This window comes from Sphaerodactylus townsendi, linkage group LG10 (assembly GCF_021028975.2).
Source record: "Sphaerodactylus townsendi isolate TG3544 linkage group LG10, MPM_Stown_v2.3, whole genome shotgun sequence".
Taxonomy (NCBI): Eukaryota; Metazoa; Chordata; class Lepidosauria; order Squamata; family Sphaerodactylidae; genus Sphaerodactylus; species Sphaerodactylus townsendi.
Window position 1 is genome coordinate 51,711,343 of NC_059434.1, and position 144,179 is coordinate 51,855,521.

Sequence of the window (144,179 nt, forward strand, 5' to 3'; positions counted from 1 at the left end):
CAATTAGTAAGACAAAAAAAAAAGCTGAAATTTGGTGGAAATCCAGTAAGCCTCCCATATCTCATGTCGTCTGTCTCTTATATGTATCTTGTGGAATCACTGCATGGATAGAAGAGTTCTGGTATAGACCAAGGACAACTTGGCAGTCAAATTGACTGAAGGTGCACGCACGCGCTCGTGTGTGTGTGTGTGTAAGAGACAGAGACAGAGACAGACAGATACAGAGGGAGGGAGTGTCATTAAATAGTATAAAGTTTTGCACTGGATGCTTATAGAAAGTTTGGTAATTTATTTTTTTCTAGTTCATTTACATTGTGACAATGATTTCAGTATGTAATATACGGTAGGTGAAAAAAACTAAGCATAGAGGGATATTTTCCTATGTGTATAACATTAGAAAGGCCAAAATTTATTATAGGTAGATAAAAATGCTTCATTTGAATTCAAGATATCAGGTTAAAATATTCATTTTAATATTCATATAAACTCACAATAGACATCAAAAGCCTTAATTGTATGCAAGAATCTAACCTGCAAATTTTACAAGTATAATTACACTGCAGAAATTTATGGCAATAATATCTTACTATACTCTCAAAATGTAAAAGTGAAACACAACTGGTAAGCAATTTTATGGCAATTTAACACACAGCCTTATAAATAAATAAGATGAATCTCCAAATAGACACCATGCTGAGTTTATGGCCATTATTTAATTGTTTTTATTGCCAACCAACCAGTGAATATAGCAATAGAAAATGATTTTAGATTGGCAATGTGGCTCTTTTTCCTCTGACCCATTTACGAAAAAAATAAAATTTAAAAAATGACACCATTACTCAAATTCAGGTTTTGAAATGACATAAAACTCTACAGGCTGAAGACCTGCAGAGTGACTATACAGCTTTGAAGCAATAATGCACTTTTGATGAAGTCGGCTGCTGTTAACATATCTGTCATTCTGAAATGTTGGATGTAATCTAGTGGAAATGTTGGTGGCAAAAACATGAAATGCTGGTCTTGAGACTGAAGAAATCTGAAAGGAGATAGGTACATCGCCATTCCATTCATCAGCAGACAGTGGGAAAACCCAAAGACTGGGGTGAGTTCGCAGATGTCTAACCTGATGAGGGCTGATTAGAATCTTTCCATCTGTATACTGTTCCTGCTGTGAATGCAGTTCATTTAGCTTGCTATTAATATCTCCCAAATGATGTGAAGTCCAGAAACTACCATTCCTTTGAACAAAGGATAGGTAGATTTCTGGAGTTTTATGCCCTCTCTGTTATAGTTGCTTTTTTACACATATAGAAGTAAAGCATGGTACAAGCAAACTGAGCCCTAGCAGCACAACTGCTAATCCTACACTGGATTGTCCGAGCAGCTGTGTACTTCCCTACAAGTTCCCAAGTCTGCCTTCATTCCAGTTCAATGTGTTGCAATGGACATCCACTCAGCCTTCTATAACACCAAGGCAGGGAAACCACTTGCACTTATTTTTCCCACCTTTTCACTTTAGGTACTGAGGTGATTCAAAAATATGGTAGTGTGAAGTAAGTAGCCACTTTCCCTCCACCTTGTTATCACACACCAGAAGGCAAAGGGATACCCACTGACTTTTATCTTTCTTTTCTTCTTAGATACTCTCCACACTTGGCACACTAAAATAAATGTACTGAGGTAGCTATAAACTAAACAAGAACACAGTTTTATTTAACAGGCAGAGGAGATGGTAAAGGAGTGATTATTTGAACTTGGAGATGGATTGCTGAGTCAAACAAGACAAGTGACAAGAGAAATATATTTACACTATTTAAAAGAGAGCTCGGCAGAGAGATTTAGAGTTTTGGTTTCTTTAGCACAACACTTAACACTCAAGAACCAGAGCTTGAAAGGTGTGTAAGGCTGATACCAACTGGCTCTGGAGACTGTCTGCTGAGTGGGAGACAAAGAGCCAGGCATCCAAGTAAGAAAACAATTGGTGCAGCCCTGTAAGGACAAGTACTCAACCATCATTACTTTAAACCCTGCCATTACTTTAGTAAACCTTTGTGCCAGAGGACAGACAAAAAGGCACGACACAGAACTCATAAATAAGGTCCTCCACAGCTAAGTGCTTGTGGCAACTTTCAAGGGTGGCTACGTGAAATTATGCATTCTTCAGTTGTGTTACTGCAAATCAGTCACCCTTAACCAGTGAGGGAATAATAGATAGTATGGGCAGCTTCTTAGGGGTGATAAACTATGCAGACCCTGAGGACCCACACTGGGGCACTGAACACCATCTTTTTTTTTGTATTCAGGAAATACAAATATCTAACTGGAGTAGAAACCCTCCCAATAGAAGACTAGGGTATCACCCATATTGCACCCTCATGTAAAGGGGTAAACACTTCTGACACCAGGGAATCAGAATCAGGAGAAACAGGGTGAATGTAGAATGATAAAAGAGGCATAAAAATAACACCCAAGTGCCAGGGTATATCAATAACCAGTTTTGCAAAAAAAAATGAAAATCTTTTATCAAACTGAACACATTTATCAACAGAAGGCACAACTAATCAGGCTGATGCCCCCCCCCCCCCCAACTAGAGAAAGAGCAGTCTGGGGAGCCATTCCCTTATTTTCTCCCTGCCTCCAGACTGGTATTTCTTGTTAGGGTATTATGAGGCCCTGCTTGAATGGGTTCGCTTTTTGCTGGGCAAAACTGTGAGAAGATACCATACTTAAATGGTTCCCCTGGATAATAACTTGGGATAGAGCCAACCAAGAGTCAAATGATGTGCTGCTTTAAGATGCAGGCTAGGAGATCCAAGCGATTTGGCTATGAGCCTGTCCTGACAAAGACCCTGAAGGACATCATTGGTGCCTTCAGGAAGCACTGTTTTTTATTCCAAGGCAGATCCTTCTCCTGAAACAATGTCCTGAGACTGGGGAACAGAAGTAAAGCCATGCAGAACCATCTGCGACATGTTTGGCTGAATTTATTTGAGCTTTAGCCAATTTTAAACCCTTTTGTCTGCAGTAGGAGCAGGGACTCCATTTTGTTGTCTGGCACATGCTTGGATAGGAGACAATCTTTCCCCTAGGCAATATTGTCCTTTCAATATACAATAATTTGTCCTAGAGTACTCTCACTTCTGGAGAATAAATACAATCCTCCAGAGCATCCCATTTCCTCTCCTACTTGTGCATAAGTGCCAGCAATTTTCCAGACTTGTGACTTAGCTGGCACCGCCTTCATCACCAATGGGTTTGGGGAAAAGACAGAGGTAGAAAAGACAGAATCATGTAGCTGGTGCAGATTTGCCACCTGCTGGCCTTGGAGAAGTCTGATTGCCCCCATGAGCTCCCCAAGGAGTCATTGTGCATCATATTAGAATCAGAGTCAGAGTTCCCAGACCTCTCTCTGATTCAAGTGTGTATGGAATTGCTGTGGGCAATCAGAACAAGGTGGGATGGAGAGACCCGTTGGACTTCCAGCCGCACCAAAGGCCACTACTTTATTTTTTGTTTATTTGGGGAGGTTCTTGAATTGTTTGCCAGAGTTTAGTTTTCTTTCCATTGAGACAGACAGCACTTAGCAGCTGTTAAGTAGGAATCAATAGCCCTCAGTAGCAGCTGTTAACAGTAGCAACCAAAAGTCCTCTAGAATATTTGTGACAGGAAGATATTCTCCTTTTCTCTCTGCATCACATGGTTACTTGCCCGATCAAAGTTCAGGAGGCCCCAGCCAATCAGGTGGCTCCTCTGTTCCTAAGCCTTTCCAGCTCCACTCTGAAGGTAAACAGTAAATTCGCTTTGTGAAAATTGCATTTTAAAAATACATTTTCTTTGCAATCCACCACAGCAGTCCACTCTGATTTTGTGTCAGTCTAAATCCAATCTGTAACTAACTCAAAATAAAACAGAGGCATTATAATTCCTCATTTTTCTTCTTCTGTATGTGCTACTGTATATTTTCACTGAACCATGCAAATACATAGATAACTCTACCTTGTTGAGTTCTTTGTAGAAAATGGAATTATATGGGGAATATGAAAATGGATCTGCCTGAAGCATATTATGATCCAGCACTACACGAAACCTAAACATTTTGTTCTGCTTGCAATTTAACATTCAGGCAGTGCTGACTGTCTTTGTGATACTGCACGAGGCATTTTTAGCATCTCCATTACTAATACTGCCTCTGCATTTGGTGATAACTGCTGCTTCATATCAAAACATTGGTGGTAGAATTTGTGTTCTAAACTGAAGCAAATGAAAGTGAGGCAAAAATGTGGAACAAATTTATTGAAATGAGAGTTGAAAGAATATACAAGAGCAACAATGTTGAAACCTTATCTACAGATGGAAGAGCTGGAGAATTCATTCATTTTAGGCCCACATCCTTACAGTCAAGTATTTCAGTTGAATGGCAGCTTCATCTCCACACCAACTGTAAACCTTGATAAGCATAAGCATAAGCATAAGCATTTTATTGTCATTGTGCACGCACAACGAAATTTACAGCAGCATTCCTCGATGCACACAATTTCAGACTCATACAATTTCAGACTCATGCAATTTCAGACTCATACATCATCATCCTCCACCCATCCCTACATAGCCCCAAATACATCAATATGAAGCAGCGGAGTTTAGCATAGCCACAGCTCTAGAGTAGAAGCTGTCTCTAAGCCTCTTTGTCCTAGTTCTGAGGGCCCTGTATCGTCTGCCAGATGGTAGCAGTTTAAAAAGAGAGTGTGCTGGATGAGACGGGTCCCTTAGAATATTTTGGGCTTTATTTAGACTTCGGGCATTATAGATTTCTTCCAAGGAGGGGAGAGGGCAGCCGATAATCCTTTGTGCAGTATTGATCACCCTTTGGAGCGCCTTCCTATTCGCCACTGTGCAACTGGAGAACCATACACAGATGCAGTAGGTTAGGACACTCTCTATAGCACAGCGGTAAAAGGACACCAGAAGTTTTCCATCTAGTTGTTGCTTCCTTAAAAGTCTCAGAAAGTACAGCATCATTGTAGGATCAAGATACATAGCACTTTAGCAGTATCCAACGTCATCTAATTTCCTTTTCAAAGCCCATATAGTTTCCCTCTGAGAAGAGTTGAAGGCTAAAATCACACTTTCAAATTTCTTTTATTGAGTGACTTTTATTTTAGCTACAGATTTACCACAGGCCATTACAAAGTTACCACTCTGTTTGTTTTATTATTGAAAATTAGTCACATCAAGGTGAATCACACTGCTGTGCTACAAGATACATTCATAAAAGAGAAAAATCAATATCTTTTATAATGGCTAGTTAACACTTTATTAGCTTTTCAATGTCTTTTATTTTGGAACTCTGCCCAATTTCCACCATGGATGGTTTAAAGTAGACACCAAATCCTTCAAGATCTCCTGATATATTGAATAGTTTCAGCACATATGTATCTATTTCTGGCCAATGATATTTGATCAACATCTTTAGAATGTGAAAACTGCAAAACAATTTTTCTTTATAATTCTATAGTTGGATTATTGTTATATATGATATTTCAGTTGCTATAGAAAAAGATGTATCTACACATTAGCCACACACTTCTGTTTAAAATTGAACTAATAGCTTTTACTAAAGCTGCAGTAGCATGTTTACCAACAATTACCTTTCCAACAGTTTCAAGGTTATGCAACACTAAGTTCTTCTAGTATGGCCAAATAAAATCACGGGGCAGACTTAAGGATCTTTTAAAAAGTGTAAGATAGCTGAGCAATAGAACAAACTTAATGTGGAAAAGTGATACTGACATTCAATTGGTAGTGCTAATATCAACCTGACATGGTAAAACGCGCCCCAGGTATCACCCTGGTGGTACCGTTGCGGCGGAGGAGGTAGGAGCGAAATGCCTCTTCCCTCGTATTCTGGCGAGGACGTCCTCTTTGCAAGGCAGGGAAGCAAATTGGAAGTGTTAATATCAACCTGACATGGTAATTTTGTTTCATGAATCTTGAAATACCTCAGTACAGGCAGAGTCTGTCTGACATAAAATAAGTTTTAATCAGTAGAAAAGCATGGCTTTGTGAACATTCATCTGAGAGACAAGGAGCTGACAGCATGGGTAGACCATCAGAAACACCTTCAGAGTGCTTTGCTTCGGGAGATCAGTCCCACCAAGGCACCATGTTTTGTGAAGATTAGTACTTTTCAGAAGACTCAAAAAAGCCACTAATGTAAATATCACCTGGAACTGAAATCTATATAGAGAGAGATATGGTCAAGGGGCTTGCAAATGGATCTCTCAGTAATATTTTATTTGCTATCTTGAAAAAATTGCCCAGTTTCTTGAATAGAAGTATGGGAGAAAGAAAGATGGATGATGATGATGATGATGATTGTTATTGTTGTTGCTGTTGCTGTTGCTGTTATTTATTTATTTATTTATTTATTTATTTACTTACTTACTTACTTACTATATTTCATAGACCGGTCAATCCCTAAAGGGCTCTGGGTGGTGTACAGGGCCCATAAACAAGGTTGATAAAACAATAGATAGGGATATAAACATTAACATTAAAACCGTTAAAATTTTCCATAGCAGCATCCACATAAAATCAAATTAAAATTACATTTTAATGGCGTCTGGTCCCAAGGCTGGAAGGGGACCAGCAGCGCCGAGAATGATGCACTACAGTGCCAGCAATACTGGAGATGGTACAAACATAGTGCAGGGGCATCAGGTGGGGGCAGGCAATCTGCAGCTGGCCTCCCCTCAGATCTGGTGGAACAAGTCCATTTTGCAGGCCCTACAGAACTCACCAAGGTCCTGCAGGGCCCTAACAGCTGATGGAAGAATGTTCCACCAGGCCCAAGTTGAGGCCAGCCGCATCATTGAGGGGCAAGGGATGACCAGTAAATTGACCTCTGCTGAGTGCAGAGGCCTATTTGGGACATATGGGGTAAGACGGTCGCGAAGTTATGAGGGCCCCAGGACTCCAAGGGCGTTAAAGGTCAATACCAACACTTTGAAGGTGATCGGAACTGCAATATATAGACCCAATATATGTTGTTTTATTTTTCAAGTTAATTATGTTACAACCAAAATAGTTTGGAATTAAGAAGATAATTGGACTGAGATATTAGAAAGCATCTAAGTGACTTGGCAATGTGTTTCTTGACTTCAGTGGAAGCTTAAAAGTTATGAGATGGTTAGGGAAAAGATCAAAAAGGGTGCCAGTATGTGTTGGTATCAACTGTGATACCAACAGAGGAGAAAAAAATTAAGGTGAAGGATGATGCAGTGCAATTTTACAGCAAGTATATCAGAAAAGTTCGGGTGGGGTGGGAGTGGGCATAGAGTCCATAAGACAGAGAAGTCAGTTCCTTGTGCCTACTTTCTTCTTGTCTATTCTGCTGCAATCCCTAGTTACTTAGATTGCTGCTGTTAGGGACTCCCTTCCTTCTGGCTTCCTCTTCTCAAGTGTTCCCCCCCAAAAGGCAACATTTTCTTTCTCCTCTATCTGCATCTCCTAGTTAGATAACTAGTTAGAATGCCTATCTGGCCTATCTATCGCAGTATGGATTTTTTTAACACTAAAGAATGTTCTGTCTTTTCTTAAAGCAACAAGTCTCAAATGGACTTAATCCTAAAGCAGTCTTGCCTTCTGTGCACAGGCAGTTGAGGTCACAAAGAACACCCCAGAAGACACGAAACTATCAAGAACAAGTTTGGCAGAACTACTAATTTTATCAGAGGCTGCTTCCACACGGCCACGCTGGGGGGTTGGGTCGGCGTACATGACGCCGACCCAACCCCCCCGGGACCATTCGCACGAATGGTCCCAGTAACGACAGGGAAGACGGCGTCGTGCTGCACCGTCACCCGATCGACTTGCCTTCCCTGCGACCTTCCGGCGTGTCGCTGAGGCCAGGGGACATGCCCTCCTGCCCTGCACGACCACTCCAGAGTTTCAGGGCAGGGGGGCTTGTCCCCAGGCCTCGGCAACGCGCCGGAAGGTCACAGGGAAGGTAAGTCGATCGGGAAAAAGGGGGGGATGGCACCTTCCAGCCTCTGCCGTTTGCACGCTGCCATTTGCTGGAAGCACGCTACCATTTGCTGGAAGCTGCCGTTTTCCAAAACCTCGCTCAGGGAGCGAGGTGGGAAAATGGCTGCTTTGCGCAGCTGGGGGGGGGAGTGAGGGTGGCGCTGCTGCGAAGCAGCTGTGCCCCCCATGTGAACAGCTCCCTAGGGATGGCATTTTTGCTGTACCTAGGTAGCTGTAAACGGACCGTGCGGAAAGGACCAGAGAGTCTGTGAAATCTATTGTGTGTCCCAAACTTCTGACACTTGTAGCTTAATTGTGTAGAATATCATAAAAAAGGCTTCAGAACTATACAAAATAATGGAAGGAAGGAGATTCAGCAAGGGTCTGTGTATTAAAAGATAAAGGCATGAGAAGGCTATGAATGAAGCTGACACAAACAACTCTGAGAGGCAAGAAAGCCAACAAAAATAAACAAGTGGAGCAAAATCTGAGGAGGAAAAAAAGGAAAGTTTTACATACCCTTGGAGATGCTGAAAGAACATACATTCCTCCCCCCCTTGGGGAAAGGATAGGCTATTAAACTAGGGTAAATACAAGACATTAAACTAAATAGGTTATTAAACTAAAATCTTCATAAATGAATAAAAGGCAGAGTTTTAGATGGGTCTAGTCAAGCAGCTAGCGCATCTCATCTAGGCTGAAAGTCCTCTGAAGCTGACCAGAAATCCTGGATTTCTTATGAAACTTCTCAATAGATAGTATAGATTAGTGTTGTGCAAAAAAAAAAAAAGTAAAATTTTGATTCAGATCTAATAGATCTGTGATTTTCAGGAATCACAGATATTTCTGCATGCCCATATCAGAAAATCCAGGATTCCTGAAATAAATCTGGGTCCATTAGACCTAAATCCAAATTTAACCTCTGTCTCTACCCCCTCCCTTCATTTACCTGAGCATCAGTGGTGGCAGTGGTGGCAGTCCCATGTGGAACCCAGAGGACACAGTCATGGAGTTCTGAACCTGATCCCCGAGTCCTATGTGACACCTGGAGGCTGTGGCGGTGGAGCTCTGTGCCCACCACAGTTCCCAAGTCTCATGGGGAACAGGGAAGCTACTGCAGTGGAGTTCTGTGCAGTGCTGTTAAGTTCGGCTCAGTTGGGCTCAGCCAGGCTTGCAGCTCTGCATTTGCCATGGCCTCCATCCTACAAGAAACTTGGAGGCTGTAACAGTAAAGGGAGGGGACTCTTAAAAAATAATGGCAGTGGGGCTGAAGCATCTTGAATCATGCTGAAAAAATTAGCATGATTTGGGCTCTGCGTTTTGGCACCCTTTAAATTGCCATCTTTTATCAGGTGAACTTCCCACCCACGATACTAACAATGAACTTTTCAGAGGTTTTTTCCAGTTCAGCTTTGCCAAATGCACACCCTTAATATGGATATCTATGCTCTATAAAGGCAAAGGTAGTTCCCCTGTACAAGAATGGGGTCCATACTGACTCATGGAATGATGTCACATCACAACATTCACAAGCAATAATCCCTCTGAGCAACCCTGACTCCCGCATGGAACTTCCAAAGCTCTGTGCAGAACTACGTCACTGGGGAGAGCTCTCTCTGCCAGATAGCCCCTTATTTGCGTGGCACTAATATGTTGTGTGGCTTTACAACTTATAAGGAATGTTTTTACAAGGAAGACTATGTTTACAGGGTGGTTTGCCATTGCCTTCCCCAGTCATCTACACTCTATAGATTTATAGTAATTTAGTAAGTTACAATGGGCAGGAGACTGTTTGTGAAGGCAAAATCAGACCAATTGGTCCAATTCCATGTAAACATGTACTTCTATTGCTTTGTTAATTTCTTTCTGTATTTCTTTGCTACTCTCTTTCAATAAACCACTTAAATTTCAGTTAAAACTATGGAGACTGTGTCTTCCCTACTAGTTCAGCACTTATCTACTGAGACTATATAAAGATCTCATTTTAAGAAAGAAGGAAAGACAGTCTCATCAGTAATGACAAAGTGATTCTGTTCACAACAAGGGATGCTAATCCACAGAATTCTAACTATCACAATCCAGATGGCAACAAAACAAAACAATAAACATTAGAACCAGAAAAAAATGCTTCAAGTTCACTGGCTTCCTAGCCATCTGGTCGCTAAGCTGCTTCCATCGGTGTTTGTGGACAGAAGGGATGTTGCAAACTTTGTCATGAATGAGTCTGTCAGACAGACTTACCAAGTTTAATGGGAAGAGTTGATCCCAAGACTACTTTGCTCATACAACGAAAGTCATATAATTCCTTGTATAGTCATAAAATACCTTGGCTGGCAGCTACACAGTAGTGATTCAGAGTATATGAGGGAAAGCTGTAGAAATGGAACGCACACATGGGAGTAACTTCATAATGGGGTGATACATAGTGGAAAATGGAAAAAATGGCACTGCAAAAAGAGAAGAAAATAGGGAAAATATAACTTCTGTGCCTCTTGACTAAACCACATGTGCATAACAAGGGCAGCATGTGCAGATGCTGATGGTGTGCTCATGCATGCTGTTGTGCTAGACATGGTGCTATCCAGAGAATTCAGATTATTAGCTTATTGATCACATGATCTGATTGCTGGTGAATTGGGGGAATAATTGTAATGGGAGAATAAGACGAAGGCAGAACCTGCAGGATTTTGTGCATCTGTGCTCAACATAGATATCTCTAGGTATTTTTAATGCTTTTATCTGCCTTTGTGCCTTCTTGCCCTTGCCTGCTACCCAGGGAATCAGAAGAGCGAATGGACCTTGTCTCTTTGGTCTCCAAAACCTCTCCAACTGTAGTACAACAAGCCATGCATCCTCTATAGCATTGCCTAGGTTATTGTGAGAGGAATGAAGCTCACAAGAGTTTAGCCATCATTTGGGCAATGATGCTGTTGTGAGAGAAAAGTCTTTCACAACAGTTTAGGATGTCCCCTGAGGCATGCATGGCTTGCTGAATTGATTTTACAGATGGCAGGGGAGAGGATACAAGCATTTGGCTGTATGACTCTCAGAGGTAGGAAGGAAGAGGCAGGGGAACAGAGAGGAGCCGTCAGATATGCCTTTAAATCCATCCACTGAGGACCACCTCACCTCACCCAGAGGCACAGCTTCCATGAGAATATCAGAGGACAAATGCCCTGGGCAGCCACTGTTCAGTCACATGGGGGAAAAATAGCTCCCACACCTCTCCTCCTCCCCTCCAGGAGCCCTCCTCAGCTTGGGGCACTTGGAACAGTCCAGCCTGGCTCAGCGGTAGGCTGCGAACGAGTGAGGAAAGAGGTAAGGCTTGGCTCGACTGACCCCCCGCGAAGCCCTGCTCTCTGTCCACCACCCCTGCAGCCGCCTGGAGAGTCCCACGCTGCACTCTGCCAGGCAAGCCCCCCCCCCACCTTCCCCTATCCCCCTCAAGCCCTCCCGGCTTCCTTGCACCTATCCTCATCTTCTTTCCTACGTGATGACACTCTCCAACCTGTCCCACCGCCGAGCCACAGATGCACACCCAGCTAAGTGTCACACTTTGAGCAAGGGTGAGGTGCGGGCTGCTACAGACCCACTAAAGCCCATTGCTGGGGAGTTCCTTCCTCTTCTACCCTTTTTAAGGGATTGTTTGATCATGGTGGGGGAGGGCGGCCACCCATACAGTGTGTGTGTATGCGTAAAACTCGGATTTTTCCCTGGGCTCATTTTCCCTAGCTTCACCTCTGACCATACCTCATGGATAAACTGGCTTGCTTGCTTTCTTAGTATAAATGACATGTAGTTTTTAAAACAGGTCATTAAAATACTCCCATGAACAATAAATGAGGTCATGCCAGGCTCTCAGATTTACCAAATGATCTACATATTCAGAAACAAGCAGTTATTCTGTATCTGTGCCACTTGATTAAATGGTGGTGGGGTACAGACTACATAACGGAATGCTCCCTTACATCAAAAATCCCTTGCCTCTGAGAAACTAGTTTGCCAGGGAGTATGATTCTAGTCTAGCATCCTCTCTGACCTGCTACTTTTAAGCTTGCAGGGAGAAAGTTCTTTTTTTTTAAGGACAAGTGAACTGTCCCTTTGCATTTGAAGGAGCACATCCAGAAGAAATTTTGCTTCTTGCCTTTTCAAAGCTACAGGCTTTACAGACTAAATAGCTGACCTAGGGCGCTATTGACCTAGTGACCTTGCCTTTCTCCTAATGTTCTACAGCCTACAATCTGGAGTAGAGGGAGCTGCTTTACACTTCTATTCTGAATTAAGTTTTAGAACTCTGAAAGGCCACACTGCCATGTAGATTACAAAGCTCAAGAGCTTCACCTTACAGCTTTAGTCTTCAAACCCAGCTCAAGGGCAGGTGAGATTATTTAATTTGTGGAGAGAAGGGCATCACAAATTGAACTGACCATCAAAAGCAAAAAGGGAATCAGCCCCAATCTGCCAGGGTGCATTTAGTGGGGAAGATCATCCCAGAGACTGTAAATCCTCTTTCAGGTCCAGCAACGCACCCTCCTTCAATCCAAGGACTTGAAGATGCAGGACCCACCTTCATGGGTGATGATTCATTTGACCAACCTTTAACTGGGTCTGACATTAAAACGGTTCATGAAGATTTTATTATCTGTCTCCCTGCCTGCCTTGCTGTTTGTCTAGTACATTTCTAGATGACTCTACCCCACCAAGAAGGGCTCAGAGAGGTTTACAATATTTCTGTAAGGTGGCTATCCATAGGTGGAAGTTTTTCCTGCCTTTCCCATAGTTCTCTACAGCCAGCAACCTGGAGCAGAGGGAACTGCTGTATACATTTAATCTGAATCAAGTTTCAGAACTATAAAACAAGAATTCTGTGTTTTGAAAGTCATACATAAATCAAGACTTTCAAATCTCTTTGTGGCTGACCTTTTATTCATAAAGCCTGTAATAATTCTTCCTTATTCTACATTATGGTACTTGCCTCTGTCTTTAACCTACCACTTGCACATGTTTTCATGGTTATGGTTGATGGTAGACAGGTAGACACAGGGAGAACTTTGAATTTATTTAAAAGTGAAGAATGTTTACGATGAAACTTTCAGATGATTAAAACATACTGGAATACACTAAAATTTCACTCAAACCATTTCCCCCCAGACCATTAAGCAACTGATTGAAATAAGACGCTGGTTCAAAGTACTGTTTTCAAATACAGGTTTTTAATACAAGAAGGATTCTTAGTACCCCCTGCAGATTTGAAATGCTTTGACAAAGGAAAGCTGGAAAGATTTCTACTTGTTTTGTGTGTTGGAGTGAGTGATTTAGCATGCCTGATTGAGGGAGGGGTGGTGGTGCTGTATGTGAGTGTAAATATTCCTCTCTTTGTCTTCACCTGGGTGCTGCTTTCTGACCCCACCTCTCTCTTTGGGTCCATTAAACATACAAAATGATAAAAACACCACATTATATACAATTAAAATACAGGCCTTAGTAAGTATTTTACATACCTTTGAGCTGCCAAGAACATAAAGGATGCCAGGTGCTTGAGTGTTAGGGTCAAACTGTAACTTATATTTTGTTAGTACCTTCTGTCATTGATTTCCATCTAGACTAGCACTTCTGTTTCCTACAGTGGCCAGACACATGCTTCTGCAAAGTTTCCAAGAAGACCATGTAGTCGTTAGTTTTTCTCTGAAATCTGTCTCCGGCTACTGGTATTAGTAGAGTTCTACTCCTAATTTGGAGATTTCCTAGAGTAGAGTTCTACTCCTAATTTGGAGATTTCAATAGCTATCATGACTGACAGGAGGTGTTATTATAGATGGAGGGAGCTAAAGGTTCGTGGGAATGTTTTGGCAATGAGGATAGCACCTCATAAGCAAAAATGCACATGAACTGAAATATAAACCTATAAATATTTTGGCTCAAATCTCAAATCTAAGTCTCATTTAATTAAAACTTTATGATTCATTCCAATACTGTGGGAAGATAAAATTTCCTATAGCATGCTAAAGAGGTTATGATGTGGGCCTTGGGAAATTGCGTTTGACATGAAAACATCTATACACAAAGCATTTGAATAGTTAATGTATTTTGAGCATTTCAGTACTTACAGTTGGGATGTGCTTTCTACAGCATTCAAATTTTTACTGCATTATTACAAATTAACATTTTCCTAGCCAAGAGGAAATTTTCCCAATTTGTACCAAACTTTACCACAAAGGCCAGCCCAAGCTCATTTTAAGCATAAGTTGAGTCATAAGGAACAAAAGTTTGTTTCATGTCTTATTTTTAGTGTTGGGGCTCAACTCTTGAATGTGAATAAGAAATGCAATAATATCTTTAAGCATGTGCAGATCGCATTTCCTCACCACTGAGCAAATACTGACACACTTCCTACTTCAGGCTGAGTTGGTTTACATTATTGCAGGATTCAATGCCAGCATCTCTCAGTTTAAAATTCTTGGAGGTCGCTTTTTCACATATACTGAAAATAAAATGTGATGCTTGAAAGTGATTATAATTCCACAATTGAAATCAGTGAATTGAAAAGACTGGGATAAGGATCAACAAACTGCCACACCAAATACTAGCTCCCATAAAATAATCAGTGACCCTACTGGAATAAGCCAGATGTTGGTATCACATTTTTTGTCATTATTTATGAGCTCTGTCCTCATTCTCTCATAAGTACTTACCCAAAGCCATCTGTTTACTATGAAGCAGGACTCTCTAGATAAGAGCATAAATAAATTAGTTATACTTTTTAAAAACATCCCACAAAGGCTCAGCTGTACTACAATTGGATTCTCAATATGGCTGCCTCATTCTGCTCTGTACTTTGTATAAAAAATTGTATAAAAATGTACTTTGCATAAAAAATTGTCAGAATTTTAGCAAGTAAAGTATGATGGAAATGTTTGGCCTGAGTCTAACTATGAAGACAAAATAGTGACAATATGACATGCCTAAGATTCAACATGTGCTTTGTCAGTGTAGAGGAAGTCATAATGGTTAGCCAATGGCTTTATTGCAGATTTGACTCAACATATCATTTCTCGGTGTGCTTTTCCTTTATAAATGCAACATGAGCAAACAGGTCCCTAAAGTAGAACATGCCATTGTTATCATCATCATTTTCCTTTCTTTCCTCCACGGTACGCTGGTATGCATGTGGGTTTCTCATAGAGGTTATCCTCCTAACATGTTGTGAAGGACTGTAGGCTGAGACAGGGTGATGGGACAGCATAAGAACATCACTGATGCACAGAGATTTGAATTCAGGTTTCTTTGTTAGTGAATGTACGCACATCCTGCATGCACCTGTGTGTACCTGTTTGTAAGAGCCAGTGTGCATTCACTTTACAAATGAAGCTGGTTTTAGTACTTGGATATATCTGCATTCAGATGTGCATGCATGAAATGTAACATGGAAATTACTGAATGGACATATAAAGAAAAATCAACTGTACACTGCACACTTATTGTACATGTGTTCATTATAACTTGTAAACAGGGCGAGTGGTATATTCTGCCCACTATTCCACAGCAACCCTCAGGAGCTGACAGTAATTCTCTGTATGCTCTTCATTGCCCCCTGAGTTTCTTTTCATTTCAGGACTGATTTGTATGTTATTAGAATAGAATAGCAACAGTTTCTGCAAGGGCTGAGTTTATGCTGCCCTAGTAAGACTGGAACCATGTGAGTCAGTAAACTCCAGTGCTGGTATTGCTGGATGCCAGGAAGATGATCATTAGTGGGAAGGAAAGGCATCATTTAAACAACCCACATCCCTTACTGCTGTTACCAGAGCCAAAATTCTTGGGGCTGCAGATTAATAGTGGAAAATAACTTTCAGATCTGTATATAACTAAGGGCCTTGGCAAAAACAAAACAAACAGAAAACAAAAATAAAAAATCGTATGCTCCTATGCAGGTTTTTTTTTGGCAATACCTTTTTTGGAAAGGTACCTATAGGTATTTTATATGGATGCTTTAATTCATGCAAATATATGTTTTATGAAATAGTATTTATGGTATATAACTTTTCTTGGTACAATGAATACACATTCTCTCTCTCACACGCATATATATGTAAATATTTTGTAACTAATACGTGTATTTTTCAGGGATAGCATTTATTCTATTTCATTTAAAGTAATAAAAACGCTTTCTGTATAATGAAAGAAATACAGTTCTGTGTATCAAGTCTTTCAAGGGAATCTTGGGAAAGGTAAGTTGCCACTTTGTTCATAATATTGTTTCTTGAACAAAAAATTATTTTGAAGTAGTATTTAAAAAGAGCAAGGGGGAAGAAAGTAAGTTGTATTTTATACTTCTGAAAGGAGTTTCTTAGTTTTAAGTCATAGAGTGACAAACCTGCTCCTTTGGGGGAATGCAACCCTGTCCAAAATAGGACACAGCCCATTAGGTTAAAGCCTGTGGTGGTGAACCTATGGCACGCATGCCAGAGGTAGCACTCAGAGCCGTCTCTATGGGCATGCGCACATTCACCCAGTACAGACTCATAACCTCCCCCTTCCCACCTCTCCCAGCCCTGCCAGAGGGTGTTGCTGGCTGGGGCTGAGCTTCAGGGAGGTCCTCTTGAGTCAACCTATTTGCTATAAGTACCATCTACCGCCCCACGAGTACCCCCTCTCTCCCACCCCATTACCAGAGCTGGCAACAGGTCCAGAAACCCCAAGCTCATATGGGCAACATGCTGGCTCCACAGAGAGCACGCCTTCCCCCACCACCTACGCCGTAGCCTGCCACGTGTGTGCTCTGCCACATGTGTGGCAGAGCACAATGCCAGTACCTCTCCGCGGGCTGTGATGCTTTTTGCAGCCAGCTCTGCCAGCCTGCCCATGGGCTTTACAGTTCTGTTGGGGGGGCACAATTTCGAGTGTAACCCCCACTTCATGGATGAGCAGATTGGGACTGCTGGGAAGGGAGAGCACAAGCTGTAAGAATCTGTCGGTGGGGGACAATGCTTGGGAGACTAGAGGCTGGCACGCTTTTCTTGGCGTGTAACTTTTGGAACCAAACTGAAACTTTGGGGGTAGAGTTAAAAAGCAGCAGTCTGGGTGAGGGCTTCCGTTGGTTGGGAGGAGTTGTCTGAAAGAGTGGGGTGGGCAGCTTTCATGCTGGCAATATCTCCCTTGATTGCTTAGAGGGGAGGGTAAGGTTTGGGCTACTGAGAGCTTACAGCTAGCTGCCACTTCCTTTCTGGCCTTCTGAAGCAACCTCCCCTCTGGCCTTGAGCAGAAAACAAGCATGTGCCAGGCAGTCCAGTCAGGATGGAGCAGGCTGTACATGTGTGCACTCCAGGACCATGTGCCGAAGGAGATGGAGGCGGCATGGCTGGGTGCTGCCCCCGGATTCCACCAGAAGACCCTTGGTCAGGTTTGGGGGGCATTAGAAAAGAGAGGCTGCAGCACAGGGTGCTGGTAAAAGTGGACGAGGTCAGCAGCATCTCCCCCCCCCCCCCGAAATTTTTCTGGAGAGAGGAAGGAAACTTCAACTTATTCTGGATCTCCTCCTCCTCATTTTACAAGGACATGTTGTGCCTGGTTGGGGCTTTTCAGGTTAAAGGGGAGAGGCTGAAAGGGATATGTGATGATAGAGCAGTGTTTCCCAACTTTTTTGATGTCACACACCTATTTTTTAAAAATTAACAATACTCTGATATACACATTTCAAAGAACTATTCACACAATGTGCTAAAGGAGAACTCCTTCCCAGTGTGTGTGTGTGTGTGTGTGTGTGTGTGTGTGTGTGTGTGTGAGAGAGAGAGAGAGAGAGAGAGAGAGAGATGGAATTGTTTGTATCATTGAACCCTCTGTTGCGTTTTTCTTTAAAGACAAAGGTTGGTAATGTGTGAGTTATTTTTTCTAAACTAAAACTCCATTATTCTGGTTAAATTGCCGTGTTGGCACTTTGAGATAAATAAATGGGTTTTGGGTTGCAGTTTGGGCATTCGCTCTCTAAAAGGTTTGCCATCACTGGGTTAGGCTGAAAGAGAATGACAAACTCAAGGTCCTCTAGTGAACTTCGTAGTGAATAGGGATTTGAACTTTAGTCTCTCCAGGTCTCTAAGTCCAAGAGGAAACATTCCACATCCAACAGGAAGTAATTTTCCATGTTCTTGGCTTGGCTCTGTATTTTACTGCCAGCAACATTACTTTAGTTATTTGCTTTTGTCATAGAATAAACATGAACACAGATATCCATGTATACTGCTGCTATCAGACAACTGATTTATCTAGCACATTATTGTCTGCTTGAACTGGCAAAGATTGATTTTAGAATGAAAAAAGTAAAACAAAATCAGTTGCAAAGGATGTTCACCAAAGTGTTGGTGCTTCAGTCTTCATCCCCTTGATCTATGCCCAGCTACCATTTCTGGACTCATGGTGGATTTTTCAAGACAACCGAAGTGATATTTTTGATCGTCCTTTTCTACCAGTCGAGGGAGACCACACAGCCTCTTATTATTTTGGAGAACCAGGATTGTTTTTAAACTGTAAATCTTCCCCTCAGTTACCAGATGGTTTTAAGGTAGCAAATGTAAAGGCTTTAGGTTCACTACTTTGAGGTAAGCTTTGCATTGAGCAAATAGAACATGAATATCACTGAGGCAGGAGTTATATATAAATAATAAAGAAGATTTCTTTATTTTCAGGTTGGTATCAAAGAACAGAGCAGGAGCGTGGATCTCCAGGCAGTCAAATGAAAAACCTTGCTGAATCACATAAATTTAAGCTAGTTAAGGCTTCAGAGTGTGGTTTGAATTTTCTCTTATGCTTTCAGGTGCAATCAGGCTTTTACTGAATAGCTGCTAGGCTGAATTATCTTTCCCACACAGAATAACACTCATATCAGCCTGCCCTTTCCCAAGAGTGAGACAGGCAGCCCAATCCAGAGCCCTCAGGTGGTCAGGGATGGTGCCACTGAGGCACTGCCCTCCTGCTTCCAGAAGGCTTTTTGACAGTGTGAGGAGGCAGTGGTGTAGAGGGGGCATTCTGGGGTGGGCGGGTGTGTGTGTGTGCAGGGGGAATAGGATGCATGTGTGCCCCAGGTGTAGCTCCCCTTTGCTCTGAGCCTGTGGGGAGGCAAAACACAAAAAAATGCTGCCAAAAAACCTTCCACTGGACTCAATGGTCTTACACCTCCCAAAAGGATGGCCTAAGTCCAGATTCTGGCATCCTGGGAACCGTGGATAGAAGTCAGCTCTAACCCGGTCATGCCTCCAGAATGCCCCCAGCAATGCCAGCACAGTGTCCTGCATGGACAAGTCTGGGAAACAGCGGATGATTCTGGGATTGGGTGCTGCAGAGCTGCATGGCTCCTAGACACCCATATATCTGGTCACTCCACCAGCACATCACATCCTGAACTCCTCCCTGCCCTTGGTACTATTATATATGAATATGCAGATTACGTTAGGAAGGTAAAGCATGACTTAAGAAGTATATCTGGCCACTCCACCATACTGCTCTTGGGCACCTATATATCTGGCCACTCCACCAGCACATTTGCCCTTGCACTAGTGTGGTGGGAACCTGTGCCAGCACAAGGCTGCACTGGAGGTTCCAGAGGAGAGTCCACCCCCACCCCACCCCTAGGATTGGGCATTAAATGGTGCAAGGTTTGCTCATTACAAGAGACAGACTTAATAATTGGACAATCTATTCTCTCCTACAGGTAGAATTAAACCACTCAGCCAGATTCCCAGGCAGAGCCATCCCTCAAGCTGTCTGAGGAAACCATCACTATACTCTCCCAGAGGCAGATCTGCTGTGCTTCCCTCCAACATTCCAATTCCTTCTGAAAGGTGACTGGATACGGGAGCCGTACTCCCATAGATTCAGCTGTTTTTCCCTTTGGGGTAGAACAGTTTCCTGTCCATCACATACTGAACTCCTCCCTGTCCTTGGTACTATTATATATGAATATGCAGATTCCTTTAACAACGTAAAGGATGACTTAAGAAAAACTAGTCTATTTAAGCAAAATGCTATTATAAGCAAATCCAAGTTCCTGAATGTCCTTGTTCTCATTTATTATATATATTTCTGATGCTTGCCATTTATGCATATTAAAATAACACACAGTTGTTTGGTCTCAGTCTCAGGATTAGGTGTGTGAACCAAAAAATGGTAGTTTTTGCATTCATATTATGGGAAGGGAGTAAATATTTATATCACCCAATGTCATTTTGAGTTCAGGGTTTTTAGTGATTCTGAAATTATCTAGGTACAATTATTCCCTATGCAGGACTTATTTGGGGAGGAGAAATGACTTCTTTTTTAACCAAAATCACCAAAATTGTCTGCCTTCTAAAGTCCTTCCCACAAATTTCAAGCAAATTGAACCAACATGTCCCTAGCCCACTTACTTGTCTGCATTGTTTCCTGTGGGGAAAAATTCAAATGAGCCAGTAACCAAACACAAAGAACAACTGTCTAAAAGCTTCCAAATCCAAACAGAATAAGCAGACCAAACTGGACCAGTGCCTAGCCAGAGAAACCCAACAGAACTGAGGGCCAAAGTGGCAGAACCGACAACCAGTCATCAGTAGCACACCTGTTCCCTCCAACCTGTGTCAAGAAAAAAATACAACAGCAATATGGCAACTTAGACAGGCTTGAGCAATACTGGAAAAAAGCAGTAAAATTTGGCTTTGACTTTATTCAGCTTTAAAATTATCGTCAAAGCTGATTAAGTTGAATATCTGATACAGTAAACCCAAATATTTTTGGATTTTCCAAAAAAATTAGGCAAGAACAAAACTTTGGGAACAGTATTTGTTTTCTGCACAGAAGTGTTCCCCCTAACTTCTGATCCCATTGCTTGGCAAAGCTGCCTCCCTTCCCGTTCCTGAAATCCACAAGACTTGTAAATGGAAGAAAGACAGGCCTAGTAACCTTCAAATGGCAGAATATTTTTGAATATCTCTGAATATGTCTGGAATTTTTCAAGATTTAAAATTCATCATTCTGGAGAACCTGAATATCAACCAGACACCTGAACTATGCCTGTATATATCGACAAACTATTTTTAGATATATATTTAGATATATATTTGTACTGGAAATAGCTGAATACACATTCCTAATTAGGGTTAATGCATCTTGCCATTTGTAGCCCACCCAGAAATATGGCAGCCCCACCAAGTAAGGGAGGCTTACTGTGGTTCTGATTACTCTGCAGCAGGAGAGGAAGACATTGTTAGGGCAGCAGACGATGAACAATATAATCCATGTAGTCAAAGAATCACAAATTCCTTCCTTCCTTCATACTGATGAACTTAATAAGGACAAATCTGAGAACAATGTAAAAAACAGTTTGCAGCAGGATAGAAAGATTTTTTCTTAAACTCTTTAAACCTATAATCAAATACATCCATCCTCTGTGATTTTTTCAGAACAATGTGTTAGAAGTACAAATAGCTTGTGTGGAGGAAAAAATGGCAAAAAGGACATGTAAAACCTGCATGCTTAAATGAAAATCTACACCCCTCTTCTGCTGACAAGTAGAGAAAGAAAAGCTCAAGTAACAGTCAGATGGCAGAACATGCCAATTATACCTAGAGAGGCAAGGATAATACAGGAAGAAAAGATGCACACTAGGAACCCCCCCACCCCCGAAATAATATACATACAATTCAACACATAATTGCAAATACAAGGATTCGTAAAACTGCTGTTTTTGAAATTGCCTCTTGATAAAACTAATTGAATAAAATCTTCTGCCAGACGTCATAAAAAGTAACGGTAGTCACCTGTGCAAGCACTGGGTCATTACTGACTCATGGATTGATATCACATTACAACATTTACTAAACAGACTGTGTTTGCCATTGTCTTTCCAGTGGTTTACACTTTACCCCCAGCAAGCTCAGTACTCACTTAACTGACCTCAGAAGGTTGAAAGGCTGAGTCAAACTTGAGCCAGTTACCTGAAACCAACTTCTGCTGAGCTTGAACTCAGGGGATGATCAGATCTTTGACTGCACTAGTGTAGTTTACCATTCTGCTCCTAGATCCAGTCATGAAGGATACTTAATGAAAAAAGGCATCAAGCTAGTTGATGGATGTAACAGATGCAATGACAATATTCTAGTTTTACATGTTTACAATAGTAACATTGCACGAAGAATGATGCAAATGAATTAACTTTTTAAATAGCTGTTTTGAAGACAGGGAGAACAGTTTAAATAGCATGTAGAAGTCTGTCCATAGCATTTAGCTTAATGGAAAAGTCAGAAATTATAAGCTGAGATTGTTTGCTCCAGATGGCAGGCATTTCTTAGCTCAAGGAATTTCTTTTCTTTTGTATTTTCCATTAGCTTTAACAGTAACAGACAGGAATACAGCCAAGGGTAAATATGTCAACCATATGACTACCCATTTTAAGGGTATATAAGAACTAAGAGTAATAAATTTTAACCTATTGTTACTGTGATGCCATCAAATGAAATCCAGGCAATTTTGAAAATCAGCTTCAGTATTTCAGTGTTAAATCATATTTGTGCAGTGGCTGTATCCCAGTTCTGGGATTACAGATGGCTGTATAAAGTTAATCACTCTTTCCCAACACATCCTTATACTTGCTCACCCTTGGACATCATTAACTGTGTGTTGTTCCATAACTGCACAGCATGTTTTGTGCTGATTTTAAGACCATTGATAGAATGGGACCTTTGATTCTGGTACTGGTACCATAGCTGATATCCCCAGATATCCCTCGCAAATGGGGGTGCACTGGCATATTGCCAACAGTGCACTCCTTGGGGCCCCAGAGGCCCAGGGGCCTTATTCACACTGGCACGCTGGCACAGACCCCTCTTACATTGTCTCCCAGCCGCCGTCGCACTGGAGAGGCCAGGGGAAACACCCCCGTGGCCAAGGCAACACCTCCAGGGTTGGAGGCCAGAAGGCATGTCCCTTGGCCTCTCCAGAATGGTGGTGGCTGAGAGACAAGGTAAGAGGGATCTGTGCTGGTGTGGGGAAAACGCCGGCATCCCCCCAGGGCTGTTTGCTCAGCACAATGTAGACACCAGTGTTTTCCAAAAGACTCATACAGACCTTTTTATTTTGCTTGTGGAAGCAGTGCCAAATTCCTTCTTCTATAATGTTCATAATATGCATAATGGAATTTTCTTCCTTCACTAAAAATCATCTTTAATGAACTTGTTATGCCTGAATAGTTCAGAACCAGATGGAAATCTTACTGAGAGAAAGAAACATGTGCTTTTCTGCTATTCATTCCTCTAATGTGGAAATATCACACTTCAAATGTTAAACATATTTATGAATAACTAGAAATTTATAAAACTATGGGGAAAGTTTGTTCTGTCTTCAAACAATTGCCCTTTTCATTACCATTCTTTTTTTTTAAAAATCCATTAGGCTCAGCAATATAACGCAATGGTATTTATTTATTTATTTCAGATTTATATCCCGCCATGTCCCCACAGGAGAAACAACTTCCTATGGAAACATTTAACAGTTGAACTATTATGTCTATCATAATAAATATAACATTGGCACATGTACAAGTACATCAAATTAACATTTTTTCTTATTTAAGAAATTCAGCTTTTACTCAGGATTAAGCTAAAAGAAAACCTTCAGAAGTGATGTGAATCTTAAGGAATATATCCAGTATTTAACTACACCAAAAATAATACACACAAAACTCTGGAAAAAAATTAGTTGTGATAAATTCCCCCAGTAACCTGTGTTGCACTTGTGTTGGTATTAGAGATAACTTCACAATCACACACAACACCTGAGTGCTAGATTTGAACCAGTAATACCTTAAAGACCAATAAGATTTTTAGGGTATAAGTTTTTGATAGTTTAAACTTCCATCATCAGATCAAAGTATGATGTCAAAGTATTATTCAAAAGCATATTAAAGATAAATGAATTACAGTGGCTGGACTTTGGGTGCAGCCATATATGTGTGTGTGAATCTAATGTAATGTCCATTGTGCTTTGCTTCACATTTGAGTATTCATTACAACTGCAGCCTTTTATAACTTCAATGTGTTCTTGTTTCATATGTAATTTATCTGGAACTTTGGAGTTTGTGTTGCAGAGAATGCAGAAACAAAATCAGTCTACTATTTTTAGCAAGCAGAGCCCTGCAGCAGAGGACAAGTAGGATTATGAAAGGGCATACCATTCTTCAGTAAGGAAATGGTACTTATTCCTATCAGCACTTAATTTAATTTTTAATTAAAACCAAATCAATTCAAGTTCAAAGAATGAGCATTGAAAGTGCCTTCTGACAAAACTGTTTGAGAACAATTGAGGGAGGAAGCTCATAGTTCCAAAGATCTGAGGAGGAGACTGAAAATCAGTCACATGTTACAATATCAGCGTCATGCAGCTTAATCTTTCCTTTCTCTAAATGTGTGGAATGGCTCACAGTTTCAAGATTCTTCCCACTTTGGGCTTTTTCTGCTCACCACAAAATAAGAAAATATACAGTTGTATTCCCTAAATCCTTGTCTCTTATTTACACAATAGCAAATGGAAGGCAAGTAAGGGAATCCGAAAATGATAAACACAAGCCGGGGAGCCTCTCCCCCAAACAAAAAACTTGCCAAAAACTCAAGGAAGTAAGTAGTGAGACAATACTATTTATAGTGATCAATACTAAATATACATACACATACAAGCTGATACAAAACAACTGTACTTATCATGTAATCTGTGCTCATCACGCTCAGTCCATTCATAAGTTTGAAAAACCTTTCCTGAATGACGTGTGCAAACGGGAGTAGCTGAATGAAAGCCAGCGTGAGGAGTCGCTAGTTGATGGAATTAAATCCTGACAAATGAAAAGGGGTAGGCAAGCTCCTCCACTGTAAATCTTCTTAGATGGTCTCAGCCATAGCTTTATTAAAGTGTATTAGATCTGGCGATACGAGCCGCACCGAGCGTGATGAGCACGGATTACATGTTAAGTACCGTTGTTTTGTATCAGCTTGTATGTGTATGTATATTTAGTATTGATCACTATAAATAGTATTGTCTCACTACTTACTTCCTTGAGTTTTTGGCAAGTTTTTTGTTTGGGGGAGAGGCTCCCTGGCTTGTGTTTATCATTTTCTCTTTCTTACACACACATAACATTGCTGTTGAAGTGAAAATGAAATTAAGTTGTGAAGTACTCCAACAGGGGTGTTTCCAACCTTTTCTTTAATAAGCAAACCTTCTGAGTAATGAGTTTATTAAACTACTCCCCTCGCTGCCCACAGCATGTTACCAAGTTTAATTTTGTCATTGAAAGAGAACATGGAAGAGGAAGAGTAAGAGCACCAGAAACAAAGCTATCGGCTAAGCTGAACTAAGAAAAATCCTGCTAAACAAAAGCCTTCTTTTTTTTAAAAAAAAAAGCTGAAATATATTTTTGTGTTGCTTTTATGGGACTTCTAGGGGATACATGATTTACTTTGCAGCACCTACCATCTGGGAACCATACTAAAATGAACCATCAAGTTAGGAGGTGTCTGACGATTCCTGAATGTCAGAGGCCATCCAGATGAGGTTCATTTCCAGCACTTGCAAAAGGGGGGTTGTTTGGGCAAGGCCTTGATGCATACACTTCCAACAGAACATTCCTAGAACTGAGCATATTATGATGCAGCCTGTATTTTCTTTTGAACACAAAGTTTTGTCACATACTACTTGAACTGCTGGTAAGAGCGGGGTATCTTCCTCTCCCAGGATCCTGTTACTGGCCACCATAGTAAGCCAGCAAGCAAAAAACTGGCAGTGTTGTGTGTGATGCTATATCACTTCTGGTAAAAATCCACATGTGAGATAGTAGTTTTAGGAATCACCAGAAACCCTGTGGTGAAACAGGAAACTAGGATAAAACTATAGAGTTTCTAACAATTCCTAGAGCTACCCTGTGTTCCTTCCAAGTTTTTATAAGAAGTGCCACAGCTGGTATTGTGATCCTCTAGCTGGCTGCCAACAACCTCTGGCAAATCTACATATTACATAGCATTGCCATATTAAGTGGACATTTTTATAATGTATTTATTAACATTCCATGAACATTAATTCTTTGGTTGCTAGCCAAAGAGCTTTTGTGGGAAGGACCAGGATTAACACTAATCATAAAAAAGGCAATGACCTGGAAACACCACAATCATACAGTCCCATTTCATTCTTGAATGTTGATTACAAGTTCTTCACTTCAGTTATGATGACAAGATTGACAAGATGTACAGACAAAATAATCCACAAAGACAAAATTGGCCTTATTCCTAAAGGATTAATGAAGGGCAATATATGATTTGCCAGGTCAAAGAAATTCAAAACTGTCTTTATATTTTTAGATGCTGAAAAGGCCTTTGACACCATTTCATGGGACTTTATGCTGACAACATTAGAATATTTAAAATGCAGACTTTTGTTTAAAAATTGAATCTGGAGAAGATATACCAAGCAACAATCAAGAGTTGTGGTCTCCATATTGAAGAATTACAGATGAAAAAAGGCACTTTACAAGAATGTCCCTTATCTTCATTGCTGTTTAATTAGGTACTAGAAATGATGACATCAGCAATAAGACAAATTCAAGTCAATAATGAAGAATTCAAATCAAATCTCTGTTGTGCAGACAATGTAGTATTAATGACTGTGAACTTTCAGCAATGAATTAAATGCCTGATGGAATCAACTGAGATATATAGATTCTTTTCTGGCTACAAAATTAATAGAACAAAAACAAAGATAATTTAAAATGCCTTATCAGAGTAAGAAGTACAGATGATGCAAACAATTACAAATTGTGATGCCCATCATAAAACTGTGAAATATTTGGGCATACATGTAACTTAATATAATGATATGTTATTCAAAGACAATTATTTAGTTGCTTGGGAAAAAATAAAAGATCTATTAAAATTGTCCAAATTAAAATTATTTTGGTATGGAAGGATTGCAGTGATCAAAATGAATTTCTTGCCAACATTATTTTTTGTTCCAAATGTTATCAATATTCATACCAGAGAAGACATTAAAGGATTGCCAATCACACTTAAATGCATTCATCTACAACCATAAAAACACAGAATCAGATTCAAAGGTCTACAAGATGAAAAGAAAAGAGAAGGTCTTACTATTCCTAATATTAAGTTTTATTATCAAGCAGCTGGCCTGGTTTGGATCACAAACTGGATCAAATGTCCCAAACAAAGAATGGTCAAATTAGAGGCATACACTTTGAAAACTGGTATACATAATTATATAAGGCAAGAAAAGTTATTTCGTTTGAGAGAATATCATAAAACTGCAATGTCAATTCCACATCACAATTTTGCTGCACGACTGTAGTGATCCTCATACAATGTGTGATGTCCCTTCCATTTACCCAACCAGAAGTGATGCTATATTATTGCTATGATGCTGTTTCCCCCAGAAGCAGCAGCGGGTTGCCGATGAAGGGGTACAGCAGGAAACATAGTCACCCTAATTAACGTTCCTATGTCCTGAAATAATTTTTGTCTTATTAAAAACATGTTTTAAGTGTGACAGATTTAAAACCTGAGCTACAAAAAGGAGTATTAGTTTAAATTGAATTGGGTCTTTTGAAATTAATTGTTTATTTGCTCATGTGTTCCTATATTTTTAATAAGCATTTATAAGTCAGAGAATTCCCACTGATGAATAAGTACCTGCATCATATGGCAGGGTGGCCTGGAATTGCCAGCTCTTAAGAAAACAAAAACTTGCCTCAGTGATTTGATTATCTGTCTGTTTGCCAGGAAAGCTAACTTTTTCCTATTTCAATTTTTGCTTCTAACTGTGTATAAATGCACAATGTACTAGAGAGTCCAGTTATCACCCAAGGCCAAGTCATGCTGATACTAGCTCCTTTCTTCTTTGATTGGCTGGCTTCTTTTCATCTCAGTCTCCTTAGAACAACTTTGCCCGATCAGTGGGATTTTATTGCAGCACGAGAACTTTGGGCTTCCTAGACCTGGCCCTTTTTAGCTTACTCTGGGCTACTTTAGCCCAACCATACTATCATGACGCAGTGGTAGCACCTTTTCCCTTCTAACCATCATGTTCTCCACTGGGATTAGAATGCTCAGCCAAGGCAGGGCTACCTTTACAGCCTGTATTGTGTCTATGATCAAACTGCCATGGTGGTGTAGATTGGCTCTTGCTGAAACAGTAATGGTTGGGTGCCTACTTCAATGATATACAGCTTGGCAACAGTATCCCAAAATGAAGGGCAACATATAAAAGATAAAGAAATGCCAAAAAGAAAAATGTGTTAAGGCTAGAAAATCAAATGGGAAACATTTCTTCAATAATTCAACATCCAGCTTTCTTGTACAAAAAATATTGTAAATAAAAAATATGTTGAGTTATTGAGGACATGCTTCTCATTTGATTTTTGAGCCTCAATATGCTTTTGTTTGGTATTTCTGGCAACAATGTCCAGCAGTAACAGTGGTACAGCAATCTTGTCCAACAGCTGAGATCAATAACTTCCTTCTTTATGCCTGTTAAGGAATATTATGTCTGCTCCATGGCTCTGTCTGTGCCATCTAGGTCCCTGTCTCTTGGTTTTTTTTGCATCCTCTATGCTTTCATCCATTTCTTGGGCCAGATTTTGGCCACTGGCTGGTGGGAAAGAAGAGTCATCCTACACTTACGCCAGTGGCTGGATGCCAGTCATGCAGATGGCCCAAGGAAGGAGCAAATGTGTTTTGGGCTGTCTTTCCCTTTTTGGCCACAACAAAATGAGATTCAGAGTCACACACATGTTCATTATGTCTATATTCTAGTTAAGATCTTCCCTTTCTGCTAAAGTCCAGTTTCTCCTTCACCCCTTTCTAATTTAGTTGTATCAATCATGCTATGTGTCTGTCTACCTGCTTCATTTCATTTTTCTATGCTGTTTTCCCTCTCATGGGCTCAGGGTTGCTTCCAACACATTATCAATGAGAAATAGCAATTCTACAACACTGCAGCCACAGGCAAAACAATGCAACTCATAACACTGCAGTGTGATTTTAATAAATGCAATGTGCAAATCTAGTGCAGTTCAAAGAATCACATAAAAAGAATAATAATGTAAGAGTTCAGAAACAGAAATATGACATAACTATGGTACAACAATGTTTGTGATGGGTTCTAGGCAGTGGTGGGAGGGGGAGGGTTGGAATGCAAGGGAAGGGGAGGGAAGGGAGGGAGGGAGGGGTGGCATGCAAGGGAGAGGAGGGAGGGGTGGTCTGCAAGGGAAGGGGAGTGAGTGAAAGGTGGCATGCAAAAGAGGGGAGAGAGGGGAGGAAGGGGCTCCAGCATCTGGACATTGTCCACCCACCCTTCAGTATAACTGGTTGTTAAAATGATGCTTGTAAACAACCAGTTGATAAATTATTTAAATCCTACCACTGGAACCAGTGGTTAAATTTGAATTGCACCACTTGTTCTGGGTATATCTCCCATTTCATTGTCTTATGTCTATATCTACAGCATGCATACATGAACTTGCTAAATATGGGTACACAATGCTCATGAAGCTTTCAATGTTTTGTCCTTTAAGAGCTTCTCTGGTTTGATGTGTCCCTCAGGAGAGACACATCAAACCAGAGAAGCTCTTAAATGATAAGACTTTCAGATCTTAAAAGACAAGACCTTAGAAGGGTCACTTGAAATCAGAGAAGCTCTTAAATGACAAGACTTTCAGCTTTTAAATGACAAGACCTTTGAAGGTCTATTTATATACTAAAATACTAAAATTCCTGATTTCAACATATACAAAATACAAAACAGACCCAGACCAAAATCTAAAACTGAAAAAAAGAAAAATTGAACGAGGAGGGAAGAAAGTTGTCAGAAGAGAGGAGGGAGGCCATTTATATGGGATGGGGGGGAATTGCTGCCTCAACCATAAGTCTGGTGGAAGAGCTCCATCATATAGACACTGAGAAATCACATTACAGTCTGGGTATCACTAGACAGAGTATTGGGAGAGGTAAAATACACACTTTGCATATTGAAGGTCAAGTTAACTTTTTGGGATTTCCAGTTTAAGGATCTCAGCTATCATGTGGGACAAAAATCCCTCTACCTAGGACCCTGGAGAGCTATTGCCATTCAGAAAAGTCACTATTGAGTTATACTGACAAGATTTTCCTGTGCCTTGTTGGAAGTCTTTCTGGGGTCAGAAGGCACACCATTATGTAGAACAGGATGCTAGAATTCTGTTCTGAACTGGCAGGGCTTGTCTTGTACTCTTATGGTTAAGTTTGGATGGATTCTCTGTTATGAAATAAATGGTGCTGAGGCCGCTAACTGATACTGCCATCAATGAAGATTGAAGTTCCATGGGAAAAGTATTGCTATAGCACCAGTGTTTTCAGCTTAAAGAATTATGCTCCAACTAATGGGAATCTTCGTTAGTTCAAGAAATTTATTGGACAACATTTTGTTAGATTAACATAGGATGACAGAGATATTTGTCACATGTCAGCCAGATTTTGCAAGTAGGTACACATGTTCAGTGTAGCTTGGGTGAAGACTAGATTTTGTCTTACAGTGGTAAGATGATGTCATCTTAGCCTCAGGCATAAAGAGACTTCTGTTGATGCATGCAAGACACTGAAAACACTGGAGCTATGGCAACACTTTCCCCACAAAACTTCACTCATCATACACTGAAAAAATAAAACTTTTACAGCTGGAAACTTCAAGAAAAAGAAGAGCGGGTTTTTATACCTGCTTTTTTCTACCTTTAAGGAGACTCAAAGTGGCTTATAAACTCCTTCCCTTCCTGTCCCCACAACACATACCTTGTGAGGTAGGTGGTGCTGAGAGAGTTCAAAGAGAACTGTGACTAGCCCAAAGTATTCAGTAGGCTACCTGTGTAGGAGTGGAGAAACAAATTCACTTCACTAAATTAGAGTCCACCACTCATATGAAGGAATGGGGAATCAACCCCATTTATCCAGATTCAAGTTTGTTGCTCTTAACCCACAACACCACACTGGTTTTGGATGTTATTGCAAGACAAAAATAACTACTTAGGGGATAAGAAATCATGGAAGCATTCCTTTGGACTTAATACAAACAGCATTACTGCTTAAATCAATGCCAAGAAACACAACCATCCCTAATGGGCTCCTTGATCTATGAGAGTACCCACTAGTATCCTTAATCTCCTGGTCCGACCTGAATTCAGTAGCTGCACACTTGCATGGTGCTTAAGTCATGGTTCTTGCAGCAACATTACCAGCTCTCCATCAGTCAAGATCAAGACTCTTCATTCAGGTGCAGCTTACAACACTGGAACCAATTAAGCTTGAAATATTGTCTCCTAGTGAGAATTGCTGAGATGCTGGGTGACTCTGGGCTAGTCACTCTCTCTCAGTCTAACCTATATCACAAAGTTGTTGTGAGGATGATGGGCTGGATCAAATGAACCTTTTCACTAGTGAAAAAGGCTACATTTGGGATCAGAGGACCTGCAGGACTAAAAGATGGCAATAATAGGGAGGGGTATTGGCTGAGATTGAGCAAAAAGCCTTAAGCCCAGGGAAATCAGAATCCGCATTCCGTGTATTGCGATCATTGAAGTTTATGAAATAAACGTACTGAACTCAGTTCCTTTGTTTCGAGTCCTTTGAGGTTCCTTACAAAAAGTTTCCCGGGCTTGAGGTTCCTTACAAAAAGTTGGCTGGATCCAACCAAACAAAAGAAGGGAGGACTATGTATCCTCCCTAAACTCCTAGGGAAAAAACCAGAATAAAATTTGCCAGATACATTCCTTTTGTTGTGGAGGAGGACACAGAAGAGAAATTATCTTAATTCCATGTATTCTAAAAAGTCTACAGTTGAACATGTGAAAACAATGTGTAGGTACTGTTAATGAGATACACTTGGGATCTAGAAATTACTTTCATTGGTTTCATTTGGGACTTTTGATAAGATCCCTTAAGGTAAACATCTGGTAAGACCACCTGTTCTTGGCAATGAGTGCTTTAATTAAAATGATATTAACTTAGGGTACAAAAATGATCTTATGTACAGGTACCATTAGGGAGACTTCACTAGCATACTTATTTATCAAGCAGGTGTTTGCATCCTACTCATTGAGCAACCTGAAACTTTTGAAGGGAGACTTTACTCTGAAGCTAGTTAGATCTCAAACAGCATCAATACTGCAATTAAGAATTTAGCACCAAAAACTTTTTATTTATTAATCATGCTTAAAAAATTACACTGCTTCGTAAAACGGAAGCAGAGGTGACAACTCAAGAGAGATAATTTTTGCATACATATACCACATTTGTAGTGGTTATATTTACAGACCATTATATATGAAATATTTACTGTCTTCCTGTTTACTTTAATTATTCACTGGACTACAGATGCTAAGGGAGAAAACAGTCCCCTTGGTAGTGCTTAGAAAAAACAATTCCTTTAAAACAGATGAAATCTGGTAATCTATAGCTCCTAAAATATAAGAAATAAACTATATAGTTTTTTAAAGAATGTTGAATTTTTATATGTGGAATATATTGAATTTCATAAGTATTGGCCTTCTGATGTTACCATGATGTTAGCTGTTTCTCTTTTCTAGCTTAAGGTATATCCACTTTTCTTCCCTCATCAAGTTACAACCAGCATTGTGACCCAAGTTTTCAAGGCAAGAGATGTCTAGCAGTGGATCCATATATGGTTGGACACTATGCAACTGGATAATCCAATAATAAATTGTTTCTGAAGTAATGGTAGCTCTATATGCAGTGTGTACATGCAGCCATAGTTAGGCATGTTATTCCACTACCTTAGCTGATGGTTAGGTAACCTCTGAATCAGAGGTGGGATTCAGGAGGTTCTAGAGGGTTCCATAGAACCATTTATTACTCTGTCCTTTGGAGAACCCTCTGTTAATCCCACCTCTTGCACTCAACTGAAGCAAGATCTGCACATTTTCTTCTTTGAATCGTTGGCTGTTTGTGGCTTTAGGCTACTTTGCAACAGAGTGTCTTTGGAAATGGGGGAAAGGCAGACAGTGGAACAGGAGCAGGGCGAGTGGGTCTGTGCGTGCAGAAATGGGGGAAGGGAGGTGTGTTTTGTGGTGAAGTGGTCATGCGCATGCAGGGGATTAGGAAGAATACGTGATTTTCAAATTGAACGGGGGCTTATGAAGAACACGCGAGTTTCCCTCACCCACCGGCTGCTAGGTAGGGAGATGGCCCCTCTCCGCTGCCTGGCAGTCAGGAGTTGAGTTTCCTTCACCCCACGGCTGCTAGGCAAGGAGGTGGCGGCAGCTGCTAGGCCGGGAGGACTCAATCATGGCTCCCTCTCCCCACCAGCTGCTAGGTTGGGAGGAGGTGGCAGTGGCAGCACTGGTCACGTGGGGTGCTGATTTTTGTGCCCCCACATGACCAGATGGCATGCGCCCAGGGACATGGGGTACCCCATATCACTGGGCAGATATGCCTCTGAACAGAAGTGTAGTATCTAGTCCTGATTAACTTATTGTGATACAAAAGAGATAAATACACATGGCATAAAAGGATATGGTTTACAAAACACATGAATTTTTTTTGTTAAACCTTATATCTATGTTTTATATGAACTATCTTTCAGTATACCACTTTTTAAATACTTCAAACGGTCATTATATGAATCCCACCACCATCAGAACCTGTTGTTAAAATTTTTTAATCCCACCACTGCTCTGAATGGTTATTTTCACAACATTCAGGTATACAGGAAGTAGCACCACATGGAAAAGGTACTAGTATATCAGTGAGCCCCGAATACACTTCAAAGCTCCTTGCCTGCAAAATATATAGAATATAGTATTTAGGATGGGGTTGTAAGTGGAGCAATGAAGATTTTTCTGCATGTAATGCTCAGCACTCCATGCTTCTTCTGTTTTATCAGATAGAAATCATATGATGTTGTCAGAAAGAGGTTTTCTATCCACTGACTGAATGAATTTGAGATTTAGGATTGCTTCATGGATTAGATATCAGGCTGCTAAAACTCCAAAAGGCTCCCTGTGTCACCTGAAATAGTGGGTGTCTGCCCCTTCTAGAGTTGGGCAGCAAACCTTTGGAGCAGCAGTGGCGTAGGAGGTTAAGAGCTCGTGTATCTAATCTGGAGGAACCGGGTTTGATTCCCAGTTCTTCCGCCTGAGCTGTGGAGGCTTATCTGGAGAATTCAGATTAGCCTGTACACTCCCATACATGCCAGCTGGGTGACCTTGGGCTAGTCACAGCTGGGTTACCTTGGGCTAGTCACAGCTTCTCGGAGCTCTCTCAGCCCCACCCACCTCACAGGGTGTTTGTTGTGGGGGGGGAAGGGCAAGGAGATTGAATCTCCTGCAGGAGAGAAGGGGGGGACATAAATCCAAACTCTTCTTCTTCTTCTTCTTGATGAGGGATCAGGCAACCTCAGAATCTTTGTTAGCAATTTTTATAAAGAGTTGCCCCTGCAAGAAATCTGCAAAAAAGCAACATGAAGTTTAACAATTTTATTAAAGGAAAAATAATAAATGTGCAAACACACAGTAATTAAAGCAGCAGAACACACACACACACACATCCTATATAAGCAGCGTTGAAAGGTTAGGTTAGGAATAGTGGAGGAATTGGGGAATATGGGTTCTGGTCTCCTTATCCAGGAGCAAAATGGGCCAGTGAACAGAACTGATCAACCCACGTTAGCTCTGGTAGAAGAAACAACACACTGGGCACAATATCAACAAGGAGATTCCAGAGATATTGAACACTGGCTACTGGGAGTAGGGGCTTCTTATAAAGAGAAAGAAGACCTCAGGGTTATGAGGATGACCCTTAATCTCCCAAAACAAAGGGGAGTCCTGGCTTTCTGGGGAAAGACAAGAGAGAAGTGATCAACTTGAGTACTCAATACTCAAGTTGATGGTTGAAGTAATTAAAATTAAGGTTTGGCACTTAGCATTCATGGGCTAGGCCAGGGAGTGAATCAATCACGGCAGTAAAACAATAGGTATGTAAATAAGATGGTCTTTACAAGAAAATTAGTCATAGGAAGAAGTCAAGATTAGTGAAGTACACTTGGAGCAAACACATTAGCAAGTTCTTTGTCATTAGTAAGACAGGGCTAGAGCTGGGAAGCGAGGTTCCAAAGGCAGGTACTATCTAATCTCTTTAGAAAGAAAGCAGCAGTCAATTAAGCAAGGCTAGATGTAGGCAAGGGCAAGTCCAGACAAGATTTTGTTGTGAGTACACTAGCCAGTATATTCTGCCTCTGTACTGCTGAGCACCCCAAGGTTTGGCAGGATGGGTAGAGACACTGTTGTCCTAAAACAGCTCTATTTGGAACAGGACTGGCAGCAATTGCTAGGTGACATGGTACCAAATGACTTGCATGTCTCATGCAGGTCCAGCTGCTTTCTACTGTTCAGACACCTCATGGAAACTGGTACAATGTAGTGGTTAGAGTTTAAGTGTAGGACTTGCGAGGGCCACGTTCAAATCCCCACTCCGGCATGGAAGCTCACTGGTTAACTTTGAGTCAATCACACATTCAGCCTGACCTACTTCATGGGTTGATGTGAAAATAAAATGGAGAAGAGGAAAATGATGTAAACAGTTTTGAGTCCCCACTGTGGAGAAAGATGGGGTATAAATGAAATAAACACATAATAAACATAGGAGAAGATGATAGTGAATACAAATGCTTCTTGTTTTCATACAGAGTAACCCTTTTTTTCTAAAAAGCAAGAACCATATTTACATTCTTCCACTTCAACTTTCTGTAAGATTTGGGATACCTTTCCCAAATCTTAAAAGAAGCTAGCAAGATACTCATGTATGGGCATTTGTATATTTTACCTGTACCTGTATTTCATTCTTCTGCAGCTGTCTTGTATTTTCACTAAATTCTAACACTTTCTACTTTCTTTAGAGGAAATGCTAAAGGTTTAGTGAACTATTTTTGCCTTTGGGCAGACCTTTATGCTTCAAATTTTCTCAGTGTGCCAGAGGGTTTTACTTGAGGCTAATGCTAAAAGTCTTTATGTTTACATTCCAGTTGGATTTCTCAAATGTTTTACTTGCCTCAAAAGAAATGATTGCACTAAAACTAATTTTTGCTTCAAACATGGAACCATTACTGAAAATCATGATCAGTAAGGTGAAGGCAACGTGGGCTACAGTTCTAAGATTATTTTTCTTAAGAGTAGCACCCTTGAATAAAATGGGATTTATTTCCAAGTAGACCAATTAAACCTTGGCATGAGTAATCATGGAAAATCTGGTCGCATGGTGCCTCAGTGCTGAAAAAGTAAGGAAATTACAGACTCATTAATTTAACTAAAAGTGAATAAATGAAAGCAAAATAATGATCCTAGGTTGTTAGTAAATAACATGGAGCCATGAAGTCTCAGAAACAATACATGAATAGTGGGGCAAAATGGCACCTGAGGCAAAATAGTGCCCCTGTGCCCCGTGGTAGATATGCCCCTCATGCCCCCTGCTCCACGACAGCTATGGCCCTTGCATCCCACTTACCTGATCCAGCAGCAGTCCTGGGCAGCCTGGCGGGGCCAAGGGGTGCTTGGCTGCAGCCTCTGCTGGGCCTGGTAGGGCGGAGCCGAGGTGTGCCCTGTGGTGGCCCCACTAGGATGATTCTTCAGCCTCTGCCGGCTGAAGAAGTGGTCTAGTGGGGCTGGGGTCAGCCAAGGGGGAAGGGGGAGGGGCATTTTTGCACCCCTCCCCTGCAGGCACCATCCCCTCTTTCCCCATGCTGATTTGGATGAGCCAAGTCAGCATGGGGAAGGAGGAGTGTGTGGGCAATTTTGCAACCCATGGGTGCCATTCCCTTCTCCCTCACGCCAACCCAGAAGCCGAGTCGGCATGGGGAGGAGGGGTGTGGGGGTGATTTTGTGCCCTCCACATGACTCCACATGTCCTCATGGGCACTCTACCCTTGAGGGTAGGTATTCATGACTTCAAATCTGTTCCACAATCTTCATCTGGCTTTCAAAATCTAGCAACAGTCTATACACAGATTATTTATTATTACTCTTTGAATATTGCTGTAGATGGTGAGACTCCCTCGTTCAATAAGTACACCACAACGACAGGCTGGAAAGGAATGGGCCGCAGCCCGTTTATTAAACAACAAACATATAAACAAGAACTATTTACATCAGAGCTGGGCAGCAAACGGGTCGCACATCACATCCCAATGAATGGGAAACTGGCGGGAAGGGAAGCCCAGAGATCATACTCCTAAATGCTTCCACACTTCCCGCCCCTGCTGAGGAGACGGGCACCGGCTGAGCCCCAAGGCTGCCCCCAGCCCGTCTTCCTCCCGTGCTTGCTGGGGTGTCGGGCACCGGCTAAGCCCATGGCCGCCTAACGGCCCAACCCAACCCCACTCCCTGGGGTGTCGGGCAGCGGCCCAGCCTGCCGGCCTGCCAGCCTGCCCGCCCCACCCCCCGGCCCTCATAGGGCGCAAGCCTGGGAGCCCCAGCCGGAAGGCTCGTTCTCTCCCCAGATGTGTGACACCGTTGCAAACCCGCCAGGACTGCGACAGTAAGGACCCAAAAAATCCCGCCAACCCTAATTTACAGGGAGGGTGGGTGGGCCACGCCTTGCTGGTTCTCGCCGCCGGGAAGGGCGTGGACCGGGGAAGGCGTCTAGATATACCCAGGCTCCTCCCGCCTTTTTCGGTGGGAGCCAATCATTGCACCCGGTTCTGCAGCTAGCCGCCAGGCCATGCATGCCCCTTATCTTGCTGCGTTGCTCACCACGCAGCAATGGCTGCCCCTGGTTATTCAGGTGCATCTTATTTGCTGTAGATGGTGAGACTCCCTCGCTCAATAAGTACACCACAACGACAGGCTGTAAAGGAATGGGCCGCAGCCCGTTTATTAAACAACAAACATATAAACAAGAACTATTTACATCAGAGCTGGGCGGCAAACGGGTCGCACATCACATCCCAATGAATGGGAAACTGGCGGGAAGGGAAGCCCAGAGATCATACTCCTAAATGCTTCCACACTTCCCGCCCCTGCTGAGGAGACGGGCACCGGCTGAGCCCCAAGGCTGCCCCCAGCCCGTCTTCCTCCCGTGCTTGCTGGGGTGTCGGGCACCGGCTAAGCCCATGGCCGCCTAACGGCCCAACCCAACCCCACTCCCTGGGGTGTCGGGCAGCGGCCCGGCCTGCCGGCCTGCCAGCCTGCCCGCCCCACCCCCCAGCCCTCATAGGGCGCAAGCCTGGGAGCCCCAGCCGGAAGGCTCGTTCTCTCCCCAGATGTGCGACACCGTTGCAAACCCGCCACGAGCTGCCCACCCTTGCAGCTCACCGCCCAAGCTCCTCAAGCCTGAGCCTGTCTCTATCTTAACCACCGACGAAGGGTAAACTGAACTGACTGAAGCCACAAGTCCATGCCCCATTGGGACAGGCGGACGCCATCCGGCTGAAAAAAGGTCCATGACGTCCCGGGTGATTTCGGAGTGTTCCGCCACCGCTCCCCCGAGGGAAAGCACCACCTTGGCGGCCGCCTTATTGACTTTTCTGCAGGCCCTGTCCACTGCAGAGGGATCCAACGCTCCGCTCCAATGGGCCCGCTGCACCATCTCGGACCAAACCAAGGTCATGTTAGGCCGGTGCCTGGCAAAGCTCCTGAGCGTGGCGGCCACCGCAAAACGCAGGTCAAGGCCCGACCTGGCAGGGAGATCTTCCTCCCCAAGGTGGATGACCAGGCGGTCCGGTGTAGCCAGCTGAAAAATGTATTCAATGACCTTGGGCTCTAGCTCATGCCAAAGCATGTGCCCCTGCCCCAACGAGGAAATTCTTACGTGCGCCCCGAGTCCGAGATGCCGGCCCCATTCGGAATTGCAGGCGTAGTCCCCAACTCTGTTGACAAGGCTGTGCCCCACGACCCACACCTGCCGATAGACAGTCTGCGGCGTCCCTGGAGGCACTGAGGAGGGAAATCAACAAGTCAGATGTGGGCGAATGTACGCCCGAAAGGCCCCCGACCGCCACCTGCCCAAATTGCGGATAACCTCCGGGGCCCTGCCTTCTGCTGCCGCGGCCGCGGCGGCCCCAATTCTGAACGAATGCAGGCCGAACTCCGCGGCTGGTAGCCCGGCTTGAACCAAGCATGCCCTGAACACCGCCAGCATTTGGAACCTGGTGAGGGGGGACCCATCCTCGTGCACCAAGAGCATGCCACCCACCCGAGGCCTGTGCCGTAGCCACTCAATAAGGGGGGGTAGGGGGCAGGTGGCATCGCCCGGTAGGGCTGGCATGGTGACCAAAGCCCCGCGGCCCTCTTGGTCGGTTTTTGAATGGGCCAGCCAAGCGTAGACCATGTCCCCCGACAGGACGAGGTGTTCCCTTTGCAGCGCGGTGCTGGAAGGTCGATCCCGAGTAGGGGCGACCAGTTCCCCAGGCCTGAAAGCCCCGTGGTGTGCCAGGTGGAAGGCGGTGGCGAAAAGCAAGCGCTCATAGCGCGAAGCGCACACCTGCCTTAGCGCCCCAGTGACCGCCCTCAACACTTCCTTGGTGACTGGGCACCTGAGGTCCCTCTGTCTGGTGCCCACCCGCCGCCACCCAGCCACTAGGCGGCGGACTACAAACGCCTTGGTGACGTCAGGAAAACCGGAAACCTTGCAGTAGAACGCGATGCCCGCCAGGTGCACCCCCATGGTGCGCGGGTGCATCCCCTGCCCATGGAGCCGGACCAAATACTCGAGGAGGAGGCCAGTGTCCACCCCACCGCAGACCGGGCGCCCGGAGGACGCAGCTCAGGAAATCGCGCACGGCTCCGTCGTATTGCCTGCACGTGGCCGGTGCCAACGAGTTCAAAACACCTGTGATGACGTCTCGTTGCCAAGGCTCCAGAGGGACGCCAGCACTGTCGCCGGGAACGGCTCCGCCCCGGGGGCCAGGCGCCGGAAACGATCCACCTGCTGGCGAGATAAGGCATCAGCAATCTCATTCTGCAAACCTGGAACAAAGCAGCTTTGAAAGAGATGTTATGAGTGAGGCAGGTGAGAACTAAATTGCGAACCAGGCGCATGACCCGTGCCGATTTGCTCGACTGTCTGTTTACCACACGCACCACCGCCTGGTTGTCGCACCTGTGAAAAGCACCCGTTTGTTAAGCCAGAGGTTGTGCCAAATGTGCACCGCCACCAGGATGGGAAACAGCTCCAGAAAAGTGAGACCCCTGGTGATGCCCTGCGGCGTGCCACTCTGGGGGCCAAAGGCCCTGCGCCCACTGACCCCGGAAGAACACACCGGGAAACCAAAAGCCCCAGAGGTATCAGGAGTGCACCTGCAACTCCAGGCCAGGTTCCAAAGCTGATTGCCACAGAGAGATGCCGTTGAAGTTTCGATGAAGGACAACCAGACCTGTAGGTCTTCTTTCATGCCCCGGGAGACCCTGGATGTGATGGTCAGGAGACTTGCAGCCCGACAAGGACCTCGCCAGCCAGGAGCAGAAAGCCCTACCCGGGGCCACCACCCTGCAAGCGCAATTGAGGTGGCCGAGTAAGGACTGGACCAGGCGACCCTGCATTTTCGGAGGAGGAGAACGGACTGGAGCAGGGCGGAAGGGCTGTAAGCTTGTCAGCCGGGAGTGACTGACGTGCCTAGGACCCGTGTCCAGGTGAATGCCCAGGTAGCTGAGGGCAGTGGCAGGCCCCTCCGTCTTGTTGGGAGCCAAGGGGACCCCGAGCTCGGCGGCCAGGAGCTGGAGATTCTGAAGGGCCAGCTCACACTCCTGGGTGCCCTGCCTGCTGATAAACAAGAAACCATCAAGGTAATGGGTCACCAAACCGGAGGGCACCCGCTGCCTGAAAGCCCATTCAAGGAAAGTGCTGAAAGTCTCAAAGGCGGCACAGGCAAAGGAGCAGCCCATGGGCATGGCCTTGTCCACATACCAATTGCCTTGGAAGTGGATGCCCAGCAGCTCGAAGTCCACGGGGGAAATGGGCAGGAGCCGGAAGGCGGACTGAATGTCACACTTTGCTAGGGATGCCCCCGGACCCGCCTGCCTGATGCAGAGGATGGCTTCGTCCAGGGTGGCGTAACGGACCGAACAAACCTCTGGGTCAATGAAATGATTCCGGAATCGCCCCGGGGGTGGGAGAGGTGTTGAATTAAGCGAAACTCCCCCGGGGCTTTTTTAGGCACAACGCCAATTGGGGAGACCCTGAGGTTGGGGAGAGGAGGATGACTGAAAGGGCCAGCAATGCGGCCGGCCTGGATTTCCTTGTTGAGCTTATCAGCCACCACCCCAGGGAGATCACGGACAGATTTTAGATTGCTGGCTTGGTAAGCCCTCCTTGGGCCTTGGTATGGGATGCGGAAGCCAGAAGAGAAACCATCCCCCAGCAGGCGCGCAGCCCCCCTGTCTGGGTAACGCTGCAGCCATTCCAAAAGCACCCCCACTTGAACGGGTGTAGGAGCCAAAGACTGCAGCTGAGCGAGCATCTCATTGTTTTGCGGGGGCGGGGGCACTGCCCTGGCCACCGGCATCTTTTTGGGAGGGCCCGGCGCCGGGCGACCGGGCCTGCCGAAAGGGAGGGCGTCCCGCCGGCTTGGGACAGCTGATCCTGCTGTGGCTGCCGGAACAAAAGGAGCAAGAGTGCTCAAATCTACATTTTGGTCGCTGGCAAGCACCTTTGTTGAATTCCCAACACAACCCCTTAGCCCCCACCCGCCCCGGGTAGGCTCTGCCGGGTTTTGTAAGAACAGGAGGACCCGCCGCCCCTCCCATGGCGGGCTGGACCACGACCATCCAGGTTTGGTCGTGGATGAGGTCCCAACGGAAAAGGCACTTGTGCGAGGCGTTCTTGTGGATGGCCTCGTCGTAAGCGATGGCCGCAGTTTCCCCAGCCAGCGCCCGAGCCCGCAGCACATGAGCCATGTGAGCTGCCAGGTGCCAGGCCCGCAGGGGATATGCAGCCCCGATGAGGGCCAGGAATTCGGTGAAGCCCTGCAGCCAGTTGTTAAAATTCCGCTCGGCTGCTGCCGGGTCCTTCCGTTTTTTGTCGGCCTTCCCGCCCGACAAACCCAATTCCCCCTCCCGCCGCGGGAACTTAAAGATGTCCACGTAAGACCCATCCGGGGCCCGCTCCGGGAGCTTGCGGGGGGGGTGGGCCCCGGGCGGGTCGGCGCGGTGCGTCTTGAGCCGGGCCAGGGGATGGCGCTTCGCCGCCCCCGAAATGCCTGGCGCTTTGCAAGCCACGGTGGGAGAGCAGGCACTCTCTCCCCGCACCCAAAATTCCCCAGTAGCCTGCGCGTCATCATCCCTCAGTAGACTCCACCCGGCTGACGAAGGCTGGGATGCGCCTGGAGGAACGGGAACGCCCTGGCTGACCGCTTCCTCCTCCTGCCCTCGCGCCCCGAGGGGCCGACGGACGCATCCACCGATGTGGGACGTGCTAACCGGTGGCGAAGGTGCAGCTCCTCCGTTGCTCCGCTCGAGGCCCCGCCCGGCGCCCGCACCGGCCGCCGCCCGGCGCTTGGTGGGCTCAGGGCCCCCGACCCCCGAGGTGGGGCCCGACTCGCCAGCCGCTCCGCCGAGGACTTGTGAAAGATGCAACAGGGTGTCCGCCAGGTTGTGGACCAAGGCAGGATCGGTGCCTATATGGCCAACATGTTCGGGCCGGGAAGATGCCAGGCCGGCACCCCCCGGGACCGCGGGGAGGGCCCCTCCTAAGGGAGACTGTCCCGCCATGCCGACCGGCCGTCCCCTGCCGATGGGGGACAAGCCCGAGCCCGCGGCTGCCCTCGCCGCTGCTCCGATTCGCCCAACAACCGGGCCGTCGTCCGACGTCCCCGGGCCAGTCTGGGCCCGGACCCTGTTCAGTAGAGCACGCGCTCTGCCCGATGGCACCGCCGCCTCAGCAGCAGGCTCCCTGCTCTTGGCCCTTTTCGGCCCCATGGCGGCTGCGAGACCGGCCCAGAAGAGGTGAAAGGAAAGAAAAGGTTGAAACGAGAGAAGCGAGGAGGGCCAGAGGAAGAAGGAAATTCAGCTAAGAAAGGAAAGGAAAGAAAGGCCAGTCTCCTTCCAGGCCTTACGCGAGACTCCAAAAACACGACCACGCCTTGCTGGTTCTCGCCGCCGGGAAGGGCGCGGACCGGGGAAGGCGTCTAGATATACCCAGGCTCCTCCCGCCTTTTTCGGTGGGAGCCAATCATTGCACCCGGTTCTGCAGCTAGCCGCCAGGCCATGCATGCCCCTTATCTTGCTGCGTTGCTCACCACGGCAGCAATGGCTGCCCCTGGTTATTCAGGTGCATCTTATTTCTTGAACAGAAGACATCACAGATGATAGCAATAGTGGGTAAATATAGGCTTGGATGCTCGGATGCAACAAATACTAGATTCGGGCCAAATCTTGGCGAATTTGGGCATATTCGGGCTAAAATCAGCCGAATATTCCCTGCCTGAACGAATGAACGAATTCATATGCAAGGTATTCAGGCTTTTTTGGGGTATTAATTTGTATTTTTGGAGTTTTTTCCACGTGTCGGGCTGCAGGGCACACATTTTTAAGGCTAGCAGCACTAAAATTGCCGGGTATCATTCAGAGACTGTCTTGATTATACCAACTGAGTTTAGTAAAGTTTGGTTCAGGGACACCAAAGTTATGGACCCCCAAAGAGGGTGCCCCCATCCCCCAGTTTTTCCAATGGGAGCTAAGAGGAGATGAGGGCTAACAGGAGATAATACTTATGCTTTGTTTTAGTTCTACTTTTAGACTTCTGGTTGGTTCTACAACCGTAATCCTATTGCGTATTTTATGAAACGTCCCATCCTGTTGATTGTATTGATCCACGCTGTGTAATCTGTATAGTGTTCCAGTGAGAAAGGTGGGCTATAAATAACATAAACAAACAAATATCAAACCCTGACCACTTCTTTTTCTTGACAACCTTCCCACTCTCTCAATGGCTCATTCCACACATGCAGAATAATGCACTTTCAAACTGCTTTCAGTGCTCTTTGAAGCTGTGTGGAATGGCAAAATCCACTTGCAAACAGTTGTGAACGTGGTTTGAAAATGCATTCTTTTGTGTGTGCGGAAGGGGCCTATGCTTAGCATGAATCATTCTTAAGTTCAAACCAATGTGACGTGAGTACCTCTGCATTGAATTATAACTCTTGTTACTAGAGGTAACTCCAGTTATCTCACTTCTTTCTATTTCTTGAATGAACCAATCAGTTTGTATAATCAGAGTCTTACCTTTAAGGTAAGACCAAGAATAATTATGAACTAGGCTACTGAAAACATACTCTTAAAAGAATTTTGTTTTGATCCTCATTCAATTTATCTATTAAAGCTGTCCTTTACTCTGAATGTAGAAAGAGTTTTAAAACTGTGAAGCTGAAGATTACACCTAGCATTTTGGTCTTGGCACAAATATTAAAGGGATATTTTCCTATATTGTTATATTATCATACTTACAGTGCAACTGTAAGAACCCTTTCATGTCAGACAGCTCGGTTGAACAGACACGTTCAAGCGACCTGCTCAGGTTTCCTTATGGTGCATTCTTTCATGGCTGGAGTAAGCATATAAAGAGACCACAAAGAAGCAAACTCCACATCAGCAGATAAATGTAAGCTTTCACCTTTTAGTTTCAAATAAGTGTGCTTAAAATTAACCTATGGATTCCAAAACCTTGAGCTAAAATAAAACATCTGAGAACAGTGAGGTTTTTTTTTGGGGGGGGGGGGGGAGAATTCCAAATTTGATATTTCCTCTTGGAAGATGGCCTGTTTCATGGTGGTCTCATTTAATGCACTTCAAACAGCTCTCCATCATAATGTCAAGGTAGTACTTTACAATATGTTTCGTATTTTCTGCCTCATACATCAAACTATAGAATGTTATCCATAAAGCACAGCTGTCAATGTGCAATATTTTAGCAAAGTTCTTATTTTTTATCTGACATCTATAAATACATAACGTAATAAAAAAAATCTTTTTATTGCATATTTGCTTTTGTGCTCATTCTATCCCTGTCATTCTACATTCAGCATAGCAAAGTGAGGTTTTAGAAAATACCTTATTGGATTTTCTGCAATGGCAGGCATTAAACCCCATTTCTTATGCCAGGTCATTATTTTAGAAGAAAAAGCAGTCAGAAATCCAAAAATGCATAGTGCCCTGACATCCAGACACCTTTTGAAAACTCATGGATTTAGCATGGTCCTCAGGTTACTGCCACAAGTAACTTTTTTAGGAAGTCCAGTTCATCAAACTTTATCAAATTCAAATCAATCAATGAATCCAGAGATATAAACACATAAATATCTACATGAGCCGTATTATAAAAGAAATAGATAAAAAACAACTTCAAATACAAGAAAATTCTAAGAGAAGACAAATCAAATGCAAAGTCATTGTCTAACAAATAATAGATTATCTCCAGACATTATCTAACAGTCTCTCTTTCTTCTTGTAAAAAACAAGATGATACAAATACAGCTTATTAGCTATTTGCCCCAGCAGGAATTCAAAAGATTCTTGCCAGCAGAGACTAGGTCCCATTGCATCTTGTTACAGGGCTAGAAACCAAACCCAGGAGTTCAATGATATCTGGTAATCTGACTAAACGTGCCCAATGTCATGCTCCCTGTCTAGCTTGAGAACCAGTCTCAAAAGAGGTGAAGACTAGAGTGAATTAAATCTCTTGCTTTTATATTTTCAGCATTAGTCATCACCACCTGATCTACAGTGGGATCCTTTTAAACGAATCCTCTGCATTAGCTGACTATCATTCTAGATAACTCTAAGTCATTCTGCTAAGAAACAAAACTCACAGAAACTGCCTTATTAGGAAATCACATATACTTGCTATAGCTTTGAAGTGTATAGTGTCAATCTTGTAGAGCAAAGCAATCTGCCCCATAATAACTTCTACATTCAAAGACAAACCAGTCACATCATTAATTGCATGCTGCATTTCCTATATAAAAGAACATTTCTGAATGTAATTTCTCAATCTAGAGAACAAAGTTAATATTTTGCATTGTCAGCTCTTATCTCTTCTTGAACATTTATACTCAAAACATTTCTACCTGCTACTATACTTATACAAAATATAATTATACAAAATAAGCTATACTTATACAAAATATAAGACACTTAATATATTTTCTTAGAATGCTATTTCCACTGCTATATCATTTCTATGCAAACCCCTTGATAAGGCACACAAAAAATATTCAGGCAGATTTTTAACAAACAGAATAAAAGGTTTATTAATAGAGAGGAGACAGGATAGGAAGATAAACAACTTGGAGAGCTGGAATGGGTGAGGCAAATAAAGCAGAAGAAATATATAAACACTAGAACTTGGCACAGAGATTCGGTATTTAGTTTTTTTTAAGCACAAACTTAATAAGATTGTTCAGTTTCAGTTCTCATTTAGAGTTCTGCTTAAATGTTATATAGTTGTTTCTTAGATGGTACAGCTTATTAAACTTAAGATATTCTGGCTAATGGCTTGTTCATACATAAATAGAGTTCTAGCAGGCTTGATACATGTCAGGGTCCCCCTCCAGGGTATCAAAGGGGGTCCCGGATGCTGTCTCTCCTATCCCTTCCCGGGTGCTGATATCCCCTGCCTCACCCCCAGTCTTGGTGGGGGTGGTCCAGTTGTGTGAACCTATAGGGCTTTAGTGGGGGGGGGTGAACTAAAAATCCACTCAGGGCTTGCCTGGCCCGGCCAACTCCAAAGAACAGAGAGCCTGTTAACTTCACAGGACTCTCCCTCTACACTCCTAGCCTCGCTCACTCTTCCCTCCTCCTTCTTTTCCTCTCGCTTCCTCTCGTCTCCCCCTTTACTAAGCTTCGTCAGCTGCCTACTCCCCACTCGCTCTCCCCTTTCTTCCCCGCTTTTCCTCTCCTCCGGCTTTCTGTCCCATGTCCCTTCCACGCTACCTCCTGCCTCCTTCCTTCTACTCAACAACCACCCCAGCTGCCTCCGTTTCTCCCCTTTTCTCCCCTTGTCGTCCGGCTCCCTCATTAAAGACCCTTCCCTTCTCCAGCCCTGTCTTCGTCCTGACTGCCTTGCCTGGCCCGGCAGCACCTGGGTTTGTGCCTCCCCGGCGTCACATGCCTGCCCAGCTGCAGGCACAGTCCTGGGCTCCCTCCTGGGGAGTGGCCGGCTGCCGTCTCCCGCATCGGCGGCCGCAGTGCTCCGGGCCGCATCGTTTCCTCGCTGGTGGGGAGGGCCGAGCTTGCAGCTCCTCCCTCCGGCTTCAGTCCAGCACTGGAGGAGTGCGGTCCTGCCGGCGGGGCAGACCTGAACGGGCTGTCGACAGAGGGACTCCCCGTCCCATCCTGTCCGTTCGGCATGGCGGGGAGCTCTCTTCTCCCAAGCCCAGAGGCAGTGGTGGTGGAGGCAGTAAGCCCGGGGAGAGCCCCCCCGCGCCCGTACAATACATATACTCAGTACCCTCACTCAATGCTCAGAGTTTAAAAACCCAAATTAAAATATAAAACACTCTACTGAAGAAACACAAAGCAAAATCCCAATATCCCAGACTAATTGATATGCAGGAATTCTCTCCTCACTAGAACATATTCCTAACTGGTTTATTTGTATTGCCCTTCAGCTTGGCGCTCAATAAACCCTTCCACCAGTTCTCTCAGTTTGGGTATGTTATTGCTTTCACCCAGCTAACAGACTGATTTCAGCAGATTCAGTCACACACTTTGACTGAACTATCCTCCATAGAGTTGTTATGTATTAGCTCTTTACACCAGCAACTCTAAAGTCCAAAAGTCTCTCAAATTGTTCTGTCAGGGATTTAACCCTCTGCATACTCTAGCCATTAGGCTAATCAGAGTGCAGGGTGCCACAGTCATTCAGGTGGCTTCTTCTCTGTTCTTTCGCCTTTATGCCTCACTTTGAATGTAAACAATGTTTTACAGTAAACACTACACTTATAAAAACACACCTTTCTCTGTAGTCGAAAAACAGGCCTCATATGTTTATAAAGTTTCCAAGAAGTGACCTAAAATCTTCGGAGTTATTTTGGGGGTAGAATAAAATGTAATTGAATTCTGTGTGTGGTTTGCAGATTGAATGCTGAATGTAGTGGAACTGAGAAAAAAATGACCTGTGGTATGAACAATGACCTTCTGTAACGTATCAAGGGAATTTTTGTGGCCTATATAGCACTGCACTGCCAATAAGCAAAGGCTGACTGAGCAAACTGAGAAGACTGATCACTCTCTTGTGCCAATAATCCTGATGGGAAAAGAAAAAAAGCATTGACAATCCAGACCTGAAATCTTTCAAAAAGCTAGATGTTAGTCTCAAGCGCCAGGCTTTTCTCTGTATCTAAGAAAATAATTTATCTGCCTGATAATGGATGATTACTTTTTTAAAAAAATGATTAAAATAATATAAGCAATGTAAAGAAAAGACAAAACAATAGTCAATAACCATCACTATCAATGTACCTATTAATGAAAGTGTCTTCTAAGATGCTTAATCTTATGGATCTCTGTAGGCATTTGGTTTTCTAACTAGAGGACACAATAGAGAACTGGCTAGATGCCAATCATACTGGAGATTAGGGTACCATTCAATTACAGAATAACTGGCAACTTGCCACCAGCAAATCCTAGTGAGTAGTTAAGAATATATGGACAAGACACTCTCTCAATAATAATTGGTGACCCTATTATTATCAGGTTAACGTATTAATGTATTGTCGAAGGCTTTCACGGCCGGAATCACCTGGGTGCTGTGTGGTTTCCGGGCTGTATGGCCGTGTTCATGATCCTCTGAAGATGCCAGCCACAGATGCAGGCGAAACGTCAGGAGAGAATGCTGCTAGAACACGGCCATACAGCCCGGAAACCACACAGCACCCAAGGTTAACGTATTGTTGTACAATGCAGTTACTGAAGACCTAACATTGTTTGACCATTTATTTTTGTTCTCACAGATTTGCTATATTTTACCCATCTGACTGCAGTTTCAGTCAAAATATTTTTTTTTGTATTTGGCAATAAGTTGGCATACTTCATGCAGCAGTACAGTTCATGAATGATAAAATCATAAGACTGGCTTTCTCTATCTCTGTAGTAATTCCCAGTCCTTGTAAACTATTTAAACACATGGGCCAGAATTGAATGGTAACCTAATATTTCAATATGGCTGGCACCCACCAATCCCAGTTAGGATTGCCTACTCACTTATACATAGCACATACTGATGAATAAATAATTTTGGGCACAAATTGCCATTTTATTCTAAGTGAAAACTGCAAGTCACATGCTTGACCAAAGAATATTATTTTTTAAGTTGTTCTACATTGTATTGCAAATATTTCACATATGCATGCCATTGCATTGCTTTTTCCATACCATTTGTACCCATCCAACCATTTCATCTATCAGAAAGGGAGGGGGGGAACCTTGCAAAAGAGGTACCTTCCTTGCTTAGCATGATCCTGTATGGAGGAAGATAGGGGGTGGGAATGCTGTATAGCTTGTATTTTTAATTCTGCAGGCTTGCCCATATTCATGTTAATATGCATTCTAAACCTGCATCCACAGATCCTGGGATATTGTATATAAAGCAATATTTTTCAAATGGCTTGTCTTGCCTGCTGAGAAAAAGGCAGTTGCAAATTATTGCTACAGTACAATATCCAGTAGTACATGAATACTATCTTCATTGGGTCACAAATAATTTGTGTTCTTTCATTGCAGTTTGAGAAAGAACTATAATTCTTTCCAGTAAGTTTTGAAAATGGTCCAGCTATCAAAGTATGATAGCAATATACATACATGAAATATAGCTGATTAGAAATTATATATGACCACCACCACCATCCATGATCCTGGAGAATTTGTGATCCAGAAAACTGTGAGAGTGATTTTTATCCCACCCTTTCCCCAAGGAACTTGGGCCAATATATTTCTCCTTTCCTTCTGTTTATTTTCACAAACCCCCTGTGAGGTAAAATAGATTGAGAAACAGTGTTGGGCTGTTTCTGCACGGGCAGAAACCAGTGCCTTAGGGACAGTAAAAACATTGTCCCTGGGGTGCTGTTTGTACAGCAGGTACTACTGCATCGCAGAAGCACCGTGCTGGGCCCACCCAAGTGGCGCAAAGACGCCGCTTCCAAACCACGCTCCCTGAGTGAGGTTTTTTGAAAGCGGCATTTTTGCATCGGCGTGGTGCAAACCACACTGGTGTGAGGGTGCTGCTTTTGGCCCCTCCAGTGTGTACAAAGCACTTACCTTGCCTTCCTGTACATTCTGGGTGGCTGAAAAGACACACCCACGCTGCCCTGTGACCCCCCGGGGGTCGGAGGGCAGCGTGGGCATGTCTTTCCAGCCGCCCGGAGCTGTACAGGAAGGCAAGGTAAGTTTCTCACACACAGCGCTGGGACTGCCTGCAAAGGATTGTATGAACAGTCCCGATGCTCCGCTGCCTCTGGCTGTGCAGAAATGGCCATAGTCTCAGTGTCATCCACATAGTTTCATAGCAAGTGAAGATTTGAACCAAACCTTTTTGATAGTAGTCTAGCATTCTAATGGACACTTGCAGTCACTGGCATGTGGCCTCCCTCCTTTCTTCTATCATCTTTCTTCCCCTCCCTGTTCAATTTTTCTGATTTCCAGTTTTGGATTTTGCTTTACATCTCTTGTATTTTGTAAACATGAAAATCAGGAATTTTATAATATCTATGTGAAATGTGAGTAGTCATCTGAATTTGAAATTTATTTTAATCTTGATTTTATTGTATTTATAACATGTTGGAAGCTGCCCTGAGCCTGTGAAGGGAAGGGTGGCATAGACATAAAATAAATAATGAACTAATAACAGCAATGGCTATGCAATTGCCATGCTGAGTGCCACTAGCTACACAGATGCAACGCCATTCAAAATAACTTGTTTTAAATTACAAACATATCAACAATGTGATATTATGGGAAATTCAGGTTGCAATGAAATAGATATTGTGGGCAGGGATATTTTCCAAACACTTTATTAGTAAAGATCAAATCATTTTGTAATGATGCATGTCTATGGAAATTGTATTCAACATGCTGGACCTCTTGTGCTCCCACTGGTTAGTGTTCCTTTCGATTCTGGGCCTCTGGTTGCACCCTCACTCGATGCTCCAAGTGTTCCTTATTGTTCTGAATCCTAGCAGTTTTGTGCTTTCAGTTTGTTTCCTGACTTTGACAGTTCTATATGCCTCATTCCTTTCTAGTTTTTTTAAATTATCTTTTCCTTTTGTAAACAGGTGCCTTACATGAACACACTAGAATCTGCCTTATAGCTTGGATCGTTTTTAAATTATATGTAACTGCTGCCGGAGTTTTAATGCTTAAGTTATGCTGTCGAGTTGCTGTTAGTGACAGCCATGTTGTTGAGCCGCCTCGAGCCCCCTGGGGAAGAGGCGGCCTATATAAATCTAAAATCTAAATAAATAAATAAATAAATAAATAAATATACTGAGTTAGACCACAGGTCTGTCAAGGTCAGTACTGTCTATTCTGATTGGCAGTGGTACTCCAGGACCCCAAGTGGATGTTGTCTGTTATCACCGACAACCTGAGCCTTCTCATTGGAGATGCTGAACACTGAACCTGGGACCTTCTGAATGCAAAGCAGCAGTTTTGTCATTGAGCCATGACCCTTCCCTACATCATATCCATAGTGCTAATTTGATTATCCAGTTTGACTCTACTCTTGTATTTGCAGCAGTAATACAAGGTACCACATGATCCAAGGCAGTTAGATATTATGAAAATGAAATCTATAGTGAGAAATGTCATTGATTTCCCTTCTCATAACTTTCAGGATGTTTTTAATCAACCCCTATACCTATATACAACTTCACTGGCTTTAAGATGACTGCCTATGTATAGTGTAAATACTTTTTGGATGAGAATTTGCTTGATGCCCAGAATACAGATTCAAACTTGGGTTGTATTGTATTCGGCAGCTGCAATTCAAACTTTTAAATCTCTGTAAAGATGTGGAGAATACTAAATAAATTGAATACACTTGATGAATTGGATAATATGCAGTAAATATAAAATACTATTTTGAGAAGTGGCTACAGTTGCATCAAAAACTAGATTTAAATGACAGCTATTGACTCCTTTTAATATAAAATGAGTTCCAAACAGCTGGCAAATTTTCTCATTTATTTGCTTTGTTTTGAGGAAAAATAAGGAGAAAATGTACATTTGTTAAGCAGTCATGTCAAACTCAAACCTGATTGGCAACAGCATAGATTTGTCTATGATTGTAAAATTTGCTTTCTCCATGAGCTCTGAATAAATTCCAGTTGAGACTATGGAGTCAGTGTTATTGATATATATTCAAATTCATATAGATTATTTGATTGATTGATTAGTTGCATCAGTTGCAAACATATTAAAATAGTTCCAGAAATTATGAACTTCATATCTGAACTATGCCCAAAAGATGAGCATTAATGTATTGTCAAAGGCTTCCACTGGCTGGTGTGGGTTTTCAGGACTGTATAGCCATACTCTAATTGTTTTTGCTCCCAATGTTTCAGCCACATCTATGGCTGGCATCTTTAGAGGCATGTCATGATAAGATCTATTGCTCTCTGTGGCACAGTGGGGAGTGATTGTGTGGTGGGGTATATGTTTTGTTTACCTCACATGTGGGAGGGGGTGAATCAATATTTTCAAGGATATCCTTGATTATAGATCTCTTACTGATACAGGATATCTTTGGGTAGGAATTAAACAATCCTAATAGCCATCCTAAGCAGAGTTACAACCTTCTGTTAAGGCTGACAGGGCCCTTATGTGAATAGTAGATCTCACTACTATCAAAACAACACATTAAAATGGACTCTAATCTGGAGAACTGGATTTGATTCCCCACTCTCCATATGAGTGGCAGATCATTATCTGGTGAAGAAGATTTGTTTCCCCACTCCTACATTCCCCACTCCTACATTCCTACGATCTTGGCATAGTCACAGTTCTCTGAGAACTCTCTCAGTCCCCCCTACCTCAGAAGATTTCTGTTGTGGGAAGAGGAAGGGAGAGGAATTTGTAAGCCATCTTGAATCTCCTTACAGGAGAGAAAGATGGGGTATACATCCAAACTCTCCTTCTTAATGTCCCTGCCCTCCTCATTGCAGAACTGGGTCTGGAAACCCTAAGTAAATCTGCCTAGGAAGACCCAGTAAGCTTCTGCAAGTTTATGGAGTTGTGCATTTCAAGGAAGGAGTCCAATTTCCGCTACAGAGCACAATGGAATTATCTGTCTAATATTAGCAATGCAAATGCAGAGTGTTGCTTCCTTCTGAAAGAACAAAACCTGCCATTGTTTCAGAGTTAATTAGACTAAAGAGACAATAAATTATGTCTTATTAAAATGTAGAAGATCTGTGACAATTGTACTAATTGCACTTTCTTATATCTGAAGAGGTCAGGCTACTTAATAAGCATGTTGTTAATGGAAGACAAATGTAGTTTTATGTGCTTGATAGGAATATTATAAATTACATTATTTATAACTCCTGTGGAACATTTAATAATTTTAAGCTTTAAATTAAACTGCTCATTAGTAGCACAGAGTTTTGAAAGTAGGCTATAGAAACCTGCTGCCATGTAATATTAATTTGAAAGTCTAGTCTATTCTGGCAATGATGTGATCGTATTATTTCAAAATGGTTTGAATGCTAGGGAATCGGAACTTTGAATTTATCATCTCCGTAACAATGAACATTTAAAAATATCTAATTTTAATAAAGACATTATAATACAATTGAATAAAATGCTCAGATTCTATTGTGGCTTAGGTAAAGACTATGACTGACTGAATGGTAGGAAAATCAGAGAAAGAAAAATATTTTGTTATTAACCTGATTAATATGATCAATCTGTTGTAATAGTAAAGTTTAGCATGGAGGATAGCATGACCCATGGCCCATAACCTTGGTAAAATAAATTAGCTTTGTGGACATCATTTCAGAATGTCTTGTTTACTTCTTTGGTTTTTTAAAATACTGCATTGTAAGTAAATTTGTTCAAAGAAGTATTTTTGTCCACTACTGTAGTAGTCCTCTATCAGGGCTATTTGCTCAAGACTGATAGATCCAGGAACAGCAGTTCACATTAAGCAAAAATATAAGGGCCAATTCATTGTGCAAACTTTTTTGACATTGAAACATAACACTGAATCACTGGACACAGTAGGCTAAAGACAGGGGGAGAGCTAGGTGTAGTGCAGTGATAAATGTGTTACCCTAGAACTGCTCTCAAATCCCCCCCTCGATCCACTAATTGTCTCTCATATGGTTATTCATTTCACTTGCAGCCCACTTTTCTCCCAAATGCCAACTCAAAGCAGCATACATCATTCTCCTCTCCTTCATTCTAACTTCTCAGACAGAGTGTGCATGATTGGCCAGCTTAGGTCACCCAGCAAGATAGGACATTCAAACCTGGATCTGTGAGATCCTATTATGACATTATAATCACTACAGTGCTGTGAAAATAAAATGATGGAAGAGAAGAACCCTACTGGTAGCCCCTTGGAGAAACATATTAAATACATCACTAGGGAATATATCTCTTTGGAAAAGGTTAACTCCCACCTGTTTTCTAAGATGTAAAATTATGACTTGGATGATGTGGAGCAGCAGTGGTGTAGGAGGTTAAGAGCTTGTGTATCTAATCTGGAGGAACTGGGTTTGATTCTCCGTTCTGCTGCCTGAGCTGTGGAGGCTAATCTGGGGAATTCAGATTAGCCTGTACACTCCCACACACACCAGCTGGGTGACCTTGGGCTAGTCACAGCTTCTCGGGGCTTTCTCAGCCCCACCTACCTCACAGGGTGTTTGTTGTGAGGGGGGAAGGGCAAGGAGATTGTGAGCCCCTTTGAGTCTCCTACAGGAGAGAAAGGGGGGATATAAATCCAAACTCTTCTTCTTCTTCTATGTGTGCCCTATGTTGGTACACTCAATTCATTTGGTTTGGAGGGAAAGTAATTTTTCTTGGTTGCCAAAGTAGTTTGTTTGCTCACTTGCAACATTCATTCTTATTTATTAATGCTACCTCTGTGGAATGAAGAATGTGTGAGTGCATGAACCAACAGCCAAGCTCTCAAGATCGCTATAAAGTATTTGACCTTACCGGAAGGCTGAGCATTGTGCTTTTTGAAATTATGTCAAAAGACATTAAAAATAATTGGTGTCAGCTCAAACAGCTCTTCTGAAAAGATTTCTACCAGCAGTGGCCTAAAGACAGGTCTTCTTATTGATTTAACAAATCTGACTGGTGCTTAGGCAAGTTTTTAGTGCTGAATGTGGTGTACCTTTCACCCATTATAAGGAGAACCTAAAACAGGGTGCCAAGAACACTGCAAACTGTCATAATTGCCTGAAAGTCATTTGAACTATATCTAGGCCAAGCCACATAGCCCACACCAGTTTGATGACAACACTTCACCATTATGCTGGTTACACAGCTGGCAAAGCACAGTTATCATTTGTGTGCTGTGCCCAAATCTACATCTGACACAGGAATCTTTGTTCTTGTTTACATCATACAGAAATGAGCATGTCATGATTAAGGATGAATCTAGATGACATGCAAAACATTCCTCTATATGCCAAAATATTCCATTCATTTATGACTGTTATGTACACATGCCATAGTAACCACAGTCTACAGTCACAATCCACAGTTGGCTGGAGACAATTACAAGTAGATGAAACAAGAAAACAAAGGAGCTATTCAAGCAAACCTATGGTACGTCCATGAACATAGGAATCATAGTTTAAAATGTCAGACACTGGCTTCTTTCTTTAGAAAAGAGTATCCATGGCCCTGCTCTTTGCTTTCCATCCTGCATTCTGTATACTTTCAATACTGATTTTTCAGTTAAGTATTATCTTCCATGCAATGTTTTAATTGCCTTCTTAATATTTATCAAAATTTCTTTCCCCTTTAAATATTCTTCTTAAAATTCAGTATCTTCCCCTTGCATTTTTATCTGGATAAATCATATCTTATATATTTTCATTCTTGAAATTGCTTTCTCATTGGGATCTGAGAACCTTCTCTTCTGTCATGTATTTTGGGAATCTATGGGATGGACTGGGTTGATATTTAAACACTGTTCATCATGTTGCATATTTTAGGTGATTTTGAAAATATTACATGACAATGGGGATCCTTGATTTCCAAAAGCAGTAGCTAGGATGATTTACTTCAGTTGGGTGTCTTCAGACCTGTAATTATCATCTCAATAAACATGTCATATAGTCTGTCTGGTATCTCCTATTTATGTTTGCCAACTCTAGCTTAGAAAATTCCTGGACATTTAGAGTCTGTGACTGGAGAAGATGGAGTTTGGGAAGAGGATAGAAGCTGCCATTTCTTCAACCTGATTTCTGTAGCTAGGAAATCAGCTATAATTCTAGGAATACAAGACCCACCTGAAGGTTAGCAACCCTACCATCCCATAATCCAGAGCCAGAGACGGAGTGAGGGGGAACTGTGCCTGGAACACACGCGTCCTGCGCCCCTGCCATGGCATCGCCTGCCCCACCATGTCCTGGAATGCCCCTGCCATGCCCCCGCACCGGTGCATGGCCTGGGCATCACACCCCCTGCTCCGTTGGCACTATGCCACTGTTCAGAACTATGGTTGCCCAGAAGGTGCTCTTCTCCATCTTCCCCAACCAAGCTTTAACTTCTATGATGTCTTATTGTACTGATGGCTGTTATAGTGGGGAAACTTTCTTGTTAGTTCCATATTGAAGCCCTTCTGCACAAACTTCTCAAGTTGATACATGCAGAATTATTTTGGTGGATCCACATATTGACGAGTATTACATTAACAAAATCATTTGCCTTCTAGAATGTCCTGTCTATATTGGTGGTAGTTCTATTCTGATAATTGTTCTAGCTAACTCTAGCCAGAAATCCAGTTTCTCTCTGATTCAAATTAGGGTGACTTATAATATATAATTGCATTTTTTTATTGTTATAGGCTATCCTGAGCCTGTCAAGGGGAAGGATGACCTAGAAATCAAATTATGAATAAATAACAGTTCCCCTCAGAAACCATCATTAGAAATTGTTAGAAAGTTTAAATTCTGTTATAGTGCCAACAGGCTAGGATGTTGCATAGCAGGATGGCTCAATGAGAACAGTAGCACAAAGACCATCAGCACTACAGAGCTTTTGCTTCTGCTGCAAACAGAATATCAAAACATTGCAATAAATCAGCTTTTGGAAAAATCTGGAGCATGGAAAGGCTAGGAGTGTTACAAACATCATCTGGAATCACTGTTAAAAATACAAGGATAATTAAAGACAATCGTATCCCCATTGATTGGTGTGGAACCAACTTCTATATCCCTGCTCATTGATCAGGACAACAAAACCCTATATTTAGCCCTATTTTTCCTCTTAAAACCATCGCAGAAACAAAAATAGCCTGTTCCATATGTCAAGTTATTGTCATTTCATGTCATGTCATTGTCCTATCCAGTCTACTTACTAGCTCTAGTACTCAGTTTAAGGCAATTCTTTAGACTGCAGAAATCCCAATTTTCCTATTGCATAAAATGGTTAAAAGACCAGTTTTCAGGAATTATGTTGACCTTTCCAAGCAATAGCCTTGTGACTTCTCATGAATACTTTCACCAATTAACATTTCTAACCAAGTTTCTGTTTTTTTATTCTTTGGGACTGGGATAAACAAACAACTTACCATATCTTGACATTTTGGCACAAGCATTTTGCCTGAGAGATTGGCAGAGAAATGTCATTATTTGGTATCTTTTTAATTAGTATAAAAATGTTATTAAATTCACTTTCAGATCTTCCAAAAGTGACTATTATTAAGGTTGTGCACTTGTAGATTTGTTATCATCTTGCAGTCAGTCCAATCTCATCTCCAGTTGACATTGGGCTTTTTTGCACACATGGTTTGTTCTTGAATTAAGGCAATCCGCATCGACATCCTGACCTTTTTGTTGCTGTTTCGTCGCTTGAGATCATTCACACATCACCAGGTTGTTGTGAATGTTCTTGTTGCTTCAGAAACCCCTTGGTTTTGCATTGCCCTGGAATGCAGTACAAACAAGAGTTCCGATTGGCTGTTGTGCCGTCCAAGGGCGTGTTCCATGTGACACTTGGCCCCCATCATCACGAGCTAACGAGTAAGCGTGATTTCATTATCTCAGTGTACCACTGCGTTGAGAACTCGCTATCTTGAGATATCGGGGCGGTGTTGGAAACAATGCACTGCATGAGCGACCGCGAGGAGGGGTGGGAGGAGAGTGAGACAGAAATGAAACAGTGAAATGTGCGTGCGCAACTGGCAAGCTCTACCACATTCTGATTGGTTGGAGGAAATTGCATCACACAGTGGACGTGATCCCTCGCAGTCGCTTGTTCCAGTTGCCTTTTGCACCTAGGCACCAGATTGTGAGGGGAATCCGTTTTATTCAAGAAAGGTGCACAATTATCGAGCGACAGGAAAAATGTGAGACACAGGCTGAAATGAGCGACAGATTAGGGGTCGGGCCACATTACAGCTCAAGTGTGTGCAAAAAACAAAGGCAGAAACTGTGACGACCTCATATATTAAATCAAGAACAAACCGTGTGTGCGAAAAAGCCCATTGTTTACCTCAAAGGATTTGAGCTATATTGGGTTGTGGTTCCAGACAGATTGAAATGAGCTATTTGGCTTATCATTAGTATAGGGTTTTTATTTTTTTCAGGGCATTCCATATGGGGACTCATATTTTGAAAATGTGCTACTTTGAAATACTTAGCTGAATCTTTCTAAAATTCATGGACTGTAGGTGTTGCCAGAATGAAATTAATCCAATGCCTCTTCAAGCCTAGTATCATTTATCTGTGTTTTCTTGGGTCTTGCTTCACTGGTCATGTTTTTTGCAATATACTCTTCTTGATGAAAGAGAAAGGCTAAAATAATCTTTTTGATTATTTCAAATAGACAAGAGCAATGTCTAATTGTATTTAAAAATAAATCTATTGATGTATTTTGCAATGGTCTGGTGGTGTCAGAAGATAAATTATGGTTATTAACTGAAAATGTGACCATGGAGAATGTAATTTTTTAAAAAAAGGAATGAGAAGAACACCAAATGGATGATGGGAGGTCATACACAAAATGCTGCAGTTTCTAATTATTCATGAGAAATTGTAGTGCTTTCAATCACTGATAAAAATATTTTATTTTAATCATCTTGCAGACTTCTAGATTATATGTTCTGCAAGGCAGTTAATTAAACATGTACTTAACTTAGCATATGCTGTTATCCATCCAGCACAGAGTTATAAGTGTAGCTTAAGCTACACTGATTCCATGAATCTGAAATGTGAACAACTATTAACTGAATTGTGATCACAGAACCCCAAAACATCCTGAGTGTAAGTTTCAGTCTGGATGCAGCTGGACCAAGGCAGGTCAGTGCTGTTGGTATTATTAGACCTCACCACAGCATTTGGCATGGACAGGCATGACCCATTGACCCACCACCTTCTTGAAGTTAGGATTCGAGGTATGGCCTTGAAATGACTGGCTTTGTTTCTCCAGGACTGGGGACAGCAGGTGACACTTAAGGGGGAATGTCTCAGTGGCATCCACTTATTTGTAGAGTGCTGCAGGGGGCTGTCCTCTTCCCTAGTTGTTTAACATCTACATGTGGCCCCCTGCAGCACTCTACAGCTGGTTCAGAGCTTTAGCCTGGGTTGTCATCAATATGCTGATGACACCCGGCGTTCTGATGATGGAGGGCCAGCTAGCCACTGGCACAGTATTTGGAGGCTGTGACTGGATGGTTTAGAAATAGTAGGCTGAGGTTGAATCATCAAAAGTGGAGGTCCTGTGACTGGGTCAAGGCGAGCCAGGGGAGTGTTTCTGACTGCCATGATTTGATGGTGTGGCTTTACAATCTGCCTCATCTGCAAAAGCCTGGGAATTACTTGGGAGTTCTCCTGGTCTATGGAGAGCCATGTCACACACAGAGTGAGGTTTTTTTCCATCTTCGACAAGTCAGGCAATTGGCCCCCTACCTACCCCACTTGGACCTAGCTACAGTAATCCATGTAATAGCCATCTCCAGGTTGGATTACTGTAACTTGGTCTATGTGAGCCTATCCTTAAGACTGGTCCAGAACGTAGCGGTGAGACTCCTCACTAAATCGACAGTGAGGGAGCATATTATACCTGTGCTATGCTGGCTGCATTGGTTGCCAGTTGAATTCTGGATCATGTTCAAGGTTCTAGTTCTGGCTTTTGAGGCCTGTGACTCTCATATCTTCAGAACTACATTTCCCCATATTGCCCCATACTGTCTGCAGAGGATATTTTGGTTCTCCAACAGTAATCTTGTGATCCCTGGCCCTAAGGACATTAGGTTGGTCTCAACCAGAGTGAGGGCCTTTTCAGCCCTGGCTCCAGCCTGGTGGAATTCTCTGTTGGCTGAAATCAGGGCCTTGTGGAACTTTCATAGGCCTGCAAGATGATATTCCAATGGCCTTTTGTTTGCTTATTTCATCTTGCTCGTCACCCAACTATCAACCTTCCACTATTAATTATTAACTGTGGACTCCCCTTTCTCTCATTCTTGTTTTCTTTCTGTTCTTCCCCATCCTTGGACAATATCTTGTCAAGATGGGGGGGATATATATTATAGACTGGGTGCTGCTGTTTTATTACTTGCCATCTGTAGATTACAAGTTTATGTTTTAATATTATTATTAGCTTATCGTAAAGTTTTATTGTATTGTTTATGTTTTAAATTCTTGAAGGCTGCCCTGAGCCTGGCTTTAGTTGACAAAGGACATGGTATAAAACACACAAACAAACAAATAAAAATACTTATTTGTTCAATCATGAAAAAATTATCAAATTATGTATTGACTTTGGAGATACATTGTTTGCCAAGTACATTTGTCAAATTAAAAGCAATCACATGCATATTAAATCTTCATGAAATATCACCTTTAAAGATGGAGTACACAAATCGAAAGAGATTTGATCCATCATTGGCTACTAGCCACGATAACTAATGGGAGCATCCATGTTTAGAGAAATAAAACCTCTGACAACCAGTGGCAAGAGGCAATATCAGGGGAAGGCCTTGAGCTCTATGCCTTGTTGGCCCAACATAGGAACTATGTGAGGCAAAACATTGAATCAGATGGATCACTGGCCTAATTCACAAGGGCTTTTCTCATGTTTTTATGTAGATTTTATTGACTCTTCATACCTGCCAGAGCCTCCAGAGTCACTCATCCCAGCTTCTAGGAACACCATCATTATAAATATATGTATTTGATCATGTCATGATGCTTTGTCTCTATTCAAAGGAGAAACATTACAAACTTCTCACTTCACTTCTCATTTCTCAAACGCTGTTGGAAAAGGAATTTCTTAAATGTCTACACCACAATTATATCAAATCCCATATGGAATAAAAGTATGCTACTGAATCTCACAGACTTTAGTAGTTCAGCTAGCTTTTGTCAGTGTGAATTCAATGAAGTTAATTGCATAGTCATGCTTCTGCAATTTGGTGCTGTTAAACTTACTGCTGATCCTGAGCTGTTAAATTCTGAGATTTTTTGAAGTGTTGCACTAGCAGACATTACTGTTAATTATTCCAGCTTTCAACTCAACATTATTGTCAAGCACAAGTGACTTTAGTACAAGACACAGAGATTCCCATGACAGATTTTCCCCTTCTTAATTGACCCACATGGCAACAAAGGAAAATTAAAAGTCTCTGAAAACACCCATGAGGTACCTCCTTTTTGAGGAACACGATCACTGATAGATTAACAGCAACATCTTTCAACATTTCCTGCTAGCCCTAATCAAGCCTTGGCAGAATCAAGCTGAACTGAGAATAACTGTCAAGCCAACACAGAAAGTGTAAAAAAAAATCACTGTGTAATAATGTGAAGCTGGAGAAAATAAATCTCTCAGTAGAGATGTAACTGATATAGCAGACTCTAGTCAAGGGATGTTTCTGACTTTTTCGTAGAAGTTAAAGACCCCACAAGAGCCCTGTTTATTTTAGCAGAATAAAATTTCTTCCTTCCAAATGTAAACATAATACACTGCATAGCAAGATATGCAACAGACCATTTACTATTGGGCACTAGACGGAACATGCACACACTCAATCTACAATCACTCCATTAGTCAGAGGTACTGAGTTCAATTTAAGGTTCTGGTTATCATCTACAAAAACCCTCCATAACCTTAGACGAAGACGACGACGAGTTTGGATTTATATCCCCCCTTTCTCTCCTGTAGGAGACTCAAAGGGGCTGACAATCTCCTTGCCCTTCCCCCCTCACAACAAACACCCTGTGAGGTAGGTGGGGCTGAGAGAGCTCCGAGAAGCTGTGACTAGCCCAAGGTCACCCAGCTGGCGTGTGTGGGAGTGCCCAGGCTAATCTGAATTCCCCAGATAAGCCTCCACAGCTCAGGTGGCAGAGCTGGGAATCAAACCCAGTTCCTCGAGATTTGATGCATGAGCTTTTAACCTCCTATGCCACTGCTGCTCCATAACCTTAGAACCACATACCAAAAGAGTAGCCCTCCCACTATGCTCTGCAATTACAGCTTTACTCACCTGACCGAAGCCTTCTGAAAGTGTCACCATGCAAATGGGTAAGATTGGCAATAGTCCTTTTACATGTGCTCTCTTTTTGGGTTTCCACTTTGTACAATTGACTGCCTGAGGAGGTCAAGAAGGCCCTATACTTCTATCATTTAGCAGAATGTGCAAAATTTAGGAGGGCATTTTTATAAATATATTAGATTTGTAGTATTATGAAACAGTTCAAGAGAATACTTTTTTATAAAAGAATATGATGGTAGTCTGTTTCAGTGCTTCAGTCTTTTATCCACGTTTGACATAATGGAATGGTATGCCTGAGACAGGTTTGTTTGTTTGCATTTTTTCACAATTCTGCAATTTTAGGCCCTTTCTGCACGGGCATAATACAGCAGCCCAGGGATGGCAAAAATGCCACCCCTGGGCTGCTGTTCGCACAGGAGGTGCTGCTGCATCGCAGCAGCGCTGTCCTGGCCGCCCAGGAGTGGCGTGAAGCTGCCTCTGTTAACCTCACTAAACAAGCGAGGTTTTTCCAAAGCATTGTATTCCTGTCGGCACAGTGCGAGCAGCACCGGCAGGAATATGCTGCTTTTCCCCTCCCCTCCACTCACTGTCCCATCCAGCGTCGCTCTGGAGGGCTGTAGAGCCCCGCCCATGCTGCCCTCCGACCCCTGGAGGTTGGAGGGCAGCGTGGGCGGGGCCCTGAAGCCCTCCAAAGTGATGCTGGATGGGACAGTGAGTGGAGGGAGGCGACTGGAGGCGGCTCTGTATGGAGCCACCTCTCCGGCTGAGGAGAAAGTCGGGGCCACTCGCACGCTAGTGTGTGAACAGTCCCCGAGCCTCCACCGGCATGATTCATGACGGTAAAGGTGCATTTCCGCACGTGTATGGAAAGGGCCCAAGTGTTTGTGTATGCAAAGTTTTCAGCCTGCCTTTCTGGTTTGCAGTCACAGCCAACTTATGGTAGCCCAGGAGGGTTTTCAAGGCAAGCAACTGATAGAAGTGGTTTGCCATTGCCTTCCTATGCATAGTATATTTCTTGGGTTTCCCATCCAAAAACTAGCCAGGACTGGCCCCATTTATCTTCTGAATGCCACTGTGCAGCGCAAGGTCAACAGGACTAATGTGCATCCACAGGATCACAGATAGCAGAACAAATCCAAGAGAGGGGTGGAGTGGAGGTGGGTAATATCCAAGCCCAACAAAACAAATGACAATATACACAATGCCCAGCAGAATCCAGTGCCACTATAGCAGTGCAAGCTCAGCAGAACAAATTTCAAACCAGAGAACAACAAATCCAAGTAATGAACAGTGAGCAACACCATGAAAACCACAAAGGGAACCCAGAACAACACTTCCAAAGAGGGGAAAAAAGCCTCTTGAAACTGACAACAACAAAGCAGGAGGGAGGTGTCCATGGGAGCCTGCAAATGCTGGCTCCCAACTGTCCCCATAAATTCCAAATATTTCTGGGAATTGTGGGACAAATTTTTTTCGGTTTCCAGAAAAATCCCAGAAATATTTGGGAGACTTGAATACATCTGAAAAATGATGATAATGTTTTATTTGGTTATGTTTTCAGTTTGTATGTATCCAAATGCTCACTCCTAGTCCTATTCCTCTATTATTAATGTCTTATGCTGTCTGATTGATTAAAAACAAATATTTGGCAGTCTGCACTGAGTTTCAGTGAAGTACATAAATAAATGCTGTGAACTACCCAGATACATAATGTCAGCATTATCTCAGTGAATTTATAGTGTAATCCTGAAAAAACTATACCCTTCTAAAAGCATAATAGTCAAATGGCTTAGAAGTATGTAACTATATTTAGTATATTGCATAGTTGTAATCTTAATATTGTCATTGCCACCCGAGGACTGGACTGGCACTGCTCAGAGTTCCCAACCAAAATAACGACACATCAGCAGTTGCAGGACATATTACAACATAGATCTACATGTATTAACACAGTGTATATATTTCTAACACTAAGGATCTAACAATGGCCTTTTCCACACACACTATATAAAATATTTTCCTGTCTTTGCTTATGAAAATGTTTCCAAGCAGTTCTATTTCTTTTGCAACTCTTTCCCAATCATTCTTTAGACTGAAACATTTCCAAGCCATCTTACCTTATTTTTACAATGTTTTGTTTCCCGCTGCCTTTTTATATGCCTCTGAGCCTTCACTCAACTTCTCTCTTGGTGCTGTTTTTTTGTATACCTCACTCCTTTCCTCCTTGCTTTTTTTTTTGTTGAATCAACGAAGCACTGGTTAAATGGAGCATCTTCCATAGTATGGTAGAACAACAATTCTCTTTTACTTCAAGAAAAACAGATTCAGCCTAAAATAAAAAATGTTAAGAGGCGTGATCAACATGACATCTAATGTTGTCTGCATCCCCAAATATCTTGTGACATCTTGTCTTGTTCAACCTAAAACATTCAGTGGTGGCATAAGCAGAGGTGGGATCCAACCAGTTCTCACCACTTCTCTACAAGTGGTTACTAATTTTTTCTGAGTGCTGAGAAGGGGTTACTAAAGCAACCTCCCTGCCCAATAGGGACTGGAGGTGTGCAGCGGCACCACTGTTTGAATCCCACCACCATTGGAACCTGTTATTAAAATTTTTGGATCCCACCACTGGGCATAAGACATTTTTATAGGTAAGCATCAAGCATGCAAAAATATAGCAAACTCAGTTAGTTGGTTGAAGGTCCTCCAGTTTTATAGTTTAATGAATCAGATATAAAAGGAAAGGAACAGACACTGTTCAAAGTTTCAAAATGGAAAGTTCCAAAACAGACACAATCCATGAGCAATGCAAGATGCTTAAACTGGTATGCAAACAGATTCTAGTCTTACACTCTTTTCTGAATAGATGAAATGGGAACTGCAGAAAATATTTATTGTTCTCATAAGCATCTCTACATTGTCCTGATTACTATTTCAGTGATCAATATGTAACGAGCAAAAAAAACCCCCAAGACAATTTGATGGAAGCTCAAAAAATTCCTGCTTGAACCCATAAAATGAACAGATAACCCCACACTATTCAATAGGCACTACAGCTTGGGCAGCTTGTGGTGAATGCCTGCTGTAAAGTCACAGAATTGGCTGATATTGTTGCATCAGTGCCTCTTGTGATTACCTGGTCCATATGAGATAAAAGATCCTGTGCAATAAGAGGACTGGGCACATTCAAAATAGAGACGGGTATGGAAGCTGGGAACAAACACACTCATTTTTGCTATCAATGAATCAGTGATGCTAGGAAACATCACTGCAGCACTTGCGGGGCGGGGGGGGAACCCTGTCAGACAGGAAACAATGTTTTGAATAGGGGAGTGTGGATAAACCTCATTGTGAACATTGGGATCAAAATGTCTTCCAAATGGTGTAAATGGTGTTCATGGAAAAAAATGTTTCTGTTTGCTGAAAAATTTCCAAGCCATCCCCCTCACAGTGCAATCATATTGAATTTTTTCCCTCCCAAACTACAGTCCATGGGGTTACAAATTTCAATGCTTGTTCTGCCATTTTTGATCCCTCACCTCACAGCTTCACCCCTCTCATCTTAAAAAAGTATTATTACTAGAATTTTTCTCTTTTTTTGTATCAATAAATTAGCAATGCTATGAAGCATTGTTATAGCACATGTGTGGGGGAAAAAACTGGCAGCCAGGAAAAACATTTTTAGGAGGGCATGCAAACAAGCTCTGTTGTAATGTTGGAATTGAAATCATGTTTGACATGGCATAAGCGGCATGTGTGGAGAAGGCCTCACTGTGTATTCCTAGGAAGTCTATGGAGGACTGAATGGTGTTCCCATCTATCAAGCTTCCATTTCAGCCTATCTGGAATTCTCAACTTGTGAACTTTTAGAAATTTGTGATGTGTTTGGAATTTTGCTAGTAGCCAAGAAATAAAGTTCTTTTATTTTGGATTATAAAGGCATCATTTAAAAGCTGATACACTAGTTGGGGAGGTATTAAGTTTAAAAGGCTTTTAAAATTTTCTTTCTGTGGGTTTTGTAAATAATTTAATCTTTCAAGAACAGCAGAAGTAGATTCATCTCTCAACCACACTGTACCATAAGCTACTTTTTAAAGGCTTGTAAATGATGTGGTTATCTAGTGTTTATTGAACAGTGTCTGTTCCTTTCCACCCTCACAGCCACTGAAAGTGTTAGATTCCCTTTTATATCTGATTCATTAAACTGTAAAACTGGAGGACCTTCAACCAACTAACTGAGGCCCCTTTTGCACACGCAAAATAATGCGTTTTCAAACTACTTTCACAACTGTTTGCAAGTTGATTTTGCCATTCTGCACAGCTTCAAAGAGCACTGAAAGCAGTTTGAAAGTGCATTATTCTGCATGTGCGGAATGAGCCTGAGTTTGCTATATTTTTGCATGCTTTATGCTTACCTATAAAAATGTCTCATGCCACCACTGAATGTTTTAGGTTGAACAAGACAAGATGTCACAAGATATGTGGGGTTGCAGACAACAGTAGATGTCATGTTGACCACTCCTCTTAACATTTTTTATTTTAGGCTGAATCTTTTTTTCTTGAAGTAAAAGAAAATTCTTGCTCTACCATACTATGGAAGTAGCCCAAGACAGTTTACATCAGCAGAAAAACAGCCTAAAATAGCAAGATGTTTTTTTAAATCAACTCAGTCAAAACTTGTTACCAGAAACAATGTGATCAAGCACCACACTTAAAATTATCCTAAATTTCATAGGTCCTCCTTAAAATGGTGTTTTCAGCAGCTCATATTACTAGAAGTTGTTGAACCTCCCTTGACAAATAGTGCTTCCAAAAAAAGCCTTTTCCTTGTGGTCATCTATGGCACCTCTGATATTAGGGGCATACAAAGAGTGACTCATGGATAACTGGATTTCTTGTTCCTGCTTCATGTTGTTGCCTTTCAATGACAGGATCAGGAAGTCATGCATCATTATAGCCCCTTCCACACAACAAATGTATAATGGGTTGCAGTCGGGATAAAGTAACCCATTTTCCAGTTTTAGCATTCACATGCATCCATGCAGGCAGTGATTGGAAACAATCCGGGTTGCTGTTGCGCCTTTGAAGACGTGTTGCTTTTTAAAAACTTACTTCCCACTGATAAATAGCTATTCAGGCATGCACAAATGAACCCCCAACCATGCTGATGTCTCACAGTATGATCATCTGCACCTGTGCAGCTACGGAGATGTAAGCTGTGAAATTTAAAAAAAGGAAAACGGTGCCAAATAAAGAGACTCCTGTCTGGCTGTTCACTGGCGAGCTGCTACAACCCAGGATTTTTTAAAAGACTCGCTAATTCTCAAAAAATAATAAAGGGCAGACTTGCTTTAGGGGCTCTGTGCGAACTCCCCCCCCCAAACAGGTTTTTTACCATCCTACACCCATGTTTATTGGCCTGTGCAGAAGGGGCCTATGATAAATGAATATGAAATAAATTTTACTCTGTATTAAATCATCTAGCAACAATCTTGGATTTCATGTAATACTCAGTTCTTCTCATTGAATTTGTGAGTTAAATATTAATTTGTCTGTGCTATCTCATGATTCTTAGGACAAGACATGGAAGAAACAAAATGTTCATTCATAAAAAGTATTTTATTCCTTTGAAGAATCATGAATCAGGAACTTCTACTGAAAAATTGGTCAGTAATACTTCCTTGTTTTCTACCCTGAAATGGAGCTCAAAGCCTTTTGATAATCTGAGCGTTCCATATTTAAAAGAAAACACAGCCAAAAGATTGTTTCTGTAAATCATAGATGTTGCTTTGCAAAATCCAAGTTTTGATTTATATATCAGAATAGTTCAACATGAAAGTGCCATTTTAGTTTGGCTGCCTGGCAATAGCTTATGTCTTACCAGCCATAAGTGCTCTGAACTTTGATTTAATGGGATGCATCCAGGTAATTGTTTAGAGATTTTAAACTTTGTTTTTACTCTTAAGGGTTTTAATGTCTTCAAAATGCATTTTCCCCCTTATTGATTTTATCCTCTTCCATTTGGCAGCATTGATTTGTTTCCCTGTCATTTAAATGGAACAAAACCCAGTCCAGCTTGTTTTTATTTAACAACTTCCATTTATTCAGTAATCTCAAACTTTTTCTCCCCCCCCCCCTTTCTTTTTACTGCAGCAGCATCTTTGGATGATGTTAGCACAACTCTGGGAGGAACACTTGATAGTTTGCTGATGAAGTCAGAAAACAGATACTGTATATTACCTTTATGTTGCCAAGAAGAGCACAGGCATCTTTCTCTCTGTGTTTTTATCCTATTGTCTCATTCTCAGCATTTCTCTTACAAAGAAGCAAAGAATCTATTTTAATGTAACCCCCCCTCCCCATTCCAGCAGTATATAGTTCATAAAAGGACTCAAAAAATTCATAAGGGATAATTCATTTAATAGTATATTTATGGTATCCAGCATTCAGAGGTGACCAGTTCAGCCCTAAATCCAGATTCAAGCACATCACCAATATTAATCTGGCACTTGCATAGCTAGTTGGTATCCTATCCTCTCTCAGCAAAAAAAAGCATAGGGCAAAAAAGACCCTTGAAAACATAACCAGCATACACAAGTACTGTCCTCTCTTCCTGATATCCCCACCTGCCTGAAAAACACACCACAAGAGAAAGAACAAATATAATACAAAAGCATTTGTTCTGTGGATAGCTCTTTGGAGCTCCACATCTAAGTAATTCACACTCCTCTTGCAAATTTCTTTTGGTCAGACCAATACATTGAGAAGGAAACATGGCTACTGTGCACATAGTACTGACAGTTCACTTGGCAGACAAAGCTTCAGTACTAAATTCATGGCCTTTCCTGGGCTAGGGCTCAAATCTTGAAGTGGGGTAACATATATTTTTAAATAGTCAATACCAGTTGCCCTTAATAGCCACTCTGGTACCCTGACACATCAGTATATATGACAGGGCAGAAATACAATAAGATGACTCATGCTGAATTACCTTTTCAAACAAAACTTAATTGGTAAGATCACTTCCTTAATAATATATCTGTGCCATTTTGTTGTACCCAAATAATTGTAAACTCAAGGATTTTGTCAGATGTGTGTTCCCTATATATATAAAAATCCTGGTAGCAGTCTTGAGATTACTTCATAGATCAAGCTGGACCGGCAAGAGAATTTTTTAAAATCTGCAAATCTAAATTAATTAGTAAACATCACTATGACAGAAAGGTTGGATATATCACTGTCTAGTCTTGAAATGGCTAAGCTGAAGTAATCCACGTTCACTGGCAGAAATGCAAATCCAAGTTCACTGGTAGAAATAAATACTCAGAGCTTCAGTGCTATATATAATATTATTTTATGACTACTATATGATAGTAATGAGGCCTGGCAGATAGCCTATTATTCACAGCATGCCAAAAATACATTATGTTAAAAGGCCTTGCTCTGTCAAATGAGTCTGGAATGGAAGAGACTTGCATGAACAGTACCTCAATATCACTCAGAAATAAGCTACATGTGAGTTTATGTAAGTACTATGCAGGCAGTAGAGAGCTTAATTAATTATATGTTACCTGGGTGTAATGAACTATAGTAGAAAAACATATACACAAGGGCTCTGTTCACACCTACTTTTAAAATGTACATCTGATTCCATTCCAGGATTATCTTTCATAACATTGTTGAGCCATTCACAATGGCCTTTTCTTTGGAGGTGGATATATGGTATTGTTATACCATTGATCCATCTGATACAGTATTACTTACTCTAAGAGGAAGTAGTATTCTAGAATCTCAAAGATGAACATTTCCTAATATTTGTTAGTGAAGGTCCTTTAATTAATAATGCCCAGTACTAAACATTAATACTGTGTGAAGAATTTGTGCTTTATGATTAAGTCAGACCTGGTTGTGAAAGGCATGTTCACAAGGGAAGGTGGCTAACTCTATAACTTGTCCTAAAAGACAACACCTAAAGTTACTAGGCAGTGCCTGACAATTGATGAAAGGGTTGGTGTGTGTGTTTGTGTGTATGTTCAGTGTTATGGGATACTTTTTAAAAATTCAACCTCATGAACTTACCAGATGTTTTTTTACTGGAACTGATAAAGGGTAGCTCTAAAAATCACCAGAAACTCTGGCCGTTTCCGCACGAAGGCGGAAACGGCCGGGTCGGCATTTCCGACGCCGACCCGATGACGCTGGGACCGTCCGCACGGACGTTACTGGGAACAGCCGAATTGTTGGCGGTACGGGCTTGGCCTGGCGACCTGGCATGCCGGCTCAGCCCGAGCCGGCGTCGCTCGGGTCGATTTGGCAGATGTCCCTGGCTCGCTGGCCGCCGCCGGTGTCTGGGGACGCCTGGCTCTGGGGACGCCAGCTGGCCCTGCTCCAGTAGCGCAGGGTAGGCGGAAATGTCCCCAGGCTCCTTTCGGGCTACACGCACTGGAGGCCCGGGACAAGGTGGTAAGTGCCAGGTGGGGAGGCGCCCGTGAAAGCTGCTGCCGATTCGCTCGGGTAAAGCGAAGCTTTAGCGGCGGCATTTCCCCAAAAAGAGCGCTGGGAAGCACTCTGGGGAAACGCCGGCTTCAGGCCGGGCGGGCGGCGTGAGGGCGGCACGGCTGCGTTGCAGCTGCGCCCCCCATGCGAATGGCAGCCTGGAGATGGCGTTTTTACTGTCTCCAGGCCGCCATTTAATGCCCATGTGGAAACGGCCTCTGTAATTATATAGTGATTCTAGATCTATCCTATGTTACTTCTAGTAAGAAGTTCCAGTAAGCACATAAGGCTGCATTTTTTCACGTTTCCTCCCATTGCAGCTCCAAGTGGCAGTGAGCAGTGAGATTTTTCCTTCATTTAGATGCTCATGTAATCTGATCCCTTGACCCAAACTGCAACAAAATTGGGGGATTCTTCTGAGGAGAGTCACTAGAAGTGTGTTTTCTACCTTGAAAAACAGCTCCCCAGAGCCTCCAAAATAATTTCCATAGACTGTAATAGGCCAATGTCATATCTGAGCATCTTGTGAAAAAGTTTCCAAGTTTAATGGAAGGGGTGCTGAGCAACTGTTTTGCTTTAATTGCATTTAATGACAATCTTTAGTGGGCTTTGGTATATACACCAAATTTGCAGCACAGCAGCTGGTGACTCTCCTCAGAAGAACCTTCAAGGTTTATGAGTTTTGGGACTCGGGATTCAATACCATGGGCACTCATTTTTCCTCCATTTGGGTTCTCACAGAATTGGACCTCTTCATCTAACCTAGAGGTTCTTCTGATGAGAGTCAATTGAAGCTGTGCTGCAAATTTGGTGTCTGTACCTTGAAAAAGACACCCCCCCCCCATCTCCCACTTAATATAATTGTAGCAAGAGTTACCCAGGTCCCTATTCTCCCTTTGTTTCCAACGAAGTAAAAATAGCCTTTTTTTTCTCCAAAGGAAAAGCAAAGAGGCATGCTTATAAGCATCCATAGGTCAATAACTGTCATCCCAAGAACCAACACAAGCCCTACAGACCCATATCAAAACGCAGTCCAGCAGAACCATAAAGCAATGTATCATGACATCTAAGAGAACCAATGTAAAAAAAACTCAACCATTGTTGGTAGTGCAGCTTGTGAGATCTTGAATTTAGTTTATCAAGTTGATGCTATATAGCCAGCTGAAATTTTGTCACATTATTTGCAACATATCCTGAAGATCTTGGGGAATTTGATTTGCAACAGTTATTTGCAACATATCCTGATGTTTTTGAAGGTCTTGGGGAATTTGAAGGTGCCTATCATTTACATGTTGATTTAACAGTTCCCCAAGTAATTCAAGGTTGCAGGAAGGTCAGGCTTCTTCAGAAGTCTTTCCTTCAGCTTCTCTGTTGCACTAAATACAATTTTATCTCTGAGCATCTCATTAGCTGCTGAACCAAATTCACAGCTGTTAGCTTTAAGCCTCAGTTCAGTCACAAACTGTCCAATGGCATCACCATATCCAAGAGTCATTCCAAAAAGAATAATGTTCAAATATCACATTCTTTCTAGGAGTGACCTTTTTAAATTGCTCAAGAACTTTCCCTGCATTCTTTGGCTGGTCATCAGAAAAAACAAATGTATTGTAGACCAACATTGCTTCTTCTCCCACACAGTTCAACAAAATAGCCACTTGTCGTTTGTCTGCAACATTATCAACACCAGCTGCTGTAAGATATAGTCGAAAGGCTTGCTTCCAATGCTTCCAATTTTCAGCCAGGTTGCCTTGCAGCACAAGAGGTCGCAGGGGTTGAAAATAGTTCATATTTTGACGCCATGTAATGTCTCTTAGTCTCAGCAAACCCAGCAATCCTCAGACATGCTCATAGGACAGCAGTAGAGTTTAATAGAGAGAGAAGACTGGAGACACTAAGGCCCCTTCCGCACACGCAAAATAATGTGTTTTCAAACCACTTTCACAACTGTTTGCAAGTGGATTTTGCTATTCCGCACAGCTTCAAAGAGCACTGAAAGCAGTTTGAAAGTGCATTATTTTGCATGTGCGGAATGAGCCTAAGTCTCTGAACAAAGACAGAGAACAAGAACTACAAGAGTGTAACAACTGGCTCATGATAAAACACCAGGCTTAATAAACACCAGGTGTGCTAGGGGAGCAATCCTTCTTAAAGGAAAATACATCACAAACACAACACAAGAAAATCAAAACAGGAAACTCTTATGTCAGCTCACGCAAAGCTGCAAACCAATCCAATGCTCAGCTACCCAGCAAAACCCGGGCACGCTCTGGCAGCACAGGTAGCTGAAAATGTAGTGACTGAAGGTGTGGGGGCACTTTTGCCAGCCATATGAAAGCTACAAGCCAATCCAACACATTTGTGCCAAGCAAAACCCAGGCACACTTGCAACAAATATAATTCCTTTTTCTTGACGAAGGTAGGCCTCAGAAAATGAGAGGGAGGGGGCTCTTGGTGCACACTGATTGACCTCTCTCTGCAGTCTCACACACCATCACAGCCTCAGAGGTTGAATCCTTTGGGGCTGTGGCTGCCTTTCATTACTGGGTCTCTTTTTTTCCACATCCCACTTCTATGTAGAAGAATGTTAGGCAGAAACACATCTTCATTAGCTTCATTATTTGTGGCACTCCTGTGGGTTATGCTGCTTTCTGTTAGACACACTAGTCCCTATCCTGCTGTGCTGCTTTCATCTCTGTCAAGATGAAGAATAGTTTTGGTGCAGCTGTATTATTCCCCGCATGTAATTTTGATTTGGGGGTGATTGGCCAAGGACTGTGTGAGCTAACTATCCCTTGCAACATTCCCCTGTGCCACACAGTTACTAGAATTAAGTGGAAGCTTTTGGGTGTGGGTGGATTTGAAATGGCATCAAGGATTAGGTAGGGGACTTGGAATCAAACTGGGAAACTGCCACATTACTTCTTTCTTCTGACTTGTTTATTTTAGGAAGAGTGTTTTGCCCAGACTACCTAAGATAGAATCTAAAGGGGTGTAGGCACAAGCACTTTAGTCAACCCCAACGTCCAGAACTGGGTAGTTGAATTTAGCCATGTTGATCTTGAGGAAGACCAGCTGCTCACCATTCTAGAGAAGCAGACATGACTGATGTGGACTGACAACGGTACACAGATGAGAAAAAAGTTCACTCTTTATGCTCATTGGAGGGCAAAAGGAGCCTCTGGGCCACAGGAGAGACCGACTCCTTCATGGCCCAATAGTTCAGTGGATATGTGGACTGCAACTTGTAGGGCTCTACAAAGTACTCCCTCACCATTGTAGCCACCATGTCCTCTCTTGTGTGCCTTGTTCTCCCAGAGGGTCCAAGTGTCCACCCAGTGAGCTTATCTCCAAAGTCATCCTGGTTGAATTGGCTATCTTTCTGTACCGCTTTGGTCTCTCAGAACAAGGTCGTGAGGGCTTCCTTCTTCTCCACCAAATGCTTAAATATTGCGTAAGTGGAGTGCCAGTGAGTGCCAATATCGCCAAACAGGTGGTGCTCCAGCAAAACTGTGAGTGTCTGCTTCTTATGCAGCAGATAAGTATTCTTAGCAATGCATGAAAAGTGATTAATGAGACACCAGCATTTTTTATGGAGATGTCAGAAGGCATGATGTGCAGTGTGCAGTATGGGATTCTCTTCAGAACAGAGACCCAAGGCATCCTTAATGAGAAGGTGTAGCAGGTGGGCCACACAGTAAATGTATTTCAGACCTGATACCAATGCCACTGCCCCGGTGTTTGTGCTTACCATTGGTCATCTTAAAACCCATGGTGATGTTCCAGCCTACCCAGCTTGCCATCTATTGATGGAGGCAGAAATGTTGTCTTCATTGGGAATGTTGGCATGGAATATCCTTGGAATTTCCCACCTGTGGGTCCTCACCCGAACTATTGCTAGTTTCTCCATTCCTATCTAGAACATCCTTGAGTGGTCAACCAGTGTTCTGTCAGCAAGAGGTATGCATGATGAACCTGAAAGCTGATTCAAATGTCAGATATGAAGTGTGTACCTCTCTTGTGAGCTTGGGATAACTGTGCCTTTAGGTAGTCCCTGTCAACCCTATACAATGAGAGCATCATGTTCCTGCTCACTGTGGTCTGAGAAGGGGGCATGTACCAGGGGTACCAGTCTTTGAACAGACTTTGAAAGCTGATGTCTTCTACAATTCTGAAGGGCTGCTCATCAATAATGATCATTTCAACAATTAGATGAGTGATCCTTTTCTCTGCCACTTACTTCCAACCTTTTGGCACGCTAGTGCCACTCTCACCAAGCATCTGCATCACAGATGGTTGCCATCCTTTGCTTACCAGAGAATGTGCACTTCATGCAGAAGTCAACTCACCTCTTGGCTGATTAATGGCTACTTGGTCACCTCACCCATCTCTCTCTCTCTCCCCCACAATGAAGCATCACTTGATGATACTTCCTGAATGGGGTGGGGGGTGGGGTGGCATTTGGCTTTTTGGCTTCATTTAAATTGCAGCATATTTCACATACCTCCCTGTCAAAAAAAGCTGAAACTTTTTTTAATTTGACATATTCAAACCCTTATGGAGTTACTTTGGTCCAGTCTGTAGTCATGACTACAAGTGCTGGTTAGAAACCCATATCTTCAATTATCTGTGAAACTTACTATGAGATTTTGGGCACATTGCTGTTTATTAGCTTTATACATTAGTACCTTCTCATCTTTTTGATTAAAATGAATACAGATATTATATTCAACTCAACACTTTCTTACAAATGTTAACCACATTCCCAGTAAGTACAGTAGTGTTGATGTAGTTGCTGGACCATTTGTGAAACATTTTCCAGTGTGTGACCAGCCTGAACACATCTCTGCATCAGACCTGCCATGAATGTGCAGTGTTAGATAGAATGTTCTATTTTGGTCTGGTGCACTGCTAAAAGGCTTTAAATGTTGTGGTCCCCATTTTGGGGGTGTTGCCGAATGGAAGCCATTTTGCTGGCATCCACAGGAAAACAATAACCTTTAAAGTGGGCCTGTCACTTTAAAATATTCTATCTATTTTCATATTGAGCTCTGCAGAATTGTTCTTGCAGTCTGTTATTATTCATTTTGGTTAAAGCGTGAACTGATTTGGTTCGCCTTACAATCATCAAGAATGTTTTTAGACTCAGCTGCAGAAATAAATCAGAGCTATTTGATCCAGTATCTCCCTCTCTTCATACAAATATTCTAACTTAAACAGTGGCTTGGTATTATTTACACTAGTGCAGTTGTGTGTAGGAGAAGCCATTTTATTCATGTAAATTACAGAGCCACAAGAAAAGCTTTTATAACCTTGAACGTTGTGAAAGAGAGAAAAAATGATCTCTTTTTCATATGTAGCTGGCAAAGGCATCTTAGCAGAGAAAAGCTATTGTAAGAGGTTTATAATCCATCTCAAAGGGACTTCAGTGTATCTGGGATGTTTTTTGTGCTTGCATTGCCTTCCTATGTCAAATTCATTGGAAAGATTAACCATTAGGGAACATGGGGTATGTGTTTCAAAGGAACTAAAAGGAATGGATTATTATTCCCTTGTGTCTGTTGTATCAGTCTTCTTGCGCTGGGATTTACAAACAAATATATGAACAACAAACTCATAATATTCACTGAGTAAAAAGTGCAGCTTGTTTAAATTAAGTATTCTTAGCTTGTGAGAATCATTTTGCCCTTTTTGGGCTAGATAGTATTTGCAAAAAGAACAGCCTATAGATCTTTGTAAAGTGTAAAGAGGAAAAACCCACAAGGAATCTATATCTGAATAAGACTACTTGATTCATATAGATGATTTTGCAGAAGCTGAATTAGTGAAATGAAACTTGGATTGCATAAAGGCAATAAACATTGATCAGTTCAGAAAAATGCAGTTCTGCAAGTTAGTGTTTTGTAAACAAAAGCTCAAGATCACAGCAGTGAAAAACATTTTTGATTATTTTTTTGATTAATTTCTGTAGCAACTGAATCAATTGTGATTTCTACCATCACATTGCTGGAAAGTCTGCTAATCACAAATATTTAGGTTGCCACATTTTGCATTTAAGAAGTTTCCAGTCTATAGAATGATATAGCACATTGACTGTGCCAAATTCTCCCCCCTTATGATGGATTGTAGTGTTACAGTCCCATTATCCTGTGTCCCTCTTATGCCACTTATGCCAATCCCAGATCAGCAGGGAAAGCATTTATGTGTTTCCTTGACTTCTGTTCTTATTGATCCCATTGAACAGGATGGAATGGGAGGTTGAACTGTAGCCACCTCCCAAGACCTTAAAGATGTTCCAAGGAATGTGTCATTTAGACCTAAAAGAACAGAAGGAAGTTGGGAACTGAGACCAGAAAAGAGAACTTATCCAGGAGGACTGTCCTCTGAATCAAAGTATGAACATTTCAAAGCATTTTTTAAAATAAGTATCCACATACAATGATGTTTTCCTTTTTGTCCTCTGACTGGCCTTCCTAAGACAGTCCTAGGCCTGCCCTTACCTGAGGGGATAGGGATCATCACTGCCAGCAGGCAGAGCCTTCACTGGATTTCTGTGTTGTGTGCTGGTCTGGAAGGGTTTATTGAACAATCTTACAACTCAGCTTTAGAAAGATGAGCTGGTAAAAATACATAGGTGATAATGGAGCAATCTCACATTATAGTCTTGGTTCTTTTATTATGTACTACTTGTTCACTGAAAATGATACTTCTTCATTGCAGATCAATGTAATTCTCCAAGAATGGTACCACTAATAAGTAAAAAATATATTCTAGGCAACTCTAATGGAATATACAAAATGAGATCATGATGCTTCTTGCTGGGACAATTACAAACATCTGAGTTTCTTTCCTCATCTTTTCCCATTCTTTTTAAGACAGCACTGTCAATACTACATTTGCTGAGAAGTTAATGTATTAACAATACACTTTAAATATTCATGAGAATAAAGAAAACCAAAAACTGAAGGGCTTGTGAATAAGCTTAATGAAGTCACTTTAGCACAGTTTGAATCACTGATATATATACTTAATGATGCACAAAACCTTTTGTTTGTGTTTGGTAAATAAACAAGTAATTGAATTCTAGAAACATTTGAAGGAGAACTTTATGAGGGGAAGGGGAAGAAGAAATACAAATAGAAGTAAAAGGGGAAGGGAAAAAAGAAATAGAAATATTATGCATGCCAATATCATTGTTTGGAGTGTAATAACTTAAATGCATTCTGCTATTCACACTTATGCTTCTTTAAATGAGACTATGCCTTATCCCCCATATCCATAGAGCATCTGAAACAACTTTTGCAACTGTGAGGTGAGACATAATAATTCCAAGTAAGTAGACACAGTTGCACATGTAAGCAAAGGAGAGAGGTGCAATGGCCTGGCCTGGAAAGCAGCAGGAGATAGGGGCAAGGGTACATGGAGGGGGGCACATGGAGAGGGAGGCATGAGTATACTGGCTTTATTTGGCTTTTCTGAGGCTATTTCCACATGGGTGGAAAACAGGACCCTAGGGACGGTTAAAACACTGTCCCTGGGCCACTGTTCATGCTGGGCCCGCCCAAGTGGCACAAAGATGCCATTTTTTAAAAGCGTCGTCTTCCCTCTGGCGCGGTGTGAACCGCACTGGTGCAAGGCCGCCACTTTTGGCCCCTCTGGTATCTGCGAGGGACTTATCTTGTCTTCCTCTGCAGCTCCGGGTGGCTGGAAAGACACGCCCACACTGCCCTGTGACCCCTGAGGGTCACATGCGGACGGTCCCAATGCTCCACCGGCTTCATTTATGCCAGTGGGAAGCCGCTGCCTCTGGCTGTGCGGAAACAGCCTGAGTTTGGGTTTTTTTAAAAGTGAATCTGAAAATTTCCAGCTGCAGAACTTTGTGATGGGATTGGGTCACCTGACCCCTGTAAACAATTGCCTGGGTGGTCTCCCCCCCCTCTGAAGCCAGCTCCAACGTCAGAGGCAGGGTGGGAGAACGGTTTGCCAGGATCAATTGAATATGGGTTTCTGTGGCATTGGAGGGAGCTGCCTGTGGAAAACAGGTCTGCCAACCCCTGCAGGCAGCTCTGGCCACATGCAAAGCTGGAGCCGGCTTCACAGGTGGCAGGGAAAGACTGCATGTGGAAACTGGGACTCCCAAATTGTCAAGGAGCTATGAAAGAGAAGAGTTTTCGATTTATACCCTCCTTTATCTCCTGTAAGGAGACTTAAAGGGGCTTACAAACTCCTTGTTCCTTCCTCTCCCCACAACAGGCACTTTGTGAGATAGGTGAGGCTGACAGAGTTCTGAAGAACTATGACTAGCCCAAGGTCACCCAACAGGCTTTGTATATGGGAACAGGAAAACAAATCAAGGGCTCATTGCGCACATGCAGAATAATGCACTTTCAAACTGCTTTCAGTGCTCTTTGAAGCTGTGCGGAATGGCAAAATCCACTTGCAAACAGTTGTGAAAGTCGTTTGAAAATGCATTATTTTGCGTGTGTGGAAGGGGCCAAGGTCACCGGATAAGAATCTATGACTCAGTTGGAGGAATGAGGAATCAAAAACATTTCTCCAAATTAGAGTCCACCTGCTCTTAACCAGTATACCACTTTGACTGTCAAAACAAAAACAACTCTCCCCCTCTAAACAAACCCCTCTTATTCAGCTTTTTTGGCACCAGGCTATTTGGTTTTGCCGAATAGCCTGTTTTTAACAGGCTAAAAAAATCTCCAACCCCCACCCCCCAATGGCTTTTTCAGCTTTTTGGAGTTTACCCGAACACCTAGCCCTACCCAGCATTCACCTCTGACCCACTGCCTCTGAAGCCCATTGAATTTTGGAGGCACCGCTGGTCTTGGATGAGCCAAGTCCAATATTCAGCTCTGCCCCACCCCCAAGTTCACATGGGCCTCAAATGCAGCAGACAATGAAAAGCTTAACTCTGCACCGCCTGCCTCCTCCAAGACCCATGTGGACTTTGGAAACTTTTAATTTTTTAGGATCAGGTTTAATAGACCCCAAACATTTCAAAACAGCTGAAAAACCCACTATGGTGTTTTAGCTTTTTTTTTTTGTAATTTTCAAAATTCCTCTTTTAAACTCACTCTCCCTCAAAATACTTAAAAAATGGTGCACAGCCCTATTAGCAGCTGCCATAAATCTGCTTCCTTCATCAGTGATTGGGCTTGCTCAGGCGCTCTGGCTCATTCCGCACATGCAGAATAATGCAACTTCAAACTGCTTTCAATACTCTTTGAAGCTGTGAGGAATAGCAAAATCCACTTGCAAACAGTTGTGAAAGTGGTTTGAAAACGCATTATTTTGCGTGTGCAGAAGGGGCCTCTGAGAGGTTAGAGAGGCCCAGAGGTAGGTTTGCTGCTCTACACTGTCAAATGCCAGTAGATACTAGAGATAGTGCCCTAGGATTTTCAGGGAATGTGACGTCACATTCTCTGTGATGCACTAGGAATTTTCCCAATCTTTGTGGTGAAAACCAAAAAGATTGTAGGTATTCATACAGTGTGTAGCTATTCATGAAGATTGTAGGTATTCATACAGCTATGTGAAGTTCTTTCCCAAAACACTTTTTATAACATCCTAAAGACATATTTGTGCTGTGCAGAATCTCGTGACAGATCTTTCTTTTTTCCCTACTGTTTCCCATCTTTACTGTCTTTTTCAGTAACTGAATTACAGTAGCTTCAGTTTAGTTATTTTAGCTTCTAGTTTGCAAGATAATTGCAAGATAAAGCTTTCCTTGGGCTGCAAAGAAGCATGAGGTATGTTTGGTGTTTCCTATTTTACAGCAAGACATTTTTGCAGCAAGAGCAATCTTTGCAGAACCAAAACAGGAACAACTTGATTGTTGCAAAAACGAGTTTACATATGGCTCACTGACCTGCACTGAAAATATCATGCACTCACGAGCCTTTGAAGATTTTTGAAACCAGAAAATATCCAGGAGCTGGTCGCTTGAGTCGGGTTTATAATATTCAATATTTAGTCAATAGCTATCTCTGAAAGATTAGGGAAGCAATTGTAAAAGGTTTGATTAGTTCTTATGAATGCATCGTCTGAATGTGACACTTAGTTGAAGATGTACTGGGGCAGTATTTGTGTGGTGTTAATACAGTGGTGGCGAACCTATGGCACGGGTGCCAGAGGTGGCACTCAGAGCCCTCTCCGTGGGCACGCACAGAGTGCCCCCCCCCCACATCTAGGCTGGCCTGGGCTGCTGGGCTCGATTATTAGCATTAAACCTAAGACCTAGTTTTGGGGAAGCAGTGTAGGTAACCCTGTTAAACCCCACTGATTTTTATGGGAAGAAAATCCTTGTGAAGAAATCCTTTACCTGGGAGTAAGCTCAGTTGCTGGCAATGGGTTTTGCTTCTGAGTAAACCCTCCTAGGGTCGTGATTCACCCATTGAAAGAGTTGCACGGTTGCTTCAAAGCAAAGCCACCGACTGCCACCAAGCTTACTCCCGAGTAACACACACCTCGGAGCAAATCGTTTTTTCTAAACTAAAACCTCAGTATTCAGGTTAAATTTCCATGTTGGCACTTTGTGATAAATAAGTGGGTTTTGGGTTGCAATTTGGGCACTAGGTCTCGAAAAGGTTCGCCATCACTGTGTTAATACATTACCTGTATCCTTGTGTGAGCAACAGAAGGAGAGGTGTGTTATTACCAGCCAGGCATCATCTCCACTAGTTCCAGCAGAACAGAACATTTACAGACTTTCATCCAGTGTACAAAACTGGCTTTAGTATGTGATGCTTTGTATATGAATTGGGCATATTTTATTTAAAAGGGTATAAATGGGAATAGAAAAAAAATATCATACTGTATTGTCGAAGGCTTTCATGTCTGGAATCACTGGGGTTCTGTGTGGTTTCCAGGCTGTATGGCGTCATTATAACAGCTTGTGGGTTTCTCAGGTGGAGCCAGGCTGTATGGTCAGAAGAGGTTAGCATTTTAGGGCTGTATGGTTGTATATAGCAGTATGTTTAGCCTAAGCATCTGTATTCAGGGCTGGCATCTTCAGATCCTCTGAAGATGTCAGCCACAGATGCAGGCAAAACATCAGGAGAGAATGCTGCTAGAGCACGGCCATACAGCCCGGAAACCACACAGCACCCAAAATATTATACTAGTTATGTATTACAGCCAGCATGGCTTAATGAAAATAGAGGTGGCCTCTGGTGAACCAGCTTTGTTTCTTCACTCCTCCACACGAAGCCTGCTGGGTGATCTTGGACTAGTCCTGGTTCTCTTAGAACTTCTCAGCCCCACCTACCTCACAAGCTGTCTGTTGTGGGGAGGGGGGGGGAGTACTTGTAAGCTGCTTTGAGACTTTTTAAAGAAAAAGAGCAGAGTATAAAAACCAAGTCATCTTCGTCTTCACTTTAAAATAAAGTCCCTGAAAAGTTAGTGAAAAGGATAGTCCTTCATGTCATGCAGCACAATTTGCAGCATTGTGCCTGACATGCTTAAAAGGATTTTGTATGGTCATTGAGTATACTCTGTGGCTTTATTGTTTTAAATTGATACTGCAATCTGTAGCAGTACTCTTTTGCTATCTTGTAGATGTGAGATATAAACATTTTAAAGAAAGTGAACATTTAAAATCAAACTGTAAAAATCTACTGATAGAAACGTTCATTTCTACAGTACAGTCTGTTAAGATTTTACAAGTGCCTGCTTCATTCAAGCAAGCAAGAGTTAACTACTGAAGTCGCATGCCTAGAATCACATAAGCTTCTGGAAAGATCTTTCTCCTTTCTTCTTCTAGCAAAAGAGGAGAGGCTGACACACAGGCACAGATGGAGTGCACAAATATCCAGAAGGAGCACTTGCATAGATAGAGTTTGCTGTTCCTATATTTAGTGCAAATTCATTTTGTTATCCAGTAAAGTTCTACAAAACATGCAATTGCACTTCTGTCTTATTATTTGCTCTGCTAATTCAATGCAATACAACACAATCCTAAACAGAATTGACCTTTCTAAGCACACTCACACCCAACTTGGCTGTAGGGCTACATTGTTTGTGAGCATTCCTAAGTAGGTCTATACACATGTAAGTCCCATTTGTACACAGTCCAAGAAAAAGATTCTTAATATTGAGTGTTGGTCTCCAAAATTAGTAGATTTGTGGTTGTTTAAAAGAAGATAAAAATTGGCAACATCTAATTATTTACCACAGTGCCCAGGCAAAGATATGTGGAGAGGGCAAGAAATATGTTGAATCAGATATGTGTGGGACCAGCTGCTATATTTACCTGAAAGGACTGTAACTGTAAATGAAACATGATTCTCTCTCCCATCTCAATTTTATACACAAAAAAGTGTCTTCTAAATTACTGTACATACTTGGGACTAATATTAAAATGTAAGATGACTCTCTCTATTTCTTGACACCACACCTCAAGTAAAGAACAACCTGAAGTCTTCCATTAAATACAGTAAATAAGAGTAACATGAATGTAATTATTTTAATTCAACAGCAGAACAATTAGCTACATGGTTATATGGTATTTTTTTTAAATTAGAGAGCATTGGAAAAAAGAAATGCAATGTGCAATTACTTGTTTTTAAAAAGTCATAGGAGAAAGATGGATTTGAAGGAAAAAATGAACACAGCTATGTACAAGTGAATTAATCTTGCATGGGGGAAAACCCTCAAGTTATCCATGAATTTTCTAGTGAGTGAATTTATTGCTCATCATGATCAATAGTGAAACATCATGTATACAACATATATCTTACCTTCTGAATGCTGAAAAAAGTCAGGCAAATGAAACATCTTTACAAGAATCTTTCCTTGATGTTTTGGAGGACAGTGCTGTAATTATTCAGTAAAACATTCACTGTAAGGCTTAAATTTAATTTGATTCTATAACCACAAATTGTTTACCCAGAAATAAGTTCACTTGAATACAATATGTTGAAACCAGAGTAAGTGGTTTCTACATTTTAACTCTAGTTTCATATTGTAATCATTTATTTTTATTAGTTTTTTTTAATGGATTTCTGCTGTAGATTAAGTAGATGCCTTTTAGGAGAGATTAAGATGACATATAACACCTCTATAAAGAGTCATATTAAAACATCATTTTCAATACATTAATTAAAAATTGCCTGAAAATCATCAATAAAGAGGCAACAAGAACTAATATGTTAATAATAAAAGCAGCAGTACTGAAGATCCGTTATAAATTTGTAAATTGAGTTTGACAATCCAGTGTGCTGGCAGACTTGTCCAGGGGGATACTACTGAATTCAGAAATGTTTAGTGATGGATTGGGCCATCCAACTCAATGATTCTATGATTTCTGATATAATGTACAGTGTGGTTAACTGTAACAACAGTTCAGGTGAGTCATGAGATAGTGGCCAATTCCCCACAGTCAATTAATCGTGTGATACTCATGCAAAATATCAAGGATTCAAGAAGAACTCCCCACTGCCTGATCGACAAACAAGGATTCAATCCGGTTCTGGCGCTCATTCTCCCCCTTATCCCGCGTCTTTGTCGAACCTGCTTGAAAGTACTACTTTTTCAAAAAACACGTCTTTGATCCAGTTTGGAAGGGAGGATCGGGAGTCTAATCTTGGTTCAAATTTCCCTCTGTGGAGCATGATGTAAATGCCTTACAACCAATCAGTGCATGCGGTGCTGTTCTTGCGAAAGCACGAGAGAACGAGAACCAACCAGAAGCTTGGGCAGGGGAGACATGATGATGTTCTGACGTTCTGATGTCATCACGTTTTTGTGGGAGAACAAAAAAAGGTCCTATCCCAACATTGCACGACAGTCAATCAGAAGAGACCCGCCAAGCCAATCGCATGGTAGTGGGGATTGTTAAATTTCTTGAATCTGAGATAGGCCTAGATATCTTCACTGGAAACATGCTGCGGTGGGGAGGTTGAAACCTCAATGAAAAGGTGCAGTTTATTTTCAAACTTGGTTTGATCTAGATTGAATTTCACGGTGGGGATTCGGCCCACCTGTACAATAAAGCAGGCTTAATTAGTTGGTAGCTTTATCCTTCAACTTACCAGTTTTATAGTTTCCCATACCCCCCTTTTATAGTTCTTTCATAATTTTAAAGCTTTTACTCCCTTTTAGTATTTATACGTTTATGCTTTTATCTTATTTGCTTATGTTCTCATACCTTTTTGTGTTCCCAGTTTCCTTTTATCAGTAGGTTTTGTTTCTTCTTTTTAGATATTTACTTTTTAATATATCTTATCTTTTAGTTCCATTTTATTTGCTTTAGACTTGTCTATGACTGTAATAAATATTGACTGACTGATGAGTGATGCTGTTTTATCAGCCCACTCACCATAGGCAGCATCACACTAATATAATCACCAAAAGAAATTAACCCTTTTTATAATTAGTTACCACCCACAAACACTTAGCTACTAGTAGCATAATCCTATTATCTGAGTCAGATAATAGAAACTGAGTTAGACTTTGCAAAGAAGGATAACATTTATAAAAGAAAAAGTGCCCAAAATATTTCTGCCTTAGATCTCCCCAGATCTACAAGTCAATAAAATATGCTCCATAGTTTCAATATGGCCACCTCCACATTCTAATTTATTGAACATGAGATACCTGTGTAACATCCTTCGCTTATACTAGGTAGAAAGGTGTTCAGCCTAACTAGCACAAAAGCCCTTCTGTACTGAAATACTGCTAAATTGAAAGTATACTGCAGAATAGTTTTAGGGGCAACTAGGCCATGGGTAACTTCTGAGCAAACTGCCATGCTGTCTCCTGTGTACCGTTAAAATTAAGTGATGTCACTGTTAATTTCGTTCACCTTATTTGAATTAAAGCCAAGCTGCTGTAACCTGCTTGCAATAACCTTTTCCCAAGAAGACAATGATTGATCTTTACCAGTGAGGCTTATAAGCCCCTCACTGGACACAAGGCTTTTTGCCAAGCAAGGGCATCCAAAAATATTTGACCTAATTTTGCTCTAAAAGTTTTCCAAATACACAGTTTGGCATGCATAGCTTCATCTACCACATCTATCTTAACTCTAATGCCATATAAAATTGGGAATCACCTTGGCCTTAAAAGCTTTAATTGCTTCCAGTATATCATTTCCACCCCTAATATAGAGAAAAAATGTTGAAGTGTAGGTAGACACTTTCACTTTCTGTTTAATGTTATTCAGTTGTAGTTTATAACTTAGCTTTAAATATTATATTGCCCGACTTGATCAATGTTGCATCAATTTAATTGCAGCATGATTCTGACTTGAGAAGACCATGATTTTAGATGTTTGGATGTTAATGGACTAAATGACTACCTTCCTTTAGGCAGTAGTCAGAAAAGGCTATACAACGTTTATGTAAGCCTATTGGAGGTCAGGAAAGAAGCACAGAGTCATCTGTGTATAACATTAACTACACAGCTTGATCTGCCAACATAGGGAACCAAGAAAGTAGCCAAATCATTTATATATAGATTAAACAAGAGTGGCCAACAAGCAAACATTATTTTGGGAGATTTCTTGGGTTAGTGGTCCTGATATATCTGTTGGAGCTTGGAGCCACTGAATTTAAATATAATTATTGAATTAATTGATTGATATACAAAAACTCTACACCCTAAAAAGAGATTGATTTCAGTTCTGCTACTTACAGCAAATTTTATGATTGCCTCATATTGGGGGGGGGGAGCCAAGATATCTTCCATTTGGTTGTGGCATGAGAAGGTGTGGAACCTTTTTATTTTAGATGTGCCATCTTCACAATGGGCAGCCCAGTCCAAAGAAGGTGGATTGGACTTGTGGAGCCAGTGCGAGCCCACCCCTCTGGCACATTCGGCAAATGTGATGACTGGGCGGGCAAACTGGGAGGTGGGTGGGCACTGTGACCTTGGCAGGGCCCAACCCAGAAGGGAAGCTAGCCCTCAGAGCTGTGTTGGTATCCAGGAGGACACCAGCACAACTGGGTGTCTCGGGGGGTGGTGGTGGTGGTGGTGGGGTCCAATGACCCTTAGTCACCTTCCACCCAGCCTTTGGTGCCAGGACCTCCAATCCAAGGCCCTTGGAGTTAAGGGCCATTTTTTGGCAATGTGGACTTCTGAACAGACTGGGGTTTCCCAAATCCTTGCTGCTTTGCTGTACCACCTGGAAGCCTTCATGCAGCTGTGCAGGGGAACAGCAGCGGTGCTGTCCCTGACCATCCAAGCAGTGGTGGGATTCAGCAGGTTCACACCACTTTTGCAGAACTGGTTGTTAAAATGGTACTTGTAAACAACCAGTTGTTAAATAATTTGAATTTCCACCACCGGAACTGGTTGTTAAATTATTTGAATCCCACCATTGCATCCAAGCCCTTTGGATGGGGCTGTTAATATGGTAAGTAATTTACCGTGTTTCCCCGAAAATAAGACAGCGTCTTATATTAATTTTTGCTCCCAAAGATGCACTATGTCTTATTTTCAGGGGATGTCTTATTTTTCTGTTCCACAGCTGCATGCTCTGGTCAACGGGCATGCTTCCAAACAAAAACTTTGCTACGTCTTACTTTTGGGGGATGCCTTATATTTAGCACTTTAGCAAAACCTCCACTATGTCTTATTTTCAGGGAATGTCTTATTTTCAGGGAAACTGGGTACCTTATTCTATAAACTTTTTAAATGGGTGGCTGCATTTTCTAGAATTCGTGGAGAAGAGGACATCATGAAGCAAACAATGCTTATGGAACTATGATTTGCATTAAGTTCTGCTATGTGAATACAGAACATGGTATGATTCTGTAAAAAGCTCTAATGTATAATAGATCAAGTATTGGAACATAAATTGACTGTTACTAGACTATGTTTATTCTGTTGAATTTTAGTGTGTGTGTATGATATCAGATTTTCCCACACTGTATTTTAGTCCCATCATGCTTTAATGGCCTTGTGGTTATTAATAAGAGGGGAAGACGATCATTTAAATTTGATATAATTCAGTCACCCACATTCTCACAGTGCCTCATGAGAACTGTTTTTCTTTTCCAAGGGAAGACTCTAGACAACTAACCTTTGTCCTGGATCATGATGAAGATATTCTCTGATTTTGTGCCTTTACAGGTTCATCTGCCTGTAGCATATGAAAAAAACATATGCTGAAAACTTATGGTCAACATGGTGTTTGAATAAAATTTTGAACAAAACCAGTGGGATGAACTTGTGATGTAAACAAATATTTTGATCATATTGATTGAAGCATTTTCTACATGTGATGTAAACAAATATTTTGATCATATTGATTGAAGCATTTTCTACATGCAAAACATGTGTTCTACCATAAAAAGGACAATCCCCTCCTAAAGATGTTAATTCATCATACCTATGAAAATATCTACTTCCCTAGTCCCTAGATTATTTTGAAAATAGTTTGAAAATATCTTCTTAACAGTGTCATATATAAACTGTGTTCATTCAAAGGTGTAAAAAATGGTGCTCTTTGATTGTTAGTTTATAACCATAATTTTGTGTTTTGTTAGAGAATCTCCAAAACCAACCTCAAAAATTGTTTCAATAAATTAGATGCACCCGAATAACCGGGGGCAGCCATTGCTGCCGGGGTGAGCAACGGAGCGAAATATGGGCATGCATGGTTTTGGCAGCATGCTGCAGAACCGGGTGCAATGATTGGCTCCCAGCCGAAAAGGCAGGAGGAGCCAGGGTATATAAGGACGCCTCGCTCAGTCTGCGCCCTTCCCGGCGGCGAGACCCAGCAAGGCGTGGTAGTTTTTGGTTGGTGTCTCGTGTAAGGCCCGGAAGGAGACTGGTTGCGGCCTTTGCTCACTCTTTTCTCTATCACTTCCATTCTTACTCACCTTCCTTGTTTTTTCCTCTTCTTTTCTTTCATTTCCTTTGGTCGACAGCTGGTCTCGAAGTCGGAATGGGGCCAAAGCGGGCCAAGAGCAAGGAGCTCCCCGAGGGGGGGCCGGCACCTTCCGGCAGAGCCCGAGCCCTCTCCAACAGGGTCCGGGCCCAGACCGGCCCGGGGACTTTGGACGAGGGCCCCGTGGTGGGTCGCATCGGAGCGGCCGCACGGGCGGCCACCGCCGCAGCTTTGGGCCTGTCCCCGACCGGCAGGGGCAGGCCGGTGGGACGGGGTGCGCAGTCCTCTCCGGCTGGGGAGGCCCCTCCTTCGACTTCCGACGGCGCCAGAGCGGTCCCCCGGCCCAGGCCTGCTCACGAGCCGGGCCCTGATTCCGTCCTGGTCCGGAACCTGGCAGACACGCTGCTGCACCTTTCTCAAGCCCTCGGCGGAGAGGCGGGGTATTCGGGGACCCCCTGCGGCGCAGGGGAATCTGAACCCACCGCGCCGATGGCGGTCGGCGCGGGCGGGCATCACGAGTGGAACGGTGGAGGACCTCCAGCTTTCCCCACCAGTCAGCGCGTCCACGTCGGTGGACGCGTCCGTCGGTCCCTCCGAGCGTGAGGGCCAGAGGAAGAAGCGGTCATCGCGGCGTTCCCGTTCCTCCAGACGGTCGTCCAGCTCTTCTTCGTCGGGTGAGTCTACCGAGGACGATGACTTGCAGGCTAGCGGGGAGTTTTGGTTCCAAGGGGAGAAGGTGCCTGCCCTCCCCCCTTAGCTCGCGAAGCGTAGACGATTGGGGGAGGTGAGCGTGGCGCCGTCCCCTGGCCCGGCCCCTGACGACAATGGCAATCCTCCCGAGTCCCATCTCCCCAGGAAACTCCGGTAGCGGGCCCTTGACGGGTACTATGTGGATATTTTCAAGTTTCCTCGGCGGGAGGGGGAACATGGCTTGTCGGGTGGGAAGGCTGACAAAAAATGGAGGGACCCGGCGGCGGCCGAGCGGAATTTCAACAACTGGCTGCAGGGTTTCACCGTATACCTAGCCCTCATCGGGGCTGCCTACCCCCTGCGGGCTTGGCACTTGGCGGCCCATATGGCCCATGTGCTGCGGGCCCGGGCGCTGGCCGGCGAACCCGCGGCTATAGCCTACGATGAGGCGATACGCAAGAATGCTTCCCATAAGAGCCGTTTCCGCTGGGATCTCATTCACGACCAAACATGGATGGTCGTGGTCCAGCCTGCCATGAAAGGGGCCGCGGAGCCCCCTTCCCGGACAAGTCCGCCAGGGCTTACTCAGGGCGGGCGGGGGCCAAGGGGCTCTGTTGGGAATTTAATAGAGGCGCTTGCCAGGGGCCCAAATGCAGGTTTGAGCACGTTTGCTCCAACTGTCCTGGAAATCACAGCTGGGCGGGCTGCCCCAAGACAGCTGGCCACCCTCCCTTTCGGCAGGCCCGGTCCCCTGCCACCGGGCCCTCCCAAAAAGATGCCGGTGGCCAGGGCAGCGTCGCCGCCGCCCAGAAGCACTGAACTCCTCGCCCCACTGCAGTCTTTGGCCCCCACAACCGTCCGGGTGGGGGTGCTGTTGGACTGGCTGCGATATTATCCCGACAGGCGCGCGGCGCGCATGCTGGGTGATGGTTTTTCGACAGGTTTCAGGATCCCTTATCGCGGCCTCAGGAAGGCTTACCAGGCGAGCAACTTAAAATCTGTTCGCGATCACCCGGGCGTGGTGGCTGACAAGCTTGCAAAGGAAATCAAGGCCGGTCGCATCGCCGGCCCCTTTAGCCACCCTCCTCTCCCTAACCTTCAGGTCTCCCCCATTGGCATAGTGCCTAGAAGGCCCCGGGGGAGTTTCGTTTAATTCAACACCTCTCCTACCCCCGGGGCGATTCAGTGAACGATTACATCGACCCTGAGCTTTGCACAGTCTGGTACGCCACCCTGGACGAGGCTGTCTGCCTCATCAGACAGGCCGGCACGGGTGCCTCCTTGGCAAAATGTGACATCCAGTCGGCTTTCCGGCTCCTGCCCATCTCCCCGCTGGATTTCGAGCTCTTGGGCATCCACTTCCAGGGCATGTGGTACGTGGACAAGGCCATGCCCATGGGTTGCTCCTTTGCCTGTGCCGCTTTCAAGGCTTTCAGCACTTTCCTCGAATGGGCTTTCAGGCAGCGGGTGCCCTCCGGGCTGGTGACCCATTACTTAGATGATTTCTTGTTCATCGGCAGGCAGGGCACCAGGGAGTGCGAGGTCGCCCTGCAGGCTTTCCAGACCATGGCTGCCGAGCTGGGGGTCCCCCTGGCCCCCAACAAGACAGAGGGCCCCTCCCCTGCCCTCAGCTACTTGGGCATCCACCTGGATACGGTACTAGGCACGTCATCACTCCCTTGCGATAAACTCCTGGCCTTAACCAACCTGCTTCAGTCCGTTCTCCCCCTGCGCAAATGCAGAGTGCGCCTGGTGCAGTCCTTACTGGGCCACCTCAATTTCGCCTGCAGGGTGGTTGCACCGGGCAGGGCCTTCTGTTCCCGGCTGGCGAGATCGTTGTCTGGCTGCAAGTCCCCTGACCACCACATCAGGGTCTCCCAGGGCCTAAAAGACGACCTGCAGGTCTGGCTGTCTTTCCTTCAAGGCTTCAACGGCATCTCCTTGTGGCAGACACCTCTGGAGCCCGGCTTGGAGTTGCAGGTGCACTCTGATGCCTCCGGGGCTCACGGTTTTGGTGTGTATTTTCAGGGTCAGTGGGCACAGGGCCTCTGGCCTCCAGCGTGGCACACGCAGGGCATCACCAGGGACCTCCCTTTCCTAGAACTTTTCCCCATCCTGGTGGCGGTGCACATTTGGCACGATCTCTGGCTCGACAAAAGGGTGCTTTTCTGGTGCGACAACCAGGCGGTGGTGCGCGTGGTGAACAGGCAGTCTAGCAAATCTGCACGGGTCATGCGTTTGGTTCGCAATCTTGTTCTTACCTGCCTCACCTATAACATTTCTTTTAAAGCTGCTTTTGTTCCAGGTTTGCAAAATGAGATCGCTGATGCTTTATCTCGCCAGCAGGCGGATTGATTCCGGCGTCTGGCCCCCAGGGCGGAGCTGTTCCTGGCGACAGTGCCGGTGTCCCTGTGGAACCTTGGCAGCGAGCCGTCATCACAGGTGTTTTGAACTCGTTGGCGCCGGCCACGCATAGGCAGTACGACAGAGCCGTTACCACGTACCTAATTCCGAACCTACGCTTGGCGTCCAAGGGGCTCTGTCGTCGCAAGCGCCGGGGTGGACACAGACCTTCTACTTGAAGTATTTGGTACAACTCCATGGGCGGGGGGGATGCACCCACGCTTCCATGGGGGTGCAGTTGGCGGGCATCACCTTTACTGCAGGGTTTTGGGCTTCCCAAGATGTGACCAAGGCGTTTACGTTGTTCGCCGGCTGGTGGCGGGCTGGCGGGCGGGTGGGCTCCCCAGTCAGAGGGACCTCCGGCGCCCAGTCACCGCCAGGGAGGTGTTAAAGAGGCGGTCACCGGGGAAGTCTGCGGCGAAGATGTGCGCTTCAACGCAATGAGCGGTTACTTTTCGCAGCCGCTTTCCATCTGGCGCACTATGGGGGCTTTCTAGGCCCGGGGAGCTAGTTGCCCCCACCAGGGACCGTGTCATTCAGCACGGCGCTGCAAAGGGGAGCAATTAGTCCTGTCTGGGGACGCATGGTTCATCGCGTGGTTTGCCCATTCCAAAGAATCGAATTCAGGAAGGTCCGCCAGTGCCTCTGGGTCACTTCATGCCCGGCTCGCTCAGCCGAAGCTAATGCCACCTGCCGGCCCTCGCCTCCCTCATCTCTTTGGCTCCTGCACGAGGCTCCCGGCGTGGAGTGGCATGCCCTTCCTGGATAACGAAGGACGGTTCCCCCCTCACCAGGTTCCAGAGATGCTGGCGGGTGTTCAGGGCATGCCTGGCTCAGGCCGGGCTGCCAGCCGCCCGATTTCGGGCTTGCACTCTTTCCGCCAATTGGGGCTGCCAATGTCAATGCGGCGCAGGAGTGGCAGGGGCCGCAGGAGGACATCCGCGACCTTGTGGGAGGTGGGCGGTCGGGGAGCAGCTTTCGGGCTTTTATACATTCACCCCCATCTTGACTCTTTGTTATTGATTCTCTTCACAGTGCCCTCCAGGGACGCCGCAGACTGTTTTTCTCGACGAGGTTGTGGGTCATGGGGGCTCAGCACTTCGCCACAACGGAGTCGGGACTACCAGCCTGCTCATCCGGACTGGGGCCAGCATCTCGGACTTGGGGATCAACGTAAGAATCACATGGCTGGGGCAACGAGGAACATGCTTTGGCAATGAGCTGGAGCCCAAGCTCATCGAAGTACATTTTTTCAGCTTGGCCACACCGGATCTCTGGTCATCCAACCTGGGAGGAGGATCTCCCACGACCAGGTCGGGCTTGGAGCTCCGCTTCATGCGGTGGCCACTCACTGCTCGGGAGCTCCTTTCGCCAAGCATTGGCCCGGCATGACTTTGGTTTGGTCCGAAGCTGCTTCAGCGGGTCCACTGGAGGGGAGCGGTGGACCCCACTGCCGTGGACAGGGCGTGCAGGAAAAGTAAACAAGGCGGCCGCCAAGGTGGTGTTCTCCCTCGGGGAGTGGTGGCCGGACCACGCTGGAATCCACCCGGGACAACTGTGGTGGGTGGGGTTAGTAGCGCATCCCCCGCCCGACTTCGTCCCTGGCACATTCCCTTGTGCTGGGCTTGCTTTGCCCGGAGTACTGACCTTTGCTATGCTTATGCTTATCATATCTGTGTGAAACTTACTTTCCGCTTTTCTGTGTGAAACTATGCTTGGGAACTATACCAGGGGGAGGGGCAGTGCTCTTCATCTGTAAAAAAACGCATCGCATTCTAGCCGAGGGGGGCCAGTTCTCGCATTTACGTGTATTGTGTTCATTGAAGTTTATGGAATAAACGAGCTAGTCCTAAGTCGCTTTGTTTCAAGTCCTTCCGAAGTTCCTTACATTATCGCGAGAAACCTCACAAATCAACTCCCCAAGTTTGCAGTATGAGTTTGAGCCTCTTACACTCAACCACTCTGTGAATCTTTGGTGTTCTTCAACATGCAAGAGATTGTCTTTCAAAGGGTCCGTTGAACGATGATGTAATGTATGGGAGACTGCGGTAGCCCCCATAGAGGGCTCCCTCTCTACCACCACCCATCTCGACGGTCCCTTTCGAGGGAGCCAACGGAACCAGCTTCCCTGGTGACCCTCTCCAGGTACCTACCGGCTCAGCCGAGCGGGCCTTCCTCCAACTACAAAGAGCAGATGGGAGAGGGAAGCTCCCACTGGATAGTTCGGACGCCGCGGTTTCTCAGCCGGATCGCCTCGAGAAAAGAATGCTGTCAGGAATTCTTCGACCACAATGGTGGGAGGAGTATCGATGGATCGTGCTCCCATAGAGAAAACTACATCACCACCACGCCACCATGTGGATTACAAACCGGATGTCATGCTGCACTTCGTTCGAGAGGGAAATCGAGGTATCAAGTTTTCATCCAACGGAGATACCCAAGAATCAAGCATTAGCGAACATATATGGACCAATACTTGAGGACCCCCCCACCCACGCACCACTGGCAAAGCACGGGCGCATGCGCCGAAAACCACGTCGAGGGTCCCGACAGTCCATAGAAAGTAATCTTGGACCTACCCGGAGGGTCCCAACGCAGACTAACTTTTTGCGGATACGATGGTCCGTGGCTCACACGACCCCCGTAACCTCGCGTGGACTCTCTAGGGGGGCAACTGCAGGGGCCACCGAGGATTCGCGAGCCGGGGTCGGAGTTGTATAGATCTGGACGGTATTGGGGAAGAACAGCGTGCAGCTTTAGCCAGAGCCAAACAGGACTGGGAGCTGGAACGCGAGGCTCTCGAGAGGGGAACGTGAGGCTCTGGAATTAGAACGTGGAACAGTTTCGGCCAGCGAACGCGTGACGCTGAAATAGCCCAGGAGAAAGAAATGCTCGAAGAACAACCTTCCTGAAAGACCTCGAAGGCAGCTCCACGCATGGTTTTGGACCACACCAAACAAGATCTTGAGCGCCAACGCTGAATGTGTGAAGGCTCTTAAGACCCAGGGAGAAATCGGTACGCTGCCTTGCAACGGCAGGAACGCCAGAGGCTCCATCAAGAACGGGAAGCACTTAGCGCTGCCGAGAGAGAGATCTGGCAGAGCAGGGGAAAGAGGCGCTTACTTTCGGCGATGAAGCTGAAGCACCGCTGGCACCCGGCACGGGACCAACGGAGTTGCTCGCCCACGCTCACCCCTTTCCTCGCCCTCGGGTTGGGCCCTCCAAAGGGGCGAGTTCCCGTGCCACAGCTGAAGGACCCACTTTCCCCGCCACAACCCCCCGCCACCCGTTTTAGCAGTTCAACCGGGCCTCCCGCGATCCTGCTCCCAGCTCCTGCGCCCCAAAGCGGCCCTATAGTTGCTTTTCGAAATAGAGGCCATCCTAGGCCCCCCCATTCCCCGCGATGTTTTGATGGCATACGCTTCCCGATTGCCCTACTTTATAATTGCAATTGGATGCGCCACATGCTCGAATTTGATGATCTTTACCACCGAGGCGGAAAAGGTCGCGGGACATCGGGTCGGTATTGGATGGTGACGCTTGCTGAATGGTTTGTGGAAATTCATGAAATGGAGGGAGCTCTGAACGCTGCAAACTGTAGCCGCCATACTCCCAAAAGCCTTAGACTGCGCTTTCAAGATCCCGGAAGAAGTAAACAAGGCCAGCAGAACCATTAAAACCATCAAACAAGGGAACAGACCTTTTACCCGACTTAGCCCGACTGAATTCAGATTAGCGGCAAATAAACTTCCAGGACTGGCCTTGAACAGGCGTATGAAATCGCGAGTATTTTCAATGATGCCATCAACCCGGAGATCCGCACCTGGGCGAAGACATGATACGCCAGCCCCAAACCATCGCTGAATGGATTACAACTCGGTAACTACATTGCATCCCCGCATCTTCAACCGGCTAAGAGATGGAAGAAAAGCCCCCCCAACCAAGCCAACGGAAAAACCCGGTGATCAGCCACCGTTCAGCCACAAAGAAGGCACCAGAAAGGGACCCCCCCGCCCACCCGAGAGCCACATCTGATTTGTCGGCAGTGGCCTTGGCTTATAAGCTTTTCATTGTGGGGGGGCTAAGGCCACTTCGCAGCTTTCAACTGCCTCGAAAAAGCCTGCAAGACTCCCGGCCCCGGCTTACACGAAGATCCACTCGGGCCAGGACCCCGTAACCAACTGGGTCCGAAAGAGCTCTCAGGGAGCTGCCCGCAGCCTGAGGAGGAGGACGCACCAGGATGACAGCCGAAGAGACTTCGAATTTCCTTTGGTGGAGTAAGCCTATCATCAGGCCCAGCGGACGAACAGATGGCGCCCGATGCGGTGAGTGAAGGAGGGCCCCCCATAACCATTATGGCCACTTTAACTAATTCAGCGAAACACACCCATATCTTAGCCCGGGCTTTAGTGGACTCAGGATGCTCTCATTGTTTAATGAGACCTCAGGTAGCAGAACAGCTAGGTCTCGAACAGATAGCGCTAGCCAAGCCCATTCCCTTTACTCAGATGGATGGCAGCCCCTTGGGATCAGAGGGCCCGGCTCGGTTCAAAACCCAACCAGTGCTTCTACGTTGCGCCGAGCATTGGGAGAGGCGCAGCTTCATTTTGGCTCCAGTCGCCAAACACCCCATCGTTTTGGGCATGCCTTGGCTCCTGTCCCATGAACCCACCATTCTCTGGGGGCAACGCATCGTTAGATTCACGGATCCACCTTGTGGAGGCCATATGCATGAGGGAGAACCACCTGACGAACCCCTAGAAACCCCACTCTCACAAAATTCGCTGACCCTTAAAGTTGCCCCGAGCCCTGAACTGACAGGGATCCCAGAGCAGTACTGGGATCTGGCTAAAGTGTTTGAAGAGCGGGAATGTGATCAGCTTCCCCCCCATAGAGATACAGATTGCAAGATCCTCTTAGTCCCAGGAGCACAACTGCCAAAAGGAAGAATATATCGAATGAGTCCCGCCGAACAAAAGGAGCTCAGGGCTTTTCTTGATAAAAATCTTGCTAGGGGTTTCATCCGGCGGGCAACCAAAAGCACCCACGCTGCCCCGGTATTGTTTGTGAAGAAGAAAGATGGCTCCCTACGTCTTTGCACCGACTATCGAGGTTTGAACGCAGTCTCACTCTCCAACAAATACCCCTTGCCTTTAATTAAAGATTTGCTCGACGCTTTGGGTACGGGACGCATTTTCACCAAATTGGACTTACGAGAGGCTTACTACCGTGTAAGAATTGCTGAAGGTTATGAACATTTAACAGCGTTTAACACCAAATTCGGACAATATGAATATTGTGTAATGCCATTCGGTGTAGCCGGGGCCCCGGGGGCTTTCATGTCTTTAATCAATGATGTTTTACAAGACTTTTTATTCAAGGGAGTAGTGGTATATTTAGATGATGTTCTGATATACTCGCAGACAGTGGAGGAGCATGAAAAGTTGGTCAGGGCGGTGTTGCAACGTCTTCTTGACAATTCTCTATTTGTCAAACTATCGAAATGTGCATTTCACCAAACATCCCTGGACTATTTGGGCTATCGGATCTCGCCCGAGGGACTAGAAATGGACCCTGCTAAGGTAGCAGCGGTCGTTGACTGGCCCATTCCCACCACTCTTAAGGAACTCCAATCTTTTCTGGGTTTTGCCAACTTCTATCGAGACTTTATTCCCCAGTTTGCTCAGCTAGCCCTGCCATTGACGGATCTGCTACGCACCAAAGGAAAAGGTCCTCAGGCGTCTAAACCAGGAGCTCCTCTTCCCTGGTCTGAGGATTGTCAAACTGCATTTCAGTCCCTTAAAGTTGCGTTCACCACTGAGCCTATTCTAAAACACCCGGATCCCAGCTTGCCTTTCATAGTACATGTCGATGCTTCGGATAAAGCTTTGGGGGCTGCCCTCCTGCAGAGAAATAAAGATAATAAACTTGTCCCGTGTGCTTACTTGTCAAAAAAGCTTTCTGGCCCTGAATTGAACTGGACGGTGGGGGACAAGGAGACGGCCGCCATCAAGGAAGCTCTTTCCACTTGGCGGCACTGGCTGGAGGGGGCTGCCCACCCGTTCCAGGTGTGGTCCGACCATAAGAACCTAGTTGCCTTGTCCACCCCCCTCAAAATGTTGGCTAAACAGCTGCGATGGGACGATTTCTTCTCCAGGTTTGCATTTACAGTCCATTTCTTCCCAGGCAACAGCAACAAGTTGGCCGATGCTTTGTCCCGCCAGCCAAAGGGGGTGGACACCTCCTTGCGTAACACCCCTCGGACTATCCTTTCCCCCTCCCAATTGGGACTGGCGGTCACTCGATCCCAGACGACTGCCCCCCCTTCACTCCCATCAGGTATTCCAGACGTGGTTTCGCCTTTCCTCCGTCAGTTAGAGGAGGCGGGACAACAGGACATCCCGAAAGAGGAGTCGGATCCTCTTTTGCAATTACGAGGCGGAGTTTGGAGGCGGGGTGACTGCTGGTACGTGCCGCCGTCCCTACGCAAGCGGGTGCTGCAGGCGGGGCATGATGCTCGCCAAGCAGGGCACTTTGGATTTTTGAAAACTCTACACCTACTTAGGCGACAATTTTGGTGGCGCTCTATGCGCAAGGATATTGAGTCTTACATTAATGGGTGTCCCTAATGTTAATGCGGAAGCCAAGGGAATCCCTGGAAAGCCCCATGGACTGTTGCATCCCATCCCTCCAGCTGCCAGACCTTGGCAGGTCATATCCATGGACTTTATAACAGATCTGCCTGAGAGTTATGGAAACACGGTGCTCTGGGTAGTGGTAGACCTTTTTTCCAAGCAAGCTCACTTCGTTCCTTGCCCCACCATCCCGTCAGCGCCTAAGCTAGCCAAGTTGTTTATTCAACATGTGTATCGTTTGCACTCAGCTCCGGAGAGAGTAATTTCGGATAGGGGCCCCCAATTTATATCAAAATTTTGGAAGGCGTTTCTGGACATTCTAGGAACCACCTCGGCGGTCGCCGCCCCCTACCACGTTCAAAGTGACGGCCAGACCGAACGGACCAACAGAACACTGGAACAATATCTACGTTGTTACACCAATTACCATCAAAACAACTGGGTCGAGTTGCTCCCTTTCGCTGAATATGCTTACAATAATGCGGTGCATAGTAGCACCAATAAAACGCCTTTCGAAATAGTGTCTGGTCGCTCGTTCCCCCCTCTACCTGAACTCCCCGACTCTGCGTTGCAGCCCCCAGAATTTGGAGATTGGATTAAGTCCTTAGCAGAAGGTTGGAAGTCTGTTTCTACCTCCCTTTCTCAAGCGCAAGAGGCTCAAAAGTTCCAAGCAGACAAACATAGAGTTGATTTTCCTTTGCACGTGGGTGCCTGGGTTTATCTTTCTACCAGAAACCTGAGAGATGTGCACAAATATTCCAAGCTAGGCAAGAAATTCATAGGGCCATTCAGAATCTCCCAAGTAATTAACGGGGTGACCGCACGTTTGGAACTGCCTAACTCACTAAGTAACATTCATCCTGTTTTTCATTCTAGTCTACTCAAGCAGGCTCCTGCTTCAGATGCCTGGCACGACCCAACGGAGGCTCCCCCGCCGGTGATCGTTGATGGCCACAAGCATTACGAGATCGACGCTATTCTGGACTCTCGTTATGTTCGCAATCGGCTGCAATATTTGGTCTCTTGGGTGGGATATCCCTCTGGTCATAATCAATGGATTTATGTGGAAAATATTGATGCCCCCCCCTTGATCTCGGCTTTCCATAAAGCCTTCCCCGGCAAGCCTGGGGGGAAGGGGGTTTCTTAGAGGAGGCGGAATGTAAGGGTGGGGGTTAGTGCGATCCCCCGTCCGACTCGTCCTTGGCACATTCCTTGTGCTGGGCTTGCTGCCCGGAGTACTGACCTTGCCATACTTATGCTTATCATATCTGTGTGAAACTTACTTTCGCTTTTTCTGTGTGAAACTATGCTTGGGAACTATACCAGGGGGAGGGGCAGTGCTCTCGTCTGTAAAAACGACGATTCTAGCCGAGGGGGGCCAGTTCTCGCATGGCGTGTATTGTGTTCATTGAAGTTTATGGAATAAACGAGCTGTCCTAAGTCGCTTTGTTTCAAGTCCTTCGAGTTCCTTACAACAACAAAGAACTGTTTGCGCCGGATGGCGTCCGCCTGTCCCGGTGGGGCATGGACTTGAGGATTCAATCAGTCTGGTACACCCTTAACTGTTGGGTCCAGGCTAGACAGGCTCAGGCTTGAGGAGCTTGGGCGGGGAGCTGCAAGGGGGGCAGCTCGTGGCGGGTTTGCAACGGGTTCGCACATCTGGGGGGAAAACGAGCCTTCCGGCTGGGTCTCCCAGGCTTGTGCCCTGTGGTAGGGCCGGGGGTGGGGCGGGCAGGCTGGCAGGCCAGGCCGCTGCCCGACACCCCAGGGAGTGGGGTTGGGTCGGGCCGATAGGCGGCCATGGGCTTAGCCGGTGCCCGACACCCCAGCAAGCACGGGAGGAGGCCGGGCTGTCAGGCGGCCATGGGCTTAGCCGGTGCCCGCCTCCTCAGCATGGGTGGGAAGGGTGAAGCCGGAGTGCTATCTCTGGGGCTTCCCTTCCCGTCAGTCCCATGGACATCGGGATGTGATGTGCGACCCGTTTGCCGCCCAGCTCTAATGTACATAGTTCTGTTTTGATTGTGTTATTATATAATTAATAAACTGGGCTGCGGCCCATTCCTTTTCCAGCCTGTCGTTGTTGTATGATTATTGAGCGAAGAAAGGTATCACCATCTGCAGCAAGGTTTCTTATCTTTTTTGTCATTACCCTATCTCATTTGAAAATAAAACATTTTGAAACCTCAAAAATGAAAAGGGCAGAAATATGTATTCAGTGTCACAACAATGTAAGATAATATGCTTTGTCATGTCATCAAATGAACATTAACTTTGCCTTATGGGTGATCACCGAGCAGTCACTGTGAAATTGGTGAAGTGTGAACATCTAACATTAAAATCCTTCATTTCTGGCATGAGTTGGTATGGTAATTTTATTGTCAAATATGAGTGGATAATAGAAGTATTAATTTTTCATCATATGGAATTAGGATGGACAAAGTTTACTTCAGTTAAAAAACCAATCCTGTATTTCGTTCTGACTTCCTTAAGCTTGGGTCTTCTTAGGCTTTGTAAATGTGATTTTTTTCCAGGCCTGTATTTGTACTAATTTAAGGTTTCTAACAGTGAAAAATGCTTTTACATACGTATAAATCTACATGGTTCATAGTGCAGAGATAGAAAGTTAGGTTCCTGTGGTTTGATTCAGTAGCTTGAATACTGATGCTAAATTCAAGTTTTGTCCGGTTCTTGTGTGAAGTATGATGGTAGGTACATTCTATTCTACTATTCTATTCTATTGTAAAAATATATGTAATGTTGGGGTGTTGTGTGGTTTCTGGGCTGTATGGCCGTGTTCTAGAAGCATTTTCTTTTGCCGTTTCGCCTGCATCTGTGGCTGGCATCTTCAGAGGATCTGATGGTAGTAAAACAAGTGGTACTGGAATTATTTACTACTGGAATTATTAGTAAAACAATATACCTGTGGAACATCCAGGGTGGGAGAAAGAACCATTTGCCTGTTAACAAGTGTAAAGGGTGCAATTGGCAAGCTTGATTTGCATGCGTTGGGTGGATCCACTCATTTAGCATTTGAGTATCCATGAAGATAGTATGATCAATAGTGAGGGTATCTGCATTGCAGTAGCTTGGTCTTTTGATCCCTGTGATTCCTTACTGCCTACAGTGGTGGGTGGTGTTCTGGGTGGTGTTCACTGGCCCTTTGACTGCTTACTGCCTGGAGAAATCCATTACCTGGGTGGTGTTCATTAGTCACTGTCTTGATTCTAGTGTTTTTCAGTGCTGGTAGCCAAATTTTTGTTCATTTTCATGGTTTCTTCCTTTCTGTTAAAATTGTCCATGTGCTTGTGGATTTCAATGGCTTTTCTGTGTAGTCTGACATAGTGGTTATCAGAGTGGTCCAGAATTTCTGTGTTTTCAAATAATATTCTGTGTCCAGCTTGTCTTATCCCATGTTCTGCTATTGCTGATTTTTCCAGCTAAATTAGTCTGCAGTGCCTTCCATGTTCTTTGATTTGTGTCTGGGCGCTGTGTTTGGTGGTCCCTACATAGACTTGTCCACAGCTGCATGATACGTGGTAGACTCCTGCAGAAGTTAGATCGCTCTTATCTTTTGCTGAACATAGCATTTGTTGAATTTTCTTAGTCGGTTTGTAGATTGTTTTGAGGTTGTTTCTTCATCAGTTTCCCTATACAATCAGTGATTCCCTAATCAGTGATTAGCTTGCTGGAGATTTGGAAGTAGAACCTGGGGAAGGAGTGATTTGAGGAAGGGAGGGACCCCAGCAGAATATGGTGCCATTCAGTCTACCTTCCTAAGCAGTCATTTATTCCAGAAGAACTAGACTCTGTAGCCTTGAGATCAGTTGTAATTCCTTGAGATCTCCAGACCCCACTTGGAGGCTAGCAATGCTGGGGAAGGGTAATGTGCATGTCTTATGAATGGAAAATGTACTGGTGAATAGGCTTGAGATGTTTATGAGCATTCTAAATTGTCTGCCAAATAATCAACACCCTGTCAGTATGGTGTAGTGGTTAACAGCAGTGGACTCTAATCTGGAGAAACATATTAGATTCCTACTCCCCATGGACTAATCAGTTTTCCCTGAACTCTCTCAGCCTTGCTTACCTGTTGTGGGGGGAGGAGAGGAAGAGAAGGCAATTATAAGCTGCTTTGAGACTCCTTACAGTAGAGAAAAGCAGGATATAAAAACCAAGTTTTCTAACATTTTCATGTCCCTTTTGAGTAACTAAGCTCTAGCTAGCATATCACAGGAGTCAAAGGATCAAGTCTGTTTGCTTTGCCATTGACTATTACTGATGAACATTTCCTTTCCTTTACTCTGTAGAATACACCTCATTTCTGGGACTTAGGTTGCCAGCAGGCATTCACTTGGCCTATTATGAAGGGTGTGCATAGAAAATCCCTTGCTGTTTTCAAACTGACAGAGACTATGGCCTTCATCTATTGTTTTGCCTTTCTGTTGGCAACATATTTTGAAATATATCTTTCTACATACTGCAATGATGCCAGATATCTAGTGCAGCCAGTAGATCATGTACTGCTCTAAGCAATGGTTTAATATTTGTCTGTCCATTTGTACAGTTCTAGATACAACAATACCATCTCCTGCAAATTCAGCTCCATCCATTCCAATTATTTTTCTTCTTTCTACAGCTGCTACATTGCGTTATTCTGACGCTACTCCTTTTTTTTAACCTCACTTTGAATTATTTCTTCTTGTTCTCTTCCTGCAGAGCTCCAGGGCTTCTGTGTAGATCAAGCCATATCTATCTCTAACTATTTACTCTGTTTACCAGAAGGTATGCTTTTTGTAAAAACAAATCCCAGAACAACATGATTCAGTCCAGTTCTTTGAAGGTGTGGAGTTCCCTCAACAGTCACAGCATTAAATTGACTGTTTCTTGATCTGTTATTATAGCTTCCCCTGTATGACAATAGCAAACACATTAATTTTTATCTTCTTGCTGTCAGAACGAGGTTCACAGAGCTGAGATTCAGAGGTCTTGTGAGCATTTCTGTAAATACACTAGAATTTTCTGAGCATTTCTTTCTTGGACTCCAAAGTACTCCAAGAAAGTCCAAAGGACTTGCTAAGTTTGAACTTTTATTATTTATTTTCTATATGACTATACCACTTACCCACAATGCTCTAGGTGGTATATAATAAAGTAAGAAATAATTGCTGTTATTTCCTTGCCCAACTCCAATTTCTAGTATTTACTGATAGGCTGACACAATTACCAGCATGGTACACAAGGATAGCATGATATTTTAGAACTGAACCTGCCTATATTAAAAACAAAATTCTTGTTTGCAAATCTCACAGGAAGCTTTTGGCTACCCTTTTTCTATAGACTGCAGTGTGAAGCCCTAAGACTTCACTTTTGCATTTGCAGAATAATGCACTTGCGATCCACTTTCACAATTGTTTGCAAGTAGATTTTGCTATTTCGCACAGTAAAATCCAGTGGCAAAGTGAATTGAAAGTGGATTGAAAGTGCATTATTCTACATGTGCAAAAGTGTCCTTATTAGTCTCAACGTATACTTCCCTCCCACACAGTCGCAGAGAAACTTCACTGTTCAGCTTTGATTACTGTACCTTATCTATCAGTCAAGGACAATAAGCAGTTCATCCAGCCTCCTTTTCTTTCTTTCAGACATAGAAGTATTGTTCTGTAACAGCCATGCATATGGCCTTTATCTCTTCAGCTTCACAAGCATTATTTCTAGGCTATAACCTTGTAAAAAGGATCAAAACCATGAGAAACATTCAGCACAGAATGCATTGTCAGTGATTGTGTCATTCCCAAATTCATAGCAGCTTTCCCCCTTCCTTTTTCTCATTATTCACACTGCATGTACTTTGCTGAATGAGCTGCTTTTTTTTTTTTTGGCAGCCAAAGCCGTTTGCTTCTGAAGAATGAATATTCACAGCAAAGCAATCTTTCATAGAAACCTTTCCATCTCTCATAATATAAACTCCAAATGGAGGTTAAAACAAACTCTCATAACCAAGATGGATTTTGCCATCTTCTCTGAAGTGCAGTGGTTCCACTATCTGCAAATAATACATAAAGACGTGAAGGGAATTTTTTTTAATCTTAACCACATTCAGTTCTTCTCCTTTGGCTCAGTAACTGTGGTAAGTGTGTCACTTAGTTTAAAATGCCTCACTTTAACATGAAGGAGCAGATAACATTTGCTTCTACAGGGAAGTATGGAGATTTTATTTTGTTCCCTTATTGCATTGTTGGCCAAAAAGATTTCTGCTGTCTCCATCTGGCATTGCAAAAGGCAAAGCTGCTGTTACATGTGTTCCATTAACCTGAATGTGAACTACAGTCTGAGTCAAAGCATAAAGACACAGGGGAGGTGGAAAGCAGTTGTGTTCCGTGCATCTTTTCTATCATTCATATGTAAGCCTAAACAGGGTTACATTCTTTCAGTCTAATATTGATGTCTAGTAGGTTTTACAAAAAATTTAGTTGGATCTAACCCACTTCAAAAATGACTGAAGTCAACTCAAAATGGTTGAGTTCTATGGGGACTGATCAGTAGTGGGATTCAAATAATTTAACAACTGGTTGTTTACGAGCACCATTTTAACAACCGGTTCTGCCGAAGTGGTGCGAACCTGCTGAATCCCACCACTGGGACTGATGCTCCTTGTGGCTACTTTGATAGGGAGAGAAGGTATGCAATGGCAATGTTTGATTGTATAATGGTAACAGAAAAATAAAATCTCATGACACTTGCCAATCTGACCTACTCCCCCACTGATTTTGCTAATCACAAGGACAGTACTTGTTTTTTAAAAAAACCAATAAAGAAGAAAGCTCAATGATCTCTTACAGCTACTCTTATAATTAAAAGTTTACCTCCCTAATAGTTGGTAATTATACAAGAACTTTCTCTCTCCTTTTTTCTGAGATAAATTTTAGTATTTTAAAACATCATTAATGTAAATTAAGCTTTTTTTTCTCTGTAAGCATATCACATTTCATCAGACTACAGCTTTACCTAATGCAGATCCTTTATTCTCTTTGCAGCTCTTCTGTGAATTTCTTATATGTATTGCTTTTCAGAATGGACAAACAATTGCTTTTTGAAGGATTTTTCCTATTGATACTTGTAACACAATTAATACAGTGGTCTGTATCACATTCTTGTATTAAAATGGGTTGACTTGCTTATTTGTTCACTTACTACACTGTTGGGAAGTTTTGTACACATTTGCATCATCATATAAAACTTTACCACAAGGGAGATCCCTGAACCATTAATTAAAAGGACAGAGGGGAGACATGATTATATATATATTTCTGGCCTTGAGCCAAACACCGTACCTCCCTGCTGTTCAGAAATGCCTTCTGGAACCCAGTACATCTTCACTTTAACATGCATTATACAAAGAACACAGTGAATCAAGGCAGCTAAGGTTTTTGCACGATAAGAATCCATTTATGTAAGATAAAATCCTTCAGTTTTGTTGAAATTCTTTGGCTACCTTTCCTTCAGCCCACTGTTTTACAAGGGAGCTGAAGGTCTATACTCATATAAACAGATACAAGTAATCCAGTTTAATGATATTACTCCTTTTGACTTCCAGAACAGCAACCTCCTATCATGAACACACTTCTTGCTGTAGTTTGGTTTAGTACTGTGGACGAAAGAGAAAACATGGAATGAATAACTTAAATAAAATAATGTGAAAGTGGGCATTCTTTGTGCTCATACTGTTCCTTTATAAATGCATTTTCTGATTCTTCAGTGTGTAGTTATTTAGGACTTGTTTTGTGGTCCCATTAGATACGAGTTTGGGTCTCACTACAATAAGTTATTTTAACTCTGTTTATCAAGATACATAGACCACCTTAAAATTAAGTCTGAAGTAAATAATTAATTTTGACAGGGAAGGCCAAGGCAAGAGTAAACTCTTTCCTTTTCAAAATATTCTTCCCCTAATTTACACCACATCTGCCCAACATCTGAAGGAAAATTGGAAAGGAATACTTGGAAAGGAATACTTTTCAACATGAAGCAAATGTCCTAATGTTGTGTAAAGAGAGACCAGTGGAAGACTGGGGACCCATGTTAGTTCTTGGTGGCCCTATAAAAAAGTTCTTGTTCCTGTCAAGTCACAGCTTATTTATGGTGACACTTTGGGGTTTTCAAGGTAAGAGATGTTCAGAGGTTTGCCATTGCCTGCCTCTGCATAGCAGCTCTGGTATTGTTGTGTGGTTTCCGGGCTGTATGGGCGTGTTCTAGCAGTATTTTCTCCTGACATTTTGCCTGCATCTGTGGCTGGCATCTTCAGATCCTCTGATGCAGGCCCTTTCTTCATGGGTGAACAAGTGGGGGTGCACCAACATAGTTGCAGTTGATGCACCCCCCCCCCCGGAGCCATTCGCAAACGGCCCTGGTGTCCCAGCGTCCTGCGAGGCTACCTTTACACGGGGCTCACTGCTTTTTTCTTGCTCTTACCTCCTCTCGGCTGCCATCACTGTAGAGAGGCCAGGGGAAATGCCCCCGTAGTCATAGCAACCCCTCCAGGGGTCAGAGGCCAGGAGGCAGGTTCCCTGGCTTCTCTACAGCAACGGCAGCTGAGAGAAGATAAGAGCAGGAAAAAAGCAGCATGGGGAAAACGGCGTCTTCCACCCCATGCCATTTGCTTGGCATTGGGAGGAAGACGCTGCTTTAAAAAAAACTCGCTCATTGAGTGAGTTTTGAAAGAAGCATTTTCACGCCACTTGAGGGGGGTGAGCATAGCGCAGCTGTGCTGCAGGAGTGGCAACTGTAGAACAGTGCCCCAGGGACAGTATTTTTACTGTCCCTAGGGCTCTGTTTTCTGCTCAAGTAGAAACAGCTGCAGGCAAAATGTCAGGAGAAAATGCTGCTAGAACATGGCCATACAGCCTGGAAACCACATAACACCCCAGTGATTCCAGCTGTGAAACCTTTGACAAACCCTGGTATTTCTTGGCAGTTTGCAATCCAAATACTAACCAGCATCAACCCTTCTTAGCTTCTGAGATCTGAAAAGATCAGGCTAGGTTGGGCTATCCATGTTAAGAAAGAGGCACATGCACTTAAATGTAACATACAGCAGTTCCTGCGTTTTTGCTTCTCTCTTTAGAGGCTTTTAAAGTATTTTACAATTAATATTTACCTATCTGGTTGCATGATATCTATTTTCTCAATTCTATGCAGGTAACATTGCCACCCTATTTAAACACAGTAAAACCTATACAAGACATAATCTATGGACTAATTCCTAAATCTGGAAATGAAGTCCATTGCAAGAAATTAAAATACTTTCAAGTAAACATGTTTAGTGTGGCCTTGTACACCCTATCTCACAAAATCAGGAAAATAGAAAGCAAGTGACATGTGAAAAAAACGATGCCCGTTACAGAACTGAAGAAATTACAGATGAAGTGTATTAGTTCAACAAAATGGGTGGTCATAAACAGCCTTTATTCATCTTTCACTGATTTCATTTGTACTCCTAATAATGCAAACCTGTAACAAGATTATGTTTCCTAGGACATATTTTCAAGTTATATCTACTGGAATGTGAAATTGACTTCAATCCACATGTATATATTATAGAAAACCAAAGTTTCAACAGCATGCTGTGTGAAATCCATTCTTCCACTTCATACCTCTTTTTAAAGTGGTGTATCTCAGTCACAAATAGGGGGGAAGGAAGAGAAGAAAGATTTCAACTATCATTTCCTTTGAAGGATGGAAAAAAGTGCTCTTTGTGTATTCTATAACAATATTTTTTGTTTGTTTGAAAGAGTTCTGCCAAACATAGATTTTGGGATGAAGCCTTGGTTCAACACCTGCTTGACCTGCGTAAGATCTCAGTTGAGTTCCTGACATCTCCAGGCAGTAGGTGATGGGGGATTTAGCACAATTCTGCAGGGGCTATAAGACAGAGATGCTCTACCAGGCATATGGTTGAGGATAGCGATGATTGGAAATTTCAAGTTGGTTACCCTTTTTCTCCCTGCCCCCAGCATGTTGCTGATTGAAATTTTTATGGTTCTGCATTGTGTGGTTGACAGCTTAACCCATCCCCTAGATAGGTTTGTAATACGTGCACCAAATTTCAAGCCAGCCTCCTTTTTACTACCCGCTCCCCCCAGTACTGGTGTTTGAATCCCTCCTGGTCTTGTCATTGTGTGGTTGCCATCTTAAACCTAGATAGGCTTGTGATACATGTGCCCACTGTAATTTAAATTTTGTATCTTCATTATATATTATATTTTGATGTAAGCCTCCTGAGCTTGGTTTGCAAGTGGAATGCTAGGTATAAATACAATTTCCATCCATCCATCCATCCATCCATCCATCCATCCATCCATCCATCCATCCATCCATCCATCCATCCATCCATCCATCCATCCATCCATCCATCCATCCATCCATCCATCCATCCATCCATCCATCCATCCATCCATCCATCCATCCACCATCCGAGTCCAAGGAGAACTGCACTCTATCAGAGTAGACAGCACAGACCATAACAGACCAAGACCCCTTCCGCACATGCAGAATAATGCACTTTTAATCCACTTTCACAATTGTTTTCAAGTGGATTTTGCTATTCCCCATAGCTGCAAAGTGCATTCAAAGTGGACTGAAAGTGCATTATTCTGCATGTGTGGAAGGGGCCCAAGTCTGACTCAGTATAAGGCAGATACATACATTAATATGAAAATCTTTCATCTTGTGAGTACTTTCTAAATGGATGCTTTCTTCTAAGCATTCCGCTATTGTAGCTTTACAGTATGTTCTCTTTCACTCACCCATGATAAAAACAAGATGGTAACTAGCCCTGAGGACAGTCTTTAAATTACCATCCCTAAAGGACATCTTCCATATCAGCATTCAGCTCTGATACTACCTACTGTCTTCAAATAGTCTTCTCTGAACCTTTTTTAGCTTATGGCAGCCAAAACAAAAATAAATTGTGTTGTTCCAGATTAATGAAAAACAGATGGTTTCATAGGTTAGAGTCCAACCTATAACATTCCAGAAGCCTCCCTTATGGATTTTTTTTTGAATAGCCTGAATTTTTTACATCTTTGAAACAATATCGAACTCCAGGAGTCATATACTAAATAACCATATGAAACAATAAAAACAGTACATGCCATTTAGCAAAGGAAAAGGTTAAAAGTTAAACATAGCTTTGTTTTATGCAGAAAGTTTTTAAACTAGAATTTAAAACTCAGTGCAAAGCAATTGTAAGGACACCTAGGCTGATTCCGCACGGGCCAAAAACAGCAGTGTGAAAACGGTGTGAAAACAGTATAAACCCTTTTACACTGTTTTAAACCCTTTTACACCATTTTCACATCGTTTTCAAACTGCTGTTTTTGGCCCATGCGGAATCAGCCCTAGAAAAATCAGGTCCCATACACTGTTTAAAGCTCCTGCTGTTGGGCTCATTAAAATGAATGTCTGCTGTAAAGGTATCTTAGTCTTTCATTTTATAAAGCCATTATTTAACAAATATAGATGTGGAGTAATAAATAGGACCAATGGTGAAAGATGTGCCAGAACTACAAAAACTGACATCTACATACATTTTTAAAAAAACCTTTTTTGAGATCTAGGGATGTTTTCAACTATAGTTTCTTTTATGTTCAACCTAACAATATCAATAAGTTTCCACTATTGTAATTTGCATGAGAAAAAAGTCATAGAAAGTAAATATGGGATACTATTTGTAAGACAAGTACAACAGCTTGTGAGTGTCAAACTTCATACAGAATTCAGCTGCCTTTTGTCTGCCCATGTTTTCTCCCCTGGCCTATTTCCCAGCTATAAAACAGATTTTTTTCATTAAGCTTTTAACCCTTTCCAGTTAATAGTTCCAAGTTGTTGTGCCCCAGCATTTTTTAGATTATTACCTTAGATGTAAACAGCTTCTCAGAAAAATGTATTACCTTGTGCACTTACTTTCCTTGGCAGCTTATTTTCTGAAAGCCACTAAAGCTGCCTAGATATTTCAGACCTTCTTATGCCACAGTGAGCATATCATTCTTGATTGTGAATTAGCTAGTGAATTATTAGAACTTTGGGGTGTCACATTAGCTCAACTTCTGCTTATGGCCACACACCTAGCTGCTAATAGGAACTTCTGATATTACTTTTTGGCTTGGGAGGGAAGGAAAGAAAGCCATGGATAAAACATGTCTTTGGCTTTTCTTTTAAATTTTAGACTCTAATCACAGCTCAGCCACTATACAGAAGCTATAAAAGTTGATTTTTAAGGCTTCAGGGAGCTCTTCAGCTCCTGAGCTTTTAGCCTACAGGACACAGTTCAGAGAACAAGAAAACAATCCTCTGATGGGACTGATCAAAAGTTTCAGCGTAGTTCCCTCATGTACTCTCTTGTAAGCATTCTCCCATAGGACTAGTAACAGCCCACCCTACCTTTCTTTCAGCTCTAAATAGAGGCACATGGCCCAAGGCGATTGTTTATAGAGAATATTTGAAGTGACTCTACTTTGGCTTCAGTTCACTCAGGTAGAGAGGCGTCCCTGAGCTTGCCTGACAAAGCTCAGGAACTGAACCAGTTGCTTAGGGCTCAGGAATTTCCCTGATCTTTTTTGTTTGTTTTTAGTACAGTATACCCATCAAAATAATCCTTTATAGGCTTCATTATGGCAGACTAGTCAGATTTTCAATTTGGTACATTTTCTGGCTGTCCTCCCCTCCCCCCCCCCCAGTATAATCTACTTTCACAATTAAACATTACAGTGGGTTACAGAGGATAGCTCTTGTACCTTGAAGTACAAACCCATGCAGAACTGCAAGAAAAAAAAGCATTTGGCAGCAAGATTCGTTGTAAACAATTTGGCAGAAAAGGTCACTATAGGTGAGGGCATCTGAGAAAGTCATTTTTTCCCTGCTGAATTTTAACATCTAATTTGCCAGATTGTACACTCCGCAGGTTGTCTTCTATCTTAGCTATTCTGAGAAATTGTTGTGAAAATATTTTTTTTAAAAAAACTACAACCCAGCTACACAAAAGATAATGCAGTTTATAAAAATAAGGTGTGTTTCAGTAATACAAACAATGCAAATTCCACTTCACATACAAAGGATGCAAATTCAATTTCATATACAAATTATAATAATGCCAGCTCAGAATGCCATCATGCAGTGCTGTGTCATTAGTATCAAAGTTAATGCTGGAACATCAACAAAGCAGTCCAAAATATTTTCAAAAGTCCGTAGTCCTTTGTTTAGAGATGAGATTTCCTGAAGCATAATGCAGAAAGCTGTATGAAGAGAAGACAAGCACCCCAGGCTTTGCCAAAGTTTCGTTGTAACTTGGTCACTATTTCTTTCCAATGCTTCTGCACTTAATAATGAAACTTAATAGTTTCTTAATCCTTTTCTTATGTAAATACTTCCCTGCAATCCCAAAAGCTACTTCTATGAAGAAAAAACTCTGAAGAAAATGATAATTCCTGCTTTGCCTAAGAGAGTGTTTTCTTCAGAGCAGTAGCTTGTCTAGCGTTTCACCAATTTCACCCATTTTCCCCACCCTGCACACTTTTGTTTTCTGAAGGAAGCAAAAAAAAATTAGCCTGCTTTATTTTTGAACTGTGCACTAGTTCTGTGGAGCACATGCAAACAAAAGTGGACAAACAGACTGGGCCTGGGGAGGGGGGCAAGCAGATGCCTCAGTTTGTGGCATCTATTTTGCAAACTTTTCCAAATGCAAGAGAATGGAAGAAACACGTGTATGCAACACAGGTTTTTTCCCCCCTGAACCTTCAAAAACCACCTAGTGGGCACCTAGAGGTTAATTGTAATGTTCTTCTCCAATGGGAGCATGGTTCTGACAGCAGGAGCTTGGAACATAAGGGTTTGTGACTTCTGAATGTTCTCTTAGTGCAGATATCTCCAATGAGAAAGTCCAGATCAGAGAACTGCAGGAAACAAGGAAAGCAGATTTTGAACAGGAGACTCATGACCACAGTGGCCAGAGCAGACAAAACAGACACTATGTAAGTGCATTAGCTAATGCACTAATGCATAGGCATGTTCCTCCTCCATTAATTGTATGATTACTAGAGTGCATGCACAATGCACAAAAAATGGTGCATCCAGCACAGTCATCCACAATGTCACAAATGACGTGACATCACCACCTGAACAAATACTTCCAATGCAAACGAGATGAAACTGATTAGAGTAAACAAGAAAGAACAATACAAAGGGAGCTGTGCATTCAAAAATAATGGAATACAATTCTAAGCTTCTGAGATTGACAATGCATAAAATGTGGGGTAAGTGTTACATGTGGAAAAGGCCAGGGTCTGGACTTGAGAAAACAAAGCAGATAAAAACATTTACAAATTTTCTTCAGGTGGGTAAAATGTTATTCCTCATTGGACATATGAATTTTGCCACCTGCTCCAACGCATGCTCCATCTCCCTTCTGTCATTTATTTATTTAAATCTGTATGCCACAGTCCCCACAAGGGCTTAGAGGAGCTTACAGCAATAAACAACATGTAAAATTCAATTAAATAAACATTAAACAATTAAAACAGTTAAACAGTTATAATAATTAAAATTCCATCTAATCTAATAAAAATACATTTAAATTAAAATCAACTAAAAGATTAATTTCAGATCAGAGTTAAAATAAGACTGGTAACAGATACCATTTAAAGCAGTTAGGGAATTAGGATTTGGGCAGGCAACAAGTGCAATTGAGAATAGAATTACAATTTTCTCATGTTTGCTTGTGGGGCATATGGGGTTTTGTGGTTTTGAATGTATGCAGGTCTTAGGCCGCTCATGCCCTTAAAGGTAAAAAATCTTTAACCTAATCTGGAACTCTACCAGTAACCAATGCAATTCGCGAAGGATGGGGGTGATATGCTCCCTCATTGATGCCCCTTTTAGGAGTCTTGCAGTCATATTTTACACCAGTTTCAATTTCTGAATCAGACTTCAGGGCAGGCCAGCTTAGAGTGAAATACAGTAATCTAGCCTGGAGGTGACAGCTGCATGGATCACAGTGGTTAGATCAGATCGAGAGACATATGGAGCCAGCCATCATGATTGGCGTAGATGGAAAAATGCTGTGCATGCAGTGCAGGTTATCTGGGTCTCCATAGAAAGGGAGGCATCCAAAAACACCCCAAGACTGCGGGCAATGGGGACAGGTTGTAAAACCATTCCCTCTAGCAGTGGCAACTGAAAACCCTCCGATCAGTCATTGTGACCCTGCCAGAGGACCTCCATCTTAGATGGATTTAGCTTCCATCTGCTCTGTTTCAACCAATCAGCAATGGCCTCCAGATAATGCTGGAGAGCTTCAGGGGTGGTCGCTGACAGCCCTCCATAGACAGAAGGACTGGATATTGGTGACAACCCAGCCCCAAACTCCCTACTAATTGGGGGAGGGGAATCATGTAGATATTAAATAGCAATGGTGACAAAAGCGCCCCCTGTGGAACTCCACAAAAGTGCCCCTGCCACGTGCCCCTGCCACGTGCAACATGCTGTGGCCAACCCTGGAGAAAAGAAGAGGCCCAGCTCCAAGCTGAGCTTTGAACTCCAGCAGCCAAGTGGTGGATCAAAAGATTGAAATCGACCACATCAAAAGCTGCAGCAAGGTCTAACAGTATCAGCAGTGCTATTCTTCTTTGGTCCAGTTGTAAGCAGAGTTCATCTGTGATGGTGGCTAGTACAATCTCTGTCCCGTGAGCAGCGCAGAAGCCAGGCTTGTGTCATTTTTTTAGACTGTAAACTCCATGAGGGAAGAGATTTCTCATTTTTCATTCTGTAAAGTGGCTGATGCTTTGTAAGTACTGAACAATAATAAAATAGCAAGATGTTTTAGTTTTGTTTAAAAGCATTAGTAACTCCAAGGCTTGTTCATATATTATGTTTTACCTAGGCAACGTTCAGTTCACTATATTGTTTTCAATTTTTAGAGTTTCTGTTCACCTTCTCTTAATTGTTGTACAGATGTTAGATTATTTTTTCCAGGATAAGAAGAAGAAAATGGCTCACTGTGGTTCATCAAAAAGTAGAGGCTAGAACACTTTTGAGATTGGCAAACACAATCCCATGAAGAATAGCTAACCCAGTCACTTGGATTCAAAATGTTAACAGTGAGAAGACAGAAATAACAGTAGATATTCTCTCGAGCACAGATGGTTAGGATAGATGTTACCAAATGCTGCAGTCTGCCTGGAGAAAACATTCCCTCAACATTTTACTTTGACATAATTATTTTTTCTCTAGACTCACCTAGCTTTCCTTTCTTGATATTTGTTTTGACACATCTGCCTTTCATCAGATATATTTTGACATATCCGCCAGTATAATGTCCCAGAACTGCTGGCATAGCATCATGTTTTGTGACGCTGTGTTGAGTCATCAATCAGTACTTCAATCAATATGAAGCATTATTTGTTATTGCATCAGACCATAGCCTTGGCTTGCATTTTGATGACTGTCTGCCACTTTTCCAAAAAAATATGAGTGTGGCTATAATTTTCCAAGGTTGCCCTCTGTCTGCAAGCTATATTGAAGCATGTTGTTACATCATTCAAAGAGCAAGCTGAATTAGGTCTACTGAAAACTAAACTCCATTATAAATGGGCCTTATTCCCAGGAAAAAGTTTTTTTCAGGATTTAAGACCACATTAGCGCACTTTGTGATTCATGAAAGCAATATATATTGTAGAAAAAATAAAATGTCCAGTTGATTTTAAACCATAGATGTTGGCAGTGACCTTCACCAGTCATCTTTTCTGACAGGATATAAACCAAATAGAAGAAGGGAATCCCCTTGCAAGACCCAAAAGGGTTTACCCTACTGTAATCCTCCTGGGCTATTCGCCTGGGCTATCCACTGTTTCAGTCTGCTCTTCCCACATCACTGACAACCTTCTCCTGTGAGTGGTCAGGACATTCCCTCCCAGTGTGGTCCTCCACAAAGCATTCTTGGCTCATTGCCTCTGGGGCCCCTGGAGTACTGTGGTTGCTTCCCAGATTATTTCTCATTCTCCCTTGGTCCTAGTGAGCTGACCTCCTGCTATTTCATTCTTCTGCATGGCCTCCTGTACTCCTGTGACTGCCTGTTGACACGACTCCTTCCCAACCACCCCTACCACTCTCATGCTAGTCTTTAAAGCCATCACATGGCTGTCCTGTCCCTCCTAGAGGCCCTTGCAAGCCCTTTGATCTCTGTGAAGATGGTCTACAGGCCATAAGTCATCTATTAGCATTTTTCATTGCTAAGGGCATGGTGATATCCAGAGCTGTGGATGCACTAGGAGGTCAACAAAAGAAAAAAGGTTGGGGTAGAACTCACAGTCCCTCTGGCTGCAGGCCTCAACTGCCCAGATCTTGCCAGCAGGTCTTTCACACCAGCAGCAAGATGGTCCAGTCTGGCAGGAAGGCACTGGCCAATTATGCACAAGATGTTTGCTGCTTGGTGGAGGTGAATGTCCGCTGTGGCAAGATTTCATGTACGGATATATTTCTTCTAGTCCTGCTTTCACTTTTCACTCTCTCTGGGACAAGCAAATTTACTTATAGCACAATTTTAATTTTGTTCCACTGCCAGAGCAGGACAGATTTGCCAATGGGCATAACTTCAGGAGTGGTAAAGTAACTTCCCAGATTGCTGAAGGTAAAGTGTGGAGAACTAGGAAGGCAATGACAAACTACCCCATAGACATAACTTGCCTAGTAAACATCATGACTTGACATCACCCCATGAGTCAGTAATGACCTAAAGCTTACACAGCGGGGGATGGGGGTTACCTCTACCTTTTAAATTTTGTTCAAAATATTCTAGATTCCATAATGTGACACTTATTATTTTGCTAATTTATTTTCAGTGTGAGTATACTTGGCATAAAATATGCTGAAGGTGAGCCCTGGGTTAATTCAGCTCATGGCCAATTCTAGTCATATATGAGTATCCCAGGATTTATTTTTTTATTAATGGATCATAAAATTAGTAGTTCTGTACAGTTAAAATAGAAGTAATATCAGTTTTTTTGCTGACAGAACTAAAAGGTCTACTAACAGAGTTTCCAAAAGTGATTTAGGAAACAAAAAATGTGTCTTTATGTATTTAAAATGCTATATATAATAGAGTGTTTCCTGGATAAAGGAAGCACTGCTTTAAAGAAAGCAGGGTGTTTGTGTGTGTTTGGGGGTGGGGGGAGGACATCAGATTTCAGAGTCAGATGATGATGCATGAAAGGAAGTGTCTGGATAATGTGACAGATGATCTTAACCTCCATTAATGTGCTTTAATTGGATTAAGCAATATGAAAGGCCTTTTCTTCTCTTTCAACACCTTCAGGGCTCTTCACAACACAATGCAAGCATAGAAAACATCTGGCAAAAGGGCATTCATTCAGCCTTTTGGACATATGTTGTACATCCTGACACTGAGTTAATGTACAGAAGGCTTATCTCCCCTGACATGGCCCTTGGGGTGCCAGAGTATGGTGGCCATCAAATGATAATTGGGCAGTTATAAGATTTGTGGCAACAGTGGGTAAAATGAAAGTCATTTACATCTGATAATGTTCTCTCAACAGTACTGGAAGCTGTCATCGTACACAATTGTCTCCATATTATTTAAAATATTGACATGGATGACAGAGGGTCAGGCCCTATTCTTTGTCTTAGAAATGCATAGCAGTAATTCACTAAGTACTTGTACTGAAAGCAACATAACTGTTAAAGATGGTAGAGTTAAGAATAGTAACATGTTTGGAAGCAATGGGAAACCTTTATTGTCACACACTTCTGCTGTCTTCTGGAGAATCCAAATACATTACTACTTGACAATTTTGGTTGATTTCACAGCTGCCAGTTCTTTAGCTGGTTGTCGGCTTTTCATTACAATTTGAGCCTCATCCAGAGGCCTAAAAACTTATAATGTATCGGTGTAGTATTTGTGCGGATCCCAGCAGGGCTGCCTTCTGAATCTGACAGATGTTAATTTTGTCGATCTGAAGATGTTTCAAGTGCTGCCTTAGTGTTTTTGAAATTGTGCCCAGGGTGCCGATTACCACTGGGATGACCTCAGCTGGTTTGTGCCATAGACACCAAAGCTCTATTTTCAAGTCGTGGTATACTTTCTCATGTTTCTTTTTAAATGACCATGCTGTCACCGAGTACTGCTATGTCAATGATGGTCACTTTCTTGTCCTTGATCACTGTGATGTCCAATGTATTATGTGCCAACACTTTGTTGGAAGTTCCACAGAATCTTGACCTTCTCATTTTCTGTGACTTTCTCTGGACAATGTTCTCACTAGTGTTTAGCTGTTCTTATGTTGTAATTCATGCATAAATTCCAATGGATCACCTTGGCCACTGTGCTGTGCCTCTGTTTGTACTCAGTCTGGGTGTTCTTTTTGCAGCAGCTGACGACATGATCTACAGTTTTGTCAGCTTCTTTGCACAATCTGAACTTTGCACCATTCAATAATTTTTCGATTCTGATCTTGATCGAATTTGTTCTAATGAATTATTCTTGAGCAGCTAAAATCAGGGATTCAGTTTTCTTTTTCAGAGTTCCAGTAGTTAACCACAGCCAGATCTTTTTGTTGTCTACCGTATCTTTGATCTTCTCCAGAAATTGGCCATGCAGTGCTTTGTTGTGCTAGCTTTCAGTCGTCATTTTAATCTCATTTTTTCTGTACTCCTGCTTGGTTCTCTGGGCTTTCAATACATTTCTGTTCTTCACTTCAATCAATGCCTGTTCTTGACTTTCATTTACCTAATCAGCCAGTGCATGTTTCTCCTCCTTCACTGTTTGCTTTACTTGCAGTAAGCCTCTTCCACTAAATCTCCGGGGAAGGTACTATAATCTATCAGTATCACTGTGTGGGTGTAAGGCATGGTGCGCTGCCATAAACTTCCCTAGCCACACCTTTCAACCCTCTCTCCACACCAATACTCACCTGGCCACCCTCCCCCCAACTCACCTGACCACCAACACATTTTAACCCTCCCCATCCCTTATTTTTCTACCCTCCCCAACCCCAAGCCTCATCTTGTCTCCCTGCCCCACCAGAACCCTCGCCTCTCCGCACTCCCTACCTCAAGCCTCTCTGTTCTTCCCTCTCCCAATCTGCCACCCCAGGCATCTTCTTTCAACCCTTCTGTCATCCCAAGTCACTCCCCTCACCTTGCTGCCTTCCCCTCAACCCAAGCCACTCCTCTCCACTCTCCCCCTATCCTCACCTTCCAACATACCTCGAGCCCCACCTCTCCAACCCCTAAGCCACGGACCCAGAACCAGGTAAGTGCTGCGCTGCGAGATAGGAGGGGCTGCAAGATGCTACAGCCCCACTAAAACCCATTGTGGGGGAAGATGCTTTCTTTTCAACCCTTTGCTAGGACCCATCACATCTTCTGCAAAACAATCTTTGCTGCTAGTTACAAATATATTTCACTAGTAAGGTTAGCGGAAAGCATGACTGTGGTTTCATCCTAACTGGAAAAGTCATTGAAAGAACTTGACATTTCAAATACAATCACAGCTATCAAAAAGTGGTAATATCTTTGTGCAGAAATAATATGAGCATGCTGTTTGTGTGTGTGTGAAAATCTGCATGTTGAAGACTGCTCTGTTTTATTGCTCACAATAATTAGTACTCTTACATTATTATAACAATTGCCTTTATACCTTCCTGTTTGCCCACACAGGAGGACAGAATCCTGCTGCACAGGATTCTGAAGATAGCCAAACTACAACCAGCAAAGAAGAACTTTTGAAATGATTGTATCATTTGTGTGTTTTCCACAATAGTGGAAAAGACACAGATTTTCCTCTCTTCTGCTTCTGGTTGTTTTTATCTGACCTCTCTTTGCTATTCTAGCTGACCTCTAAAATGTTGCAGAAGTCCAGTGACAGTCTGCTGGAGGCTAAAGCTCCCTTTATATCTCAGCTACAATATGCTGCATTAAAAATTATGTAAAGCTACAAATCGCTAATCTGACATATGTGTTTTTGCCCTGTAACAGTTGCCTGTGTCACAAAGCTACTTTGCAAAAGGAAACAGGCTATAAAGATGATAGCAACTCTTTTGCAGGGAAAAACTGCACAAAAATGTCAGTGTGGAAGAATTACCATTTGGCACTTACATTTTTAACTAAGCTGTAGATGCATTTGTCCTCTTCTTTTGATGCCTGCAAACATTCTATAAGACCTTCACTCTAAAGGGCTAATCCCTATGTGCATGAATCTCAACCCATGTCTTATAATATGACAACAGTCAATTGTGAATTGTCTGTATGTAAAAATACTGAGTTTAAGGTGATACAGTGAATATGAAAAAATGGTGATATGGCTGCTACATATCTGCAGGTAGGGATAGACCCGTCATTTAGCTTATTGGCAAAGTTCTTAATGATTTTTTTCCTTAGAGGGTTACTGGTAGCCAAGAGCAAGCATAATCAAGCCCTCCAACTCTACCAGCATTAGGCATGTTGTGGATTTACAATGAGTAGTCTGTTCTAGAAAAATAAAATAAAAGCCCAATGGTACTTTAAGAATAACACAATTTATTTCCATATGAGCTTTTGTGAGTCACAACTCACTTCTTTGAATATGTGAAGGGAAACCATGCTGGGAACTCTTCTTTTTTGGGAAGTAAGAAGCCAGATACACTTTCCTTCCATAAGAATACCCATTCTTTTATATATCTGATGTGAGTAATTAGAAAAGTTCATATTGAAATAAATGATGTTACTGTAAGATGCCACTGGTCTTCTGTACATTTTTGGTTAAGCTTACCTTGTCCAAATGTTTCAATCAGGTGTGAGTTGACCACTGGGTCTATTTGTTTTGGCACAAAAATGACTTGAATATCTGCAGAACAGGTTTGCATCAGTTTTCTTCCCCAAAACTGCATGTGCATGAAAACACTGACAATCCACAGAGATTGGTAGTTATTAACATCATGAAAAAATAAAGCAGAACCAAAAAACTGTATACCCAGGCTACAATGACAGTCAATGACAACATAAAATATATGCTAACAATGTGCAGATTTGGCATTATAGCATTATATGTTATGTTGTCATTGGTTGTAATTGCAGCCTGGGTATACTGTCCTTTGGTTCGGTTTTATTTTTTCATTTGTACACACTGTGCCCTTTGAGTTATTTAGCCATTACCATTATTCAAGAACACTTAAATAAACAAACTTTTACATTTTTGTTTTTCACATATAACAGTTATTTATGGCTAATTTGTATGTTTTGTGATGGTGCGATGGTGCAGTGTGGGGAAGTAGATTCATCTGGGTGGTGTCAGAATGTGCATGTACAAAAAGTTGATTTCATTGCACAATACTCTTGGGAAGGAAAACACAGCCCAGGACTTATCTCCAGCCACTGTTGCTGCTTAGGATGTGGAGACAAAGGCAGGCTCTGAACCAGCCGTATGTTGCCCTAAGGGCACCATGAGAAGCTGGTTGGTGCAGGGTATTGGGACCATGAGGGAGGGACTGGAGCTGTGAGCAGCAGATGCCTTAAAAGACCAAGAGAGGTGGGCCTCATCCTATTTGGCTCTGCTCCCTCTTCTGGCTGGGTTGTATTTGCACTTATGTTAATACTGAAAGGTAAGAATGTTCATATTTGTCACAGTTTGGCAGGTTGTGCATGGGGACTGATCCTTTTTTGGGGGGGAAGAGCCTGTGGCCCAGCTTTACCATTATTGGGGGCCCCTTAGGGACGTTGGGAGTGTGGTGGGCCTGGATATGTTGAATTTAGTTAATTATGGACCAGCCCAGTAATATATGTGAGTGCAGTTTATAGAAACTTACTGAGAAATAAATGTAAAAGGAAAAACTTACATTTATTCAAGTATCTTCAGTTCACAACTTTGTTTCAGGTAAGAGGTAGATTGAAAGAAACCCTAATCCGAGAAATTACTTTCCCTAGGACAAGTGGGCACTCTAATGCGCCATCACATGTGTGTAAGAAAGAGTTGCTTCTGTGGAAAAGCTCTACAGAGGCGGAGAGCCATTGTTCATGCTCTCAGGATAAAGGACAGTAGAAATGTGGCTGCAGCATGAAGAAGAAATGAAGTTAGTGGGTGGTCTCCTGGCACAGACAAGGAGGGCAAGCAAGAGAGGCAAAAACATAGAGTGAGACACACAGCACCCCCTAGTGTCCAGGCATTCCAACAGGATACTGAGCCCAGGTGATGAATGTCAGTTGGCCTACACCCTCAGGCAATTAGGGGATATCCATTCAGTGCCCAGCACCCAAATGGTTCCCATGGACTTGTTGCTCCAGGTTCCCCCAGCATCCAGGCTGAAAGAAGAAATCACGTTTGGTTCAGCAAGTGTAACCTCTATCTGTGGGTTCTGTGGGGCAGAACTTGGAATGAGTTTGCAACAACAAATTTTAAAAACAAAATGGTTTACTTTCTTAACATATAACATATAACATCAACATTTAACATCACACATCACAACATTTAACATTTAACATCACACTTTCTTAACATATAACATATAACATCAACATTTAACATCACTGTTCAGGTTGCATTTTCAAGTCCTTATATTTACAGTCTACTGATACTGCCAAGTCCAATTCTTCTTTGCAAGTGGGTTGGCTCCTGAAGACTCCAAGGGCTTGATGAACAGGATTCAACATGATGAAGGTTTCCAGGAGAACTCTCACCCATTACAACCACAAAAAACCCTGAAACAATAAACTCCAACATTTACAACATAGCAAAAATAAACAACTACCTTCCCAGTAGTTCCCAACAACATTGCAGTTACCTTAACAAGGTGTTAAGGGCTTATACCAATCAAGGTCAGAGTCTGGTAGCCTTGTCTCCTCCAAACTACATGAGCTCTGCAGCCTCCTGCACCACCCCTTTCTGGGTCAACCCAATCTGAGCATGGGGGTTACACAAGCATGCTGCCCAATGTCAGGAACTGTCCCTTATGCTGAACCCCTTGCTTCTTATGAATGTAATCACTAAACAGGCTGTAGCCATCTCTTTCATTACCTAATTGGTGTCATGAGTTGTTATTTCTGGGGTGGGGCCTTGTCCTCCCTTCCTCTCCTTGGGCTGACCATACTGTGCAGCATCCTGTCAAAAGCCACAAATAGGTCAAGCAATGGGCTTCCTGTTCATTACTGCAAACATGTATGAGCATGAGCCAAACATTCCTAGGTACCCCTGCAGCACTGCAGGAATCACTAAACTCAGACTTGGCCAGCAGTACCAATGATGTGTGTGGGCTTAGCTGTTGACTCCTCCTTACCTCTGCCAGTTGGTGGCTGTGCAGGAGGCAGCACCTATTGTTTCCCCCACCCCCACCCCCACCCCCACCCCCACCCCCACCCCCACCCCCACCCCCACCCCCACCCCCACCCCCACCCCACCTCCAGCCAGATCTGAACTGAGTTGTGTGCCATTTTAATTTCTTCTTGCAACCATGCTTTAGGTCGGATGAGTATTTAATCTGGAAGCGTGGTGGTCCTACAGGATGACTGGAAGGCGCATGAGAGAGTAACCTTGCTAAGGATCTGAGGAGAATGGTGGGATATTAGTAAAGTAAATAAGTAATAATACATATTCTGTCCCTGTACAACTAGACATAGAGAAAAAAATCTGTTTGGGACAACTCACTTTCTAGCTAAAAGGAATGTAGCAAACAACACTTTATTATTAATAGCATTCTCAAATTGTTCTTTATTGTTAAGGACACAAATTCAATGTTTTTCCAGTTTGCCATGGGCTTATTACTGAGGGTGCTTATGCTAAAGACAGTCCAGCTGAATGCTGCAGGTCTGCATGACCTAGCTGTTCCACTTAGGAAACAGCCATATGGGGACAGGCTGTGGGAAATCTCCTCCAAGATGGCTATGACAGCTGTCAGTTCATCTGCATTCTTCATTTTCCTGTAGGTTCCTTTCAAGGAAGTTCTGCTATCTTTTCATGTGCTGAAGGATGACTGACTCCAGACTTTCTAAAAGCACCAGTGATCAAGAGGGGCACAACCTCTATGCCTTTGGAAAACTTTTCTCAGCCGAATGCCAACAGATGTGGGAGTACAGTAGAAGAGTTACATATGTGAAGTCAAGCAAAGTGATTTTTCCACCATAATATCACGGAATGGGGGTGGGGAAGAACAGATTCCTCATCCACTTCATCCTTTTGAGGGTCTGTGTGCATTGGCTGAAGTGGTCTTCGGTTTACAAAATGGTTTTGAAAGGAGAAATCTCATTTGAAGTGTGTGAAGTCTAAAACGATAGAGAGGCTTGTTATGGAGACTTTATGCCACAAACAGGGCCATGCTAATGACATTTGTATTAAGCATCCTGATGGAAAGATAAGTGGAGCTGACTTTCAAATTTATGTTGATGTCCGGCATGTCATGATTGTTTCCTGAAGAGAGTAAAGCATTCACCAGTAGCAGTATACCACATTGGCAGCAACTGAAAAGCTTGTCCTTTCCTCTTTGCTGAATGAATTTTTAATATTACATTTCCATTTAAACAGCTTCCTGTGCACTCCTCACTCACTCACTCATTCACTCTCAAAGAAGGAATTCCATTTCTCACTCACCTGCCAGCTCCCATTATGCTCAGCCACCACAGCTGGCAGCTGAAGGAGCTGGAGAATTGCGTGGCAAGTCAACTGGGGAGGGAGATGGATCCTCTGCTGGCCTTGGTGGGAGGGGGGAGGCTCGGCAGCAGGACAGGTGAAGCACAGGTTGACTGGGGAACCAGCCAGCACCACATTCTGGGCTGGAGCAGCAATGGCACCTAACTCAGCAGGGCTGAGCATCATGGCATCTTTCACTGACCCTGCTCTTGCTCATAGGGGCAATGCCTGCCATATTGCGCCTGACGGAAGTGCCTTGCCTCACTCTACACACCTGAGTCTTCTTGTTCTTCTAAAATGAAATTCATTCTTGGTCAAATTGGCAGGACACACACATTCACATATTTATTAAAGTTGCAAACTCCAGGTTGGGAAATACTGAATATTTTGGGGATGGAGTCTGAGGAGGACAGGGTTTGGGGAAGGGAAGGACTTGAATGCTAAGAAATCCACTTTCTACAATGGCCATTTTCTCCAGGGAAACTATCTCTGTCACTTAGAGATCAATTGTAATTGGCGACATCTCCCCTAACACCTTGAACTTTGCGATCCTAGCTACCACACACTTGAGAAGAAACCACATATACATGACATTCTACATGCCATGTGTAACAAAAAAGCACCTAACTTCACATGTAATTTGTGTAAAGCCTACACAGTTTTGGAAGTGAAATCTTCACGGTGCAACCTGCTGGTTCTTAGAAGTTATTCTGAGACAGCCTTTTTGGAAAGGCAAAAGAGTATAGAGTGAGTTTTCCATGTAAGGCTTCAGGTAGAGAGAAAGGCCTAGCTGAAAGAATTGATGCATATGGATTCTGCACACACTGTAAGCTTCAGTGAAGACATAAGGAAGATGCCAGCTCCAAGGCTGCTCAAAAATGCCTGGTCCAAGGATATTCTATCACTTGTCTCTTTAGATCACAGTTTGCTCAGTAATAGCCATCAGAATCCTTGAACCCTCAGAAAAACTTGGTTTTTCCAAATGCCTGAAGTTGGGTCATAAATACCTTATGCATTCACATTCATCCAACACTTCACCCCTGGATATCCCCTCTTCTATGCAGTTCACATCTATTTTACCAGAGCACCAAAGGAAAAAAAAATCTGAAAAAATACTACTCCAAGAAAGGGAATCACCTTATTCTGTTTTTCAGTTAGTGATGAGCTGTCCACAGCAAGGGGTCTTTTGTTTTGTTTTTTCTATATTTCCTGAAGAAGTATTTCCCCCCCCCCCACAGTTACAAAAGCCTTGATTGATTACATTTACTTACAAGTCTTGCAACTGTGCTGCCATCCAAGTTATTCCACTGAATGCATTGTGAAAGGCTTTCACAGCTGTAATCAGTTGGCTATTGTGGGTTTTCTGAGCTGCATGGTCATGTTCTGATAGCTTTTGCTCTTAATGTTTTATCTGCATCTATAGTTTGCATCTTCAAAAGCATGTCATAGTAATATGTGTTTTTCTCCGTGACACAGTGTGGCATGACTGTGTAGCGGGGTATATGTTCTTTCCACCATCCAGGAACCACCATAGATAGGTTTGTGAAAAATCCTTAGCAGATTAGAAAAAGAGGTAATTGATGAAAAAAAATGCCCAGTTTGTTTATGCAACAGGCCACCTCTAGAGTGCTTTCCAGTGGTGCAGAGAGGGAGGAAATACTGCAAATGTATCCAAGATGAGAAGAAATTTAGAATATCATTAAGAGAATTTCCTTCCATGATTAATTAAACAGGGGAAATGTTTTGCCTTTTTCTATAGTGTGTGACTTAAGATGGTCTCTCTCAAATAACAATTTAAATATGATTGCCGCACAGTGGAAAAGGGAGTCCTGGTACCTGCAATAAAATAAGTAAATACATTGGAGGATGGAAATTAAAGTCTGATCTTTCAAAGTGGTGTAGGAGGTTAAGAGAGCAGTGGCGTAGGAGGTTAAGAGCTCATGTATCTAATCTGGAGGAACCGAGTTTGATTCCCAGCTCTGCTGCCTGAGCTGTGGAGGCTTATCTAGGGAATTCAGATTAGCCTGTACACTCCCACACATGCCAGCTGGGTGACCTTGGGCTAGTCACAGCTCTTCTGAGCTCTCTCAGCCCCACCTACCTCACAGGGTGTTTGTTGTGAGGGGGGAAGGGCAAGGAGATTGTAAGCCCCTTTGAGTCTCCTGCAGGAGAGAAAGGGGGGATATAAATCCAAACTCTTCTTGTTCTCTTCTTCTTCAAAGTGGCCCATCTAGACAAAAATCAGATGTTTTCCAAAAGAAGCACATTAAACATTCCTAAGCTTTTTGGTTTATACTCCAACTTTTTTCTTTATTGTCCTCTCATTTCTGTTGCAGTGTTTCACACCTTCTGAAAATGGGCATTTCCCATTGAGAGACATGGAGCAAATTCACAGAGAAACGAAGAATCTTGGGCACATTTCTGGGGGTGCCTGCAGGAGGCTCATTTTTTGAACTATCTGCACCAAAATTTCAGAGAATCATAGAGAGACTGTCCTGATGGCACACCCCAAGTTTGGTGACGTTTGGTTGAGGGGGGGGGGGCAAAGTTATAGACCCTCAAAAGGGGTAGCCCCATCTGCTTAGTTCCCATTGGAAACAATGGGGGATAGGGGCACCCACTTTGCAGCTCCATAACTTTGCCCCCCCTCAACCAAACTTCACAAAACTTGGGGAGTATCATCGGGAGAGTCTCCTTAAGATACCCTCTAAAAATGCGCCCCATGCAGGCTGAAATGCAGAAAACACCAAAAAAATAAAAATGCATCCGAGAATCTCGGATGCTGCTGTAATTTCAGGTGGATCCGAGCCTGGCAGGCTCAGATCTTGGGAGATCTGACCCCACACACCTGAACTGGGCCCAAACCCAAACTGGGGCCAAATTTTTTTTCCAATCTACCAACACTAGTAGATACAAAGGTGCAAGAAAGGTTTTGACAGTTAATACCAACACCTTGAACCTGATCCAGAATTCAACCATTAGCCAATACAGCTAGCAAAGCACAGGTAAAATGTGTGATCCTATAGGGGTTTCCGTGAGAACTTTTGCCACTGCATTTTGGACCAATTGTAGTTTCCAAAGCAGTCTAAATGGAAATTCAGTGTAGAGCAAATTACAGTAATCCAATTTGGAGATGAATGTTGCATGGATAACTGTGACTAGGTCAGACGGGACATGTAGGAAGCCAACTGCTTCACCTGGTGCAAATGGTAGAAAACCACTTCAGCTGTGTGTGTGACTTGAGACTCCATCATTAAGGAGGTATCCAAAATTACACCCAAGCTCCAAACAGTGGGTGAAGGTCGATCTCATACATTTTAAAAAACCAGGCCAGTACAAAAAAAAGTCCTTTTAAATATAACTACACATAGCATGTTCTTTTTGGTAAAAATAGGGAAAGGGTTTCCTTTTGGCTTAGAAAGGTGATGTTTCATTTACATTAGAACCTACTTTATAGCTTAAAAAAGAATTTTTTTCTATTGCAAAGGCAACTGCAAAACATCCGACATTGGAGACTGAGATGACCTTTATCAAAGTCACAAACTTATGACTCTTGCACTTCATTAAGATGAAAACTGCTCTGTGCTGTCCTTAGTAAAGGTCACATGGGACTAAATGTCAGACCTTTTCAATCTGTTCACCTGCAGTTTTAGCCTCTTGTATTTACTGGAACTGTCTCAACTCATTTAGTGTTTTAAGGAACCTGGAACCAGTGTGTCCTGGGGAGCTTGGAGCTCATTTGTAACTAATCAGTGAGATACTGAGTGAGGAACAGCATCCTGGCACACCTGTCCTCAAAAGCTATTTTTATTATACTTCTGTGTAGTACTCACCTTGCCCTTTAAAAGGAGTCAATGAAAAGAAGGCAAACTGTTTAGGAAAAAGACAGTAACCAGAGAAATATTGTAAGACATTTCAGAGAAGATTACTACATTAAGCTGTTGGTGTGTGTGTGTGTGTGTGTGTGTGTGTGTGTGTGTGTGTGTGTGTGTGTGTGTGTGTGTGTGTGTGTGTGTGTGTGGAGTGGGGGAAGGGGAGGCAGGAGTCAGTTATACTTTTGAACTCCATAACTCATAATATCCCAATAAACCTCTCCATTTTGGTATGAGGTCACAAATACAAAACAAAAAAAAACAAAAAACAGGAATCCAGAGAGTAAAAGCAAAGAGCCATCCAATACACAGAGTCTTTGGTGTCATCTATGTAAGCCTTGTAAGCCTAGAATGTCTATGATCTCTTTTCCCCTGTATAGTTGGGCCTGCCTTCCAGAGGGAGATAATTTTAACACAGGCTGGGTGACTGGCAACAGAACAGGAGAAAAGATATAAACAAGAGAGAGAGTGAGATGCAGGGGAGGGGGGAGGACCTGAGATGTTTTCTCCTGAAGCGGTGGAGAATTTTGATGGAAGAAATTCCCAAGAAGAAATGTGTGTAAAGCAGTGAAATGGACAGTTTGTAGAAAAGTGTCCATCTCTGGTGAAGGGCTTTTCCCCACAGCTTTTACAAGACTTCTGTTACTGTGATGGAAAATTGTTTCTCTGAGCCTGTGAAGAAAACAGACCATGACAAGCAAGGCGTATGTGGAATTTGAGAGTCAGACCCTGGAGACAGTAGTGTTAGCCTTGCCCTTGACACCCCAATATATATATTATTTCAGAATATTTTCCTGTTAAACTACATTGGCAGAAGCCACCTCTCATATTTTTTTGTGTGTATAGCAGTGTGTCCACTTAGAGGCAGGCCACAGGCAAAAGGTCTGTCTAAGCAAGATCAAATCAATGAATGAGTTACTCCAGTGAATGAAATCTGGAAGCCTCATTAACTATGGACATGATCTTGATTACCACACCTCACTGAACTACTTTGACACAATAGACACTGAAAACCTCCTTGGTATCTGATGCTACATTTCACTACACCTTTTCAGAAAATGGCTCTGCAACAAATGGTTGCTTCTTTGCATTTCCTCAACCTATTGATACACTTTCCCTAAAACCAATCAATCCCTTCCTAATCTGATGCCTCAGCCAAATTTGAATAACCTAAGTGGAGGCGCCAAAGAGTTACTCTGCATAAAGCCATTCTGTGCTTCCTGATTTAATCTAAGAGCAATTGACTTCATTGTCCCGGGTACTTAGAACAATAGATAGAGCTTTTGATTAGCTCAAACCAGCAATCCCAGCATGGAAACCCAGAAAATCCAAGAATAGAAATAGAAACTTACTAGCTTCCTCCCCAAACTGCTCACAGGGGTATAAAAATACAGAGCACCCCAAGTTCCATGTTCTTAATGCTGGTTCTTTACTCTAGTGCTAGCTGGCTAACTAGCCAGCTCCTGCTGCTGGTTCAAGTTTTCAATGCTGGCTCTCAATGCTGGCTCAAGCCCTCCAGGCTGACTTCAGCTGCTGCTGGCTCCAGCTGCTGCTGGCCCCCACTCTCCATGCTGGCATAGGAATCCCTGCCTTCTTCCAGAACTTTTCTGCAGATTTAGGTAACGTATAAGTCTCCTGCTTCCCCAACTCCTATCCTATCATCCAAAACCTTTTCCTCCCTATTTATATACTTAGGAACTGTATGTGTGTGCCTTAATGTCTTACTGTATGATTGCTTGCAAACAAAATTTTTATAAAAATATTTAAACTGCAATTTGGTCTCTTGTGAATTCTCTGCAGATACATTTAAAGCCGTTTCTGGTATACATAGTCTAAAAAGATCCCCTTCCAACCTGCCTCTCACAGTGCTAAGCCGAATTATTTTTCCCATTGCTACTTTAAGATATTTGTGTGCTGTTACACTCTTAGCAGTTGGTGGAGATTCCTTAGAAATAAGTTCACAACCTGTGAAAGCTGGGTAATAGTAGAGACTTACTTTTCCTTTCACCCTGACTTCAAGGTTAGTCAATATATTTTATTATCAATACTGTTCCGTTTAAAACTCCCATTCTATAGCCATTGTTTTCCTACCTTTAAATAAAAGCTATTTCAGGGCTGCTCTAATTTTGAATTGGGCACCCCCAATATTGTGACCATTAGCCTTGCTCTTCCAAGGCTAAAAGGATTACATGCGGTGGTGGGATTCAGCAGGTTTGCACCACTTCGGCAGAACTGGTTGTTAAAATGGTGCTTGTAAACAGACAGTCATTAAATTATTTGAATCCCACCACCGGAACCGGTTGTTAAATTATTTGAATCCCACCACTGGTTACATAGTCCAGTGAACACTTCAACCTAGATCTCCTAGATGTATTAATTGACAGCTAACATACAAAAATCAATGTGCAAGACTTTTAACTCAACAACACAATATCAAATAATTATCTTTTCCCTGCCATGTGTACCTTTTGTGTGTGTCAAGTGCTGTCAAGTTGGTTCCAACTCATGGCAATCCTGCGACTCAATGTCCTCTAAAATATCCTATCATTAACCACTCAGATCTTGCAAACTGAGGATCATGGTTTCCTTGACAAAGGCCCCTTCCGCACACGCAAAATAATGAGTTTTCAAACCACTTTCACAACTGTTTGCAAGTGGATTTTGCCATTCCGCACAGCTTCAAAGAACATTGAAAGCAGTTTGAAAGTGCATTATTCTACATGTGCAGAATGAGCCAAAGTCAATCAATCTTTGTTGGATCTTCTTCATTTCAAGCTGCCTTCAACCTTTCCTAGGATTACTGTCTTTTCCAGTGGCTCTTGTTTTCTCATTATGTGACCAAAGAACACAGCTTCAGTTTAGTCATTTTAGTTTCCAGGAATAGTTCAGGCTTGATTTGATCTAGAATCCACTTATTTAGGGTTTTGTTTTTTTGTTGGTCTATGACAGGGGTAGGGAACCTGCAGCTCTCCAGATGTTCAGGAACTACAATTCCCATCAGCCTCTGTCAGCATGGCCAATTGGCCATGCTGGTAGGGGCTGATGGGAATTGTAGTTCCTGAACATCTGGAGAGCCGCAGGTTCCCTACCCCTGGTCTATGAAATCATAACGCTTTCTTCCAACATCACATTTCAAAGAAATCTACTTTCTTCCTGTCGACTTTCCTTGTTGTTCACCTTTCACAACCATACACAGTAATAGGAAATACTATGATATGAATTAACTTGGTTTTGGTTGTGAGTGACACATCCTTACGTTTAAAAATCTTTTCTAGCTCCTTCATATCTGCCTTTCCTAGCCTTAATCTCTTTGTGATTTCTTAGATGTGGTCTCCCTTTTGGTTGATAATGGAATCAAAGACTAGAAAGTGTTCAACAATTTCTATTTTCTCATTGTCAACCCTAAAGCTGAGTACTTCTCTAGTAGTCATTATTTTTGTCTTAATGTTCAGCCATAATCCTGGTTTGGTACTTTTCCATTTAACTTTCAGCAGTAGACATTTCAAGTCTTCACTATTTTCTTCCAGTAATGACATATCATCAGCATATCTCATATGATTAGTGTTCCTCCCCTCAATTTTTACTCCAGTTTTGTCTAAATCTAATCCAGTTTTCCTTATAACATATTCTGCATACAGATTAGGGAAATAAAATACATCCTTGTCTAACACCTTTGCAATTTGGAAACCATTTTATTTCTCCATACTCTATCAAAACTATCAGATGCTGTGACATATCTATTCAATTTTAAAATAAGCCATAGAAGAAGAGTTTGGATTTATACCCCACCTTTCCTAAAAGGAGACTCAATGGGGTTTACAAACTCCTTTCACTTCCTTTCCCCATAACAGACACTTTGTGAGATAGATGAGGCTAAGAAAGTTCTGAGAAAACTGTGACTAGCCCAGGGTCACCCAGCAGGCATCCTATGTAGGAGAAGGGAAACAAATCCAATTCACCAGATAAGAGTTACCCACTCATGTAGAGGAGTGGGGAATCAAGCTTGGTTCCCCAAATCAGAGTCCTAGGCTGATTCCGCATGGGCCAAAAACAGCAGTGTGAAAACGGTGTGAAAATGGTATAAAAGGGTTTAAAATGGTGTAAAAGGGTTTATACTGTTTTCACACCGTTTTCACACCGCTGTTTTTGGCCCATGCAGAATCAGCCTTAGTCACTATACCATGCTGGCTCTCATGATCCACACAGTCAAAAGATCTGCCATAATTTATGAAACACAAGCTGATTTTCTTCTGAAATTCTCTCATATGCCCCAATAACCATTTGAAATGTGATCTCTGGTGCCTGTTTCTTTTCTGAACCCAGTTTAAATGTAAGGTATTTCTCATTCCTTATATTATAAAAGTTTTTGTTGAAAGATTTTGAGCATCAGTTTACTTGCATAAAAAATTAATGCAATGTTTCTGACAGTTGCTGCAATCTTTGATGTCTCTTTTCAGGAATTGTAACGTAAATTGATCATTTCCAATATGTGGGTCATTGTTTTGTTTTCCAGATTTGTTGGCATATTCTTGTCAAGCATTTGATGGTTTCAATTTCTGTGGCTTGGAGTAGAATAATAGAATTATAAAGTTGGAGTGGACCACAAGGGCCATCAAAGCCAACCCGCTGTCACACAGAAATTATTTCCAACTCAAAATGACCCTGTGAATCAATGTCCTCCAAAATATCCTATTGTGGTCCACTCCATATCCTATGCTGTGGTCTTGCAAACTGAGGATCTTGGCTTCCTTTACAGATTCAATCCATCTCATGTTTGGTCAGTCTTCCTCTTTTCCTGCTGTCTTCAAGCTTTTCTAGCATTACTATCTTTTCCTAACATTACTTTAAATAGAGTTGTGTCTTAACGTTTCCATTGTATTTACAGTTTAAAATACCATCTTTTGTTATCTTCAGTAGGAAATCATTACAAAGGCTGCTGAAGCTGACTTGCATCCCCATTAGAGTTACAGTGCAACCCTAAACTGAATTATATCCTTCTATACCTACTGAATTCAATGGTTTTAGAACTATGCAACTTTGCTCAGGAATGCACTGATAGTGGAGCATAAACTGAATTATATGAATCAACTTTGTGGTAGATTTTTTTTAAATAACAAAGAATGACAGTCTCCTAATGCCACATTTTTCACTTTTGTGACAGGATATGACTTCCCGTTTTAAATCTCCTCGCAGACAGCCTGTCTGAGGCAAGTAAGTCTAACAACTTGTCATTCACTGAGACAGATTTTTTTTTCTTTTTCTTGAGAATTTAGCTCAGCTCATCATGGCCTCCGGCAGGGCCTTGCCAAGCAACTGTTAGTTCTGTTGCTAGACTCCGCATTTCATAAGGACGTTTTTCATTACACAAACCAGGTTCATTCCAGAACTTTATGTAACATTTAAGAAACCAATGATATATAAAGGCCAAATATAATTGAACAAAAGACCTCTGTTACAGTGTTCTATTGAACCATTTTAAATGGGGAAAAGGATGCTTTTCTGACAATTATTTTTTAATAACAAAAGATAATATGCATTCATTCATTTTTACAAATGCATGCCAGAAATATTTTCAAGTCAATTACAAAATGCCTAACATTTTACATGGCAATGTAAGAGATGTTAACAGATGCCTATTGAATACTGTAGTGTGTCAGCTCTTGTATTAATTGTCCTCTGAGACCTTTACTGGTATAACACATCAGCTACTAAAGAATAGCTATTATCAGAATGTGGTACAGTAGGAGACCCCTGTCTTTACAACTGAGTTCCTGTAATTTTATAGAAGTCACCCCCTTCAATTTATCCAGGGGTTTAGTCTTTCCAAATACAAAATACAGATTCAAGCCAGTTGATCTAACTAGCCAGTTCTCAAAGTTATATGTGCTATATCATTGTAGGGGAGGTTAGTTAGTTTGCAGAGGAAAAGCAGCATGCAGACAACACACACCTTATTTTAAAATGCCAGAGAAAAATGAGCATCATGAATAGAGGAAATTTTCAAGTTCATTAATTGTGAGAGATCAGTACTTGTATCTCATTGGCTTTGATCCCAGATCTACTTTTTAAACGTTATCAAAAGGGAAGGGGAGAAACAAACTTGACTGCTTGATGATCAATGCTTATTATTTTGGCACAAACTTCTGTAATTGCCTAAGTACTGAGGAACAACCTGAATGTCCCCCCCCCAACTTTCCTCCCTTCATTGTCATTTTGAGATATTATATCAGTTCAAAACAATCATAAATACAAGCAATGATGTTTTGTGATCCATAAGATATAGATATTATATTCTCTTTTCTGACTTTTATGTTCTGACTCCTAACTTAATTAGATTTAGATTCATATGGACTGTGGTAAATATATTTGGCTCAGAAAAGTTTTCAAGTGTGGTATGTATAGTCATATTTTAAATCTTTAAATAAAAGTTCATATTCAGCTTAAGGGATAAACAAAGCTATGAGCTTGTCAGTTATACCACATCAGAAAAAAGCAAAACTCTTTTTCTTGGCTACCTTTGGGCATATTGCTGCTGGTTTCTCTTTAATCTAAATCCCACCCCCCCACCACCACCCAAGATTAGTTATTGGATCCTTTTCCTTTGAAGAACAACATTCAAGAGAGCTTGTGTTGGAGAAGCCAAACAACATTCAATTTTTAAAAGTGCAAGAAACTGATGATATTGTTTACTTCATGTTGGGAAGATATCAATAATTGTGGAATACTTTCCCTATCAACATGGTCACAGATCCAAATGAGAATGCATAGAAAAGGCTGAATTGTACAGATGGAGCCATTTCAAAATAGCTTTCCATCTAATCTCCTATTCTTAGATGAGGTCTTGAACAATGAAACCATAAAATTTAAATATGATCATATGTAAAAACATCTCCTTTCGGCTCTTCTCTTCAGCCCCTAAGAAATGATCAGCATAATAAGTGTGATGAGGGTCAGAGTCCTCTAGGAGGAAATGAATTTTTGCTTTAAAGTTGCTCGAGAAAACATTGACCATTTATGAAAACATGGTACAATCCATTTTAGTCTCAGTTGGGACTCATGAGAGATTTTAAAATAACTAAAATCTCTTTTATATTTTTTAAAATTTCTACAACCAAGTACAAGAATGCTGGACCTGCCACCATACATAAGGGGGGGGGGGCATGAAATACAGAATGTCAATATCTATCCTCCCCCCCCAAAACCTAATAACCCATATAAAGACAATTGATAGATAAAGAGATCAGAATAAAAGAATAAATAAACAATCTAACTGGCTCCCATCTTGGCTTCAAGTTATGTATAATAATTCTAAACATTCTCTGAATAAAAGTCAATCTGTTCTTTCTAAATAACTAATTCCCTTTACTGTTATGCCAGCTTTTTTTTATTGTTTTTCACATTTTTTAAAAAATTAGACTCAATGATATCCTTTGTACACAACTAAAATGGGACAGCATACAAACATATATTCTTTCACTTTACTATCAATCTCTACCTATATTTTTCTTCTCTCATTTTAATTGTTGCATGACCCCAATATTACATCATCATTGTCAAATTATTTCTGCATTTATTACTCCAAATCACTCAGTAATTACCTATCTTACATATCTATCTTACTTTTCTGTCTAATCCCTTGGTGTTTTATTAGTCTGCAGCTAACACTTTCAGATTGTCTGAAGTTCTTTTTTGTTTTTATTGGCCAAAAACTGAAAAAACAGTAAAAAATACAAAAAACGCACACCTCAATTTTTGCATGCCCCCCCCAGACGCGTGCCCGATGCAACATGCACCCCCTGGCCCCCTTGTAGCTTTCACTCTGATCCAATGCACTAAAAAAGGAAAAAATCATGTAATGGCAGCCATGAATCGCTTTGAGAGGGTAAGTGCAGACATATATCATGGAAATGGTGGGGGCACTAGAAACATTTTCTGAACATTTTTGTGTAGAAAGCCCTGTTTCTGCTTCCTTTTTTATGGGTTTATCATATGGATAATAACACTCCATAAGGATGCCTTCCATCAGCTGTGGCTAGTAAATCAGCTGCTGCCCTTTCTGGGTGAGAAAGATCTTGTAGCTGTGGTACATGCCATGGTGACATCTTGATTAAATTACTGCAATGTGCTTAATGAAGGAGTACCCTTGAAGACTGTTTGGAAGCTACAGCCAGAAGATTGATAGGTTGATAGGTACCACATCACTCCAGTCTTGTTCCATCTACACTGGCCTCCAATTTGCTTCTGGGCCCAATTACCAATTTTGTGTAGTATTGTTTCCTTTAGTCTGTCTTGAATCTACTGCTAATCAGTTTCATTGAGTTTATAATATAGTTTTCTATTTCAAATATTTTAAGCACTGTTTGTGAAATAATTTGATTGTTCATTGAAATAGGTCTCACTTGTCTTCTGTGGTGTCACAGACCTATTTGATTAGCTGAAAAATGTTATGATTTCATCTCATTCATTCATTAATTCATTCGTTTTAAAAATGTCTATGCTGCCTTTCAACCCAAATAGAGTTTCCAGGGTAGCAAACATCAAAAAAATTAAACATTTAAACTATTACAACAGCATTTAAAATTTTACACACACTCACTCACACACACACACACATACACACACACACACACACACACAAAACATTTAACCAATAAAAACCATATAGACATACAAACACATCATAACCTTGGAGGAGAGCTGATAACAGTTATTGGAAATATGCCAAATGAAAAAAAGTATTCATCTGTTGGTGTAAGCCAATGAATGAGGTGGATTGATGAATCTCCCTGGAAAGCCAATGCTATAATTTTGGTGTCACAACCAACAAGGCCCTTTTTTCTGTTGTCACCCAAAATTATGTGGACACCAAAGCAGTGTTACTGAAGATGATTGAAGTGGCGGGGTAGGTTCATATGAGAATAGGTGGTCCTTAAGTTTTGCCAGCTCTCAGGCTGAATAGACCATAAAATTCTAGGTCAGACTAGAGATTCACCGACTAGTATCTGGTTGTTCATAGTCCTTTTAGTGTATTTTGTCACATATCAACTTGTTGAGAAATGTACTAATCCGGCTATCAACATTAATTCCAATTGTGAGAGTAAAACAGTAAACAGTTGTGGCCTTGCTATTCTGATGGCATTTAATATGGAGAATTAAAATAGGTGATGGTAATCGTATGTGTTATTTGCTACTGAATTGTTCTGTGTGCTGTATGTTTGTCTAAGCAAGTTATTTGCTTGAATATGAGATGTAAGTTGACAATAGTATCAGAAGCTAACAAAAATGACCTTTACTTCCAAGCAGATCAAGTTTGGTTTTAAAAAGGGGGGAAAACAAAAAAAACTTGGAAGTATGACCTCTGTCTTGTAGAGACATTCAAGTATTCTCCACTTAATTTGCATCCTTTTATCCAAAATCTAGCTCTCTGTCTGCCAAGTTCCTACAAAGCCGAATACGTCCTTCTGAACAATATGCTACTGAAATATTTTTAATGTTTAACTCAAAATTAGACCTTTGCTACTTTGTTAGGCATCTTTCCAAAACTATATATTTATAAAACATCGAAAGGTTCAAGAATATAATTGCCCTTTGGACCTATTAGTCAAAATATTTCTGTGGAATAATGTGAAAATATTCAGAGTAGCCTGAAGAGGGCTAGGATTGCTGGAAATTTGGACCTGGTTCCCCAATAAGACTCTTGCCCTTGGCAATGCCCCTGCTCTTGTCTCATTAACACAGCAAGATGTGTTGTCCTTCTACCCATTAACCATTTTGACGATTCAAAAATGTATGAGAAAGAAGTGTTTTATAACAGCCTCCCCCTTAGTATGTACTGAAATTATTCCAGCTCTTTGTTTATACTTTCCCCCCCACATCAGCCAAAACTTTGAGACTGAAGTATTGTAGACTTTTTTTGCCATCAAGTCACAGGTGACTTATGGTGACCTCCTCATAGAGTTTTCCAAGCAAGAGGTGTTATGAGGTGGTTTGTCATTGTATTGTCGAAGACTTTCACGGCCGGAATCACTTGGGTGCTGTGTGGTTTCCGGGCTGTATGGCCGTGTTCTAGCAGCATTCTCTCCTAACGTTTCGCCTGCATCTGAAGATCCTCTGAAGATGCCAGCCACAGATGCAGGCGAAACGTCAGGAGAGAATGCTGCTAGAACACGGATCTGAAGATCCTCTGAAGATGCCAGCCACAGATGCAGGTGAAACGTCAGGAGAGAATGCTGCTAGAACACGGCCATACAGCCCGGAAACCACACAGCACCCAAATGGTTTGTCATTGTCTGCCTCTGCATCACAACACTGGTATTCCTTGGTGGTCTCCCATCCAAATACTAGCCAGGGTCAGGACTGTGAGCAAACTTCCATAGCTCAAATGAGGATTTGAATATGGGTTTTGCAGGCTCTAGTCCAGTACCTTAACCACTAATCTCAATGGCTTTCATTGTAGACTTGTCTCCCTAAAAAAAATAACAAGCACAATATTTTGTGTACTGGGATGCTGCAGTAGAAACATCATTTTTGTAAGAAATATTGTGGGGCCTATAGCTCAGTTGTAGAACACATGCTTTATATGCCAAGGCCCTAAGGTTCATCTCTAAGCACTGGCATTTAAAGAATCTCTGGTAGAAACTACGTGGTAGCATTATTTTGGAAAGTGGATTAGAAAGAACTCGTCAGATTTGTGATATATGGTAGCCTAGTCATGGGTCTTGAGCCTACTAACCTGAGTAAAGAAATCCTTGTTTGCTCTTTTCTTCTTTAGGCTTCATGAGTGGTATTTATTTATTTACAACCCCCACCCCCACCATCCCTAAAATAAAGAGCATGAAATCCAGAAAGAAAACATGGTGAAGGCCATGGAATGGGATTCCAAAGAACTGGTGGATTCTGCACAGGTCAAATATAAGGGCTGTAGGACGTTATATAAACAGTTTCGGGGACGGGGGCACTTTGCACAAGTCCCATTCCCAAAATGAGTTTGGCTTGTTTTATTCCCCTCAATCCAGGATTTTGAAAATTGCTAAAACAGTGATCCTTTTGCACAATTCCAGGTTGGAGGCACTCCAGCATGAACACAACAGGCAGGATACACTTTATTTCCTTCCCTTCTTCCCACCTGTTAACTTTAAGTTCCATGCCATTCACTGTTAGGAAAAATTTCCCTTTCCCTTTGTCCTTTCATCAGATGCAGCTGACTGGATTGAGGGACAGTTGGCATGGCTAGCAGGAGGGGTCATTTTCATTTGCTTGTGCAGCTACGCATGTGTTGCAGGAACTTTTTTTAAAAGAGAGAAATGTCACTGTGCGAAGGCATGAAAGCAACCCAGATTGTCTCCATTGGCTGCCTGCACAAGTGAAGGGCACACGTGATTGGAAAAAAAAGAAAACAGGTTCCTTTATAATGACTGCAACCTGTTAAACATATGCTATATGGAATCTACCACTGATCATCACAACAAATGCCACATCAAATCCTTGCCCGGCTTTTTCTTTTTTGTGGATGACATCACAGGCTGTCTGCCACATATGCCCTGCAACAAACACCATTTGTGTAATTAAACACACAGTGTTTACTATATCTTCCTCCTATTCCTCAGGAGTCTACTTTTTTACTTAAACATAAAATATTTATTTCTCTCCATTGTTGTCTTAAATAAAAATTTTCTCCTTTATCTTTCCTACAATTCTTTCACCTTTTTTCTTACTTTCAGTCATCAATTAGTTTTTGTTGTAGGACCAGTTATTCCTTCACTTTCCTCTGTCAGTGATAGATTCTAACTGAAATTATTTTGCTCATCCATCTAAACTTTAGAGTGTTCTTTTGCTCAAAGGTGCACATTGAGCCACCTTCAAGTGAATTATTGCATACTTACGCAAAAGTGCCTTAAAGTGCAGTTAACAAGTCTTGTGATCCATTACTTTGGGCCATATAATGAAGCAGTAACACATCACCACCATTAGCAAATGTCAATGACAAGAGCAAGAAAAAGCAATCAGAAGACAATTACAAGATGCTTTATATACTGGCATAATTAGTAAATATGCCAGCTACAAGATTAGTCTTTTAAATAGCTGAGATCAAGTTGAGGACTTTACACATGGGATTGTCCTAAGATTAGTAAGTATAATAGTTTTGATGATAGAACTCAAGTATGTGCAGAACAGTTGGATTAATAGTACACTTATGTAGTATTTTTTTAAGAGGGAGCCATCCTCTTATTTTATGTCTGTTAAAGGTTTACACAACGGACTTTGGTGAGGGACTTTGTTTAAAGGGCTTTGGAAGTTCCAATTATGTAATTTATTTCAGATTATCCACTTTTATTTGCTTGTTGCCTGCCACATCTCAGCTGGGCAGCAGGGGAATTTTTCTGGAAAAATGGTGTCTCCAGCAAGGTGATATTGCTTCCAGCTCAATTCAGAAGAGACATCATTGTGTCTTGTGATGCTCTAGTATTTAGCCACAACTTTATGGGTAAATAATAGTTTGGGGCAAATGCGGTTGAATAACCCCAGTGCAATGATGCATCTTCCAGGTCATAGAGATGCCGATTGCCCCCAACCCAACCTCTCAACCTCCTCCACTCCTGCCAGTTGCCTGGAGCATACATACTGCCCAGTTTTCCCCAAGCAAGCTTTTCTTGATGAGTACTGGATTTTGTGCACCAAAGCATTCATAGTCTGCCTCAGTCCTACTGTTTCTGATTTCATGGAAATGACAAGTGGGATCTTCACCACTCATTCCACCCTCCTTAAGTTCTTTTTATGCAATTGACTGAGGGTTCAGATTTTGCAATCCATAGTATCCCAATTTAAGCTGCTTCTATCACTCTAATACAAATGAATAATCTAAAGTCTACAAGCCTACTATTACTGTATCCATTCCCTAATTTGGAGTTTATCATTGCTATGTATCAGGCTTGACAAATTTGATTCTGGGCATGTGGAACATCCTGTTGCACAGCAATTGTTTTTGCACTGAACCAGATTCACATTCAAGTTGAGTTGTACTACTATATGTACAGTGTTAGAATATCATTGTCAGTCCACCTTGGGCATAGGCAGATACTGCATGGACAGATAAAGCTGAGCCCATTTAAATGAGACATCACATATGTGAGGTCTGCATGGAGTAACAAAGGCATAGACTGCTGCATGTGTTGATTCCTGACATTATGGTTGAATTAGGCCTTAATCTTTAGGCTTTTCACTTTCAGAATAACCCAGTCAAGCATTTGTCATGGGTTGTTTCTCTGCAGTCTGCAAAGCAGAAGAAATGCTTTTGAAGCAGTGGAACAATTTATGCTAGATGTCCTGGGAATGTCAGAAAAAAAGATACAGCTGAAATTCATAGGTGGCTAATGGACTCATGCATTTTCCATACATTGGATTCTGGTATGTGCTGCTGTTTATAACAGGAAATGAGCCTGAGAAGCAGAACAAAAAAAGAACTGTGCTGCTAGATGAGGTTTTGTTTAGGCAGTTTTCGGCTCTTTGCCACAGCCTGATCATTTACAGATGGTTCATGTGAGACTCTTACAGAGATCCAAGGGCTTGAACATTACGCAGCTTCCAAGCCACTCCATGCAAAGGCCCTACTACAGCTCAGTTAATCTAAACAATTAGAGGGGAGTCAGCTATTTTAATGGTATATTGCTAATACTGTGCAGAAAGTAACTCCACCCTCTGAGACCCAAGCTGGAAACTGAGGATTTGTAAAAAAATTCAGTGAGGTCCAGGCAGTTTTCTAGCATGAGATCACTGCTGTGAAGATTAATAGTTAAAAGTTAAGGTCATATGGTTCTTTGACCTTATTATATACCACATAGTTGCTGGGTTTTAAATCCCAGAATCACAAATCTGGTGGGAGTTTCAAGGTTGTTTTAACAACTAAGAGAGCAATTTGAAAAAAGAGTTAAAGTTACAACTTGACAGAAAGTAAGTGTACTGTTAAAAGGAGAAAAATGCACTTTGGAATAATTATAAGATATTGTCTTTCAGATATTTTAAAGATGCATTTTATCATTAAAGACAGTTTAAAGGCAAGCAAGAGAGGATATATTATTAAGTAAATAATTTTTACCTACTGTAGTTTAAAATAAGATCTTTCTTCCCTTTCTATAAAAATAATTTTCTCCAAGAATTGCAGATGCTTAAAGGGTTGCCTGCTCTGGTTTTAGAGTTTCTTAGAGATTTGAGGGTATAGCATAAGCATAAGCATAAGCATTTTATTGTCATTGTGCATGCACAACGAAATTAACAGCAGCATTCCTCGATGCACACACAATTTCAGGATCTCCATACTAACATCCCTTCACTTCTCTCCCTTCCTCCACTCCATCCCTTAAGCACAGCCCCAAATACATCACAATATGAAGCAGCGGAGTTTAAAGTAGGCATAGCCCTACAGCTCCTGGTAGAGTAGAAAGCTGTCTCTAAGGCCTCCTTTGTCCCTAAGGTTCTGAGGGCCCCCTGTATCGCCTCGGCCAGATGGTAACAGTTTAAAAAAGAGAGTGTGCTGGATGAGACGGGTCCCTCAGAATATTTTGGGCTTTATTTAGGCTTCGGGAATTATAGATTTCTTCCAAGGAGGGAAGAGGGCAGCCGATAATCTTTTGTGCAGTAGTGATCACCCTTTGGAGCATTTTCCTATTCCCCTCTGTGCAACTGGAGAACCATACACATATGCAGTAGGTTAGGACTCTCTCTATAGCACAGAGGTAAAAGGACACCAGAAGTTTTTCATCCTGTTGTTGCTTCCTTTAAAAAGTCTCAGGAAAGTACAGTCTTTGCTGGGCTTCTCTTTAACTAATCACCGCTGCAGTCTGTACTTCCAGGTCAAGTCCCTTCTTTAACTCATGCAACTTGCCCAGAAATTCTAAAACTAGCCACCCGCTCCACTTGATCCTTCCATTTATAGTCAAGGGCTGGAATTTCTGAGCTATTCCTTCTTATAGTCCACTATGAGCTCCTTTGTCTCTAAGTTAGTGTTAAGAATCCAGGTTATTTTCCCCTGCACCCATGAGAGAGAGCAGTCGGTCCACTCTTATTCCTCGGAGTAGGCGGCAGACTTATCCCTCTCCAGAGATGAGCCCCTACCCAACCGTATGTGTCATCACAGCAAATTTGATAATGGTGTTACTAATGATAGACAGGAGTACAGCTCATATGTATAAAGGGTGAGAACAGTAAAGGACTCAACACACAGCCCTGTGTATGCTCTCCATATTTAGAATAAGTGAACTGAGGGAAACTCGATTTCCCAGTCTAACTCCTCTGGGAACGCCCAGACAAGAAGTCCCTTTAATCCACAAACAGGATTTCGAAATGTGAGAGTCCAAGATCCACAAGTTTTAGTCAGTCACGAAATTTCAGTCTTTATGGCTGAAATTGGCTCATTAAATCGCGGAACTAAAGTCCTAGAAGAAGCATCTCAGCGACATAATTCCCCTGATGTCTCCAGGGATGCTAAAGCAGTGTGGTGAGGCTAATGGCAATTAAGCGTCCTCCTCAGATCTCTTTAAGGTCCTGATATTTGAATCCTGATGCTTCTATCAAATGTATCTGGAAGGCACAGAACTAATATGCCTAAGTGGACTCAGTTTTTCAAAACACTTCATGATGATGGGGGTTAGTGCCACTGGTCTATAATCCTGAAGATTGTCAGCAGGAAATCTCTTTGGTAGTGGAACAATGGTGGAAGCTTTCAAACAAGATGCTGGATGGTGGGACTGGGATAAAGATCGATTAAAGATCCCAGTAAAAACACCAGCCAGTTGGTTAGCGCATTCCTTTAACACCCGACCAGGAATACCATCCGGTCCAGCAGCCTTCCTTGGA